This window comes from Rattus norvegicus, chromosome X (assembly GCF_036323735.1).
Source record: "Rattus norvegicus strain BN/NHsdMcwi chromosome X, GRCr8, whole genome shotgun sequence".
NCBI lineage: Eukaryota > Metazoa > Chordata > Mammalia > Rodentia > Muridae > Rattus > Rattus norvegicus.
Window position 1 is genome coordinate 43474177 of NC_086039.1, and position 144179 is coordinate 43618355.

Consider the following 144179-nt stretch of genomic DNA (forward strand, 5'->3'; position numbering starts at 1 on the left):
TTTAGACCTATGCAAAGTGTGTGTTCTTTAACCCACCCATGTTTTGGTATTCCATTATGGAAATCAAGACTACGATAGTCCAAGTCTCCACAGCCCACCCAAAGCAGCCTACTTCAAGCTTTTCATACTCTACAGACTTTCTTCACACAGCAGCCAGGGGGAACAGTAGGTCGGGATGGCAGTCACTGCTGATGAGGTAGCTTGCCCCTTTATTAAACTCTGAAGTAACTTTCAACTTCATCCAGACTAAATATTTCACTCCTTACTACAGCTCCCAATCTCCTGAGATTTGAGTCCACCTATTCTTCCAGTCCTATTTCCTGCTCTGTTCCATGCTGATCTTGCCTTCTTCCTCATTATTTGTTGCCAGTTCGGGGCAACTTTATTTTTCAGTCCTTCTTTCTGGAGTGTATTTACCCAGATTTTTGCCCAGCAACCTGTTTCTTATTTAGCTCTCAAGTCTAACTTCCCTTCCACAGAAAGACTTTACCTAACTGTCACAACTAAGGAATGCCCTTGTCCCCACCTTGCTGATCATTGGCTACACATTCAGTAATTATTTGGTGACAAGTAGATATGCTTTCAGGAAGTCAAACTGAGCCTAAAGCCAGAAAGATTGTGATTCTTCAATTGGAAATTTTATTCACCATATTGCTTGACATGCTCTTCAGCCATAAACTCTCCACCAGTTCTCATTCCTTGGTTCTCAAAACAAGAATAATGATTCAAAATCGACCAGTAATTGGATACCAGGTGCCATTTCCAGAAAGACAGAGGACTCAGAGCCAAGATCTTCCCTTGTACCTTTTCCTTTACATTTGATGCTAGCTTTTCATTTGCATTTAGCACATTGAGGTAAGAAACAAATACATATTACACTTCCTGACATTCTGTAAATAGTCACTAGATGTTGATCAAGAATTGTTGAAGCAAATTAGCATGATTAAGTGTCACAGGTTCAGACTAGACTATAAGTCATGTCATCTCCTGCAAGATAGTAATGTCTATTGCAATAAAAAGTTGCTAACACTGGGGGCTTTGGGAGATGCCTCAGTCAGTAAATTGTCTGCTGTGCAAGCATAAGGAGCTAAGAATAGGATCAAAAACACATGCAAAAATCTTGATGTGGTGACATTTACCTGTAGCCTCAGCATTGGGAGTGTAGAGGGAGGAAATAGAGACAAGCAGGTCCCTGGAATTCATTGGACAGCTAGCCAACATATATCAATGAACTTCAGTTAGAAGGAAAGACAACCTATGTCAATCTCAGATCCTACACATACACAATGCAAGCAATGAAACTTAGACCTAGAAAATGTGACGTAAGTCTAGCTGCTTATGTCATATTCTCTATGAAATGGCAGATATTTCCTGGGACCAAGGACAGAGCTGACCCCATATTTGATGTTTAGTGTTTTGCTCATCTTCCTTGATTGCACCATAGCATGGCTCTATTTACCCCTCTATCATAAAGATTTATGGGTAGAATTCAAGGACTGTATAACTTGAATGGGACATTTTTAGGTTTCTATTTGTTCAGTCTCTATCGACAATTTGGTGTTTGCTTTGATTCAGCATGGGTGTCAGGCTATATAGCAATGTCTGTGACTTTGTAACCAACAAAATCCCGTTATTTCCCTATCATACTTCAGCTATTAGAGATCACAAAATGAAATCCTGTTAAAAGTCATCACTCCTTCCAAGTTATAACATTTATTAGACTCATCGCTAGATCTTGTTCCATAGTACGTTAATAAAGAAGTATTCGTATTACTCTACCCCAAGCATAGCTTTTACAAATATATGTTGATAGTTGTATTTCAATATAATGTATTTCATATCTTCTCCTATGTATTTTATTTTGTACATTTAAAACGTTTTCTGGGAAAGAATTTACAGACTTTAATGGTCTGGCAAAACTGTCCATGGCAGGAGATCATACATTAAAATAGAAAAACTTACTGGAAAATCAGAGAAGTTTCTAGCCTACGTAACTTTACAAACAGATGATACTTGACGATCTTCCATTTGTTATCTATAGCTATCTTCCATTTGATATCCCATCTGCCATTTGTTATCATAGCTACCAGTGTTTGTCATCTTTTAGGAGTCAACGCTACCATCTCTCTAATAAGCACTCATACACACCTTTAATACTTTCTCATATGCAAAATAAATACTGGTATAAAACTGCTCCCTAGGACAAAATAATTCTTTACGTTATAGTATCCACTTGTCAGCTTTTTGTGCCCCTCTCTTCAGTCTCACCAGCAGCTGAGGCAAAGAATACATGCCCTAGCAGAAGAAACTAGAAATTGTCCTTGATCTTGGCTCTTCTTCCACTCCACATCCTCACCATATATTTCACCATTTCACTTGCTAATCTCCTGTTCCTAGGAGAATCTCAAACTTAGTCATATTGGCTTCTCCTTGTGTTAGAGGTAAAGAAGAAGGTCTCATTGATATGGTATAGACAAGATCTTTTTTTCTACTTTAGCACTGAGGTTTTTGGAAAACAAGTTTCACCAGGGCACTAAAGGGAAAGGCAGAAAATATGTAGAAATGCAGAAGTCCAGCATCGTTTGCCTTCAAAGATATATTTTTAATATTTTAATTAAAATATAATTACATCATCCTCCCCTTCCCTGTCCTCCTTTCAATTCCTTCCATGGCTCCTCCTGTTGCTCCCTCCTCAAGCTCCTTGCCAAAAAATACAGTTTTTATCCTAGAACTACTCCTGTCTGGTTTTGCACTGGCTGGTCTGGGACTGATCACCTGATACTATTGTTGCATTTCTCCTCTTTGTCTGGCAAGGGCATGAGACTGGTAACTCTTAACCCTACCCAGAGAAAGCTAATGGTTACCGCAGAGGTGGGATCTGGTAGGCGTTTAAGGTTCTATCAATGTCAGCTTGCTGAGTTTCTTCCAGGTGTGAGCAAAATGAGGAGAGGCCAATGGCAGAATCCCAGAGAAGGCATTGATTTCGAGAGGCAGGAAAAGGATATAGAGTGGGCAGTAGTGGACAGAAAAGAAATGGTGGAAAGGAATTATTCCAACAGTCAGAAAATGAGTATTTGTGTATCTCCCAGCTGTGTGGCCTTCTCTTTGCTTCCCCCTTGAGGCTATATTTGGTACTGCATCTATCCCTAAAACTTGACCACAACTAATCCCAACATTTCCAACAGATAGACAACCTAGCTCCTTCCTGGTCCTCCCTACTCTTACTTCTACCCTCCTCCGAGCTCTTCTTGCATTCACCCCTCAAAAAATAATGAAAGGAGAGTTGGGGAGATAGCTATGTCAGTAAAATGCTAGCAGTGCAAGTACCAGGATGTGAATTCTGATCCCCAGTACCAATATAAAAAAGTAATATGTGGTAATGTGTTCTAGTAATCCTTGCAAGAACAGATGTCTGGAGCTCCATGGCCAGCCTCTCTAGCTGAATTGATAAACTATTAGGTCAATAAGAGACCCTGTATCAAAAAGCAAGTTAGAGCACACAGTTGAAGACACTTGATATCAACCTCTGGCCTTCATTCTCTTCTGATTAACAGTATCTAGTTCTGCTAATACTGGATCATAGGTTTGTTTCCTCACTCTTACTCATTACAAAAAGCTTGCATGATGCAAATCATCTGATCTGCACAGCTTTGAACATAAACTTTCCAAATTACAATCTCCTTCTTTTAACCAACACTAAGTGGCTCTTCCCTCCATCCATGAATTTCACTTCTGCTGTACTTCTGTGTTAGTGTTGAACACTTATGGCATTGACAGTCATTGCCATTAGTAGTCTTCTATCACCAGGATGACTCTCTGACTCTCAGTCTTGGCTTGATACATTTAATATCAGTTGTTAAAATGCCAGTGAAGACCTCATCATATTTTAATCATGTGCTGGCAATTGCTGTTCTTTTTGATGAACCTTCTTGGGATAGCAAAGATGGTTTATGTGTCACTTATTCAGGTATCGAACTGGGTCAAACACATATTAGTTGCTTGAATATCTGTTGATTGAACAAACTCCAAACTAACTCTCTCTCTCTCTCTCTCTCTCTCTCTCTCTCTCTCTCTCTCTCTCTCAAGTTCAAGAAAATGATTTGCATATATATATGATATATATATATATATAATGTATATACCAAATCATAAGATGGAATACCCATGTATAAATACATACAATATTAAACCAAGTGACGTTAAATAACAGCTTACCCTGACAAAATTTTCTCATCAAACTGCCAGGTAGAAATTCAGACCTCTGATTGTTCCTGAATCATGCAGATATACTTTTAATTATTTTTCAACTAACATTCTCTAGAAAGAGATTATTCGCAATTAAAAGTGGGTCAGAAGAGATGACTCAGCAGTTAAAAAACTGTCTGCTCTAATAGAGTCTGGACCTGGGTTCTTTTCCAGCACCCACATGGCAGTTCACAATGATTCTTATCTTCAGTACCAGAGTATCTAATTCCCTCTTCTAGCTTCCACAGATACTGCATAGACATGGTGCACAGACGTACATACAGATAAAATATCCATACACACAGAATTAAAATTAATCAACTTAAGAAATAAACTAAGAAAAGAAGTTAGGCTGGCAAGATGGCTCAGCATGTAAGATTATTTTCCCTGCAAGATAGGTGACCTGAATTTACTTCCTGAACCCTAATAAAAGCAAAAATAGATAACCAACTTCATAAAGTTGTCCTTTGACTTCCATTCATGTGCCAAGGTTAGTGCATGTGCATGCACATGTGAGCGCACATGCACACACACATACACACACACACACACACACACGCGCGCGCGCGCGCGCGCGCGCGTGTGCGTGGTGGGGGAATATTTTTGAAAGAAGCCACTTCTAAAGAAACTATCAGTTAAATCACAGAAAAAATGGCAAGACCTCTTAGGCCAGGTACATTCAGACAAACAGATCTTAGAGCATTGTGCACAAAAAGCTTATGGCCAGCAAGACATTACTAGCACTGATGCTCAAGACAGGTGTAAGGGGACTAAAGAGATCGCTCAGTGATTAGGAGCACTGGCTACTCCTGCAGAGGACTTAACTCCAGTTCTCAGCATCCATAAGGTAGCTAACAACTCTTTGTATCTCCATGTGTGGAAAATCTGTTTCCCTCTTCTGGCCCTTATGGGAACTGCATGAATGAATATACATACATACATACATACATACATACATACATACATACATACATGCAGTCAAAATATCCATATACATCAAGTAAAAATATTTTTAAAAGAGATGGAATAAGTTTGTAAAGAACAGTTCATTATTTACAACAAGAGGATGGTTTTAACCCAAGTATTGAAAATATCATTAAAATGAGGACATCAATTTTCTTTCATTCAGGTAAAATATGGTAGCCACATAAAACTGTCAATTCCAAGCAGGAAGTCATATACTGTTAAAGCTATGGCACAGATGACTGTAGCTATACAGAAAATAAGCCAGACAACTAAAGCATGTACTTCAAGCAAATCAGAAAGGATGATCTGTAGAGAATATCTTGTGTATTATATGGATGCATCACCTGTCAATTAAAAAAATTATTGCCTATGGCTTAAGCAGAAAATAGGAGATTGGACTTCTAGAGGAAAAGAGATTTCTGGGATAGAGCCAGGCTCAGGAAGATCTGCCTGGGAAGCTGTAAGGAGACAGTACATGTACAGTACCTGAGTAGAGGTAGACAGTCATGTGGCAAAATGTAGATTGAAATAGATGGGTTATCTTAAGTTATGATTCCCAGTCAAAGAAGAGTCTAGCTATATGGCCAACATATTTGTAAATAAATTTTAATCTGTATCTTATTTCTGGATGCACAGGGTTGGGAGGAGGAACTAGATATGACATATCATCTACAATGATCCTGAAAGGGCTTCTGTAAAGTTCTAGAAGTGATTGGCATACTGCATGTAGAAAAGCATTGTGGTGTTGGTGGTGGTGATGGTGGTGGTGGTGGCGGCAGCGGCAGCAGAAGTGATGGTAGTAGTAGAAGAAGAGGGGGCCAAGGAGGAGAGGGAAGAGGAAGAGGACAGGAGGTAGAGGAGGAGGACAAGAAAAAAGAAGAGAGAGAGAACAAGCAAGTGGATATTCTACCACAAAAGTCCAAGTTGGACTAGGAATCATATGAAACATCTAAAGAAGGACATTACAATCTTTAAGCCTAGAACAGACCCAAGCATCTTGTGTGTGTGTGTGTGTGTGTGTGTGTGTGTGTGTGTGTGTGTGTGTGTGTGTTCATCCAGGAATGGGGGATGCAGGTGCACACTTGTAACTCAAGCACTCTGGAGGCTGCAAATATGACAACAGTGACTGAAAGATGCCTACTTGGGCTTCATATTAAGACCCCATACCTGAGAGAGATTTTGCAACAACTCGAGTTCCTCTTTGACTCTTCAAGTTCCTAATTGTAAAGCAATTTTTAATATCTGTCCTCCAAAATGTTAATGCAAAAGAAGCATGAATCAAAAAGTATTAACTTTAAAAAAATAGGATTATATGTTTCTAGCATCCAGTTGGCAGCAAATTTATGAAAACTGGATTACTCTTTCCCTTTGATGTACCTCCACCCACAAACACCCAGTCCAAAATGCTTTTGTCACAGCTTCCAGACTGTTTGACTTCTATCTAGGTCATAGAGGTCTCTTAATAGATTTCATAGGTTGAATTGTATCCCCATAACATTCGTATGTTAAAGACTTAATGTATATTTCAGAATTTGGAAATAGGCTCATCTTTGACACAACTAGCTAAGGTCATAGAGTTGTTCTGCAGGCCCTAAAAACAGTATGACTGTTGTCTTTAAATGGAAAATTTGAACATTGATATACACACATATGTGCACATTTGGAAACAAAACATAATGTAAACATCAAAGCTGAGTTCAGCATGACATACCTATAAGTCAAAGAAAGTCAAAGATTGTAGTTCAAAGCCCAGAAAGAGATACCCTTTGAGAGCCCTTACAGGAAGCTACTGACCCTTCCCATGGTCCCCCTCACATTTCAGACCTATCAAGCTGGGGATTTTTAAGCTGCCTGGTTTTGAGCCTTTTTATATAAGCCCTAGATTTTAGCACACTAGATGAATAAGCAAAACCTCTGATCCATATATTTTCAAGTGCATTCTCTTCCCTGGATAGTTTTAACACCACAAATGAATTACCACTGTCTTTCAGTTTTCAGCGTTTCTTATATAGGTTGCCTTTTGCCATTGGATACTTCTTATGTATTTACTTCCTTCCCACAGTTAGAAAAATCTGTGTTTACTAATTTCTAAGATGGTATTGATGCAAAGCCATCTGTTCAATGAAAAATATTCCCGCATATATGAGATAATCAGCAAACATGGTTCCAATTAATGACTTCTTAAATTACTGTTTACATGTTGACTTGGATGATGACCACATAATGTCAAAATAACTGATTTGGATGTGAATGTTTCTAACAACTCTCTGTTTTGTTGATGTGATAATAATTAGTGTGGTTTATTATTGTTCTATTTGCTGACTGACTAGATTGACCACTGAAATTTGGTGTCATAAAGCAAGGCTTAGATTCCTTTACGATTATCAGGAGAGCAAGCCAGAGAAATAAAAAGGTCTTTCTTTTCTTTAAGCTCTCATGGCTTATTAATAATAAAATATTATAATGCCGGAAATGTTCCATTTAGGAAGTATCACTTAATAATATTAGTTAATAGTCCTTCCTGTGGGATTTTGGCACCACCTTATTTTATCTTTATTGTTCTATTGGGAAGGTCATTACTGTGGCTTAGGTGATGCTGTTTTAAAGAGATCAAAGTGTTACTATTTTAGGTGAATCACACTAAAAATAAGCCTATGGGACTGAAAAGAAGTAGGGGAGAACAAGCAAAAAATAGGGGAAGGGGAATGAAGATATGTGTATAATCTTACTTTCCACTTTTTCCCATTTCCTAATTTTGTTTACAGATATCACTCACTAATGGTGGTGACTAAATGGAGAGACTTAGGGTAGAAATAGATGAAAGAAAATGAAGAGGATAGTTTGAACTGGAGAAAAAGGAGGATGTAAATTTGGTCTGTTTATTAGCTGTCTTTATAATGAAATATGTGAAGTGATTAAGTTACAAGAGAAAAAGCTTATCTGGGCTCACCACTTAGGAGGTTGCATTACAACTTTTCTTAAATCTACTGCTTTGGAGCCTCTAGTATGTGTGCTAGATAGTAACAACATGGAATTTAGAGAAGACCATCCTGCCCACCTCATGAAAAGATAGCAAAAGCTAGTAATAGAGGATAGGGTGCCTTAGGTCAGACCTCTTACAGGTACACCATCTTCTAGAGATCCATGTTGAGGACCAAATATTTTTCTTTGTAATTTTAATTATATTTTGTGTTCATGGGTGTTTTGACTGCTTGTGTGCCTGGCTTCCCAAGGAAGCCAGAAAAGGCTGTGGTGATTTAAATAAGAATGTCCCCCATAGGTTCACATATTTAAACATTTTAGTCATCAAGAAATTGCACTCTTTCAGAAGTATTAGGTGATATGGCCTTGTTTGAGGAACTGTGTTACCAGCAGTGGGTTTCAACCTTTCCAAAACCCATACTAGGCTCAGTTTTCTCTTTTCCTGCCACCAGCCAATTAGGATATAGCTCTCAGCTCCTGCTCCAGCACCAGCATCTCTGCCATGTTGATAATGGACTAAGCCTCTAAAACTGTAAGCCAGCTCCCAATTAAATGCTTTCTTTCATGAGAGTTGCCTTAGTCATGGTGCCTCTTCATAGCAATAGACCAGTGACTAATAAAGAGTATCTGATCCTTCTGGAACTAAAGTTAGAGATGGTTGTGAGTCAGGGTGTAGGTGCTGGGGATCAAACTCAGGTCCTATGGAAAACCAGCCAGTGCTCCTAACTGCTAAGCCATCTCTCCAGTCCCAGGACCAAATCTTTAATGCATAGATTTTTAAGGGCATTCATCATCCAAAATACAGCACTGGGCAGGCTTCAAACTGAGTACAAATCAAACACTGCTGTTACTAAAGCACTGGATTTGGGGATCCCATCAAACTTTGTAAGTAATGGTTTCAGCCTTCTCACAGATTTCTCTGATTCTTTCATTTTCTTCTGGCCATTTTTTCCTTTTTGGTGTAAAATGAGAGATTATCATCACGGTCTCTACATTCCATCACTGATGCCCTGTGGCCTAAAAGAATCTTTCCAAATTGGAGGTTTTGTAGAAGGTTTGTGCTGCCACAGTCTGATATGGACACAGCAATTGAAATTCAGGATTCCTAGACAATGGTCTTCATATATCTATATAGGTAATAGATTAGTAAAAAAATTAATGCCATCATCTCATTTATATTGTGAGATTTTCAGGTAATATTTTAAGATACTAAAAAACACCTTTTCATCACTAAAGAGAATTTTTTTAAAAAGGACAAATCAAGAATCAGACTGTTAGCTAGGCATGGTGCTCATGCCCGAAATCTCAGTACTTGGAAGGCTGAGAGATGCAGATTTCTCTTATGATTTCCAGCTCAGCCTGAACTACATAGAAATACTTCATCTTGGGGAAAAACTAAAGGAGCCAACAACAGCCAGGCCTGGTACCATGTTCCTGTAATCCCAGTACCTAGGAAGTTAAGGGAAGATGATCATACATTCTGTGACATCCTAGATTGTATCATTAGTTACAGAATGTCCTAGGCTACAAAACCAGTATGAAAAAAAGTAACAGTGGGACTTTCTAACAGGAATAAAAGTACTTCATTAATATGCCTTAATTTTACAAGTCCCCATACAGGTGTCAATGAAACTGCTCACACTGTAAATTGTTGCTTTTATTTTCATCAACTTCATTGATGGGTAAATTGAAGAGTGTGTGTGTGTGTGTGTGTGTGTGTGTGTGTGTGTGTGTGTGTGTGTGTGTGTTTGTGTGTCCCAACAGAAATAAGAGCTGCCACTGAGGTATGTAGCTTTGTGGGTTTTGAATAGAGTATATAGTCTTTATTCATTTTAGGACTAGATCCTTTTAAGTCAACGAATGAATATTACCAGGTACAAAGGAAGATGAAATTAATCAAAAAGATGTTTTCCAGAAAATCTTGCCCACTAAAATCATACGCAAATCCCCATTCTCCCACTTTTTTTGCTTTGTCTTCTTCATCTGTTTACATTATGTATTTAAATGAAGTTGACTCACCCAGGCAACTAGACATAAAATCTAATGAAATTCTTTTCAGAGAAAAGACATGTATTAATCCATACAAATCTCCTCATTATTGATTTGACCTGAATAATGGTAGCAGCACCTCTGTGTGTGATCCATCAAGCCACTAGCCCTTATGACTAGCTCTCATACCCATATCATTTCATTGAAATCCCATGTGTCATATAGGTTGACACAAGTCTTGCATCCTCATCTTGACAAGAAACTCTAGAGAAACATTGTAAGAATAAACTATTACCTCTGAGGTTGGGTATCGTGTGACATACATGTCTGAAATAGTAATGTGTCTTCGAAAAGTGCAACGTATTTCTTTGCTTTCATTTTGCAATCATGGAAGTCCTACCATCTAAGTCCATGTTCCTAAAAAACATATGTATTTAACCTTTCTCCCCATCCTACTACCTTGATATAATTAAGATCTCTTCTTGTCATAATTAATTTGGTTTATTTTTTATCATAATTATTCTCATGAGTATACAATGGAATCTCACGGTTTTTTTAAATTTGCATTTCCATGATGGCTACATATATTGAACATTTTTTAGTGTTTTTCAGACATTTTTATTTCTTCGTTTGAAAAACACTGTTTAACTATGTGCACCATTTTTTATCTTTATTAACTTGAGTATTTCTCATTTACATTTTGATTGTTATTCCCCTTCCCGGTTTCCGGGCCAACATCCCCCTACACCCTACCCCTCCCCTTGTATATAGGTGTTCCCCTCCCCATCCTCCCTCCATTACCGCCCTCCTCCCAACAATCACGTTCACTGGGGGTTCAGTCTTGGCAGGACCAAGGGCTTCCCCTTCCACTGGTGATCTTACTAGGATATTTATTGCTACCTATGAGGTTGGAGCCCAGGGTCAGTCCATGTATAGTCTTTGGGTAGTGGCTTAGTCCCTGGAATTAATTTGTTTTATAAACTAGTTTACTTAGGTATAACTTACATTTTATTAACTTCACTAGTGTTGACTAACCACTAACATTTGAAACTCTATTTTGATGTCATCTCCTATTTTTAGTTGTGTATTCCCAAAACAGGTCACAAAACAGAGATGAGGATGCAGGTGTGTTTTTCTCCTTTTTTCTTTTTCTTTTTTTCTTTGAGATATAGTGTAGTTCCCAGAAAAAAGAATGATAAAGAAAACAGAAAAGCCAATAAAGGGATGGTGTGATAAACATTAGTGTCTGAATGATGTGGGAAACTAGAGAGAGATTCACTCAACTGAGAATTCTTTGAAGACATACATGAAATGCATCTTTAGGTTTTTGCACAGAGAGGTGATGAATCCTGAGTGTTTATCTGACTTTTCCCATCTTTCACTGAGAATTAGCCCTAGGGATGATAGGTGTCTGGCATTTTCTGCCTGTGAGAGAGGCAGGAATCCATTAACGTATATGGGTTACCTCAAGTGAACTTCCAATGGTAGTCAAAGAAAATAATATAGGAAACTAGAAAGCATCTGTGTACACCCTCTTTAAAGTTTTCTCAATGCCCATCTCTTGTTTTCCAGGTAGGATTAAAAGAATGCTTTCATGAGCACCAAAGCACACCGAAGTCAAAGCTTTCTATGCCCAAAATTTTTCTTGTTTCATTTGGCTTCACTTCAGTAGTGAATGGACAACTGAAGGGCAAAATCCTTGCATCTCTTTCATTTTTCATATGTAACATACTAACTTGTACGTATAAGACCTACAAATAGCATTATCAATTTAATATCACAAGTCTAAAATATTGTCATGAGACTACTAGAAGAACCAAATATAAGGGTAGAGCAGTACTCAGTCTAATATATTTACTGCAGATTGGTACACTATAGGGTGTGAATATAATGGCATTCACCTGAGGATAAACCTTTCAATTTATAGAAGGTCAAAATTTTCCACATCTAGAATAATCCCCTTCACAATGTTCAGAGGGTGCCTGAAGATAGAAGCAAAGTAGAATCAGAGTGCCGAGAGTCTTGTTCTTTGTCAGAAATAGGAAACTTTCATCTATTTTTTTTCTTCCCTAACTTCACCACTCCTTGTGGCTGCTTCCTAATTTAACTTTTCTACACTTATATTTGTAATATGCAAATAAGATTTTACCATTAATTAATTCACTGTTACAAGGCTACTCACTATAAGGACGTGAACAGCCACTGGTAACAGGATGCATGGTAACTTTTTCATTTTTTTTTAAGTTAAAGCAAGAAATAACATAACACTATTCTGTAACAGAAGGGATGAAGTGCTTTGTTCTTAGGTTATGCTCTAGAGTACAATTTTTGAAAGGATTAAATATATAAACATCAAAGAAAGACTGCCCTGAAGCTAAGAGTTGTATTAGAAAACCCCATGCTCTTTTATGCCCCTTATGTTGAAACCTAAAACAATGGATTTGGTGATTGGAATGATCTCTGTTTACTTTGTGCAATAAAGCAAAGGAAAAGAATTAAAGAAACAATATAGTGAATCTCCAAGAAAAAGGAAGCACTTCGATATGCATAAGGTCAAAGTTGATTTGGTTGCTTTTCTGTTATGCATTTTAGAACTTCTTAACAGTTTTCCATTTTGCCATTTTACTGGATTTTTCTTGGTAAAAGACAGACAAGAACTACAGAAGTTTGGCCATCTGCAACAGTTTAAGATCCACAACAATATTTTTGTTGGCCCACAAATCTCCTCTATGAAATAGCAACATCATAAATGAATCCAAATACTGAAAAATTAATGGAAAGGTCACAATGCGGCCACTCTACAATGGCTAAACTGATTACTAAATACAGAAATAACATTAAATTCTTTATGATATTTATAGCACATTATGTTATCTAACTAAGATATTTTTGACACATTACGATAGCCAATTAAAGCATTTTAGAAAAGAAGTCAAAAATTACCCTTATAAACACAAAACTACTGAACAGAGAAAGATATATGAACTTTAATATCTATATAGTCCTCGGTTCTGTTAAATTATTGCATAACCCTGGACAAAATAGTTAATCTTTTTAACCCTCAATTTCCTCCTTAAAATGCATTTTAAAATTATTAATAATCCATAGAATGTTTTTGAAAATTATATGGGCTAAGAAGATGCTTGAAAGCATGTAGGCTAAACTTAGTTCATAAAATATCCCTTTGGCCCATTTCTATTGCTCTCATAAATTTTCAGCACAATTATTCACAAAACACAAACGGAGATTAGTTGGTTCAAAAGTTCCTCTTTAAATATTTTCTTTCTAAGCCAAATGCATCCCCAAAGGATAAAGTATAAGGCATAATTTGAAATCAGGTATAAGATTTGTGGTGTATTAATTTAAATTCATTTTCAATTTAATTGACCTAGTTTACAAAAGATTACCAACTCCTGAATTCCAGTAGTTTACAAGATACCTTCAAAGCTAAAACCTGGAAATGATGAAAGCTGACAGAGGTAGAGGGTAGTCAGATCTGTCCCTGTTCCTGAAAGTGAGATGTTCCTCACTTAGGTTTAATGAAAGGAAACAAGGTTGACTTAATAAAAAGCCTGAATTCAATTTTGTCTGCTACTAAGAAAGTGATGTGGGTGGGGAATGAGATGCAATGTTGGGTGAAATTTGATACCCAGAGGAAGGCTTCACCTCCTCTAAAGGGAAGGTGGAATCAGGGGAGAACTTATATGAGGTGGTACTGAGAAGAGAGAAAGGGCAGATGTTAGGTTGTAAAGGGAATAAATAAATAAATTTAATTTAAAAATCGATGTTATTCAGGTACCCCCAAAATAAGAAATGGTCTTCCTTTGACCAGGCTCAAAAGTCTAGAATTATTGTAAAAATGAGAACAGAGCAGACCTCAAATAGCTCAATCTTATGACCAAAAGGCTATCAAAAGCAGATGTGCACTAAAATTCAATTTTCTGCCCACTCACATGAGTTCAAGAAGAGTTTTGAAATGCATGTAAACTTTTCTGCTTTTAATGTACTCATTACTTCAAACTTTTCTTTGTAAAATATGTCATTGTCTCACTCACCGTAGTTTAATGGAAAGATTCTCAATGATTACTTGCACCATTTATTTGCATATTAAAGTATGCTCACCCGATTTAAGAGGGTTTGTTAGAATGAGCACCCTATTCATGTTGTAGCCCAAGCTTCTCATGCAGATTAACACATGTTTTAAACATGTAAAGTTAGAATTGTTAAATTCTCCCTTTTAAAACTCATCTATTACTGAATCAAGTGAAGAAACTTCAGAGATCTTTTGTCTAAATGTATCAATATGCACAAATAACATGGCCAATTCATATAGTTTACTTTAATATACCATCAACGTGTATTTACTTAAGACTTCTCTGTTACAAGTCCTGCCACTGAGGATATGAATGTAGAATTTTAAATTTCAAGGTAAGGTCCTAGGCTATAAGGAAATTAAAACTATGTTAAGAGAATAGAAATATTATGTTAAAATATTATGTCACATTAGGTATGCAAGAAACACAAAATAATGAAGAAGATGCTAACTCTGTGTTAAGGGTACTCTAATGCCAGAAACAACCCAAATATTATATATGCCTCTGTGTGTGCAATTGTTCTGGGCTATATCTTGGTCCCATCTATGCCTGTTTTGAGTCCATACACACTAGTGTCATGGAACTTATCCTCTGTCATTATTTTATAGTAATTTATATTTTAATTATTTATATTCATTTAACCTAATTAGACTACAAATTTGCCAAGAGAAAAGTTCTGTCTGTTCTCCTAATTGCCAACCATAGCACTGCCTTTCTTACAGACATAATTTACATAAAATTATTCAAGAGTTAAACTATTTGATCTTGGTGTGGTGCTCTGAGAAGGCTTATTAGAGATATGAGCCTTGATATTAGGAGAACCTTGAAGAAATGAAGGAGTTTGAAATGTGGGGATCATGTAAAGCTACTCATTCTATTAGGAGATAAAAGCTAAAAGGTTTTAGCCTAGTCATCTGAAACCACTAATCACATTTTAAGCACAGATACACAAATGATGTGTATCAAAATATTCTTATCAATAAACTGATACTGGAAGGAGCTCCCTCTTAACTCAGAGTCCTGTGTTTATCAAGGAAAATTATATTGTATAAATTTTTTTCTTATGTCATAATGGATCACTCTAAAGGACTCATGATGACACTGAGATCCTGCTAAGCAGGCAGAACATCTTTAAAAACCTAGATGTTTAATCAGCAAACATTTGCACAAAGATCATATACATATAAGAATGTGTCACTTCTGCTATACCCTTACATCAATGCTCCACTCAGTCATCATTAAAAAACTTCCTTTTACAGTACACCCATAACTGGAAAGTGGGCAAAGCGAGAGACTTTGAAGTTCTCAGCCCTAAATGGGATGTCTCCATCAAATTCCTTCTCTGAGGGGTCAGAGATGTATGTGAAATGGGAGGCAGTAAGATTATAGGAAACAGAGGTGATGTCAAGGAAACAGTATCTTCCAGACACAACAGGCCTGATGTGATATCAATTCACAGAAATTGCGGCAGCATGTACATGAGCTGTATAGGTTCAAGCCCAACAAAGACCCAACACTGAGATGGAGGTAGGCATAAGCTACCTTTCCTAAATAAGTAGTTAACTCAAATTGACAACCTCTTGCAAAGGAAATAAGTTTTCTCCAAAGTTGTCTCACTGGGTTTATTAACCACACTTAAGGGCAGACCCCATGCCCAGCAAGACCAAATGAAGTCTATGATGTTTTTGGAGATTCTTTGTCTCTTACTGGTTCTTTTGGTCATTTTTTTTCTTATTTGTCGTCTGCTTATGTATTATGGTCTCTCATTTTGGATTTTTATGGGTTTTACATTTGTGCGCAACTTTGTGTGTGTTTATTGTGCTTTTTCTTTGTTTTTGTTTCATTGTTTTTGCTGCTGTTTGCCTGTTGTTTTCCAAAGAGAGAGGGAAGGGAAGAGAAAGACAGGTGTGGGGAATAGAAGTAGATCTAGGAGAAGATGGGGGAAGGGAAATCATCAGGAGATATTCATGAAAAATTATTCCCAACTAAAATATATATTTTGTTATATATTTAATATATTATATATTTAATAAACAGTAAAAACAAAAATGGAAATCCTGAAGTTCTGTCTCACTAATGGTAGATGTGATCTAAGAATCCCTGAGGAAATATGAATCATGGATACTACCAAACCTTTTTTTTTCCTATGCATAGATAACCATGGTAGAGTTTAAATTACAAGTTAGGATCAATAAAAAATGTGAAAATAATGAATGATGAATTAAAACAATAAGAACAATATTCTATAATAAAATGTACATAAATATGGCTAAAAAATTATATGTGTTTTCATCTTAAATAGACAGAGTTTCCATGCTCTCCTTTCATTTACAAGTTTAAATTGTCCTTAGAAGTTATGCTCTTTAGTTTTCTGTCAACTTGTGTAAAGAGAAGAAGAGAACATCAATTGAGAAAATGTCCCCCAAATAGATTGGCCTATTGGCAAGCATGTGTCTACAGTTCATTTTCTTGACTGATGCCTAATGTGGGAGGACCTAGCTTACTGTGGGTGGTGCCACCTTTGGGCTTATTGTTCTGGGTGCTATAAAAAGCAAGCTGTATAAGCCATGAGGAGGAAGCCAACAAGCAGCACACATCCATGGCTTCTATGTCTGGCCCTGCCTCCAGGTCTCTGACCTGTTGAGTTGCCCCCCTAATTTCATTTGATGATTTTGATATTTCGTATATACTTGGCTCAGGGAGTGGCACTGTTGGGAGGTATGGCCTTGTTGGAGTAGGTGTGGCCTTGTGGGTTTGGGCTTTAATACCCTTGTCCTAGCTGCTTGGGAGCCAGTCTTCTGCTAACAACCTTCGGATGAAGATGTAGAACTCTCAGCTTTTCCTGCACCATGCCTGCCTGGATGCTGCCATGATAATGGACTGAACCTCTGTACCTGTAAGCCAGCCAAATTAAAGGAAAGGAAAGGAAAGGAAAGGAAAGGAAAGGAAAGGAAAGGAAAGGAAAGGAAAGGAAAGGAAAGGAAAGGACAGACAAGCAGAAAGACAGATATTTCTTAGAAACATTCTACTTAAAATGTAGTGGTGGATATTTGATCTTAAAAATAAATAGAAAAGCTCTTCCTGGGATGGTGCTTAGAGATTCTCAGGATGGTCCAGCATTTAACATACCATAGGCTTTCCTACAATACAGCCTCTGACAAAACTAGGCTATCTCGAACCCCTGACAAAAGAATTGTCTACCTTTATACCAAGAAGGTTGGGAAAGCACCTAAATCTGCATGTGCCATGTGCCCAGGCAGACTGTGAGGGGTTCACGCTGTGAAACTAAAAGTCCTTATGAGATTGTCTAAGACAAAGAAGCAGGCCAGCAGGGCCTTTGGTGGCTCCATGTGTGCCAAGTGTGTTCTTGACAGGATCAAATGAGCTTTCCTTATTGAGGAGCAGAAAATCAAATCATTGTGAAAGTGTTGAAGGCACAAGCACAGAGTCAGAAAGCAAAATAAATATGCAGATTTTTTAAGTAATAAAAATCAAGACTTGGAAAAAATAAAGGAACAGTCATAGATTATAAATTATGTGCATGATCTTCAGATCTTCAGTTCAGTGTTATTTATAATAGAATTGTTTTAAACTTATCTGATAAAGTTTAGTCACATGAAGGGATTCTATAGCATTATTCAGATCTTCTTTAGCAATATTAATTGACATGAGAAAATGTTCATGCTTTTAGTGAAAAAAAATAGTGACTCATACTTGCTAGCCTCAATTTTGAAAGGAACACATAAACAATATGCATATATTTCAATGCCAAACACTACCAAAACTACACTACAACAAGCTGCATTTTATTATGGAGATCTAAGGGGACATTTCAATAAGAAATTTTTGCATAGAAAATAAATGTGTATTCTATGGTTTGACAGTTTGGGTCAGTCAGCACACAGTAATAGCTTTTTGAGTGGGTGTTTTAATTAGCCTTTATTTGGAGGGGGTTTAGGATAATAGTTTAACTGATTTGTTTTTAAAAGACCACAATAGTCCATTTGATTACCTAGAATAATGTCCTTTTTGGTCACTTATTGTGAGCTGAACAAGATTTGTGTTTTGTCTATGTTCAGACATGATTATGGAGCTGTCCTCATTTGGTCTTAATCCATTACAGTTACACAATGCTCTTATTTGACATTAGTGTTTTGGGAAATGGTTTATGTTCACAAAGAGAACACAAAAGTTTAAATGATAGTACCAGGCCAGGCCATCTCCTGGCAATGTCAAGGCCAGATCACAGCACTAGGACAGTTCTTGGAATCAGAGACTGATTTTCTTTTCATGCACATATGTACATACATAGCCACATAGCCAGACACACACACACACACACACACACACACACACACACACACACACACACACACAGAGAGAGAGAGAGAGAGAGAGAGAGAGAGAGAGAGAGAATAATTATAATTGTCATTTTGTGGGTGTTTGTGAGATTTTAAGTACTATTTTAAATGTTTTCTATCCTTCTAAACTAGTAAAATCATTGCAGCAACTCCATGGAGTATATTCTATTATTCCCATTTCCCAGAAAAGAGAACTTAAATAAAAAGATTAGTTTAGTCACACAATAAATGGTCAGTAGTAAGGAGTGGAGCAGGGTTCAGATCCATAGCTAAAAATGCTACAGACATACTTCACTGTTGTGTTTATGTGTGCAAGTAATTTCTAACAGAGGTTACATTTCAAAGGCAGTTGGGAAAAAGATGTCTTCCTTCTTTTCTTATTTTCTAAATTGTACAATATTAATATGCGTTAATACTTAATCAGATAGAGAAACCACCTATGAATAGACTGATGGAAGCTCTGTTCCCAGTGTTACTGTCCAAAATGCAAATCAAAATCTTTAGAATGGCAATGCTTCCCTAGAAGTCTAAATGTAGATAAATAATGGGCAACACATGAGCGCGCACGCGCGCGCGTGCGCACACACACACACACACACACACACACACACACACGCGCGCGCGCGCGCGCGCGGAGAGGCACACTTTTCTCCTCTCCTTCTCTCCCTTCCCTCTTTCCCTCATGCATCTCTTTTAGCTTGATTTAGTCAATACTGACTGTATTGTATATAATAAAAGATTGCTGAAGATTTAGTATCAGAAGGTTTTGTCTCTGCATCAAAGCAGGTAAGGTAGAAATTCCCCTTGAGATAGACAAGGATAAGAGTTGGAAGAATGAGAAGGCGATGCTTTGGTCTCAAAGAAACTGATCTACCCACCCAGGACAGCTGGGCAATGTAGTGTCTCCTGCTCTAATATTCAGCCTAGGCACCGGAAAGAGAGCATACATTCTTTACTCTGCATAAAGGCTGACATTAAAAAAAATAACAAAGACCAATGACATGAGAGCTAAGCAAGGTTGTGAGGGAACTATTTAGAAAGAAAAAGATTTCAAAATGAGAAGAGCTTCTCCCAAATGTTAAAGGTTCCCAAGTAGAACTGTGTGTTGATTTCTGTTCTCTTACTTTTGTCCCAGTGCTGTATGGCAGCTGGGTATATGAAACAGATGTTAGGTCTCTTGACAGGTGCCCACCCACCAACTGGGATTAGCTTAGTGGAGATGAGCTGGGTTCCTAATATTCCTGCTGCCACCCCCACCTAGTGCACCCTTCTCTCATTTTCGAAGGACTAAGAGCTACTCAAGACAGCCATCTGACCTTTTAGCAGCTCAGCAGTGTGAGGGGGTTGGGGGGCTTCCCAACACCCATGCCCTTGCAGCAACTTGTGCTACCTCAGCGCTTGCAGGGGCACAAGTCAGTGAGGCTTTTCCCTCCGCGATCATCGTGAATCAGCAAAGCGCTGCAGAGCAGCAGCATTTCAGCGAGCTGAAATTAAGATGCTGGGGGAAGGGCACAAATAGAATGTGGCAGGGGAATTTCTAGCCAGCTCCATAAATCCTTCCTAAGAAGGGCAATATAGAGTGAAAGGGGATGTAGGCTGGAAGCTTTTGGGGCTTGGGTGTTCCGAGGAGCCTTGGGAAAGAGAACTGAGTGGCAAAAAGCGGGGATGAGCAGAAAGAAAATCAGCAAGAGACAGGTGGAAGGACCTAGGAAGCAATCTCGGGATAAACTGGACAAGTGTGTCCCAAAGGTGGACAGATCAGCAGTTGTAGGAATTGCTGAAGGAACGTAGATGTGACATAGGAAAAGGAGCAAGGGAGAAAAGGGATTTCAAGGTCCACGACTTTTTATCTCCAATGCGCAAGTTCTCAAGTTCAGTTTGAGAAGTAGAGGGTGTTGGGGAGTCTAGAAGGACGGGAATTTTAGGAAAATGCCTCTTTCAGTCGCCTTTTCCCACTCCTGCTGAGCTCTCAAGGTTCTGTCTCTGGCTCTCAGGCTCTCTCTGGCTTTGGCTCAGTCTGAATCTCTCCTCCTCCTCCTCCTCCTCCTCCTCCTCCTCCTCCTCCTCCTCCTCCTCCTCCTCCTCCTCCTCCTCCTCCTCCTCCTCCACCTTCTCCTCCTCCTCCTCCTCTTCCTCCACCTCTTCCTCCTCCTCCTCCTACTTCTCCTCCTCCCCTTCCCCCTCCACTATTCCCTCTTCTTTCTGCTTTGATTATTATGCATGTCCATGCTCAGTTGTGTGGGCCACTCGAGGGACAGCTCCTCCTGTCACAGCCACTTCCCATTTGACCCTTGGTACTTAGAGGTCAAGCAGACCGGCCAGAGGTGTGGAGTGGACTAACTAAGCTGTTGGGGCTGGGAACCTGAGGACCCTTCTTTGTGCTCTGGTTCCCACCCAAGCCTGGAAAGACAGGGAGCGTCAGTGACCCAGACTCCGTGGATCCCACTCTGTCTGAATTCCAATGGACGGACCCGGGGGCTCAGAGCGCGCAAAGAAACGCGCTAAATTGTACCTGTGCGTGGCCGTTCCCGCCGCCGCCGCAGGTCTGTCCCAGGCCGAAGCCAGCGTCCGCCTTCTCGGGAAATCTCCCGAGGGGAAGTGCGAGGGGAACCACAGTGGCTGCCTGCTAGCTATGGCTGGCGCACACACGCACAAGCCCAACTTTGTCAAGCCTTCAGAGCCCCTCTGGCTCCCCCGCGCCCCCTGCGGCTCAACATACTCAGAGACCAGTACATCTCTTGTTCTGATATAAGGGTCCCCCTACCCGCACACTGTCGCGCGTGGAGGAGAACCAGGTGGAGTGAGAGAAGGGGGTTAAGTACTGAATCCCGAGCCAGCCTTTCCCAGTTTACACCCGCAGGGGTGCCCGCACCAGCTCGGCCGCACCAGACCCCCCAGACCTGCCAATGACGACAGAGAGAGGAGGAGGAGAAGGAGGATGGAAAAAAGGCAGGGTGGAGAAAGAGAAGCCTGGAGACAGACAGTTCCATGGACTGACCGAGTGTCATTATCAGCACTTTTATTATTGAGGAACAGGGTGGCTAGAGTGATAGAGGGATTGCACAACTGCCCAGTTCAATCCACTCTGGAGCGACCCTAAAATTGGGACTCAAGAGAAAGATTGTCCTAGGACACTTGGGGTAGACGGGCTCCAGATGCACACAGGTCCCCTGGGGTGCCCCTTGAGCTGCAGTGTTGGGGAGATCTTAAATGGCTCTTACTTGGGAGGAGGCGTGATTTCCACGCTCGAGCGTCTCGGTTCCCCACCCCCTCTCGGCAACAGCCAGTGCGCGCCACCACCTGAGCCTGGCAAGAGCTGGGGCGCACGCAGTCCTCAGCCTGCTTCTTTCCGCGTCTGAAGAGACTTGGCCCAAAGCGGGTCTCCGGACGCCCCCACCCAACCCCTTAACGGGAGAACTCCTATACTTTATTTTGTTTGAAAATCCGGGCCATCTCTTTATTTATCTCTGAGTCTCCCCAGAGGAGGCCAGGGGTAGGGTAAGGTGGAGAGCCCGCTTGGCCCGCCAAGCTGAGGGAGGGGGAGTACGCTGAGAGGAGGGGACTGGGTGTAGCCTGGAATTATCCGTCCTCGTGTTCCAGGCTGGCGCGCAGAGTCTCCTGGCACTAGCGCCACCACCACCACCGCTCCCCGCGCCATCCCGTCGTTGGCTTCGGGGATCCGGTGAGTGGGGTCATGACGCGCCGCGGGGGCCGCTCCCAGCCCCGCCTGCGCTGAGCGGGAACGCGGCAGTGTCGCGTGTCGCCCCCTGGGCCCGGAGGCGGCGGGGGGTGGGGAGGTCGTCCCGGGTAGGGCGGGGTGGGGGCGGCGCGGAGGCCGCCAAGCTGGGGGGCTCTCCGGGCAGGCGCGGCAGCGGGCAGGAGGGCGTGTCTCCAGCCGGAGGGGTCCCTCCCGAGGCGCGGCGCGGGACTCCCCGATGGTGGTGCCGCGGCTCCAGGAGAGCTCAGGGTCTTGCCTCCGCCGCCGCCGCCGTCGCCGCCGCTGCGGGCGCCACCACCACCACCGCCGCCGCCGCCGCCGCCGTCGCCCGAGCCCGCGCCGAGCGTGCGCCTCGCCCTCCTCCCGCGCCCGCTCTGCTCTAGGATGCTGCGGCAGGTTCTGCACAGGGGCTTGAGGACGTGTTTCTCCCGGCTTGGCCACTTCATTGCCAGTCACCCGGTCTTCTTCGCTTCGGCGCCGGTGCTCATCTCCATCCTGCTCGGCGCCAGCTTCAGCCGCTACCAGGTGGAAGAGAGCGTGGAGCACCTGCTGGCGCCCCAGCACAGCCTAGCCAAGATCGAGCGCAACCTAGTCAACAGCCTATTCCCGGTCAACCGCTCCAAGCACCGGCTCTACTCGGACCTGCAGACCCCTGGGCGCTACGGCCGGGTCATTGTCACCTCCTACCAGAAAGCCAACATGCTAGACCAGCATCACACGGACCTGATCTTAAAGGTGAGACCAGGGCGGGTTCTGGCAGCCCCTGGAGGCTCGGCTGCTTTGGCTGGGCTGGTTCCGCGCGGGGTCCCGGCTAAGAAAGCCACCTCTGCTGTCCCAGGCAGTGGCTCTGGCGGGGCTCCTCTGTACTGCGCGCCCCCTGGGCAGCAGCCTGGAGTCTCAGAGGCTCCGAGGCAGGAAATGTTCGGGTCCGGGTCCTGGCTCAGCCCTGCCCTCCCCGCCTCTGCTGTACCCCCGCAGCTGCTGCAACAGTTGGGGCGGCGGCGGCGGCCACCGTGCTTTAGTGCGCTTGTTTTGGTCGCAGTGGGCTTGGGGGCAGGGAGGCTTTGGGTTAACTGGGCCAAGAAGAAGCGGAACAAGAGAATACATTTAAGAAAGTCCCGCTACTTAAGAATAAAATAGTGTTCCGGAGGAGGGAGGTGAGGTTCAAAGAAACCATTCTCTGTCCTCGTTTTTCTTCTCTCTTCCTCTAGTCGCTGCACCCGAACTGTTTTTGGATAGGTTGCTGTGGGTAGTAGGTAAGGGACAGAGGAGTGTGAGTTGGCATGGTGAAGAAATTAACACCCACCCACACCCAACCAAAGTGCGGTTCCTGGTGAGGACCAGGGCAGCCACCAGCCTACTCTTCCCGGAGCAAGGTGGCCATGTCTGTATTTGAGAGTAGGAAATGGTGCTTGTAAGTCACAGTTATTTCATCTTTCACAATACTTTTAATCCACGTAAACGCAACTTCTTTGGGGGAAAGACAGAACAGGTTGATAGACTTTCATTTGGTTTATTTGAACGCGTGGGTGAGGGGCAGATACAAAGCCCGGAGATTGGGAGCCAGGATGTGACCCCGAGAAGATCACAGGAACACAGAACAGAAACCGCTTGCGCCATCAGCTTGAGGTGGGAATTTGCTGTGAAAAGTGAGGTTAACGGTGATAACTTTCAAGAAGTTCCTAAGAAAAGCCAAGGAGTGAGGACTAGAAATGGAAAAGTAAAGATCATAGGAGATTGAAAAAAAATAAATTAAAAGCGAGAGTGTTCTGTCTGAATCTAGATGGAGACTATGGGGTTTGTTTACTTCAGCTTCTGCCTGGGAGGGGGGAGGCGGGGCAGGACACAGTCCCAGCTGAGATGCTGAAGAAATGGAAAGTGCTGATTTCCTGTGGGGTCTCTGGGTCTAGTGGAAGGTTAGATTCCTCCTTTTCCCAAAGGGAGTATACTAGTGAATCTAGGGAACTCTGTCTCTTCCTCTCCAGGTAACCCCGTGTCCCTAGACAGAAGCTCATTTTCCTCTATTGTTTCCCTCTCTGTTTGTTGACATGCTATCCACCAGCAATTAGTAAAGAGGGAATCTGGCTGGGCACTGACTGGAATTAAAACATTCTCACATTGAGTGACTTGTGGTATTTTTTAACGGCACACAAATCACTAGACATATTCACTTATTGTAGAGCCTTATCAACATTAGTCTCAAGATGCCGCAACCCCCCACCACCACCACAGATTGTTTTTCAACATCAAGGTCGGTATTCCCCACAATATTTTAGAGCATCTATTGAGAAACAGATAAATATTGTTAGGGATGCTTTATCAAGAATGTGGGTAGTTGAACTGTCACAGGCTTTTGGAAATGCTTCATGCTTTGTAGATGATCTACTAAGTTGTTTCTCCTTGGATTTTTTTTCCCTCTGAGATGTTTCCATTGGCTTTTTTTCTCCCTCTCTAACAAACCATCATGCCACTGTGACAGGCAGTCACTAGTTACATTCACTGTCAAGGTTAATGAGACATCAACAGGCAAATCAGATATTTTTGCAATTATGTTCTTTCTGCTTGGTTTTAATCAGTTCAAGACCAAAAAAAAAAAAAAAAAGCATATTAGAAAAGGACTGGGACTGGAGAGAAAGAAGCTGGCTTTGCCTACATGTCAAAGGACAGTCGAAGTCAGTGGACTGTTTCAAATAAAAATGGGATGATTTTTCATGGTTTAGGTATATGGGTAAAAACAAAGCAAAGTCAAATAGTGGTCAGAAACTCATTTCCAGATGACAGCTCTCTAGTCAATCAGTGTGTATAGTTTATAGCAACAAATACTTATGAAACATAGGGAATGCTTTTGGTCTTTAGATTGGATATCCATTTTATTATTTATACACTCAACTCACCCCCTAGTTTTGTTAGATAAGGAGCAGGGGGATAGAAAAAAAATGGTTCTTCTGTAGTCATGGCAATGCAAAGTGTGGGAGTGAGCATTCCCCCCCCCCTTTTTTTTCCATTTAGAGACATGGTGACTTGTCTTTCGCAAAAAATATTGGGAATAAACGTGTTATGGTCACTGCCACTACTAGTGTGATTCCAATACTTTGTTATTAGCATCAAGGACAACACCACAGATATTTAACATTGCACACTCTACCTAACAGCCCCTGGGTATTTTATAGCATCTCATTTGAAGCTAAATGAGTGGGCAGAGCTTAAGCAGGGCTTTGAGTTTTCTGGGTGCTGCCAAACTGGAGGATGCAACTTGTAGGATAGCATAAGCACTTTAAGTGTAATGCTTTTCTTCATATAATACTATTCAATGAAGGATACTGTTCTTCATATATTAGGACAGCTACTTCCTGACAAAAAAATACAGACTAAAGGTAATTATGACAAAAAGATTGACTTTTTAAAATGTAGTTAAAAGAATAACAGGGAAATGCCTGCTTGAAAATCATTGATCCTGGTTCAAAGGTGCTTTCTCAAATTTGTGAAAGTGATGTGGTTCTTTCACTCGGACCCTGTAGTAAATAATTTGACCTCATACTGTGTGGGAGGTGACATTCTCCAGCAATAAGTTTCCTCTGAAGGCTGCAAAGAAAGGTTGTGATTTTTAGGCAGAAGTAGATGCACTTTAATGATGCTAAGAAGACCTCAACAGTTTTGAACCCCTTTAAGTAAATACTGATCTCCAAGTTTTTATTTCACTACAAAATTAAACTTAGTTTCATATATTGTCAATATAAAAACAATGATGTTCATCATGGCAACTTTCAAAGAAGGGCCTATATTGATAAATATTTTCATGATTATATAAGAAGACAATTAAGAAATTCCCACTGTTAATTATTCCAGGCTATGGCCAAGAAAATACTGGATTTATCATGCAACCATCCATGTGGAGAGAACAATTGGCATTGGAGAGACCTCAGGGTATTCTGATCATCTTTGGGCTACTTACAAGTTAAAAGCATATCCTATGTCTATATTTATTGAAAAAGAGTACTGTTACCCCATCTAACAGGTGGACATGATACTCTTTAGACGTTAACTGACATATTCCATGAAAAAGTACAGAGGTAGAACTAGAACACAGATTTGGATTCATATCCTAGTGTGATTTTTCACAATATTGCTTTACCTTCAACTGTCTTTCATATTATAAATTACTTGAATGATTTTAAATGAGCCTTTTAAAATATTGAAATGAGGTATATTTGATCAAAGTCTTATTTATATGCCCTCTTATACTGTTGGTTTAATTGGATAATAAGGTTATTTTCTTGGCCAATTTTCTCTCATATCAATGAACATATACATATATTACATAATTTATATATTTATATTTATACACATATATTTATTAACTTAACCATGTATATATGTGCATATATAGATATATGTACATATGGATATAGTCCAAATACCCAAAGCAAAACATTATTTTTAATTATGAATATATAAAAAACTGAAGGCAAAACTCTAAACTGAAATTTACTGGTTAACTGAACATGGCTGTTTTCCTGGTGAAGTTCCTGTTCTCTGGCAGAGTCCAGGTATAGTCTAGCCTAGGTCACCTACAGTGCTTGGCAGATATTTGATAGTCAATAAATACTTGAATAGATATTTTTTTCACCTTCTAAAGTATTCATGCAATAGGTAAAGAAAAATCCATAGAAGCTACGTTGAAAGGTATCTTCTAAATTATGTTTCATTTTTTATAACTTTACTGGCAGTTCTCAAGCAAACAGCATGCTTCCTTCCTTGATAACCTCTGGAGTCAAATCAAAATGTGTTTTGGCTTTCAAATTGATTATGACAAGTTCCTTTGTATTATGTAGTATGTCTGCATCTTCAAAGAAACTCCCACAGAATATTTAGTTCCATACCAGAGAAAGGACATAGTCTCACTAAAGATTTTTTTTTTCATTTACTAGGGAGATTCACTTGGTTCAAATATTGAATTTCTATTTTATTTAAGTTGTTCATGTCTAACTACTTTTGATAGAAATAAATTGTGAAAAAGATTAATAGAATTTAATTTAGAATTATTTGATTCAGACATTCCAAGAAGACAGCTAAACAACTAGCTGAACATCTGCTAGCTTAGGGTAATAGAGACCCTGATCACTAGATGAAAATTCTAGCTTATGGAAATTGCCATAAGAAATTATAATCTATTTTTTAGCCAAATAGTTTTTATATTTAAAAATGTTTTAAACAAAACAAACAAAAAAACATATGCCACAAAATGTGTGCAAGCCAGGAACTGTGTGGAGCACATTATGCCTAAAATATTTTTATTTTCCTGTTACTATACACATAAAGTTCCTACACTGTATTCTAAAAGTCTAGTACTGAGGTCATTTCAGGATGCCAATGCTATTAAAATAAAGTTTACCCATAAAGCAATAAATCTGAATTGAGAATGACTGTGCCTGTACCCAGAGAATAGCAAAATCTAGTGATATCATCACCATTTTTGTTGTTGTTATTGTTGCTGCTGCTGCTGCTGTCACTGTTGTTCTTTTTCTTCTTATTCTTCTCATAATCATGGTGAAGAAATTGTGCTAATGATAATTTAGTGAGTAAAGAACAGAGACACTGTTGAGAATTCTACCATATATCATGTAATAGGCCTCTAAACAAGGCATTATTTGGCTCCAGATGACAATCATGTCAACTTAGAGAAACTCTCTCTTTTGTGTTTATTGGGATTGTATTTGTTGGGATTTTTTTTTCAGCTCTACTAATTAATGGGGAAAATGTGAAAGAAAAGTTCACACCCAAACGTCTGATTGAACTTCAGGGGCAAATGTTCTAAACCGTGAGATGGTGCTAGCTTTGGCAATTGAGCGCACACCAGATTTCTCAGTCTAATCTTCCTAAGACGTGGTTATCCTGCCCTCTCCATAACTTTATCCATTACAGTGTAAAGGTATCTGCTGAAGAGGAACCTGAGAAACTGAATGTAGTCTAACTTCTTGAATGACAAAGCTGCTAACCCTATACTAGCCTTTGAGACTCGGCAGACATTAAAGTGCCCATTATCGGTGTGCCTGAAGCTTCAATCTATAGCACTTGCCCACTTAGAACAGGATTTTTCTGACTGTGTATAAGACCCCACTGTGAGTGTTAATCTGTCAAGAAGAAGCAGGCAGCGCTTTGCTGCCTATTCCAGCTGTTCTGCAAAAAACTACAAAAGCAGAGCTTCAGCTAAAGAACATAGAATCAAAGACCTTGAGTTTGGAAAGCACTGTAAAGGTCATCTCAATAGACTCTGATGCAGGGATCTGCTCTTAAACATCTCTGGGTATCTTGTTTGGTGACAGGTGCTATGACACCCTGAGCAGTGCAGTTGCTTTTGTGATTTATCCAGATGGCACATACTCTAAGAAAAGATTGATCCCAAGCCCGAAAGAGTAGCATTTTTGCATTTACCAAGTCAGTAAATGGCCTTCTACGTGTTAAATTGTACTAGGGAAAATTAAGAGACTGAAGACACTTGACTCTCATATCATGGAGGTAAACTCAAATAATTTCAGTAAAATCTCTTTCTGTGTTAACTGATTTTTTAGTATACAGCATTTGAATAGTTAGTATCTCAAGTACCCACCCAACTTTTCTCATTTAAATTTGAGGAACATTAGAAGACATGGAACTGCATGCCTTTTATTCTAATACTTTTGAGGTGCGGACTGGAGGTTAAGGAAGTCACGTTCATTCTTAGCCTCACAGTGAGTTAGTCTGAGGCCAGTTCATTGTACATGATATTCTGTTTCAAGAAAACAAGAGAACAATCATTTACTCTCTTCATGCTGGTAAGAATTTTGAACAAACTTCAGTTATTATATGAACCTAAATTGATATTTTGATATAAATCCGTAAGAGAAACCTAGTTTTTGATGAATTCTAGGTCTTAGTACATTCCATAAGGAAAGGTAAATATATTTTTTAATAAACCCCAAACTGAAGCTCTAAGGATTCACCAGAGAGAACTATTAAGCATTTAACTGGTAAGCCTTTAGAATAATAAGGGAGTCAAAAGAAGCAATATTCTCCTCTTGAGGTTGCAGCATCCCTTAGAACAGAAGCTAGGAAAGTCTGAGCTGATAACTTTGACTTGGTGGGATGTGCCATCTGGTACCTGATTTAGGGGCTATATATGAGCCCCAACTGATACCTGAGATAGGCTTAAAGCAGACCTTTAGTGTCACCTGCTTGGTAGTGTATCACAGCAAACAGGCCTGTCTGTAGCACAGTCTGTGTCTCTGCCACATACGGAGAAGGCCACAGAATCATGAGGTATCCTGCCAGACTGATTTAATGACCAGCAGGGGAGGTGAGTAATCTCTAACCTTTAAAATGTGGGGAAAAATGGAAAACAACACCAGTTGTTATTTCATATTGGATGCACTAAATAATATATCATAATATATTGTACCTTTGAGTTCACAATTCATATTTTGAACAAAAGGGGACAATGAGGGACTAGAGAAACTAATTTGTGTATACGTGTTCTCCAAGAAATCTTCCAGAGAAGGTTGTTTCTGGTATTTTAGAAGATCTAATTGTTCATCTGGACATGGTGACCTAAACCTTTAACCCCAACACTTGGAGGCAGAAGCAAGTGCATCTCTGAGATTTCAAGGCCAGTCAGGTCTATATAAAGAGAACCTGTCTCAAAACAAAACAAAATAAAATTCTAATTGTTTGGTCTTCCATTTTAGGTTGAAACCATGGACTCTAAGAACAGTCCAGATGAGGATTATTTTAATTTAAAGTTATTTGGGAAATGAAAATAACACAGATGATTTTACTAAGTACCTTTGACTTGTAGAGGCACATGTAATTTGAGAGACTATGGGTGGGGTCCTAAGAGCATCTTTCCTGAGGTTTTAGACTTAACCAGGGTTATGCATTTCTAGGCTTAGGGTCCAGTTTCTAGATGATACTCATCCTTTCATTCAACTAGATGATAATGACCTCATCCTCGAGAAGCTTAAAATTGTGATACAGCATATCTGTTTATTCTTCTGTTTTTCAAGAACCACCAGATTCTGAATAGATTATTCCAAACAGGTCTTAGACAAAACAAGATAATGTGTTAGTTGATGAAACTCCACATCTAAATGGCTCATGTCTAGCCACTCATTATGAACTCAAAATCTGAGGTCCCCATGTCATATCCATAATCTTAACATATTTACTATTGTTCTCACTAGAAAGGTCCCTTTTCCTTTAAGATCCAATTCTCATGACTTCTCATTGTAGGCTTTCTCAGATCGTGGCTCTTTCTTGTCCTTAAATCCAAATGACTTAGACCAGCATCCACATTTCATCAATGCTAAGTAAAGAGCATTAGCTAATTTTCTATATTTTCCTGATACTTTCTCTAGAATAGGAACAATGCTGGATGCTGTTAAATACCTCCTAGATCCTAGCAAAAATATACAATGTGAAGCAGACACTTAATAATTAAATTATTGGCAGTTGTTGATTTAGAGGTTGGAAAATGTACTCTTCTTCCCTTTTGATTAAGTCAGGTCAAATAATTTTTTTCACATGATTTCTTTAGGCGTCTCTTTGTTTTTCATCTTTGACATAATTCCTTGATAAGCATCCATAAGGGAAATCCTTAGAAAACCAAACAATTAACCAACTCCTTCCCACCATCCCCACCCCAGTTTGTGTACAGTTTGGGAATATATAAACTTTCACGGTGAAGAGTTCATTTCTATGGAGAAGATAGAATGCTCTGCAATTCTCAGCAAGTATCCTGGAAGTAACTCTTGCCTCTACACATGTCCTCTTTTTGCTTGGAGTAAGCCTCAAAATATTGACCACACCCATACTTAAATGCAAAGATGAACTACTTTTTTTTTCAAAATCTGGGACAAGTTATAACATCATTTTATAGAGATCTATATTCCTATGTTATTTTTTCCTACACCTTATAAGAGAGAAATCATAACTAAAAATGCTAATCACAGAAATGAATGTGAAAGAAATGATACCAGTACAAAATCATATTTCTGTGGATTTAATAAAATCTGTAGAACTTTCAATTTTTCAGCTTTGAAAGTTAATACATTTTGCCTGTCCCATGATGTTTTCTTGCCATCACTACTGCAAAACTTTGTGAAATCTTTCTGAATGTCTCAGGAAAAAAGGTCCTTTACTAGTCTACAATTATCAATTTAAGTGCTCAAACACACTGACATTTAATACCTTAATTTTGCAAGGTTTTAGCTGTTGGCTTTGGTTTTGTTATTGTGATTTTATTGTATAAAACTAAGTAATCCACTGAGTAGTGTTTACTTGATCACACTTAGACTTTTTAACTGGCCTATACACATCATATAAAACTATCGCTTAACTATAGGTCTAAACTATTGATTCTGAGTCAGTGACTTCCAGAGTAGGACCTACTAATCTGTAGGTTATTTTCTTTCTCCTGGGGGATTCTTTAGACATTCTCTGGGCTCTCATTTTAGCCCAGGTTACTTTAAACCCTATGCAGTGATTCTACCTTAGGCTCACAACTACTGCTATTAGAAGTCTGAGCCACTGTATCCAGCTTGGTCTGCATCTCCATCAAGTTCTCAGGAAATGCTGGTACTGTTGGTCAGCAGATGACATTTTGAGAAAAAAGGCTTAGATTCCATTGTAAATAGAATGATTTTGAGTCAAGAAGGCCAACTTCGAGCTCCCATTCTTCCAAGGAGCCACTGAACTCTCTCTGGATTGCACTGGGTGCAGTGACATCATCAGTTTTTGCCCATTTGAAGTAAAGCTATAATGAGATACATATGTGAAAGCATTGTGACCCGTGTTTCTGTCTGTAGGTTGTGTGATTTTATTACTATTTGCTTTGAAAATAAGCGGTATTTAGGCATATGTGCCAGTTCATTGACACATGATTATTGTCTGTTGACTAAATACACGTTGCATAGTTTATCTTGGATACAACAGGCAGCAATCGGTGCTCCACCTACATCCTCAATACTCAGACTGGCAGTGTGTTGGTTTTTGATGACTTCACCTAGGTCACTACAGATGGTTGGATTCATCCTATTTCTGAGGAGGCCGCAACTTTTGCACAAAGCTTTTAAGCAGACAGAGAGGTAGATGGGGTTAAGTGCTTGGAATTCCAGTTCATTAAGATATTTTCTCTGGGCCTGGAACTCCTCCTCTACGTGTTTGGAAGGAGATTTGCATACAAAAGAAACATTCAGTTCCTAACCAGGGAGGTGCCACGGAAGTAACTCTAGGGGCAGTGGATCTGTTTACGAGCTGCTCTTTCCAGTTCTGAGTAGCCTGCCAGGAAAAGGGATCCCTTAGTACTTTTTAGTAAACTCTTCTCTCTTACTTAATTTACATGACTATAGTGTTTCCCTGGGAAATCTTGTCCACAAAAGTAGGTCTGCAAACACTTTAAAAGAATGTTGTCAGAATCGCCCTAGATCAAGAAAGTCAGGCAAATGATAATTGAAAATTCTTTTGAAACTGAAATGTTGGAAATTTTTGCTGACTGGATTTTTCTATCATTTAGGTCAGTCCTTTTAATATTTTGTTTTTAAACATTTTTTAAAAAAGCAATAATTAGGTTCAAACAAATTCACCAGGGAAGATTCCTCTGTTTACCTTTTTTTCTGTCTATTGTCCTCAAACAAAACCATCTTCACAGTGTAAAGGTTAATGGTACTCTTCACATTTCAATGTGCATCTAAAGTCCTTGGGAATCTGTACTTTTGTAAACTCCACTAGATACTGGTCCTGATGTGTTGAGTACACTTAGTTGAGAATAGTGGATATGTGGCTCAGAGGCACCTTGCTGCTGTGTCTTCTTTTGTGTGTGTGTGTGTGTGTGTGTGTGTGTGTGTGTGTGTGTGTGTGTGAGAGAGAGAGAGAGAGAGAGAGAGAGAGAGAGAGAGGGAGCAAATGTTCAGTGGTGAATTCTGAATGAAATTTTAATTATTGTACAAAGTACTGCCTAAATCTAAACATTTGATATTTTCAGCATAAAGTAATACATTTTCCCAGGTCCATGTGGTGTAGTTGACTCAAGATTCTGAACTACATAAAGAAAAGACCAAGATAGCAAGAAATTACACACACACACACACACACACACACACACACACAGAGAGAGAGAGAGAGAGAGAGAGAGAGAAATATTACTACCTGCATCAGATTTACAATTAATAAAAGCTTGCTAGACCTTTCTTTGACTTTATAGAAAGTTCAATCAAAGCAAATCAGGTCACAAATAATAATACCTGCATGCTATATTTCTGAGATCGGACCCCAGCTCTGTAGCTGTGTTAAAGCTATAATACTCATGTTAAAGAATATTAATGCAGATAAATACAAAGGAAATTATGTCACTTGCAGCAAAGTGGATAGAAGTGGAAATAATCATGTTAAATAAAATAAAACAAACTTGAAAAGATAACATTCCATATTTTCACTCATATACTGACTCTAGACTTTATATATAAATGACTTGAACCTAGACTGGTGACTATCATTTGATGGAAAGAAAGGAGATAGTGAGAAGATGGGAGTAACATGAGGGTTATGCAGAATATGACTAAAATTCATTTGTATATCATATATATATATATGAAAATGTCATAATAAAACTACTCATTTTATGCAAACCAAAAGAAGACATTTGCAAATTTAAATGAATGATAAGAAAGAACTTACTCAGTCAGAACCATTGAAATAGGTAGGATTAGATATATTCTATGAGAGGGGAGAGAGATCATGATCCATTATTAATTCAAGGAAGTGTGGTAATTTACAGTCAAGAAGCAGTATGGGAAAAATTTAAAAAAAATAAAAGAAAGAAGTGGTGTGGGAATTGGTTGGAACATTATTAAGAAACATTAGGGATGAAGAGGGAGATTTTGGCTTCATCAACTTGACATGATTCTACATGGAGGCAGACCAGAGTGATTAGATATTACCTGGGGAATTCAGAAAATAAAAATTTTGGTCATGTGCCTAGTGTAATACATAGGAGTTTAGTGCTTAAAACATAGAGTTTAGTAAGCTCCAAATTGGGTCTAATGAAATAGGAAATGCTTCAGAACCCAACAGTTCTGTGTTGTAAGACTGTGACCTGTTTAAGGGTTCATGGTCAATCTTTCTAGGAGTTTCCATTTTGTTTCCTATAAAATTGGATAGAGACAAACATTTATTCTTGGCCATAGCAAAAACCTCCTATCCATGGTGAATATTGAGAATGCACATATCTGAAACTTTATCCTAGGTTCTTAGAGCCCCCTCAAAGTCTTCTGCTAGCCTGCTTAACAGAGTGGCGAAAATCAACATGAGTCAAGGATTCATACAGTAGAGTATACCACTGAACAGATACTTGTTATGGCCACAGGCACAAGTACACTCAAAAACTGAGATGTCCTTAGAAGAATATAAATTGTTTCCCCTTCTCATGTTTTACCAGTATAACAGGGCCCCAGGATAATAGCAATATATTGTAATTAAAATATCAACAAGATACAAATGGAATTGGGACATGTATGTAAGGGAGATAGTAGTCAACAACAAGACAGAAACAATCAGGGAATTTGAAATGTTGGGGACCCAAACAACAGTGAACAGTAAAAACAAATCCCAGCAACTAGTTTAATATAGTCTCACTATATAGGCCTTTATATCAAATCATAGTAATTGACAATGTCCAGCAGTGCAAAAATTTTTTTACTCTCAGGAAAGAAAGGAAACATCAAAACTGAACTGATAATGACATATGTTAGATTTATCAGACAAAAAGTTTAAAATAACTACAATTAATATTTAAGGACTTTAATGGGAAAGGTAGGCAAACTCAAGAACATATAGGTAATATTATCAGAAAATCAAAAGTACGTGAGTGAATCAAAAAAAATGCTAGTTTGGAACTCTCTGGGTCAATTAAAAGGAAATGCTAGAAGTAATATATATATTAATTATATATTATAATTATATAATTATATAATTATATAATATATATTAATGAGAGCAGAATCGCAGACATGAAATCCTCAATAGATATAACAGCAAAGAATCAATTAGCTATAATGTAGCTCAGTAGAAATATCACAAACAGAAACATAAAGAGTTAAATATCCCATGCAGAATATCTATTGCAGAACAGTAGCAAAATGAAGCAGTAACCATAATGAAGTAGCCATGACCAAAAACCCCTCCAAAATTTAAGTCATACAGCAAACCACTGATCCATATAGCTCAGAGAATACCAAAAGGAATAAGTTTTCATCAAAATGCACTTACGCAAAACATATTCAAATTACAGAAAACAAAAGAGAAAGAAGAACCTTGTAAGATACTTGGGTAGAGGTGGCTTATTTACAAAGAAACAAAAATAATGTCAGTAGTTATCAGAAAAAAAAAACAAGCAAGGGGAAAATAGAATAAAACATTTAAGTACTCAAGGGAAAAATAAAAGCCTGACTGTTTAAAATTCCTTATCTGCCTACTTAAAATTATATGTCTATCAAAATCATGCTTCAAGGTGAAAGAAATATAGAAACTTTCTCAGAGAAAACATGAGATATTTCATTTTCTGAAGATCTGACCTACAAGAAGTTAAAGGTTACTCATATTGAAAGAAAATAATGTAGTTCAGAAACTCAGATTTACGTATAGAAAAATATTAAGGAGTAAGTGAGATTAATCAAAATATTTCAGTCTTTGCTATTATGAATTGTTTAAAAACTCTTCATTTAAAGCAATAACAAGGTTTGAGTGATTATAACAGAGAAGTGCAATGAATGGCAACTGTGCCACAAGACAGTTAGAGGAAAGAGGAACACTCTATTTTAACTGCAAGACATGTAAGTATAGTATTTAAAGGTGAGCATAAGTCAGGTGTAAATGTGTATTGTAATTTTTAGAGCAACCACTAATTTTTAAAAGGAAGTATAGTTTACAAACCAAGAGAAAAGATAATATGCTCAGTTAACACCAAATAAGGTAGAAAAGAGGGAAGTGAAATGTAATAGAAAAATTGAAATTACAGTAGATATTAATACAACTGTATCAATAATAAGCACAAACATATATGTATAATATAAATAAATAATATATATAATTTATATAAATATAAATAAATCAAGCAGAAGAGAGTAATTATCAGTGAATTACAAAAAAAAAAAAGAACCAGTTCTTTGTTGTCTACATACAGTATACCTGCCTTAAACATAAAGGTTCATAGAGGGTAAAAAGAAAGAGATGGAAAAACATTTTTCATGCTTGTACTAAACTAAAGGCAGCTCAAGTAGATATATGAATTTCAAACAAAATTAACTTCAGAACTAGAAAAATTTTCAAGAATAAAGAGATATATAACATAATGATCATGGAATCAGTTCTTCAAGAAAGATACAAGAAGGATACAAAAATCCTGCACACCTAACAGCAGGGCAGAAAAATATATAAAGCAAAAACTGGTAGATTTGGGAGTAAAGTAGAAAATTTCACTGTTATACTTAAAAACCACAACTTTGTTCTCTCAGTGATAGATAAAATAAGCAAATAGAAAATATGGATATAAATGACCTGAGCAAAAGTAAGGGACAGCATGCCTACAGCTGTGGGAAGAAAAATCATCAGACTTTTATAGAGACAGCCTTTATATAGGGATGCAGGTTATACTGGATAATCAAGATAATTGGAAATAAGGTGAGATCCATTCTCCACCCAGAGAACCATTGTAAATCTATAAACCAAGAGGCTTAGACTAAGAGAGTTATAGAAGGAAAGAATAAGCTTAAACCAGCATTTTCTAAAGTGTCGTCTAGGAAAATTTTCTTTGCTATTGTAATAAAATCAAGTTCTATCTCAGTCACTTTGGAAAATAACAAGAGGAATCCCCATAATGAATACACAGGGCCATATCAAAGACTCTAGAAAGTTCTTCTGTTAAATAAATCAAAACAACAGTTTTAAAAAATGATTTTATAATGTACTAAATTTGTTTTAATAATCACAAAATAAAATTTTAAATTTTTCATCTATTTCTACACCTTATAAGTTCTGATTTATAACAATAGATATATTAAAGTTGTCATGATTTAATAAAAAATTCGACCATAACAGCAACAAAGCCATTTAAATCTGCCTGGTTGAACATTCCTAAAAATTGTTTAATGTGGACAGTCTCTATTGTTGTTTTGGTTTGGTTTGGGTTTTTGGTTTTTTTTTTTGTTTTGTTTTATTTTCTTATTTTTGTGACCCCCATTGACATCACTGGGAACTGACAAACTTCAAGACAGACACTAAATATACTAGGCCCATAATATTCATATAGAATCTTTGAGGCTTGCAGACCACTGAACCTTGGAATACATCAAGAGAAAAGGGTTGACTTGGGTTTACAAATATCCTGCTTGGGTGAATAGAAAGTGGGAAATAGGGTTGTATTACTAACAGCAACGGAAGAGTTGCCACAATTGTTTGGTAGGAAATATCCAGCTGTTGGGTAAGTTCCAGTTAAAATAACCCCATAACCTGTCTCTACAAATCTTCAGAAGATTGATACTAATTTAGGTCTGGATTTGGCAGACAAGTGAAGTGAACTGGAGGTTGGTCAGCCTGAAGTGAGAAGTCAAAATAAGGAAATCAAATTTATTATCATGAAGGATTTAGTGGATCATAATAAGATCAGAAGTTATAGAAACATTGATTTTAAATAAAATCAAATTTGTAAATAAAAAAATTAGAAAATTTACTTAGTGGGAAACAAGCAAACAAAAACCCTAGGTAGATAGGTAAGAGGACAGAAAAGTATTGACTCAAAATTCATTATAGAAGTAAGGGATGGCTTCAGTGATGTCACAGACAGTCTGCTGGTTATATTTGTTGGCCAAGGTCATAGGAGGATATATACAATGAATAAATCAAACTGAGACATTGGCACAACTTATTGAAACTCCATATAAATCTCTATATGCTAAACCATTTCAGATGATTGAAGTCCTCCGTTCACTTGGAATTAATAATATTCAACTATGGATACCTGCCAAGCTTAAGAATAAGAGAAGACGAACATTAGCTATGAATTGTGTCCTTAAAAGTCATTGTTGAGGTTTGGATCAGTACATGTGTAGAGTCTACCTTGGAGTGGCTCTATAAGGGAATGGTAAGGGCAGAAGGGAAGGTAGCATGCATTAACAGTAAATAGGATCCCACTTTCTTTGTAGTGCAGACTGGCTTCAAACTCATAGTCCTCCTGCCTCAACTTCCTCAAGGCTAGTATTACAAACTTGTGCTACCAGATCCAACATGGGTTACTTTTCCAACTGTTACTTTAGGACAAGAAATATAAAGGGCTATTTATAAATGGCAGAAGTAGGAAAGAAGATTGGGTAACTGAGGACTGTTTCTCTACATGGGAAAAACATTAGCCCATTTCAAAGATCACAAGAAGGAATTTATAGAGTTTGAGAATTTACCAGAATAGAGACTAAATTACACTAAAAAAGGAAAAAAAAAAGAAGCAATGGTGTAAACTAGTGAACAAAATTGCCCTTATAGAGAGAGAAGGTCATGGCTTTAATTTTCACAAATGAAAATTATGGGTGCAAATATAGATATCATTATGTATTTGATAGCAGCAAATTGAAGGTAATTTGATGGTTTGCATTTTATTTTGTTTTTGTTTTTGTCTTTTTAAGATAAAAAGGAACAGGAGCTGAAGTGAACCTTGTCAAATGTTAAAGATAAAACATTCTAGTATTTGCGGTCTTGGCAACCTAATTACAAAGGACTGAGAAGAGACTAAATAGTAGAGCAGAAGCAATCTCTTTCATAGAGTTTATGCATGAAAACAATAGTACAGTGTCTCTTTGTTTAGTTTCAAGATGGGCTTTTACATGTAGAGAAGAAATTGAAGTGGGAGCTGGGCAACTTAAGAAACTTCACACAAGATATGTTTAGTTGTCAAGAAAATACAATATACACAATAGAGAAGGATTTCTTCAAGATTTATTTTGTAGTTGAATTGCTTACCAGAAGAGACTGCAATGACACAGAATGATGTAAATAATAGGTTGAATGGTGACCTTCCAATTCTTTCACATGTCTAACTAGCTGCTAAGTGTGGATGTATGTTAGAATCATAAGAGTAATTCAAATATATTGTGCAAGACCCACACCCACTTATTTTCATCTCAGTGACCTAAAGGTATGGTGGCCTACTCCAAATGTGATTCACAGACTGGCAGCATATCCATCCAGTGGGACCTTATTAGTAATGACAACATTTGGGCCCAGCTTCCACTATTAAATCAGAGTGGGCATTTTAACAAGCTCAGTACACATTGATTTGTGCATACACTAAAGTCTGAAAAGTGCCGGACTGAACCATAGTCACATGACTACTATTTTGATGCATACTATGACGTTATAATGTGCAATCAGTGTTGAGACCATCCCCGAAAAAGAGGAAAGGTCACTTTAAAGTTTCCTTAAACTCGTGATTAAAGTTCATATCATTCCATATGTGTGTGTGTGTGTGTGTGTGTGTGTGTGTATGTGTATCAAAAATAAATAGTACATGTAAAAACTGTTAGCATTAAAATAAGGCTGAATAACTTATTTTTTGAAGTTAATACCATCATACCAAAGTGACCTTGATGGTTTTGGTATTATACCTTAGTTATACAAAATATTATCCTTACAGGAAGCTGGATGGGGAATATGTGAGAACGCTGAACTCTTGTTTGTGAATCCTTGTCAGTTGTTCGAAAGTAAAAATAAAAGCATTTTAAGTGATGAGAGATCATGTCTAGCATGAGAAAAACTGTTGTTCATCATTATCTAAGAACCGAACAGTCACTATCATTCATTGAGAGGGAGCCATTGGAGGACTCCAAGCTCTCAGCACTTCCAAGAACCTACCCAATAAGGTACAAACAAGAAAAGTTAGGAAGACTGCCCTTGCATTTTTCTATCAAATAAGTAAAACTTTTTTTGTAGTGATTATTCAGTGTCCTCCAGCTTTCTCTTCAGTTTTTATTTTGAGATATGGTCTCATTATGTTGTCCCAGGTTGGCCTTGAAACTGCTTTGTAGCCCAGGTTGTCCTTGAATTTCTGATCCTCCTGCATAAGTTTTCCTACTAGTTTTTATTGCAGTTCTGCACAACCAGTCCCAGAAAAAAAAAATTAAACTTTGAACTAGTCTGAGAAGGTGGCTCAGTGGGTAGCAAACAGGACTTGCTGTATAAGCATGAATACCTGAGGTTAAGTCCCCAGCACCCTTGTAAAATGTTTACTATGGCCACATACACACACCTAAAACTGTAGTACTGTAAGGGGAAGGGACAGGAGGATCACTGGGTCTTCTGTATGCCATTCTAGTTCCAGGTTCAGTAAGAAACCCTCTCTCAAAGGAATAAGGCAGAGAAATGATAGAGCAGGACCCCTGACATTCTCCTTTAGCCTCACATGCATACATATACACATATGTACAAAAATTCCAACACCATGCAACAAATACACACAAAAAAATCAAAATTTAAAATGAATAGTCAAAATCCTTGCAACTTCTTCTCATCACTTTTTGAAACTCTATGTAGACAAAGACAGAGATGAAGCATAGTGGATGGCTAGTGGATTCTTTTGCAGGGTGATCTGTCAAAGCTACCAGATGATACCGTGAGCTTCCCACATTGAGCTACTTGCTTCCCATTGGAAGCATTACTTATTTACTTATTTCTAAAGTAATAATTGAAACATGTGAAAAAGTTTACATTTCAGAATGGTCTGCCCTTTAGCATGTCAGGTTTCCTAGCTTGTTATTTAAAAAGAAATCTGCAAAGTCTGCTACTACTTGCAGTAACAAGACAGAAGCACTCTGTAATATGTACTAAACACATTTCAGAGCTTCACTATTGTTTTAAGTGGTTAACTTGACATGGAAAACAATTTTTAGGGATATTTTGCTATATTCTCAGTTCTTTTATTACACAATGTCTCAGCACTAACCAGAGTAACACCTAAGCTCATGCACTTCTTAAATGAGTTGAAAGCTTGTTTGAGGTCTATAGGCTGCTTTATATAGATTCCGAGAAAATTATTTCTACAATAAAAGGAAAAAATGACAATGTTTAAACTCCTTTATTCTTTGTTCCAGTGTGCTATTACTTCTACAAATGCGTATATTAATATCTTCTTGTATATACTCTTGAGCACTGTGCTAGAAAAGTATTAGTACCCCTGTTTATTTATTTTTAAACTGCCATAGTATCTTGTACAGACATACAAGAACATATACTTAATTTTATTCATGTTTTAGTTCTTGTTTGCTTGGTTTTGTTTTTGTTTTCTTTTGTTTTTTGCCTTGGTCTATGAGAATGAGGCAGAACTTTTTATTTAGTAACCTTTCAGTATTTGAGTAGATTTTAATAGAGGCTGCTTAATGGATGCTGATGATGCCAAGGAGACCATATAAGACTGTCTATTTACCTGGAATACTAGTCTTAAATATCATATGCTTTCTCTTGTACACAGTGTGGTGAGAGCATGAATAAAATAGACTGAAACTCAGCGCTTTCTTGGACAGATAAGAGAGTGCCATTAAAATACGGCAACTGAATTAATAGACATTCCTACATGCAAGGTATTCAAGAAGGTCCTAATCTTAATTTTCAATGCAACCTTCCTGGAGGAGATGGTATCTAAGCAGAGGCTATTCCTTCTCACAAATCCAGACAAGAAAGACAAGGAGAAGACTACAGCTTTTCTATTTACAGAGCCATCCTTCTAGAATATTCCCAGATTCTTCATAATGCTGACTCATGGAAGTATCTTCCCCTAAGCGGAAGATGCGGAACTCTTTTAAAAAATTCTATATGGACACTTTCTGAACCATATCAAAGATGTTCCTGTAGAATCTCATGTTTCAAACTCTGCCACAAAAGAACATTTCTTTTCCTCACAAATATATAACCCTCCCACCATGAGAAAGCAGTAGTAGGTAGCTCTATGACAATAACATCACTAGACAGCCAAAAATATGAGATTTCTGGGAATTCGATTAGGCCATCATCTGCCTCATGCATAGCACTCCTGGGCAGAGGTGCCAGTGCCCATTTTCTGATTGAGATCAAGGAAGGTTTCTCTACACAAAAGAATAACTGGCCACCCCTAATGGATACTTCTGATGGGAACCAACAACACTGTATTATAGTAATCCTGTTTTGACAGTAAGGAAGCTGAGGGCTGAGGATGATCATTTGCTCAAGGTCATCAGGAAGTTATTTAGTTGGCTATGAACAGAAGTCTGTGTGAATCCTATGTAGGGTCATTGTTTCCAGAAGGTCATGCTGCCTCTGGAGCTTTCCTTTCTTTCAGTGTATCTGATAATACGCACCACTCTTTAACTTCTTCTCCTACAAATGAGTAAAAGAAAAAACTGAACAGCCCAACTACTAAAAGAGCAAAAGTGTTGAATAGAATAGGAACTTTGTACTATAAAATAGCTGCATAGAGGGTGAGCATGTGGAGAGGTGTCAAGTCAGCTTTCGACACCATGGTTATGCAAGTTAAAACCAAAAATAAAATATGAGTGGACATCCACTAGAATGGTAAAAGTTAAAATGATAAATATTGCACAGGATATTAAGTAACTCTAACATATTGCTGGTGCTGGCATGAAAGGGTCTAAACGTTTTAGAAAACTTAATTTAAATATTTGTTCACTCTCTGATTTTAATATTTTACCTGAAATTTATATACCCAGTACTATGCAGACATTGGTCCCTGAATTCTCGTTGGAAATATCTTTTTCTACTTTCCATGCTATGAAAACTTGAAACTGGTGATTGTAGAGATGTTTACAAAACTATGGCAGAGCTATTTTTATTAGGGAATTACCAATACATCACCATATTCCTGAAAGTAATACTTATGTAAGTTCTTCAGAGGCTAAGAGCATGGAATTTTATTTAGAAAAACACCAAAAAAAAAAAAAGAAATTACCTAAAAGCTACACCAAAATAAAGTGGTACAATAAAATGCAGTATGTTCATTCAATGGACTACTAACATGTTAATATAAACAAAAACTACCTAAAAGCATAAGATAAATGGAATGTGAAGGATATTTAATGAGTTACAGACACACTACACAGGCATGTAAATACTACACAATTTTATTTATGGAAAGCTCAAGACAAACAAAACTAATCAATACTAATAGATTTCAGAACAATTTTTCTCTAGAACTGGTAGTAGTATTAACTGGAAAGGTACATAAAATGTCATTTTGGTGCTACAGATACTTTATATCTTGATCTGAAAGATACTTTTATGGGTATCTGTGTAGATAATACATAAGCTGTACTTTCAAGACATGTATACCTTACCATATACAAGCTATACCTCAGTAATAAAGAGTATAAGCATGTACATGCCCTCACTCAGTGACTCTGTCAATTGGGTGGAAGAGTACAAAGCATCCAACAATGGTGAATACCAACAAGAAGAAAGGTAGCTCAAATTTTGGCAGACAAATCCACTCAGTTTTACTGAACTCCAACACACTGCCACCATAGAGACTTTCAACACCTGTACTGGCAGCACAAATGATGCATGGAGAATTTGTCTTCACCAGCATATACTCCCCAGACTCATCACTGCCTGGGAAAGAATCCAGTGAACACATAGCTGTCTCTCCCACACACCTACTGCCATAACAGCAGAAATACAGAAATGTAAAGATAGGGACTCTTATCCAACTTAGGCAACCCGCCAGCACTTGCTGTCAACGGAGAACACTGAAGCCTGAGACCTACTGAGATGTTCCAGAAGGAGTCCAAGAAACTTCTAAGTATATTGCTAAGCTTGGGGGGGAGGGGATTGTTGCTTTTCATTTCTGTTTTTAATAAGTAAAAGATAAAGATATAGCTGCAATTATCATCAGCAAGAGAAAGATGTGTGATCATATCATTCTATAGTTTTCACTTCCTGGTAGGATGCAGACCTAAGTCCTTCTTGAGAAGTTACAATACAGCCTTGCCATCTACACTAGAACTACCATATTCTTAACTTTGATCTTTCAAGAAATATAGTAGAGCTATTCCCCTAAAGAGGAATAAGACATGTAATTAGTAGCAATGTGATACACACACACACACACACACACACACACACACACATATATATATATACACATATATATATATACATATATATATTTCTCAAGACTACCTGAAGAAATATGAATTGCATACTTACTATGTGTATCATCATGGGGAAATGTGGAAAGATTGGGCATGAAGAGACTCTCATGATTATTCTCAGTGATGAGTATCTTTACTACATAACCATATTTGAATATCCAAGACATGGGGGCGGTGGTTTTGAAATCGTTTAGTGTATTCAGGACACTGAAAAGCACATTCCAAAGGCATTATGCATTAGTGAACATTGTTTGAGTTTATATTTCCCTACAAACCAATCCTAAAACAAGAAATCAGATAGACACTTTATTTGAAGGATAACTAGATGTGGAACAAAGAAGTAAGCCAGAAAAGAGGCAAAGCCTAAAAGGGTGGGTAATTCAGCAGGTGAGTGAAGTGCTGCAGGCATCTGGATCATATCACTAGGAAAGCTCTGGGAAGCAAATTTAAAGCCTACCACAGCATGATCCTACCCATGGAAAGGGAGCTAGATTTTACATCAACTCCCATCTGCCATTGGTTGAAGACTGCTCCCAAAGAATGTTAATTTCCCAGCACTTCTGGCTTGCCAAGCAGATGGCAATGTTGGCTCTTTTACAAAGAAGAGTGTATGTGCTGGCATCTGAAGTTGGGCAGGTGTGCTCTCAAGTGATAAGGACTAGAAGATTTAAACATGGTGCCAAATACATCTGATACCAAATAAATATAACAATTTGCCAGGGATTTCTGTGCTTGTGTGATCTATGTCTTTCTGCCTTTTGGGAGTGTGCATACAGAAAACTTAAGGACCACACCAAATAAATATGCACAGTTGTAAATCTCTGATTGGTGGCCCTATTAAGACATAAACTGAAGAAATGGAGCCAAAATAGTTCATCAATACGTTGGGCCTGAAAGGTATTTTCCATTTTTATTACCTAGATTAGTTCCTGGCATAAGCTATCTAGGTTGTAAAATCACATGGACATTCCTCCACCATCTTCAAGCCAGTATGATCATTTGGGTTCCAACCTTTCAGTAGTGCAGTAGATCCTGCACTAGAGTTTCACACTTTGTCTCAAGGTTCCAGCTTTTCACAATCCAAATACCATGTTTTGGGCATAGTAATCTGCCAGGAAACTTTTCTGATCAGCTAGTCCCTATTTAGGACCTTTCCTTGACATCCAGTTGTCTTCGGTAAAAGTTTATCTTTCAACTTCAACAGATAAGATCCCATGGTCATTTCTTGGCTTTTTAATTTTCCACTATGGTTTAACCAATAGTTTGATTTTCTTTAATTCTCTGCTACTCTTTAATACAAAATAGGAAGAACAAAGTAAAAAAACAAGAAACCATTTTTATGCAAACTTTATGATCACAATTCCCACCTGCTATGCTCCTCTCAAAAGTTCTAAATCTCTGGCCAAGCCTCTGATGAACTCTATCACATACTGTACTGTAATTTTCATTTTACTTCCTCCAAGAATTCTTACCTTAATACCTCAGACGTCTGTTTTCTTAGAAATCCACACATATCTTGTGAGTATGTCATGCATCTTTTTTTTTCCTGAATGTTCTGGGAAGGTAGAACTGTACACTATGCTCACATTATCGAAGTTAAGATTTACTCAAAGTTGCTAAGACTTTTTTTTACTTCATAAATGGAAATATCTGTCCTATTTCTTGTCCAATTCTGTATTGTATGGCAACACAGGCAACACACTACCATACGCTTGTTTGTACACATGCACACTTATATGTCCTTCGCCCTTCCCTACATACCAATGCAGTAGATCTATTCTTTGTATTCCACTTTACCGTTTTAGATTCTCCTGCCATAGCAACATGGCACTTCACTTTGTGGTTTACCCAGGTCAACAAATTCAAGAATAAAGTTACGCTATAATGTCCTTTATCTCCCCAGGGTTTATCTAGAGCCCAACATAGTATAGTCACATAATACCTGTTGAATAAATGACTCTTAGAAATAACTGACAAAGTACGAGATACATTATCTGCATGACCTCTACTTCTCAAGAAAGCAAAAGGATTCTTCCTGACCACCTGTCTAGTATCAGTAAACCCATCACAGAAGGCACATCTGTGAGCCTGAAAATCAGCAAACATTGTCAGCATCAAAGAATAATTTAAAGTGATGTCTATGGCTATTAAAGCAACTTTTCTTTCCTGGCTAGGTAAACAACCTCAAAAGGCCTTCCATCAGTGAGATAGCTCAATGATAGTCACTTGTCAATTACAGCAGTGCTGGTATGCTCAAGGAAAGGAGCTTAGTATTCTATGGATGCCTACCACCTCTGAAGTAGCAAGGAAAACAGACCTGTTGAATCTCCCACATCACAGCATTCTGCAGAAAGGGAGTACCAATAGAAAAAAGGATGAATATGGTTAGAGATGGAAGGATTTTTTTCTCCTAATTGCCTTCCTTAAGGCCTTTGTTGCATGTAGCATAGTATCACATGCATTATTTTAGGTTTCTGACAATGCTGTGGCTATAAACAATTAAAGTGGTGAAGCAAACAAATGAACATCTAAGGAGACCAACCTTTGTCTCCAGAATGTAAACAATAGGATCAATTTTAATTTTATCTGTTTATTGAAGATATAAATGATATGGCACAGTAAGAGCCTATGGGCACAAATGAGGTGTTATACACCGTCACCAAAGGAAATTTCAATCGGCAAAAAAGAACAAACTCTGAAGGTTGAATAAGTGCATCTTTGCTGGGCTTTTGTAAGTACAGCACTATTCTAAGTGCCGAGAATATACAGGACTAAATAAACCAAAATCCCTGCCTCAGAGAGCACATATATCCTAGTGGTATATCCTTTGATTTTGATAATTGAGTTCCCAAATACCTATGTCTTCCATCTCATGTTTTCCAGAAAATCTAAAGCTGCTATCTTTTGTTACCAATAAAAATTTTCTTCTTTGTTTATCTGCCCTCTTACCCCCGACCAGATGTTGGTAACAGTGTTAATCACATAGATGTGAGGATTAGAGTAGCTTTATTTATGTACTTACCCGAAGTTAGAGTTCAAATGGTCTGCACTGAACATAAAAAGGATAGGATTTTTACATTCCATGAGTAGTGGGCTTCCAATGGGGGAGGGGGATATGGCAGGCAAATAAGTAGGGGTCAAAAAAGCAAAACAAATATAAAACAAATTGGTCATAATATCCTTCCCAAACAAAGGCATGGTTGCAAGGTGCTTATAACAAGGTGATCATAACTTTTTGAAACAAAGGCATGGCTGCTGTTTCCAGGAACAGGCAATGTAGAACCATTTGCAATTAATGTTATATGTGAGGAGAGCTTAATCTTAAATAAGAGTAAACCTACTTTGTCTTTACTATTAGATGACATTCATGCCTAAGATGGAGGCAAGCTGGTTTATCAGTAAAAAACAAGCATGATGCAAAGGATGCTTCTTAGAATATGGGAAGTATGCACTTTTCCCACACGTTTTCTTCTGTCTGGTTGGTTGAACATGCTTGTCACTGGTAATGGAGTTATGTCTTCTCTCTATTGGGATATTTAGGGTTTACAGGCTTTGGGATTCAAAGCAGGACAAAACGGGACTGGATTTCATGGGCTGTTTTGTCATATTTGACCCTTTGACTTTGCTATGCCTGTGCCCTCTATTCTCTGCTGAACTATAATTCAGTCCAATGCAGAAGCAAAATTAATCAATATCCAAATGTCCAAAGCTGAGACAGAGATAGTTTACTTGACCAAAGACACTCCCATTAGGGGTCAATCTTCTGAGCCTAAGATTTAAATCTGGGCTGGTCTACTTACTAAATTCGTGACCTGGAGCAAGTTGCTTACATTCCTTGAAACATAGTTTCCTTGCCTGCAAATGGAGATTATAGTCTCTACTTCTTCAGTATGGTAATTAAATGAGGTAATACATGTAACAACATTCTTTATACTCTCACAATAGGAAATTGGTATCCTTTGCATTGCCTCCTTTACATCAACTACTTTCTCATGACTGATCTATATTTCTTTAGTTTATGTGCCCAGTTATCTCAGTAAAGAGCTATTATAAAGTATATGGGTCATTTTAGGCTGTAAGCCTGTGCTGCAATTAGCAAGTACCAATTTCATTTTTCTTTAACGGTTTATGCATATGAGTAATTTGCACACATAGACATCTGTGCACTATGTACATACTCAGTGCCCACAGAGGCCAAAAGAGGATATCAGATTCCCTGGGACCAGTATTACAAGCTTCCATAAGGGTGCTGTGACTGGAACCTCTAAAAGAGTAGCCAGTGCTCTGAATTGCTAAGCCACCTCACCAGCCCGAAGTGCCAGCTTTCAAACATATGCTGTCCAATTATTCTCTTTTTATATTGATACATGTCAATAATTCCACTTGCCCCAAAATCTGCTGACAGAAATTTCATCTCATTGAACATTCTTTTCAAGAGCAACTGAAGGTTTTTCCCTTTCATTTAAAGGGAAAAACGGTAGCAGCAAGGTAAAATACAAGATACAGATGGACTATTCTGCTTGTTCATTTTGCTTTTGCTCTCAGACATTTTCTGAATCACTCTCATGTTTCAGCAACTGTTGAAAATGACATTTAATTTTTAATTTATTCTCTAAAATACTAATGAAACAGGTTTATCACCATCATCATCCTCCATTTTACAGATGAAGAACCGAGGCATATATGCACCAATGCCAATACTGAAATTTGAAGCCAGGTAGCATGTTTCCACCAAGACACTACGCTACCAATATCAACACACCTCAGAAGAGCTAAGTCCTTTGCAGGCTGAGTCACAGAAATAATATTAGCCTTGGCCATTTGCTGCCAGGTCAAAATATAAAAGCAACAGCTAAGATAATCTTTTAAGTTTTAAGAATATTAGCTTTATGTGAGGACCTTGAGAGAAGGATTATTTCTAGAAGAAAATGTATTATCTCGTATAATTATCTGTTATGCTTTGCATCAGATATTCATCCTAACCCTCAAGGTCCATGACCCTGGAGAGGGGTTTGCATGTCATCTGGTAGTAGAGCATTCTGTTGTCAGAGTTGGTTAAGTCATCAGCCATATTTTCCTTGTTTGCATCCTTAATGCCCATTCAAGGATAAATGGAACATGACAAAGAACTTATCTGATATAGGCACTTTTTTTCACAAACTTTAATTTTAGTTTGTTACTCGCAATTTTAAATAGTTTATGGTTGTGGGTTATATAGTGGTTTGATCTTTTTCCATAAGCCAAAACTACCAAAAGTATGAATGTTGCTGCAATGCAGAGGCTCATGCTCAGAATGTATTCATCTTTGCTTTTTTGGGGGGGGAGAAAAGGAACAATTACATGAATGTGTGTGTAAAATCATTCCTAATATAGCTGCCTTTTCCCTAAATCCTGACTTAGTACCACTATACTGTCTCCTACAAACAAATTATCATAAACTTGATAGATAGAGAGGAAAAGACAGGAGAGAGGAATAACAAGTATTCATTGCTGCTTAAGCCCAGCTTCACGTTTTAATCCTTTCCCTAGTGCCATCCAGGATCATCTTCCAAATGTCTTACAGGCATAGTGCTTTGACCTCCAAACAAGCTTCACTGGGAACCCAAAGACAATAATGTTAGGTATCTAATTTAATTCAGCTCCATTATTTGAAACAGAGATAATCCTTCCCTTAAAGGGTCATTGTAATAATATATAAAAGGTGCTTGGCCTAGAATATAGTACTAATATCCTTGTTAGAAATTGTATTTTCTGTGCTGGAGAGATGGTTAAGAGCAGAGACAGTTTCTCCTATGGACTCAGGTTCTATTCTTTGAGCCAGTCTAGATTACTCAGTGTGCTACAGATCAATGAGAGACATGTTCTTTTGTTTGTTTATTTGTTTGTGGGAGTTTTGTTTTGTTTTAGGACATAGTATTTCTATATACCTCTGGGTATATTGGAACTTACTGTGTAGAGGAGACTGGCCTCATACTAATTAACAGAGATCTGCCTGACTGCCTCCTGAGTGAATGCTAGAATTAAAGCTATACCACAGGACATCGAGCAATAGATTTTGTTTGAAAAGAAAAGATGACCTTTAATCCTAGTACTTAAGAGGAAGAGTCAGGCAGATCTTTGAGTTCCAGGCCAGTCAAAGGTATACAGTGAGACCCTATCTCAAAAAATAGGCAGAAGACTGCTGAGGAATAACACCTGAGCTTAACCTCTGGCTTCCACACAAGCCATTATATATGCGTGTGCATGCCCCCCCCACACACACACATACACACAACACATGCACACACACATGCACGCACACAAGTTTATTCATATATTTTTTCAAATCTATGCAGTACATGTTCCAGGCACCATTCTGAGAAAAGACAGTGTAGTAGTAAACCAAACATACAGGTACTCTAGCATGCCAGAATTTGTATTCCCTTGGGGATAGCAGAATATTGAAAGAAAGAGACAATGGCATAATGTAATTGGTGCCAGAATGAAGTTAAAATAAGGTGTTGATGGTGATTTTTTTTAACTGAATGTGTTATCAGGGCTTATGATTAAAGGGAAGTGAAGGAAATAAAATAAGCCCACACACCTAGTAAGTCCCAGAAGTTCATCCCAGTGAGACCCAAGAATAAGCAGTAGGAGAACAGCAAAATACAAATCTAGGAAAGTCAGCAAGGGTAAAGCTCCATGTAGTTCTTCCCAGTCAGAACTTGGGGTTTTGTTCTGAAAATGACAGAAAACCCTACAGAAGTTGGCATATTTTAGGTTCAATTTTCTTCATTTTAAATAGCCAGAAAAATCAGGAACAGGGTCCAATTTTCTTCATTTTAAATAGCCAGAAAAAGCAGGAACAGAAGACATCTGACTGCTAATGCACTGTTCTTCTTACTCGGATCAACATTCTCTAGACCTAAATGTCCTTGGCTTCTTGATTTTATTTCTCTTGCATGATTGGCTGTGATCTTCTTTCTAAATCTAAAAACAATCATCACCAGTACTGTACATTTGACTTCTTTGCCATTTGACCAACCAGGTTCAGCAATCTCCTATTTCTATGAGTATTGCTCCTGTTTAAGCTATTAAACAAGATTCATTACCTACGAACTTGCTCAGCAAGCGTATAAGCTTGGCCGTGAAAGTGAAGTGAGGTCATCAGGGAGGGAATAGCTCTGATTAGAAAGTTTAACTTCACATATTTCTAGGAATTTTCAGATATCAGGATTCTTTTTTAATTAACTAAGTGAAAATTTCCCCCAGATTATGGAAATAATTACGTTATGTTATCTTTCTTATCCAGATCAATGTGAAATCAGGCAAAAGCTGCAACAGTATACTGCAATTGTTTTTCCCCTTCAACAAGACAATTTTTGTTTGCTTTGTTTCTCAAATCGCAGCTTCAGTAACTTCACATTGAAAGCAGATCTGTTTTTCCAGCCAAGTCATGGAAGACAAACAGCTTATTTGGGAAATTACAAAACGGGGTTGTTCGGGTTTTCAGTACAACACCCAAGGTCTGGTAATTTACCCATGTGAAGTAAGGATCAAAACAGGAATGATGCACTCTTCCAGACCTATATAGCCATGGCAGTAGATAGAGGCAATAAACAGTTTGATATGCATGATTCCAGGCATGCATGTGCAAAAGGAAATGTGTGACTAGATAGTTACTTGTTTGCCTTCATCCACAGCTTAAATTTGGTGTCCTCTGAAAAATGTAATGCTTCAAAGGCAGATGATTATTTCTGTTCACTTATTAAGGGATGACTAACTTGCTTTTGGCTGCTCTACAAATGAATCACGGTAACAGTCCCCAACTTTGGACTTCTGGTGTTCTGATGTAATGTGTGGCTATTAAAAGAAGAGGAAAGAGAGTGGGTGAGAGTGAGATCATGCAACGACAGAACGTAACACAAAGTAAGTTAGTGTAATTTATGAACTGCTGAGACCTTATCTATCCACTTAAAGGTGTTTTTATGGGACCTAGATAAGGATATCTTACCAGTTATTATCTGTTCACCTACAGAAGCATAATATTGAACCTAATTAGGACCTAAATTTTGAGGGTTTCAGTACAGAGGACATGGGGTGGGGAGTTGGTAATGATTATTGTTTAATAGCTGTAACAGGAACAATACTTGTAGAAATATGAGATCTGAAATTTAGAGGGATTCAGTGCAGAAGTCATATAGGGGGTAAAAAGCAACCTATCCCTTGAAAGTATTTCTAAGCAAATGTGATTTAGTGTAATGTGGAAGGCAATATTTGAGGGCAAGGAAAAAAACCCAAATATCTCTCTTCATCTTTTTTAAGAGTGTGTAGCTTACTCTTCTATAGCAGCAAAAAATGGAGTGGGGACAAGGAAAAGAAGGAAGCTAAGAAAGGGATGCTGTGCAAAGTCCCAATGAAGAGGTAACTTGAACCACATCCTGCCAGAGACCAGAGAATACACATATCCTCCAGGTCTTTCCTCATAGTTGAGATGCTGTGTTTGAAGGTGTTCCCAAAGCACATAAAGGCTCTGTGTGGTCAGTGTCAACATCCTGTCCTCTTCCCTAACCCCGTTTACACCGTCACCCCCCCAAATAAACTAAAGAGATAAAATATATTGCATCAGATATTGTATTGCACAGGTATTTTTCCTATGTTAACCAGCAGTTAGGAGCAGACAGTACGTTCCTTCCACATCCCTTCTCTACCCTCCTCTACAAGGTGTCCCTGCTGTCTTCTGAGGAAAATGCAAGTGTGCCAAGGAAAAGCGGAAAGGAAATTAGACACTGGCCTGTGGTGACCGGCAGTCCATCCTGGCCTTGTCCCAGGCTCTGGCAGAAGGGGATTAGAAAGGCCACTGCTTCCTTGGAATGAAAAATCACTCAGAGAAGAGAACCTTTAAGCATATCCATTTTCTTTCCCTGTTTTCTTTCTGCATTGCATCTAGTTTCAGATCTGTCATTACCTTAAAAGGAACAACAAAGTGTTGGAAATAGTGCCTCAAGAAGCTCTAATAAATCTAAAATTGTCATGTATAATGATAACCTTCTCTCACCTAATATCTGATTGTACAGTTTACAGATACCATTTACCTTAGAATAATATAACATTATAAATACAATGGTGGGTTCTACACCAGATCCTCTGCGTATGTTATGACTATTGGCTTCATGTTTTGTGAGACTCCTAACAGTGGGAACAGGTCTATCTCTGACTCTTTTGCTTGCTCTTGGGACTCTTTCCTCTTATTGGGTTGATTTGTCCTTGTCCAGGCAAGAAGGCTTTTGCCTTGTCTTATTGGATATTGTTTTGTTGTGTTCCGTTATTGTCTCCAGGAGGCAGGCACAGAGGGAGTGGGTCTGAGGAGAGGATACAAGGGTGGGAGCTTGAAGCAGTGGAAAGAGGAAAACTGTGGTCAGGATGTATTGTATGAGAGAAGAATTTATGTTCAATAACAATAATAATGACAACAAAAATAGAATCCTCTAGGTCAACACCCTTTTTATTACTGAAACTGTGCTATCTGAAGTCTTGTATTTAAAGAAGTAGAATGACATTCCTAGGCTCTCCAGCATACCTATGGTAAGCAGTGAAGCCACGCTGAAAGCCCATACGTCTTCTAACTAGATAAGCAGAAATTGTAAGTAAGCCTGCAAACCTTTATCTGGCCACTTCAGACACTATAGGAAGACTAGAAAAGGTATGAACTCTGAACCCACCTCTTTATTATTTGTTCATAATTTCATGTGATATTGACGTCTAAATATGAAGTTCAACTTCCTGTTAAGATTTATAGAGGCTTGGGCTTTACTAGTACAAAGCACATGGTATGTTTATTGTTAAAATCTTCTCATTGCTTTGTGCGCTGTATTCCATGTGATTTTGCATATGCACTAAATTCATGACAATTATATTACTAATAACACAGTATATTTGATGAGTACTTTTTATGAGTACTTACTGAGTATGTGTTGGCTTAATGGCATCTATACTTAGGTATATGATGGTCATACAAACACAGATTTTCCACTAACCTATGTGACAGATCCAGACTATATTAAGGGTCAAGGCTACTAATTTGTCTTGATTTTTCTCTCCCTTTCCTTCTTTGAAAGCATCTAAACTAATTTATTACCACACTCATGTGGATTTCTCAGGGAGACAGGACTCTGGAGTTGACTGCACTTGCCCCATGTAGTCAGCAAATAGGTGTTGGGCTGAAGAGAAGCCCCAGGACACTGCTCCAGGGGTGGAGAAGCACAGTCCGAGTCTTGGGACAGCTGGAGATGGCTTGGGGATCCCCAGGCCTGTGACAAGGCCAGAGCTGGCTGGTTCTCAGTCTCTTGGACATCCAGGAGCCTCTGGAAGCTGCAGAAGAGCTGAGAACGGACTGGGGCCTGTGGGCTGGATCAAGCCCAGGGCCTATGGTGAAAAAGAGGAGCTCTAGCTGGTCCCTCAGGGAGAGTCTTTGGTTTGACTGCTATAGGCTTGATGGTTGGTTTGGCTGCAGTCATGGCTGGGAGTGGAGAGAGGCCTTCTACTGGAGATTAGGTGGTGGCTTTGTAGGTGAAATCCTTCTCTATGGCTTCCCACGGCGGATCCCTATGAAAAGACATGGTTTTAAGACATTTATTGCCATGACAGAAAATGGATGTGTAGAACCATACCCCACTTCTCATGGTAGGCCTAAGATTAAATACATTTTCAGGGAGGAGTGTCCGGGAAGGGAAGCTTACTAATAGCTAAGCCCTCCAGGCCTTTACTACCTTGATAAAATGGAGATCTGTCTTGGGCCTAAGTGACCACAAGTCACATCCTCTAACTGTGGAGGGGATTGGGGTGTTGACTTTATGAGATTGATAGCCACAAATCTATTGGAGGCTGCAGCTAGTGACAGGGGCCTGGTGCCCAGGAACAGGTGAAGCGCCTACCATCCCTTCAGGCTTCTAGCCTTAGCTCAACCAGGAACCAGGCTACCTGTCATGATCCCACAGCTGTTTGTAAAGAAGAGCTGAGTCATGGCTTCAATTCTTTAGCTTTTTCTTTGACTTTTTCTCTTTCACAAAACCCTGCAAATATACATTCTACCACAACTTAGAAGGTCAGGGTTCTACTTCTCACATTGAGGCTCCTTCAGGAAAGTAAATCAAAACGTCCTAAGGCTACATATATATGTATATATCTCAGTATTATTTACAAGATATCTGATCATGACTCTGTGAGTGTCCAAGAGTGATATGTGTTTATAATTGGTATGTACTTATTAGAAACAATGATAAGACTTGAGTTGTTTTAAAAGTCACAAAGAGGAGTTTTAACTTTCAGTTTCCATTCTGTCTTCTCATCTTTTATTCCAAATTACAATTCTCCATACCAGGTGGGTGGCCTGGCACCCTACTACTGTTATCACCTCTGTATCACCCTACTACTAAGAAACAAGAGTGACACATGTGCTATCCACCACCTCATCAGAAATTCAAGGCAACTATGTCTTACAGCATCTCTACTGCTAAATTAAGAAATCTTACATTTCAAACTTCAGTAAGGTTCCTTCCCATTTTCTAAGACTTTCAGCAATTGTCTGATAGAACAATGGTTAATATGTTGTCTGACTCCTTCCATGTGTAGTCCAAAATGTCTTAGCAATAGAACTGCAAAGTTGGCAGATTGCTAAATGGTTTATACCTCCTTAATAAGCAAGGCTGGTCATTGTAAAGAATGGATGGAAAAACATCCCCTGCTGTAAATGGGTTCAATCATGTGGCTTAATACCACCTTTTTTTGCAATCTTTTACTCCTGACATTTTTACTAATCATTCTGAGAGAGGCTTTTTACACTGCATATGGGAACAATGCATGAAATATTACATATATAAATGCTTTCAATATCACTCCCCTAGTCTATTCTGACTCTTTCCCCTAAAGTCTTTACCTCTTATCAAAATTCTCTCATCGTTACATTCTTTATTTTTTCTTCTTCCAAAATCACCTTTTAAATTTGGAAACTTTTGGTGTCTAGGAATGATACTAATCAAGACTTGCTAGCTTGTGCTTAGACAAGAGTGGAAAGAGAGATACTAGCAAGCTTAAAACCACTGAAACACGTAGCCTCGTAAGAGCACCAGTGGAAGGGGAAGCCCTTGGTCCTGCCAAGACTGAACCTCCAGTGAACGGGATTGTTGGGGGAGGAGGGCGGTAATGGGGGGAGGATGGGGAGGGGAACACCCATAGAGAAGGGAAGGGGGAGGGGCTAGGGGGATGTTGGCCTGGAAACTGGGAAATAACAATCGAAATGTAAATAAGAAATACCCAAGTTAATAAAGATGGAAAAAAAAAAGACTGAAAGACATTTTCTTCTGGCAACTAATTTCAAAATGCTAAGACAAAAATTTACCATATGGTTTAAATTATAAAAAAGCCTCCTAGGTATATCTGAAAGACTGTATGTGTATGTGAAAATAATGAAAATATTTTAGCTAGACATAATACAGCAACATATTTTCTGAACCTAAAGGCTGGTGTTCATGAAAAGATGTAGGGGAAGAGGACACTGGAAGTTAGGATGAACAGCTCCATCTCTGGGCTAAGTAAAGTACTTTAACAGCTGGTGCTTCTCAGACATTTTCAGAAAAGCCTACTATCCCACTCACTTAGACACACGCATGCACAGCAAAACGTCTTAACCAATAACCCAATTAGAACAGATTGAGAGAAGATATAGCAGGATCATACCAACACTCGTGGGAGAGTTCATTCTTTGTTAGGCACAGCTGTAGATACACTTGTTTATTTAACACCCCAACACATGTCTCCTACTGGCCTCATTTTGCAGACCAGCCACATTTATAGAGGTAAGACAAAGCTACCATGATAATAACTGGCTGTGGATTTGAAACAGTTAACTAGAGGCCTATATAGCTATAGTTAAAACAATAAGATGATACCCTTCTAAGATACCGATTAGCCCTATTTTCAAGCCTTTAATGAGCTTTGGTATTCTCATTATAAATGGAATTGTTGGGAGGAGGTAAAGTGTGATCCCCTGGTACATGGTAGTAGTTCTTTTAAACCTCTTACCCCCCTTTACAAACATACTACCTATTTTTTCACTTCAGATACTGGAGTCTATAAACACTTACATGTGAGTTTTAGCAGCAGGGTAATAAAAGCAGCAAACCAGAAATCACTTGGCAGGAACCCTCATTGGAGTTCTGGCACCTAGAGGAATATATGATAAAAGCCTAAATGTACAGGCCCTGTTCAGATTGCTAGGCATAACACAATTCCTCCTTTTATGATGCATGTGATCTTGGACAAATGTTTTAAGTTCTCAGTGTCTCAGCTGCCACACCTGGATAAAGGTAGTGTTCATATGGACTTTGGGATCTGTTGTAAGTTCTAGATCAGCTAATCTATGCCAATGCATAGAACTCTACTTAGTATGGAGAAGTAGGTATTATCTTCTCATGTGCACTTTGATGGCAAGTGTAAATTTTGCTGACCCAATTACAATCTGACGATAGCCAAGGTGTGTAGAATAATTCTTGTAGTACTGGGGTTAGAGACGAGCATTTTGCACAAAGTAGGAAAGTACTCTACCACTGAGAACTCTCTGGTCCTTAAAGTGTATAGGAGTTCCACTGTTATCCCTTAGTACAATTTCAATTTCTATCAGCTAGAGTCTTAACCATTTAGTGAACTTCCCATCTATGCAAAGAACAGCAGAGAAGACAAAGGTTAGTGTTCACTATTGCAGGGATGAAACATCATGACTAAAGCAACTTGGTGTAACGAAGGTTTATTTAATTTATACTTCAATTTCACTGTTCATCAAGAGAAAAGGATAGTAACTCAAGTAGGCCTGGAATCTTGAGCTGGAGCTGTTGCAGACTTTGGAGAGATACTGCTTACTAGCTTGCTCCTTATGGCCTGCTCAGCCTGCTTTCTTATAGAACCCTGGGCCACCAACCCAGGGATGGTACCACCTACATTGTGCTGTGAGCCCCAACATCAGTCACTAATTAAGAAAATGCCCTACAGACTTGCCTACAGTACCATCTTATGGAGTCAGTCTCCCAGTTGAGGACTCTTCCCTCACTAGTAACCCTTATTTATGTCAAGTTGACATAAAACTATCCAGCACAGCTATCAGGGTAAACTCCTTGGCTTTTACAGTAGAGAGTAATTAGATAAGATTATTAAGCTGTTAGCACCATTGAACCCCCCGCCAAGAAGGTCTATATAGGTTGCACTACAGAGAGTCTGATTTCTCGGGTCTGAAATGGGGCCTAAGTGTTTGCATTTCTCACAAGCTGTTGCTTTAATGCTGCTTAGCCTAGGTGCCACACACTGTGAAAATAACTGATCCAATGTATGTCTTACATCCCTCCTACTCATTTGTGGACTATGGGCAAAACATTTTATTTAAACTCTCTGCCTTAAAAATGGAATCAGTGACTTTCCCTTTCCCCAAAAAGAATTTTTTTTCATTTCAAGCAAAAATATTACTTATTAATATCTACTTGTCCAGTTTTTTAAAAAAATTAACTGTTGTTTTTCTTCCCCATAGTTGCACACTGCTGTAACCAAGATCCAGGTTCCAAGGCCTGGCTTTAACTATACATTTGCCCACATATGTGTCCTGAATAATGATAAGACTTGCATTGTGGATGACATAGTACACGTCCTGGAAGAGCTAAAGAATGCTCGGGCCACCAATCGGACCAATTTTGCTATCACATATCCGATCACTCACTTAAAGGATGGAAGGGCTGTCTATAATGGGCACCAACTTGGAGGTGTCACTGTGCACAGCAAGGATCGGGTGAAATCTGCGGAGGCCATTCAGCTCACCTACTATCTGCAATCAATCAACAGTCTCAATGACATGGTAGCTGAGAGGTGGGAGTCCAGCTTCTGCGACACTGTCAAATTATTCCAGAAATCCAACAGCAAAGTCAAAATATACCCGTACACATCCTCATCACTGAGGGAAGATTTCCAGAAGACCAGCCGTGTGTCAGAACGTTACCTGGTCACCAGTCTGATCCTTGTAGTCACCATGGCCATTCTGTGCTGCTCTATGCAGGACTGTGTCCGCAGCAAACCCTGGTTAGGCCTACTTGGGTTGGTGACCATAAGCCTAGCCACTCTCACTGCAGCTGGAATCATCAATCTTACTGGTGGAAAATACAATTCCACCTTCCTGGGAGTCCCTTTCGTCATGCTAGGTAAGTACTGCCTTCCATTTTCCTTGGTTTGATTATTTGTTTGGTTTTTGTTGATGATAGCAACTATTTTTCTCAAAAAGCCATTTGAAATTTTGTTTCACTATAGTGAGAAAGTGTGGAACCAGTTCTATCCAATACTGGTTTTACCAAGGATCAACCTAACCTGGTACATAAGTCAGAAAGCCAAAGCCTTTGGCTCCAGTTGTATTTCCACATTTAGTAGCTCTGTAGTGATATTGGCAGACATTAATTTAGTCTGTCTCCCACTGTCTTAGGATATATTCCCTCAAAAGTAGACCTAAGTAGGGGATCTATATCCAAGTAGTTTATTTAGGAGAACTCTAGTAGTACCTGTATGGGATTGTAGAGGAGAAACAGGAAAGCAGACAGCTCAGAGTATGTTAGGGTATTGCTAGTTGGTTCTCCACTTCCCCTGGAGACTTTTAGAAGACTGGGTAGATCACTCAGAAGGGTCCTGTGTGAAGGGTGAAGAAACTGTGATATTTACACTCAAGACCTGTGTAAATTCACTGAGAGCTGCTCCCCTGTGTAGCTAACTCCTCAGCACTTTCCTTCTGCAGTTGGAAAAACCTGGGGAGTTTTGGAATTGCAAATGAAGGGCAAGTGGGTTAGGCTACCTTACTTGGTTTCACTATTAATGACTAAAGTAGATGTGAGCTCCACACAAAAGGGTGTGATAAGTAAACAAAAACTTGGAGAGTCTCCCATGAAATATCAGTAGGAAAGTATTTTATGTTAATCTCAGTGGCCATGGGGTTCTTCCCAAGTTTTTAACTAGGGAAGAACAGCAGTGATTCCTCAGGAGAGATGATGCTTAAAAAAAAGTCACAATATTCATAGCATTAGCTGCTCTCCCTGCCTACTATTGAAGATAACATGTCTAGGCCACTAGGTGGTAAATGTTCTGTGAGCCAACCATTCAATGAAGTTAGGTAGTTTTCCATCCACCCTACTTTCTGCCACAACTTCTCATCAATTTCTCTAGGGAAATTAAAAGGTCACTTGGAACCAGATACCAATGTTACAAGACAGTTGTGAGGTGGTTGTTGTTGCTGTTGACTGGGACATCGTCATGGTTTATTTTGTTAGTATGCTGTGTGCCATGTTTTAGATTATCAGTTAAAGAAAGCCAGAATTTTCTTAGGATATCTCAGCTGAATTACACAGTTAAATGCTAAGCAGGGATGGTGGAGCTACATTCTGCCTTCAATGCTTTGTGACTTGTGGGACTTGAGACCCAGTCAATAAACATATGCCAGTAGCTTTTATGCAAAGCAGGGCACTAAGCAGTCTAAGAATCTGCTGGATCAATTTAGTTGTCAGTGTTGGAAACAATAGAGAAGGAAGCTGCTGTACTAACCTTTTGCATCCAGTCTGATGAGAAGGCAACACGATATCTCCCTTTAAGCTGACTCCAAGATACTGTAGGTCAATTGTGGAATCCAAGGCAGTTCCTCAAAGAGTGGGGACAGCTGAGTATTAGTAACTTCCTCGGAGAGTTGAGTCAAAGTTTAAATTAAGATGTGTTGCTCATGATTAGTCATATGCTTGACTGCTTGGATTCTTTTTTTTTAACTTCTCATTTTAAAAATAGTGTCTCTGTTGTTGTTTTTGCAAGAAGAAGATAAACAAGAATAATAAATTGTTTGGGAACTGAATTGAGATAGAAAGATTCTTAAGGTGAGGATAAAAGAGATGTGAGAGCTTGGAAAAAACAACTGAAAGTATGGCTTTCCGGTACTGCAGCTTAATACCAATGATCACAAAGAGATCACACACAATACTCAAAGCTTCTTAAAATTAATGATAAATAAGGAACATAAAATTAGAGATTTAAAGCTGCTTAGAATTAATCTTCAGGGAACAATATGCAAACCTGATTTTACTAAGTACAATGAACTGAAAATATTCAAAACGTCTTGAAACAGATTGTACCTCATAAAATTAATTAAAATCTTTAATTGTTTCATCAAACCTACCTTGTATTTTTAAAGGTAGTTTAAATGTAGTTTAAATGTGCATTCTAAGTAAATATAATATATATATATGTAAAAACACCAAAAAGTAATATGTCAGACAGTATTGGAACAGGATGGATGTGACTGATGTTACGGTAGGACAGTGCCATTCAAGAGGACTGTGTTTAAAAAGTGAGTCCAGAAACTATTATGTAGCTCCACAACTCACCAGAGACTAAATGTCACTGAAATTTACCTCAGTATTTAATTCAGAAAACAAAACAATAACCACACAAGTAAACAAGCAGGTACTTGCACACCAGGCAGGTACTCTCAGACTTCTTTGGGATTTGTAAGGCATATTATATGCATTGGTTTGGTTGAGGCTTTTCCTGCTTACAGTCAGCATGTGATCTTTCTATATACATCATCAGCCTCTACGGTTCTCACATTACTTAATCACAACATGACCAGAAGCTAAATATTTTAGTGGCTAAGGTTCATTTGCAATAAAGACTTTGCATGATGTAATTGGTGTTTAACATGCTCATAAAACTAACAATGCTTGGATTTAGGATGCTTGTCCTTCTGGATTTCTCAGAAAATACTTAGAGTAGGACTGTAAAAAGAAATATAAGCAAGAGTAGATTCATGAATGTATTCAAAATCAACGTTTAGTTCTGTTACGAGTAAATATTTCAAAAGACCAATAGGAAATGCAGTGCTGAGGCTTTATGCTACATATCAATTAGGTGTCTGATAATTTGTTGTCCATAATATAAAATGCTCATTTAAGCTTAACCTAATCAGGTTACTTTATTTTATTTTTTTATATATTTTTACTTATTTTTACACTCCAAATTTTATTCCCTTCCTGGTCCATAACACCCCCCCTGACAGTTCCACATCCTAGACCGCCTCCCTGCCCCCACCCCCACCCCAACCCAGGTCTCCACAAAAATGTCTTCACCATACCCACCCCACTAGACCTCTAAACTTCCTGGGGCCTCCAGTCTCTTGAGGGTTAGGTGCATCTTCTCTGATTGAACCCAGACCTGGAAGTTCTCTGCTGTTTATGTGTTGGGGGGTCTCATCTCAGCTGGTGTATGCTGCCGGGTTGGTGATCCAGTGTCTGAGAAATCTCAGGGTTCAAGGTTAATTGAGATTGCTGGTCCTTCTATAAGGTTGCCCTCCTCCTTAGCTTCCTACAGCTTTTCCTTAATTCAATCAGAGGGGTCAGCAGCTTCTGTTCATTGGTTGGGTGCACATATTGCATCTGACTCTTTCAGCTGCTTGTTGGGTTTTCTGGAGGGCAGTAATAATAGGTCCCTTTTTGTGAATGCCCCATAGCCTCAGTAATGGTGTCAGGTCTTGGGGCCTCCTCTTGAGCTGGGCCTGTTGGTGGACCTTCTTTTCCGCAGGCTCTTCTCCATTTCCATTCCTACAGTTCTTTCAGTCCAGAACAATTCTGGATCAGAGCTTTGATTGAAGGATAGCAACCCCATCCCTCACTTGATGCCCTGTCTTTCTGTTGGAGGTGGGCTCTACAAGCTCCCTCTCCCCACTGTTGGGTATTTCATCTACCACCCCACTCCTTTGAGTCCTGAGACTATCTCACTTCTCAGGTCTCTGGAACATTCTAGAGGGTCCTCTCAACCTCCTTCCTCCTGAGGTCACCTGTTTCCATTCTTTCTGCTGACCCTCAGGGCTTCAGTCCTTTTCCCCTAGCCAATACCAGATCATGCTCCCCTCCCCACACATCCATCCCCTTTCCCTTCCCTATCCCTCCCTACCCCCTTGTGGTTGCTTTCTTCTCCTTCCCTAGTATGACTGAGGTGTGCTCAGTTTGTTGACCTTTTTGAGTTCTGTGGACTGTATCTTGGGTATTCTGCCCCCCCCTTTTTTTGTCTATATCCACTTATTAGTGAGAACGTACCATGTATGTCTTTAAGGGTCTGAGTTGCCTCCCTCAGGATGATATTTTCTAGTTCCATCCATTGGCCTGCAAAACTCAGGATGTCCTTGTTCTTAGTAGTTGAGTAGTATTCCATTGTGTAAATGAATCACATTTTTTGTATCCATTCTTCTGTTGTGGGACATCTGGGTTGTTTCCAGCTTCTGGCTATCATAAATAAGGCCACTATGAACACAGTGGAAAATGTGCTTCATGATTTAGTTTGCCATGTAAAACTATATCAAATTGAGTTATATATATATATATATATATATATATATATATATATATAGTTTTATAAAATGTATAAATGTATAAATGTATATATATATAGTTTTATAAAATGTATAAATCTCTTTGGTTATCAATAATAATCATATTCATAATGTGACAAGTATTTTAAACCTCAAATTCAACATTCTTAGTGTGACCCTAGTCACTTAAGTCCAGATACAGCAAGATGCCAAAATGAGAATTGATTACAATGAAAAAATTTTAGGACTGCACGTGGTAAGCACTATTAACTTGATGGAATTCCACAGGAGGAAAGTATTTGAATAAACCCTGAGAAGTCATCATAATGGAATTTGATTTTGTGTTTCTAGCTAAGATTATACATGATATCTCTGGCAAAAAGAATATATCGTACACAGATGAATCAGCTTGGCAATGATGTAAGCATAAATACCTCATGATTTAGAATGTTTTTCATCAGTGCTTGCATATTAGACACTTTCAATTCTGCCAAAACCTCTATCCAGATGAGTCAGAGTAGTTTATCTAGAGCTGAAATCCTCAAAGGTCTACAGTATTATAAATGTTTATTGTCATTTTTAGTTGCCAGAATTTAGAGAAGAATTTACTTGCCTATATTAATGTCAGGTAGTGACGTATTGATGATTATAAGCATCTTTTTTATTTATTATAGCATGTCATCTAAAGAATGAGGGCTTGTATCATTTTTGTCTAGTTGAGTATGATTTAAGAAATTAGCATCTGTTTTTTATGTGGAAAGTCTCCTTACAGCTGTTTTATTTATTTATATAGCTCTGCTTATCACACATAAGTCAAAAAAGCAATAGAACATTGCAAAACATAGAAAGAGCAGAAGGAATGTTTTATTCCTTGTGTATGTGGGAAGCTTGATTCCCATATATATTTCATACACATAAAAGGGACACGAAGTCATTGTGAAAGATAGTTTGGATATCAGGTTCTGTGTGGTGTTTTAACTTACAAGAATCACTTTGCCTTTGTTGATATTCCACAGCACTGGGGATAAAATGAGATGAAAAATACTCTTCAATTTTGAAGAGATCAAATGTCAAGTTCAGGGTGCCCTCTTCTGAACAATCTAACCAGTGGAGCACGCAACTGTTATATGACTCATCTAATCAGACCTTGTAGTTTCACAGTCCTTGTGAAAGAAATCTTGTGGTTTACTAACCGTTTACTACATTATTAATGAACATCAAATTGTAGCTAGCTTTTTAGGATCTTTTCTGTGACCAATGCAGTAGCACTAACATTTCTCTGTATCATTTGTAAATAAATTCCTCATCAGCCTCCTGTTTATCTATATATGTATGAATGTTTAATTTGTGTGCATAATATATTATAGACAGCATTAGCTATAACAGATATCATATATAGTATAAAATTATTTCATTTTATATATATTAGAACTAACATTAATTCATATTATTTAAAAGTGCATATTTTAATGTGAAATGAAGATCTAGCTCTTTATATTAAAATATTTTACATATAATTATATAGAATATGCCTGAATATGATATCCTGTTAATATATATACATATATATATATATATATTCATGTGAAAAGATATCACACAATGGCCATACAATATATTTTGAACCCTATGTATATATACTAGTTTTATGAAATGAATTTATATATACTATCTAAACATTCTTTTTTTCTTTTTTTTTCGGAGCTGGGGACCGAACTCAGGGCCTTGCGCTTGCTAGGCAAATGCTCTACCACTGAGCTAAATTCCCAACCCCTTAAACATTCTAATATACTTACATGTAAAACTTAGATATCTTTCAATAAAACTTTATTAGCAAAGTAAATCATTGGATTTTTAAATGCAATTGTCTAGCAAAGAAAAACCATTTCTCAGTTTCAAACCCTATGTTATTAGAATATGTATGTGTATTTAGCGTATGTAAAGTCTATAGTAGAATGTGTATGTGTATTTAGTATATGTAAAGTCTATAGTAGAAAGACTAAGATGTGCATATCCTTCCCAGATATAAGCATCTGTCTTTACTTAAGTAGAGTATATTTTTATTCTTAACTGTAAGACACAAGAGTCTGGGATAAGCCAAACAATTCATATTTCAAAATAAATGTTTATAACTGACAAAGATTAAATGTAACCCCATTAATGAACTTCTTCCTAATAATAGATGTTACTCAATCCAGAAATATCTCTTCTTGTCATCTCTTTCCTTGTGCAACAAACATCATGAATTTATGCAGATGTTATTGAGGAAAAGCATTTTATAAACAGAGGCTACATCATGAAACTCATATCAGAGTAAATTATGTTATAAGTAGAGTTTGTAATCTAATCTATAGAGTTTCTTAGATGAATATACTTGTTTGTTTCCACATATAAAACTTGTTATAAGTGTGCTATAGGTGACTTAAATTTCTCTTCATATTACACATTTTCATAGTAAAACAAAGATGATCCACCAATAAGCCATCTTACTATAACTTTCCTCAACAATTTCTCACAAAACCCAAGCTGAGGAAATCCTGCTAATAGGGAAGGCATTAAAACCTGAAGAAAACCTGAGGAGCAGCCAAAGGCAGAAGTCAGTTTCCATGCTGTGTCTGTGAACTTTAGGGAAGATAAGGAAATCTGCAACCAAGGAAAACCTAAGCACAAAATTCCAGAAGTACAGACTAGGTTAATTCTTAAAATTAGCCATTGACACGGACAAGCAAACAAAAACAAATCTCCTAGAAGTTCTCATAAAAAAAAACATTAAATAAATTTAAAACATGAGTCACTTTATGAGCAGATTTCTAGAAGCATATCTACTGGTTAGAGTTAACTCTCAACTATTTGCTAGTGAATTCCTGCCTTGGTAGATTATAAACAACCTGAAAGCTTTGGCTATACCCCAGAAAAGAGCTTGGGTGAAAGTGAGATTTAATCTGTTGAGTATGCCTGAAAGTCATCCTAAGTGACTGTAGGATTAGGCAGCTGAGTTTCTTCTACCATTAGTGTTATTTATCATCTCTACTGCTTTTTCTCTTCATTAGTTCTAAACAGTAGAAGTTCACTACGTATACATATCCCAAAAATAATGTTTGGAAAAGATGAAAAATTATTAGTTCAAATCCTTTAGTATTTTACTTTACTAGAGAACAGATAGTCCCATAGTCCATTGCTAATACAATTAATAAAAGCAGATTCCCTTTCAGATTCACACACCTGGCACAAATTGTATGTGTGAGTGCTCAAGAGTGTTACTTTCCTTAGCCCAGGGCTTAACTAAAATCCTATGCCACCTCAAAGTAATTGCTTATGAATAATTACAGTTTGGAAGTGTGTGTGTGTGTGTGTGTGTGTGTGTGTGTGTGTAACAGTAGACATGCAATGTAACAGAAATGTACCTTGAATATGCTTTGAAAAGAAAATGCTTCAAAAGCTTTGTTTTTTCAAAATTTGATAGAATAAGTTGCACCATTTAATAGTTCCCTTTGGTGAGTCTTTTGATTTCTGCTAGGACTATATGAAATGGATCCTTTCATATAGGATCCTTGACATCCTTTCAGTGAAAGATACAGTAAAAGTCTGAGATTATAACCTGTCACTTTAGTTATAAGCCATGACTCCCATTACCTCTATAAACCCCTGGTCACCAAAGTCATGATGCACTATGAACCTCATGTTTAGATAGCATTCTAGTGGTTATCCAAGTGAATTTTTCTACCAGAGTCTTCACTATAGAGCTCCTACTTCAGAGACCTTTAAGACCACATGTATTTGACACATACACACACACACACACACACACACACACACACACACACACACACACCTCTCCCAGGTGACTTTGAGGCATACTCACAAATTAAATCTCACTTCTACCAAAGCTCTTTTCTGGGATATAGCCAAAGCCTTCAGGGTTGTTTATAGTCTACCTAGGCAGCTATAGCAAGCGTGTTGAAGTCTGAAAATGACTTGTGCCAGTCAGTTCTCTCTGCCACATGAGTTTTGAAATTGGGTTATCAGGCACCTTTTCCAACTAGCTATCTTGCCAGCTCCAAATAATGATTTAAATTAAACACAAAGCAAACAACAATACATTTAAAGTACCGCTTTTTTAATGAAGAAAATAATATTCAAACCTCAGAAAAATGTCTTCAGTCTACAGGCAGTACATTAGATTACACCCTATGGGGTTGGGGATTTAGCTCAGTGGTAGAGCGCTTGCCTAGCAAGTGGAAGGCCCTGGGTTCGGTCCCCAGCTCCGAAAAAAAGAAAAAAAAAAAAACTACTGCATAGATTACACCCTATAAGATTTGGCCTCCAAATCCTGCCTGCTGTATTCCAATTGTAAATTGAGAGCTAAAGAAGTGACACACACCCACCTATCCCTGTGCATGAGGTGGTTCTAAGAGTCCCCTGTGTGACTCTAACTTGCCCAGTTTCTAGAGTAGCAGGAGAAGATAAGTCAGGGCTGGCTGGCGAGGGAACGAAAAGATGTTACTGTGTCCTGAAATGTTCCTAATTACTCTTCAGGCAGCCCCATTTTCTGTCCCAGTTTCCCCCCAATAAGGAAAGCTGCTTTGGTACACCATTCTCCCAAAGCAGTTTTCAATTAAAACTATACCTTTATAGGCCAAAACTAAAGGAAATTTGACAGTAATTCTGGACAGAGGAGGAATTTGATGGAGGCAGGGACATTTATGGGTTCTTAGAGTGTTTTTACTCTTGAGTCCAAGCCAGGAAACAGGGTTTCCACAATTTATCTTTCCTTTAAGATAATAGGAGGCCAACCTCTTAAGCATAAACATGCAACTGTAACCTGAAACTAGTGCCAGGCAGGCACTCCAGGCTGCTAACAAATCCCTAAGAGGCATCTGAAACTCTCTTGGCATTCATTTCCCCCTTGACTGACTGAGGTGTAGAAGGGAGGGAAGAGGAGGGCAGGGGAAGGAAGATAAGGGGTTGTTTCCAAGAGCCCCCGAAAATAAAATTCAAAGTTTCTTTGGAAGTACCCTTTGAACCAAAAACATGCAAAAAGACTCAGGACTCAATGAAAATGATCAAGCTATATACAATTGGCATTTAAATGATAGCAACAGAAATAGAGACAAGCTAACAATATTTATTTTATCTTTCCTTGAGTGTAATTATTTTTATCCTGGAAACTTATTACCCTTTTGTTCTATTAAATCAAGTGTTTTTCTCATTCAGCTCCTAAGATTATCAACAGTACATTAAGAAATGGAGTCCTATTATATTGTCCAGAAAGTATCAGTGTCAGATAATACCACTATAAATTATCACATTAATTTTATTTTTAATTTATATTTAATTTTATCTAAAATTCTACCAGAGGATTAACTAATTCTGCTATATGATCTTTATTTTCTTACCATATTTAAATACTCAGTATCAGTGCCTCGGTTTGAAGTATTTTTTTTTTCTAACAAGTAAATACTCTGAAAGCTATTTGGACTTTTTAGCGACTTCTTCAAGTGTATTTACCTTCCAAAGTTTTATTGTTACTCATGTTCCCAGATTAAATGGTCAGTATTATTTGCCAAGGGCACTGCTGTTTTAGAGGTATTAGTTTTCTTCCTCATTGACAAAAATTGGTTTTTCTTTTAATCAAAGGTTATTCTATCCATTCAGAGAAAACTGGAAACAAATTTAATAACTAGTTTTTCCTTTTGAAACTGGGCATTCTTAAGTACCTAAAACATAATTGTAGAATACCAGTCAACAAATACACTTTTTACTTCATAGCTGGGGAATTTAGGTGCTCCAATTTAATAGAGGCCATGGTACCAGTAATCAAATCTACAGTCTTGGCCTGACCTCTAAAAGTAGCTGTAAAATGATGTTTAATAAATTAAGATGAATGATGAATCCGTCTGAGGAAACAGGCCTGTGTTATTATTACTTTGTAAATGGATACTCAGGTTTGAGCTCAGTACTTTACAAATAAGGATACAAATACCAGCCAGGGTGTAAGGTCAGACATATGCTCAGTTATTTTGCATAGAAGATAATTGTCACTCACTCCACTCACATTATATGTGGCTGAATATATTAAATTACTTTTTTTCAAAACAAGACTATCATACCGGAGTACAGAATTATCCTTAATAATAGAACTGAATTTGCAAAGGTGTAGAAGCAGACAGATCTTCTTTTTTTTTCATTTTTATTAACTTGAGTATTTCTTATTTACATTTCAGTTGTTATTCCCCTTCCTGGTTTCCAGGCCAACATCCCCCTAACCCCTCCCACTCCCCTTCTCTATGGTTGTTCCCCTCCCCATCCTCCCCCCATTACCACCCTCCCCCCAACAATCACTTTCACTGGGGGTTCAGTCTTGGCAGGATCAAGGGCTTCCCCTTCCACTGGTGCTCTTACTAGGCTATTCATTGCTACCTATGAAGTTGGAGTCCAGGGTCAGTCCATGTATAGTCTTCGGGTAGTGGCTTAGTCCCTGGAAGCTCTGGTTGGTTGGCATTGTTGTTCATATGGGGTCTCAAGCCCCTTCAAGCTCTTTCAGTCCTTTCTAAGAGTCCTTCAGCGAGGGTCCCGTTCTCAGTTCAGCGGTTTGCTGCTGGCATTCGCCTCTATATTTGCTGTATTCTGGCTGTGTCTCTCAGGAGAGATCTACATCCGGTTCCTGTCAGCCTGCACTTCTTTGCTTCATCCATCTTATCTAGTTTGGTGGCTGTATATGTATGGGCCACATGTGGGCCAGGCTCTGAATGGGTGTTCCTTCAGCCTCTGTTCTAAACTTTGCCTCTCTCTTCCCTCCCAAGGGTATTCTTGTTCCCCTTTTAAAGAAGGAGTGAACCATTCACATTGTGGTCATCCTTCTTGAGTTTCATGTGTTCTGTGCATCTAGGGTAATTCAAGCATTTGGGCTAATAGCCACTTATCAATGAGTGCATACCATGTGTGTTTTTCTGTGATTGGGTTACCTCACTCAGGATGATATTTTCCAGTTCCATCCATTTGCCTATGAATTTCATAAAGTCATTGTTTTTGATAGCTGGGTAATATTCTATTGTGTAGATGTACCACATTTTCTTTATCCATTCCTCTGTTGAAGGGCATCTGGGTTCTTTCCAGCCTCTGGCTATTATAAATGAGGCTGCAATGAACATAGTGGAGCATTTCAGACAGATTTTCTAATCACAGTGCCACGACGGGGGTTATCAGAAACAATGATAGGTCATTTTGATGGGGTTTTCAATGACAGAATAGCTTTGACATTCAGGAATGTGCTGCAAGGAAGTGCCTTATTCTAACCATGAGTGGTACAGAAGGCATGCTCAAATTTCCAAGAAGTGGAATGCAGTTACAGCTTGGGTAGCCACCGTATCTGTGTCACCCCAATTTTGCTGGAATCCTAAACAGAGAGCCAAGAGCCCTAAGCAGTTAAAAAAATGTTCCTAACTTGGTCTTCTCTCAGAAAGGCCACTGACAAATAGAATCAAGGAGTTGGCAGAGTCACTGTATACTTGACATGTTATCTTTGAACAACTAGGACTGGTGAAATAAATTCCTCAAGACAAGTACAAGTCATAAACCTTGAATATCTGATTGTCATTTTTAATAATAGCAATGCAGGTTCACATCAATCTTCTTTGTTGTTCTATATTTTACTTCTTGTTTTATTCTACACTCAAAGTTGTTCCTAGTTATTTTGATTTCCTGTTTCTCAGATTTATTGCTTCAGGCCCTTATGCTTAGTGAAGAAAAGAGAGGCTTTGATTTAATTTTCTATTAATACTCAAACTAAAGTGTCTCTTTACCACTGAAACCCACACTACATGACCAATTTTGTTGTCGTTGTTGTATATAGGATTTATTTATTTACTTTATACCCTATTAGCAACCCCCTTCCTCCTCTCCTCCCAGTCCCACCTCACATATCCTTCTCCTCACCCTCTCCCCTTCTCTATAAGCTCCCCATGGGTACCAACATACCCTGGTACACATCAAGTCACTACAGAACAAAGAGCATCCTCCCACTGAAACCAGACAAGACAAGCCCAGGGAAGGATGCTGACACTTGATTTTTGACAATGAAGCCAAAATCATACAATGGAAAAAAGAAAGCATCTTCAATAAATGTTATAGGTCTACGTGACCAATTTTAACAGAAGGTGTCCACATTGATTGAGAATACTCTGCTCTCCTCTATGCTGACCCCTTCCATCATACCTGTGAAATATAAAACAAAATGATCAGTATCTGCAATATTCTCTGGAGCCAAAGTGTATTAACATTCCTAAGCTATTGATGTTTATAACTCCTAAAGAGTATAGGTCCAGATCTACGCAGATTTCTGCTCACAAAAGTTCACTTAGCTTTCTCAGGCTAGTAGGGACTGTGAAGACTTATGCTCCTCTATCTATCCTAGAAGATACTATCGATGGGCATTTATGATTCTCCAAAACACAGGTCTACTTTCCAACAGGAAAAATCCCTGGCATTTCTAAACTTGCTACCACTAAAGCTGGTTATGTTTACCAAGATCCATTAAGTCTCCATGATCAAATCAATACCCCTCTTTATAAAGATTAGTTCCTTAAAACTTTTGCTCTCATCTTTTTTTCTGCCTTTTCAGGTCATGGATTATACGGGACTTTTGAAATGTTATCCTCGTGGAGAAAAACTAGAGAGGACCAACATGTTAAAGAGCGAACTGCAGAAGTCTATGCAGACTCCATGCTCTCCTTCTCTCTCACCACTGCCATGTACTTGGTCACCTTTGGCATAGGGGCCAGCCCTTTCACGAACATTGAGGCAGCCAGGATTTTCTGCTGCAATTCCTGTATTGCAATCCTCTTCAACTACCTCTATGTACTCTCATTTTACGGTTCCAGCCTTGTGTTCACTGGCTACATAGAAAACAATTACCAGCATAGTATATTCTGTAGAAAAGTTCCAAAGCCTGAGGTATTACAGGAGAAGCCAGCATGGTATAGGTTTCTTCTGACAGCTAGATTCAGTGAGGACACAGCTGAAGGTGAGGAAGCAAACACTTATGAGAGTCATTTATTGGTATGTTTCCTCAAACGTTATTACTGTGACTGGATAACCAACACCTATGTCAAGCCTTTTGTAGTCCTCTTTTACCTTATTTATATTTCCTTTGCCTTAATGGGCTATCTGCAGGTCAGTGAAGGGTCAGACCTTAGTAACATCGTAGCAACTGCAACACAAACCATTGAGTACACTACTGCCCACCAAAAGTACTTTAACAACTACAGTCCTGTTATTGGGTTTTACATATATGAGTCCATAGAATATTGGAACTCTAGTGTCCAAGAAGATGTTCTAGAGTACACTAAGGGTTTTGTGCGGATATCCTGGTTTGAAAGCTATTTAAATTATCTTCGGAAACTCAATGTGTCCACTGACTTGCCTAAGAAAAATTTCACAGACATGTTGAGAAATTCCTTCCTGAAAGCTCCTCAATTTTCACATTTTCAAGAGGACATCATCTTCTCTAAAAAATACAATGATGAGGTTGACGTAGTGGCCTCTAGAATGTTTTTGGTGGCCAAGACTATGGAAACAAACAGAGAAGAACTTTATGATCTCTTGGAGACCCTGAGGAGGCTTTCAGTCACCTCCAAGGTGAAGTTCATTGTCTTTAATCCGTCTTTTGTGTACATGGATCGATATGCCTCCTCTCTGGGAGCCCCCCTGCACAACTCCTGCATCAGTGCTTTGTTCCTGCTCTTCTTCTCGGCATTCCTGGTAGCAGATTCGCTGATTAATGTCTGGATCACTCTAACGGTTGTGTCTGTGGAGTTTGGAGTGATAGGCTTCATGACATTATGGAAGGTCGAACTGGATTGTATTTCTGTGCTATGCTTAATTTATGGAATTAACTACACAATTGATAACTGTGCTCCACTGTTATCCACATTTGTCCTAGGCAAGGATTTTACAAGAACTAAATGGGTAAAAAATGCCCTGGAAGTGCATGGGGTAGCTATTTTACAGAGTTACCTCTGTTATATTGTTGGTCTATTTCCTCTCGCAGCTGTGCCTTCAAATCTGACCTGTACACTGTTCAGGTGCTTGTTTTTAATAGCATTTGTCACCTTCTTTCACTGCTTTGCCATTTTACCTGTGATACTGACTTTCCTGCCACCCTCTAAGAAAAAAAGGAAAGAGAAGAAAAATCCTGAAAACCGGGAGGAAATTGAGTGTGTAGAAATGTTGGATATTGACAGTACTCGAGTGGTTGACCAAATTACCACAGTGTGATAGTATCTGCTTCATATATTTTCACCCTAGGTCTTACCAAGAACTAAAAGCTTATGTTGCTGAAACAAATAAAGTCAAAGTTGCTCTGTTTAAAAAAAAAGATAAGAAACAGACATAAGAAATAGTAAAAGGTGAGGATAATAGGTGTGGCATCTTTAAAATTATTAAAGCAAAAGGGTTTCTGTGATAATTTACTTACACACATACACACAAATGCACACATGACTTGTAGTATTTTAAGTAAGATCAAACAAAGGAATGCTTATTAATAAGCAGCATCCTATTTTGCCTACACTGCACAAGTTACTGTTATTGTAATGAAACACAACTGATTGCAAGGTCAGCTGTGATTACAAAAATAGGTTTAAGCATTGTTCAAACAAGGTTTCCTAAACTTCCGCAGAGAAGTATCTCTAATTAGGTTCTGTCATCTGAGGTCTTCATTGTTTGATTTAGCACCTCAGCACTCAAGGAGATTTTGTGGAAATTCTTATAAGCAAGAGGAAGCCAGAACCTTTGAAGTAGATATGGTAGACTGAATACCATCCACAAATTGAAATTGTCACCCAAATTCTCTTAGCTGAGCCAAGTTTTTTTTTTCTTGAATGAACTTGTCATATTCCTCCAATGATGCACCTTTTAACACCTGTATGGTTTAGTTAATGCACCCAGAAATCCACGACAGCTCCAGCATTACAGAATTGGGGCAATTTTATTTCAGAATATCTTGTCACCTGTCATGAAAAGGGTCTACTTTATTAGTTACAGTTTTTGGCAGAAACCTCTGAGGGTGCAAAGCCACAGAGTCAAGCCTAAATATCTGGCATGTTGGAAGAAAAGCAGGTATCTATTTGAACCTAAAGAATATTTTTGCATTAACAAAAAAAGAAAAGCCAGCTGGTATAGATGTTTGTGGTTTGGCCCTATATGCACTTTTGCATGGATGCCCAGAAACAACATATGTCCACAAACAACATGTGCCCACATATATGATGAAAAGAAAATAAAAACAAAAATGGTTATTGGCCAACAAGTGCCAGAATGTTTGGCTACGTGGTGAGTTCTTCTTGACTTAGTGGAGAAAAGGAAGACCTTTGATAAGACTAAGATTTGGCAATGAACAACTTTATAAAAGTGCTTGGAGAAAAAGGGCTCAAAGGAAAATTGATGGCATTTCCTGAACAAGAGTAATTACCAGTACAAACCAATCCATAACAGCAGCCAAACTTCCCTGCTAAACTGGCTGTACCTCCCCTCCCCTAAAATGCCTTTTTGCTATATCTCTACTTCATTATAAGGCCCTCTGTACATTAACATGCACAGATATTTATGCAGTTGAACAGTTGTACCTACAAGGGCAATGATGCATCAATCTAAACAAGGACAGTTTGATCTGGAGGGGATATGTATGCTGCCCTCAGACCCCTGTATTTCTTTAAATCCATAAAAGTGAAGCCAAACCCTGAGTTACATTTGAGACAAACAACTATAATGGCTTTCCATTTTAAAGATGTAGCTTCTTTAGTCACCTATAGTGGTAAGCATTTCCAAAATGTACATTACCTTTCAGGACTTTAGCAGACATATTGTACTACTTCCTCATTCTCTACAAAGGGAGAAACAAGCCTTGAAGAATGAAATAACTGACACGGTTTACACTTCTAGAGGAGTTCCATCATTTCAACATGGCAAAGACACAGCAGGACGATCGCATATTTTCCTGTAGGTAGCTACTACCACTTAAAATTCATACATAAGCTGGGAACAAAAGGCTTCATTGGCCGTGGAACAAATATGTTTTTAATGTCTGAAATGAAAACACTTTGGACTTAGGCTGGCTACTATCCTTTTAAACAGCAAAAATGCCCAAATGATTGTGATGTAATCACAGCAAGTGATAATCTGTGCTTTTGCTCTCATGTGCTTTTGTCCAAAAAGTTCTAACAAATATGCTACTTGCTCAGTTTCCCCTGCAGACACACTAAGCAGTCATCCTGTGTTGTTCACTGAACAAGAAGAGGAGGAGTTTTGAATCTAAAGACAAGTATATTCTTCACAAAAGGGCAAGTTTGCATACTAGATGTTCAATCAGTTCTCTCTCTCTCTCTTATGGGCCTGCAACCAGGCTATTATTTATAAAAGACAGGTGAAGAAGGGATTGGTTTTATTCTTAAATTATATGCTGCTAAACCATTTTTCTAACAGTCTGTTCTAAATCTGCCATTGATTTAGTGTCAGCCACGTGAACCACCTCGGCTTAGTGAATTCACAAAACTGATGCAACACATGCACCAATTAAATGGATTTTGTTGAGAATTTAATCATCAATTTGATCAACCGGAATGACTTACTGTGGAACTTTGTTTTATGACAAATAGTAGTTTTCCAACTTGATTGTCTCTGTGTATCTTAAGATGTTGTATTTTTAAATGGAGGGTATTTTCAAACTTGTCACCTTCTCCAAACTTGTCACCTTCTTTTTTCAGCACTTGAAATTAAGGTTTATGAAATTCTGACTGTGAAATGAATTTTTCTATTGGAAGACTGCATGCCAAAAGTTATTTATTGTTGAGCAATTATTATGTATTTGTTCATATTTATTTATTGATTATTGATTGTGATCTGACAGCATCAGTCTAACTTCACCATGGAGATGACACTGTAGAAATATCTCAAAAAATTTTAAGTCTTCATAAAATTTTGCTTTTTAAATTGCTGAAAGGGAATGAATGATCTCAGCAAAATTAATTATTTTCTTTTAATTAATTCCAACCAAGACATTAATGTCCACTTTACCAAAGAAACTTATTTGGTTGGTTTCAAGTTAGTGTTTGGTGTCCATTTACCAAAGAAAATGTTCCATCATCAAAATGATTTTTCCTGGTCAATTAAAATACTGTGATGCTTGGGCCTTCCGAAGGAAAGTAAGAAAAGCCAAGGTAAGAGGAATAATATTCTCTCATAAGAGGAATGATATTCTGTCCTTTGGTGGAATTCAACAGACGATGTAAATTCACAAGGGAATTGGTGTTTACAAGAAAGAAAATGATAATTGAAATTGGATGTTGTTATTCTGACATGCAGTAATGTTCCAACAAGTACCATGAGGGATACACAGGCTAAAAGTACATTTCGTTCCAGAGAAAATGGAAAACAAACCTTCATGAAAATATCTGTCCATTGTTCCTGCTAATAACTATGGTGGGTGTGTGTGTGTGTGTGTGTGTGTGTGTGTGTGTGTGTGTGTGTGGTGTTTGTTTTGGGTCAGGTTCATTTTGCTTGTTTGTTTAATGGATTGGCTGGGTTTAATTTTTATTGGGGAAGGGGTTGTCTTCAATTTGCTTTTATTTAGTTCGTGATTTTTGTTCATGTGGCTTCTGCTTCTGTTCCCACTCTCACCTCTATATTTTCAGTTAGAAGTGAAATAATTAGAGGTCTCCTCCATGGATGCAGCTACTAATGCCATCTATTGCTCTAAAAAGACCCTTGAGAAACTGTTTATTTTGAATAACCACTGCCCAATTGTCTGTGGCATTCTAAGACTATGACACTACCTTCCTCCAACCCCAGCAACAGACCTTGGCTGTGTCCCTCATGAGAAAAGGTCAAATGGAGAGCCATCTTCGGGGTGTTGTACGCTATGAGGCAAAGCCTCTTGAACACAAATGGTACCCTCTTCATAATGGCTTTATTCCTTTGGATCCTATTAAAGTTTCCCTGCAGCTTGTACCAGTGTTTGACCTCTGTGAATCTCTGTTTCTTCATCTGTACATTGGGGATTAAAAAAATCAGTAAATATCTTTAAATTCAGCCAATTTTGAGTGCCTAATATTACCTATACATTGTTCTAAAGACTGGGAACACACAAGAAAAAAATGAGATACAGCATTATTTTGTCTTGGAGACTTAAGTTTGAGTGATGTTGAGGGTTGGCTGTGGGGAGTTAGATGGTGTTTGGGAAGCATTTGGGTCAAAAAAAAGAGAGAATTCAAGAAGTTATTATCTTTAATTTGCCGACTTTCCCCAATAGCAGTAGGGCTCAGGATACAAACTTAAAAACTATATCTAGTCCTCAGACTATATCTATGTAAAATGCAATGGGTCACCACAGAAGGCTGTTGATTCTTGATTTTATGAGCTCACATTAAAAGTAATATGGATCACCATGTGGTGGGAATGAGTGTAAAGAAGGTGCAAACCTGGATGTTAGGGTTGGACTACAAACCTTAAAATGGGATATAGATATCTGATGAGTATCTGGAGAGCATCACTTCTTACTGGTTATTTCTGGTTTGTCTGGTGACATTTGAACATTCCTTTGGGGAGATTTGTTTTTAAGTTTGTGCTAAATAAAAAGCACCAGGTGTTAGAAAATCAAGTTCCTCTTCTTTTACAAGCATGTGGAAGGTAAAGGAAAATATTATATTGGTACTACAATGGCAAAAAAAAAAAAACCTGTGAATGATAGAGTCAACACATGGCCGAGGCCCTCCCTGTGGAGACTACAACTGTTTATTTTTGTTCCATGCCAGTCTAGGAGAAAACAAAAAGGGAACCATATGAACTAGAATCAGCTCACCTGAACAGGCAGCATCAATATGTTCTCCCCAGCCTGCCTCTCATGTGCCCTGTCCCGTTGCCCAGGTGATCTATTTGAAATTTTCTTTGATATCTTATGAGTATGCCATGCAAGAAAAAGGAAATGAGAGGCCAGAAAGCTGTAGCCTCCACATAGAGTTTTGAGTTAGAATAAAATTAGTACCACAAGGCTTCCAAGAAGCCTACTTAATAGAGAACAGGGGTTTCTTTTCAGACTACAAAGAAAGCCTGTATACATGAAAAAAAAAAAAAAAACCCTGAGACTTAGCGAAGGTATTCACAGATTTGGAATAGTTGGAAGCTGACACAGGACTATAATTGAAATATAGTTTCTAGCGTCAATTTATTTTTCATTCTGCCACTTTACTGCCAAATACCAGGTATCTAACTTATGGGTTCTCAACACAGGGACCATGAATGAACTGGGGAAGAGAAGAACTCTCGACTTCCCTAATATTAAATTACAAGCAGAAAAACATGTGTATGTTCAGAATATACATTTTACTTAGGAAAGGATTCATAATTGTCATCAGATTCTAAAAGAGTTCTCTATGACCTACTGCACTGTCCTAAAGTAATAAAGACCTCAGTGGGAGAGTTATTCTGCTGTCCTTATTTTGGCTACTGGCCAGTCAAGGACTTCTCATTTTTCTCAAAGGAGTTCATGATGCTTCCAAATATTGGTGTCTTAATGTCAAGCCTAGTACCTACTTCTATTCATTTATTCTTCATTCACTTTTTCATTTATTTTTTATCCTGTAAACATTTCCACTGTTAATTTATGTAAAAACATAGCTCATGATGAAGGACCAAGAGAGAATTTCTCTACATTGTGCCCTTGTTGCCAAAAGGAACACCAAGGTACTAGAATACTTTCACTGCTATGCCAAAGTCTATATAAGCGGGTCTCAACCTTGCTAATGCTGTGACCCTTTAATAAAGTTCCTCATGTCCTGGTGATCCCTAACCATAAAATTATTTTTGTTGCTATTCACAACAGCAGTTTTGCTACCATTATGAATTGTAATGTACAAATCTGTGTTTTCTGATAGACCTAGGCAACCCCTTCCTTGTAGAAGTGTGGTTAGATAGCCACAAGAATTGCAACCCACAAGTTGAGAACTACTTGTCTATGTAGCCTCAAAATTATAAAAAACATAATCCATTGATATACACAGACTAGGAAACTGATAAAGCCTACAGAAAGAAATGTACCCTGTCAAATAACTAGAAAAAGAACACCATATTTCCAGGTTATTTGGTTACATACTCCTTGGCAACAACATATTACATCTCTGGAATATCTTGCTTCCAAGTGATCCTTATCTCAAACTGTGTACACCAAGCTCTTTTGTACATACTTGTGGTGGCTGACCTGACAACAATAATGGGAAAAAGAATCTTGATCATCTTGATAACAATGATGATGGAAAATAAATTATTACCATGGACAGATGAGGACATTCAGAGAGAGTGTTCTTGCATACATAAGCAAATAAGTCTAATTCTTTTGACTACTAAGCAGAAGCTAGGCATTGTATAGTTTGACTGAGGAAGCACCTGATGGTTGTACTTACTTTAGCATAAATGTTAAGCACATGGAAACCTTCTGTGTTTACCTAAGGTAAGGTTGAGAGAATCAGAGGTTCACCTTCTTTGAACATAAATCACCAAAAACCCATCTCTGTCACTTATAACATTCTTTGCCAAGCCATTGTAAGGTAAGTCTTCTGAGGTGAAGGAATACTAGTTCCACTTTGTAGCATCTAATATGAAGCCCAAGGGCTATATAGTTGTTGGGATCTAGAAACAACTTTGTCTAAGAGTGCTATCACAAACTGAATTGGCTGACTATTCCAAGTCTATTTCAGGCTCACTCCTAAGAAAAACTCATAACATTTTCTTTGACAAAACAATATCCTAGTATTGTTTTCTGCTGACATGTATTTGCCTCACTTTTTCAAATACTCTTTTAATTAATGTAATTTTATTAAATTATTTTTGCCTGCTGTACCAGAGTCACCAAATCAATTGCCATGATGCTTCCATGATGCCTCCAAAAACTATGGATGACTAGGCAAAACTGGCAATAACTCTTTGGCTCTGCTCCACATACACACAGTTAGGCATTATACACACACACACACACACACACACACACACACACACACACACATATATATATATATATGCATATATATATGAGCCTATATTACACAGAAGTACATGTACGTGTATAAAACACCTAAACAAGTCTTTAAGTATACATGATATATGTGTGCACATTTAATGTATGTATGTACATACATTTGCATGCTACTTTTTGCAGTATTCTTAGCAAATGTAAGGATGTTAAAATACCTTCCTTGGCAGGTGGCCCTTTATGTTTTATGAAGGCAGGCCAAGAGCTTCCACCATACATAGAAAATGCTACAGAACAATATTTTCACCTTCTATATGCTCCCCATGTATTAACATATCTGAGATCAGTCAAACAATGTGCTTTAAGGAGAAGAAATATGAACATGTAATTTACAAATTGCTAATGAATAGTTCCATGGTTGAAATGTGCATTTGATGAAAAATTCTAAGTCATGAATAATAGCAAAACCACGAAATGAAAGAAAATTCTCCCAAAGTCTAGAGTTGTGAAATTTTATCTAGAATCACTGATTCTATTGAAAGGAAAAGTCCATTGAATGGAAAGGGGTGCAGGAAATAAAATAAGGACATAAGGCATGATCACTCTATCTTGCTAAATTATCATCTTGGAAAAGAGTGATTATTGTTTATTCATCCACAACATCAATTTGGTAAAACGTCAGTGACTGTCATATGCAACAAGAAAAGAAGACATAATCCATAGAAACCTTTTTATCTAAAAACCAAAACCAAAACCAAAACCAAAACAAACAAAGAAAACACTTAGATGTCTATAACACAACCTTTACACCCAATGCTCAGGGAATATCATGGAAAAGAGGGTGGAGAGATTGTTTGAGCCTGAGGACCTGAAGAACTGCTGCAAGATCATGTCTTCTGGACATGACTAAAATGCTGTACCCATGAACTTTCAGTATGGTTCCCTGCATAAAACTACATAATCCATACCAACCAATATCCCAAACATGAATGGAAGAACATTTCTCAAGGTGCTTCCCGTAGATAAAGAGCTAAAGGCAGTGAATGAGTGAATGGCAGCTGAGGAAGGATGATACAGTTTCATTTTGGGTCACTCACTCCTAAGTGGCCAACCTTAAACACATGCACAAATAGGAAGCAATAATTGAGCACAGTAGGGTGTGTGTGTGTGTGTGTGTGTGTGTGTGTGTGTGTGTGTGTGTGTTTTAAGAAATAATTCACAAAGATCTAAGAGAAGTTGAGATGGGAAAGAGATGTGAAGAAATCATGCAAATACAGAGAATTTATGTATAAAATTCTCAAAACTATAGAAATAAATCTAAAGACTAAATAAAAACCATTAATTCAATGAAGTTATGTATTTCTAGAAAATTCTAGCTAACTTACAAATGCAGTTGGGGAACTCCCTCCCAAAACACATACACAGACAACATTTTGAAATACACCTGTACTATGCAGTTTAGGCGAATCCAAAATTCACATCAATCTTCCCACTTCAAATTTTTCAGTTATAGACTTACAATGAGGGAGGGTGTGTATCACTATTTTTATTTCCTTGATTGTGGGAGGAGCCAGGAGTTTGCAATAGGGTTCTTTGTGTAGCCACAGCTGTCCTGGAGCAAGCTCTGAAGACCAGGCTGGCCTCAAACTCACAGAGAACCTCCTGCATCTACTAAAACTTTACATGGGGAAAAAAGCAAATACTGGGAAGGTGAAGTCAACTAGATCTAGTTGATTCTAGTCTACTAGATGTGAAAATTATAGAAATTCCCTACAGGATAGCTAGAAATATGCAAACTTGTCAGATACCTCAAAGGATAAAGGTTTTCACTGTAAGACTGAAGAACTAAATTTGATCCTCAGGACTTACATAGTGTAAGGAGATGACCAACTCCATAAAGTTGTCCTCTGACCTTCACACATGTATCATGGCATGTGTGTTCCTCCAATATAAAATAAATAAATGAACAACAAACCTTAAATTTAAAAATTTAAGGATATTAAATCCTCAATCTATAGTTTTAAATTTTTGTTTTTTGAAAATAGATTTTTCTCATAAATTATATTCTCATTATGGTTTTGTCTCTCCTTTATCCTGCAAATTTCCACTTACATCCAGATCCGTATCCTTTCTATCTCTTCTTAGAAAATAGACAGGCACGTCCTAAGGAATCAAAAAATGAATACAATAAAATAAACAAAGTAAATTAATCTGTACCTTTTTAATGAACTTAGAGGACCCTACACTTTATTATTTATTGACCTATAATTCCTCTTCAACAACTTACTCAGAACACAGTAAGATTCTTTTCTTATGGCTACTGATATTATAATTTACCCACGCTTCTCGATCCATTTCCCAGTTTAAAATATATGAGCTGAATTACTTAATGATAGGTCAAATAAGAAAAAAAAGTCAGCTCAGTTTTAGTTCATATTTCATCAAATTACCTTAAATGTACCAGTGCTTGGAAGCTGTAGAAAATTATTTTTACACTGTACATTTATTTTTTACCATTAAAAGAAATATTGGTTGATAAATATTAACAACAAAATATCAACAAAGGTTAAATGTTTATCATTATTATTGATTTTGTTTTTGTCTAGCAAAATTTCATTATACTTTTATCATTTAAAACAATTTTAAATTGTCATATATTTTGATCATATTCTTCTATCCTCCAAGTTTTTCTTGGTCCTCTCCCCTTTCCTAAACACCCAACTTATTTTTTTTCTCAAAAATCAAATAAAAACCAAATACAATTTGAACAGATGAATAGCAAAACAGAAAAATTCATACCAAATATTTTGTTATTTTTTTAAAGATTTCCACCATAGACAGAAAATTATCTAAATATAAAAATGTGTTTCTTCTTTTACTCCTCCTAAAATTTCATATTTATTTTATAAATTTTGTGACTAAAACATACTTTTTAACTTGTATCCATTGAATAACATACTATATTTCTCACAGTACCATTTATACATTTCAGAAAACTTTTTGTTTTTTCTTGAAACACCAGTTATGCTGAAACCAGTTGGGTTTCTTTACACTAGGCAAATAGATGATTCTATTAACAATAAATTATTCTTTAATTAGAAAAATGTATCCAAACACTGGAAAACATAATTAGTTATCAGTTCTGAGAAGGATAAGCAAAAAAAAATGCTGGAACTAACAGTACAGTTGCCCCTCCAGCTTGACAAAATGTGAGTCACATCACTTTCATCTATGACAGACAACACTTGGTTAGGTAAGATTTAATGGAAAACTTTCCCAAGAGAATTTCTCAAAGGAAATGGAAACTATTTCTAGAAAGGAACTTTAATAAACCCCTTACTAAGGAACTAGTTATTGAAAATTAATAGCTAATGGGGAGAAGAATGTTTCTTTGTTGAGAAAGTAATCATTGACGAGATTAAAAGTGTTCCAGGGGATGCCTGAAATTCATTCATATATGGGTAGAACTAATTGAATTTAGTGACTTAATAAAAGAAATTACAAGATGTTAGGAGATAGGTATTTGTCTTAGTTGGGGTTTTACTGCTGTGAAGAGGCAGCATGACCAAGGCAAGTCTTATAAAGGACAACATTTAATTGCAACTGGCTTACAGGTTCAGAAGTTCAGTCTATGTTATCAAGGCAGGAACATGGCAGCATGTAGGTAGGCATGATGCAGGAGAAGCTGAGTGTTCTACATCTTCATCTGAAAGCTGCTAGCAGAATACTAGCTTCCAGGCAACCAGGGTAAGAGTCTTAGAGCCCATATTCATAGTGACACACCTACTCTAACAGGAACACACCTTCTAATCAAGCTACTGCCTGAAACAAGAACATACAAACCACCATTACATTCCACTTCCTGGCCCCTATAGACTTGTTCAAACATATAAGTCTATGGGGGCCATACCTAAACATGGCATAATGCAAAATACATGTATTCCAACTTTAAAAGTCTCCATAGTCTATAGCTGTCTCAACAATGTTAGAAGTTCAAAGTCTCTTCTGAGATTTATCAAGTCACTTAACTGTAATTCCCAAAGAAAGACAGAAAACCAGCTGGGCAAACTCCAAACTCTGCATCTCCAAGGCTTTCAGATCTCCAACTCCTTTTTTATCTTTGTTGACTGCAACAAACTTTTTCCTGGGCTGGTTCCACTCCCTATTAGCATCTTTCCTCAGCAGATATCCTATAGCTCTAGCATCTGGAATATCTTGGGGTCTCCAAGGCAACTTCAATGTTACAACTTTTAGTTCTAATGTCTGTGATCCACACTTGATCTTCTGGGCTCCTCCAAAGGACTGGCATCACTTCTTCAGCTCCTCCCTCTGTAGCACCCTGAGCTCATGTTGATCCACTCCATTCCTGCTGTTATTCTTGATGATCATCCCATGGTACTGGCATCACCAAAACATTGGGTCTTCCATTGGAACTAGGCCTCTCATAGACACCCTTCACGGTGCCGATCCTAAAATTCTTTGCATGACCCCTTCAGTCCAGGGCTGTCAACTACACCTGTGGCTGCACCTTCACCAATGGCCTTCCATGACCTCTCACAGGGGTGCTTTTTATGACCCCTTCATGCCTTCAAAACCAGTAACACCTGGGTGTTTCTTACACATTATCAAGTACAGCAGCAACATAAGGTACAACCTTGGCTATTTCTGGAACACAGCTTCTTTGTGCTCTCAGAAGATTTCACTTCAGTGATTCTAGTCACCACTAATTCCTTAGCTCCAGCTAACCAGCATCAACTGTCCCAGTAAGCTCTTCTCCTCTTTATTATAAAGTCAGAGATACATGGGCCAAACTGCCGAGTTCTGCTCCTTGCAGGAGCTGGAACATGATCCCCTCATCACTAGATTACTCTTTTCCAACTCCTTCACTGCCTAAGCTTGGCTGTCCTGGATCTTGCTCTGTAGTTTGATCTTGAACTCAGATATCTGCATGCCTGACTCCTGGGATTAAAAGTGTGTCCTACCATTCATAGATTTAAGCTTTTCTTCACCTAGAATTTGCTCTGTCTCAGGCTGGCCTTGAACTCAGATATCTGCTCGGCTTTATCTCCTGGGATTAATGGTATGTACCACCATTACGGGACCTAAACTTAGTCAGGTAGGGTCTTGCCCCAAAGATCCATTCCCTTAATTCAATTTAATATCCTTGAATACAGAATTCAGCTCCATTTCACTTCCTGGTGCACCTTTAATTCTCTGACCATATCTTTTATATTTTTCCTTTCTATGCTTGCAATGCTTGTTCAAAATGCTCTTTATAAGTCTTAACCAGAGAACAAAGTCTCTGTCTGGCCTTTTAAAAACTGCTTTTGTCAATGCAGTTAATATAATTCTCTTTAACTTAGACTCAAGTAGACTCTTCAGACAAGGGTAAAGAGCAGCCACATTCTTAACCAGAATCTCACAGAAACAGTCTCTAGGCCACATACTGAAATTCCCCACTGAAACCTCTTGGGCCACGTCTGCATAATTCAAGCCACTCCCAGGAACAAAGTCTTCCATATTCCTACTAAGATTGCCCATTATGCTCCATTTAAAGCATTCCACTGCTTTCCAAATCCAAAGTACCAAAATCCACGATGCATGGTCAGGCCTATCATAGCAGTACCCCACTCTTGGTACCAACTTCTGTCTTAGTTAGAACTTTACTGCTTTAACAGACACTTTGACCAAGGCAAGTCTTAAAAAGGACAGCATACATTTGGGGCTGGCTGACAGGTTCAGAGGTTCAGTCCAATATCATCAAGATGGGAGCATGGCAGCATTCAAGCAGGCATGGTACAAGAGGAGTTGAGAGTTCTACATCTTTATCAGAAGGCTGCAAACAGAAGACTGACTTCCAAGTAGGGTCAGGGTCTTATAGCCCATACCCACAGTGACACAATTACTCCAACGGGACCACACCTCCTAATAGTGACACTGCCTGGATCAAATGTATAAAAACTATCACAGTATTTGTGCAATAGGGAGGAGATGGAAAGGAAAGTAGGGATAGATATGATTGTATTTCATTGTGTGCATGTATTCAATCTCAAGAACAAGGAAAATTCAAGATAAATAGATGGATAATACATGAAAAAGCCCTATCATTTTTACCTAGGTATAGTGGCACTCACCTATAATCTCAGCATTAGGTAGATTGAGGATGACTGTGAGTTCAAGGCTAGCCTGGGTTATATAGATAAATTCTGATTTGAAAAACAGAACAAAATAAAATAAATTCTCATTTTGGTAAAACATGTGTGTGTGTGTGTGTGTGTGTGTGTGTGTGTGTGTGTGTGTGTTCCATTTCATGGTGGCTAATGTCTTTTCTATATCAACAAGCCTAGATATTTCTGCTGTTCATACAGGTCAACAACTCCTAGACAGGTCTGAGGAAACCATGCACTTAAACCAGTGAGGCTAAAAAAAAGAAAGGGCAATTTGTTTAGTATTTTTCTTTTTAAAGTAGTTCAAAAAAATCAGTGCACATGGGCTGGTCTGAGGCCCTCCTGACACTTATAGCAAAGGACTGCCTGGTCTGCCTTCAGTAGAAGTGCCTAACTCTCAAGAGACTTGAGGCCCCAGGGAATGGGGAGGTTTGTAGGGAGACATCCCTTTGGGGACAGCAGGGAGAAGAAATTGGGTGAGGAAATGTAGGAAGGCAGACTGGGAAGGGGCAATGACTGGACTGCAAAAAGTAAAAGTAATTTAAAAAAAATCAGTGTAATAAAGAAGGGCCCGCTTTTCAGAAACAATTTCTCATATGTTTTTCTACATGAATTTCTTGATACCCAAATATATGTATTTATATTATTCCATACCTATGTACACAGAAACAAAATCAGCACAGAAAATCATCCCACTGATGACTGGCAATCTTACAATTCCCCTCTACCTGACTAGCTTTCAGCAAATAGTGATATTTTATGCTTGCATATAGCATTTATAGACTGTAGAAAACTTCAAGCCATTTAGTACACAAACCCCAGGAAAGGTACATGTAAAATACAGTGACTCCTTCACATATTTTCATAATAAAATTATATCTTCCAATGAACCCTTACATTTCAATTTAGGTATCAAATACCAAACATAGGGTATATTGGGATAGTTCAGTGGATAAAGCACTTGCTAAAAAAGGATGTGGCTGTTAGCTTGGTGATCATAACAGTGGGAATGAATGGATCTCTGACTATTGCCTGCTCTTGGGACTCTTTTATTGAGTTGACTTGTTTAGCCTCAACATGAGGGCATTTTCCTTGTCTTATTATATCCTGCTTTATCCTATTTGGCTGTTGTCACTGAGAACCTGCTCTCTTCTGAACAGAAACAAATGGAAAGTAGATCTGAGGGAAATAGGAAGTGGTGAAGAGTTAGAGAATTGGAGGTAGTGAAAACTTTGGTCAGAATGTATTGCATGAGAGAAGAATCCATTTTCTTTTTTTAATTGGATATTTTTTATTTATATTTTAAATGTTACTCCCTTTCTAGGTTTCCCATCCATAATCTCCCTATCCAATACCCCCATCCTCTTCTTCTATAAGGGTGTTTGCCCTCCCCAACCACTCCATTTCCTGCTCTTCACCCTGTTACTCCCCTACACTGGGGGGTCCAGCCTTGGCAGGAACAAAGGCTTCTCCTCCCATTGGTGCCAAACATGGCCATCCTCTGCTACATATACAGCTGGAGCCATGGGTCTGTCCATGTGTACTCTTTGGATAGTGGTTTAGTCCCTAGGAGCTCTGGTTGGTTGGTATTGTTGTTCTTATGGGGTTGCAAGTCCCTTCACCTCCTTCAATTCTTTCTCTAACTCCTCCAGTGGGGACCCTATTCTCAGTCCAATGGTTTGCTGATAGCATTTGCCTCTGTATTTGGCACGCTCTGGCTGAGCCTCTCAGGAGACAGCCATATAAGGCTCCTGTCAGCATGGACTTCTTGGCTTCATCAATGTTGTCTAGGATTGGTGGCTGTATATATATCGGCTGGATCCTCGGATGGGGCAGGCTCTGAATGGCCATTCCTTTATTCTCTGCTCCAAACTTTGTCTCCATATCTCCTCCTATGAATATGTTTGTCCCTCTTTTAAGAAGGACTGAAGTGGAAGTCCAAACACGGCCCAGACCAGAAGGGAACCGGTCAACAGTTCTCTGCACCCAAATCCTGTGGGAGGGAGAGCTAAGCCTTCAGAGGGTCAGACACGCCTGTGAAGCCAGAAGACACTACACTCTGCCCACATTTCTGACTCCAGAGGAAAACACCTAAAACCATCTGGGACCCCAGTGCACGGGGACCCTGGAAAACAGGCCCTCCTGTTTACCGCACTCACAGACAGCTCAAAAGCAGCCCACCATGAGCAACGTGAGCCGACGGACCACAGGTAAGACCAACTTTTATGCTCCAAGTGACCTGCCTGGTGGACTCAGGACACAGGCCCACAGAAACAGCTGAAGACCAGTAGACAGGAAAGACTACACGCACGAAAGCAGAACACTCTGTTCCCATAACTGACTGAAAGAAAACAGGAAAACAGGTCTACAGCACTCCTGACACACAGTCCTATAGGACAGTCTAGACACTGTCAGAAATAGCAGAAGAAGGTAACACCAGAGATAATCTGATGGCGAGAGTCAAGCACAGGAACCCAAGCAACAGAAACCAAGATTACATGGCATCATCGGAGCCCAATTCTCCCACCAAAGCAAACACTGAATATCCAAACACACCAGAAAAGCAAGATCTAGATTTAAAATCACATTTGATCATGATGCTGGAGGACTTCAAGAAAGACATGAAGAACTCCCTGAGAGAAACACAGAAAAACATAAACAAGTACAAGCCTATAGAGAGGAATCACAAAAATCCCTGAAAGAATTCCAGGAAAACACAATCAAACAGGTGAAGGAATTAAAAATGGAAACAGAAGCAAAAAAGAAAGAACACATGGAAACAATCCTGGATATAGAAAACCAAAGGAAGAGACAAGGAGCCATAGATACAAGCATCACCAACAGAACACAAGAGATAGAAGACAGAATCTCAGGAGCAAAAGATTCCATAGAAATCGTCGACACAACTGTCAAAGATAATGTAAAACGGAAAAAGCTACTGGCCCAAAACATACAGGAAATCCAGGACTCAATGAGAAGATCAAACCTAAGGATAATAGGTATAGAAGAGAGTGAAGACCCCGATCTCAAAGGACGAGTAAATATCTTCAACAAAATGATAGAAGAAAACTTCCCTAATCTAAAGAAAGAGATGCCATAAACCTACAAGAAGCCTACAGAACTCCAAATAGATTGGACCAGAAAAGTAACTCTTCCCGTCACATAATAGTCAAAAAACCAAATGCACAAAATAAAGAAAGAATATTAAAAGCAGTAAGGGAAAAAGGTCAAGTAACGTATACAGGCAGACTTATCAGAATCACACTAGACTTCTCACCAGAGGCTATGAAAGCCAGAAGATCCTGGACAGATGTCATGCAGACCCTAAGAGAACACAAATGCCAGCCCAGGTTACTGTATCCTGCAAAACTCTCAATTAAAATAGGTGGAGAAACCAAGATATTCCATGAAAAAACAAATTTACACAATATCTTTCTACATATCCAGTGCTAAAAAGGATAATAGATGGTAAAGCCCAACATAAGGAAGCAAGTTACACCCTAGAAAAAGAAAGAAACTAATCATCTTGGCACCAAAACAAAGAGAAGAAAAGCACACAAACATAATCTCACATTCAAATACGAATATAACAGGAAGCAATAATCACTATTCCTTAATATCTCTCAATATCAATGGCCTCAACTCCCCAATAAAAAGACATCGATTAACAAACTGATTATGCAATGAGGACCCTGCATTCTGCTGCCTTCAGGAAAGACACCTCAGAGGCAAAAACACACACTACCTCAGAGTGAAAAGCTGGATAACAACTTCCCAAGCAAATGGTCTGAAGAAGCAAGCTGGAGTAGCCATTCTAATATCAAATAAAGTCAAATTTCAACTAAAAGCCATCAAAAAAGATAAGGAAGGACACTTCATATTCATCAAAGAAAAAATCCACCAAGGTGGACTCTCAATCCATAAGATCTATGCTCCAAATACAAGGGCACCTACATACAAAAAAGAAACCTTACTAAAAAGCTCAAAGCACACATTGTACCTCACACAATAATAGTAAGAGATTTCGACCCCCCACTCTCATCAATGGACAGGTCAAGGAAACAGAAATTAAACAGAGAAATAGACAGAATAAGAGAAATCATGAACCAAATGGACTCAAAAGATATTTAAACAACATTCTATCCTAAAACAAAAGGATATACCTTCTTCTCACCACCTCATGGTACTTTCTCCAAAATTGACCATATAATTGGTCATAAAACAGGACTCAAGAGATACAGAAAGATAGAAATAATCCCATGCGTCATATCAGACCACCACGGGCTAAAGCTGGTCTTCAATAACAATAAGGGAAGAATGCCAACATATACATGGAAGTTAAACAATGCTCTACTCAATGAAAACCTGGTCAAGGAAGAAATAAAAAAAGAAATTAAAGACTTCTTAGAAATTAATGAAAATGAAGGTATAACATACCCAAACTTATGGGACACAATGAAAACTCTGCTAAGAGGAAAACTCATAGTGCTGAGTGCCTGCAGAAAGAAACAGGAGAGAGCATATGTCAGCAGCTTGACAGCACACCTAAAAGCTCTAGAACAAAAAGAAGCAAATACACCCAGGAGGAGTAGAAGACAGGAAATAATCAAACTGAGAGCTGAAATCAACCAAGTAGAAACAAAAAGGACCATAGAAAGAATCAACAGAACCAAAAGTTGGTTCTTTGAGAAAATCAACAAGATAGATAAACCCTTAGCCAGACTAACGAGAGGACACAAAGAGTGTGTCCAAATTAAAAAAATCAGAAATGAAGAGGGAGACATAACTACAGATTCAGAGGAAATTCAAAAAATCATCAGATCCTACTACAAAAGCCTATATTCTCCAAAACTTGAAAATCTGAAAAAAATGGACAATTTCCTAGAGAGATACCAGGTTCCAAAGTTAAATCAGGAACAGATAAACCATTTAAACAACCCCATAACCCCTAAAGAAATACAAGCAGTCATTAAAGGTCTCCCAACCAAAACCAGCCCAGGTCCAGAAGGGTTCAGTGCAGAATTCTATCAGACCTTCATAGAAGACCTCATACCAAGACTATCCAAACTATTCCACAAAATTGAGACAGATGGAGCACTACCGAATTCCTTCTATGAAGCCACAATTACTCTTATACCTAAACCACACTAAGACCCAACAAAGAAAGAGAACTTCAGACCAATTTCCCCTATGAATATCAATGCAAAAATACTCAATACAATTCTGGCAAACCGAATCCAAGAGCACATCAAAACAGTCATCCACCATGGTCAAGTAGGCTTCATCCAAGCCATGAAGGAGTGATTTAATATACGGAAAACCATCAACGCAATCCATTATATAAACAAACTGAAAGAACAAAACCACATGACCATTTCATTAGATGCTGAGAAAGCATTTGACAAAATTCAACACCACTTCATGATAAAAGTCCTGGAAAGAATAGGAATTCAAGGCCCATACCTAAACATATACAGCCATAAAGCCATATACAGCAAACCAGTAGCTAACATTAAACTAAATGGAGAGAAACTTGAAGCAATCCTACTAAAATCAGGGACTAGAAAAGGCTGCCCACTCACTCCTACTTATTCAATATAATTCTTAATGTTCTAGCCAGAACAATCAAACAAATGGAGATCAAGGGAATACAGATTGGAAAAGAAGAAGTCAAAATATCACTATTTGCAGGTGATATGATAGTACATTTAAGTGATCACAAAAGTTCCACCAGAGAACAATTAAACCTGATAAACACCTTCCGCAAAGTGACTGGGTATAAAATTAACTCAAATAAATCAGTAGCCTACCTCTACGCAAAAGAGAAACAGGCCTAGAAAGAAATTAGGGAAACGGCACCCTTCATAATAGTCCCAAATAATATAAAAAACCTCGATGTGACTGTAACCAAGCAAGTAAAAGATCTGTATGATAAGAACTTCAAGCGTCTGAAGAAAGAAATTGAAGAAGACCTCACAAGATGGAAAGATCTCCCATGCTCATGGATTGGCAGGATTAACATAGTAAAAATGGCCATTTTACCAAAAGCGACCTACAGATTCAATGCAATCCCCACCAAAATACCAATCCAATTCTTCAGAGAGTTAGACAGAACAATTTTCAAATTCATCTGCAATAACAAAAACCCCAGGATAGCTAAAACTATACTCAACAATAAAAGGACTTCTGTGGGAATCACTATCCCTGAACTCAAGCCGTATTACAGAGCAATAGTGATAAAAACTGCACGGTATTGGTACACAGAGAGACAGATAGACCAGTGGAATAGAATTGAAGACTCAGAAATAAACCCACACACCTATGGTCACTTGATTTTTCACAAAGGAGCCAAAACCATCCAATGGAAAAAAATAGCATTTTCAGCAAATGGTGCTGAACTGGAGGTCAACATGGAGAAAAATGCAGATCGATCCTTGCTTATCACTCTGAACAAACTTAAGTCCAAGTGGATCAAGGATCTCCACATCAAGCCAGATACACTCAAACTGATAGAAGAAAAAGTGAGGAAGCATCTCGAACACATGAGCACTGGAGAAAATTTCCTGAACAAAACACCAATGCTTATGCTCTACAATCAAGAATCGACAAATGCGATCTCATAAAACTGCAAACCTTCTGTAAGGCAAAGGACACTTTTGTTAGGACAAAATGACAATGAACAGATTGGGAAAAGATCTTTACCAATCCTACAACAGATAGAGGCCTTATATCCAAAATATACAAAGAACTCAAGAAGTTAGACCACAGGGAGACAAATAACCCTATTAAAAAATGGGGTTCAGAGCTAAACAAAGAATTCACAGCTGAGGAATGCCGAATGGCTGAGAAACACCTAAAGAAATGTTCAACTTCTTTAGTCATAAGGGAAATTCAAATCAAAACCACTCTGAGAGTTCACCTCATACCAGTGAGTATGGCTAAGATCAAAAACTCAGGTGACACCAAATGCTGGCGAGGATGTGGAGAAAGAGGAACACTCCACCATTGTTGGGATTGCAGACTGGTACAACCATTCTGGAAATCAGTCTGGAGTTTTCTCAGAAAATTGGACATTGAACTACCTGAGGACCCAGCTATAACTCTCTTGGGCATATACCCAAAATATGACCCAACATATAACAAAGACACGTGCTCCACTATGTTCATAGCAGCCTTATTTATAATAGCCAGAAGGTGGAAAGAACCCAGATGCTCTTCAACAGAGGAATGGATACAGAAAATGTGGTACATCTACAAAATGGAATATTACTCAGCTACCAAAAACAATGACTTTATGAAATTCATAGGCAAATGGATGGAACTGGAAAATATCATCCTGAGTGAGGTAACCCAATCACAGAAAAACACACATGGTATGCACTCATTGATAAGTGGCTATTAGCCCAAATGCTTGAATTACCCTAGATGCACAGAACACATGAAACTCAAGAAGGGTGACCAAAATGTGAATGCTTCACTCCGGAACAAGAATACCCTTGGCAGGGAATAGGGAGGCAAAGTTTAGAACAGAGGCAGAAGGAACACCCATTTACAGTCTGCCCCACATGTGGCCCATACATCTACAGCCACCCAATTAGATAAGATGGATGAAGCAAAGAAGTGCAGGCTGACAGGTACCGGATGTAAATCTCTCCTGAGAGACACAGCCAGAATACAGCAAATACATAAGTGAATGCCAGCAGCAAACCACTGAACTGAGAATCGGACCCCCATTGAAGGAATCAGAGAAAGGACTGGAAGAGCTTGAAGGGGCTTGAGACCCCATATGAACAACAATGCCAACCAACCAGAGCTCCTAGGGACTAAGCCACTACCGAAAGACTATACATGCACTAACTCTGGGCTCCAACTTCATAGGTACCAATGAATAGCCTAGTAAGAGCTCCAGTGGAAGGGGAAGCCCTTGGTCCTGCCAATACTGATCCCCCAGTGAACGTGATTGTTGGGGGGAGGGTGGTAATTCGGGGAGGATGGGGAGGGGAAACCCATATGGAAGAAGAGGGGGAGGGGTTAGGGGGATGTTGGCCTGGAAACCGGGAAAGGGAATAACAATAGAAATGTAAATAAGAAATACTCAAGTTAATAAAGATTAAAAAAAAAGGACTAAAGCATCCTCATTTTCATGGTCCATCTTCTTGAACTTCATGTGGTCTGTGGTCTATTGGGTAACTCCAGCTTTTAGTCTAAAATCCACTTATCAGTGCGTGCATACCATGTGTGGCTATTGTGATTGGGTTACCTCACTCAGGATGATATTTTCTAGTTCCATCCATTTGCTTATGAATTTCATGAAGTCATTGCATTGGCTAGATGAGTAGTACTCTATTGTGTATATGTACCATTTTTTCTGTAGCCATTCCTCTGTTGAAGGGCATCTGGGTTATTTCCAGCTTCTGGCTATTATAAATAAGGCTGCTATGAACATAATGGAGCATGTGTCTTTGTTATACGTTGGAGCATCATTTGGGTATATGCCCATGAGTGGTGTAGCTAGGTCCTCAAACAAAAACAAAAAGAAGTTGAGTTCAGATCACCAGAACCCATGCAACACTGTACAAAGTGCCATGCCTTTGTACTACCTCGACTAGATGGAAGGCAGTAACCAACAAACAAATAAACAAACAAACAAAATCCCTAGAGGCTCACTTGTCAGCTTGTCTGGTATATCCTAGTCTGGTATAACAAAAGACTGTCTCAAACAAGGTAGAAGAGATGAAAAGTAAGAACCAATACCTTTGGTCGTTTTTTATCTTCCACATGCATACACAACCAAAACACACTTTTTCTGTCTCCAATAAACACAAATGCATTCCTGCACACATCTGTGCGTATGCATGTACATACATACACACACATGTAATTTTTAAATTCCAACTATAAATATTTTAAACTTTTGCTTTTACCTTTCTTCATATCTATTTTATTGACATAACAAAGTAATATACGCTTGTGAGATTCAATGTGATGCTTCAATATCTGTATTCATTGTGGAATGATGAAATCAAACAAAATTTTATATCCAAATCTCACTGACTTATTTTTTTTATTTCTTCTGCTTTCACATTTTTATGCACTTGTCAAATCTCATAATTCACACCAAAGACTGAAATGGCAGCAGGCCAGGAAAATGAGTTGGAATCTTTCCTTTTAGTTCTTTCTTGTGTCTGGATATTTAAATACTCTTTAACAGATATTAGTATACATTTTTGCAACTGCTGCTGCTGCTGCAGTGGTGGTGGTGGTGGTGGTGGTGGTGGTGGTGGTGGTGGTGGGGTCTGTGTGTGTGTGTGTGTGTGTGTGTGTGTGTGTGTGTGTGTGTGTGTTTTCCAGATGAGGCACCAAAATTGTGTATGATTCAACATCCTACATATTGCAGTTTGGGTTTTTTGTTTGTTTAACGGCCAATAACTTTTTACAAAAATAAATCATGCCTTTTTTAGCTTAATGGCCACAATATCATACCCCTATCTTTATAGGAGGACAAATAACTCTATTCTCAACTTTATTTTGCCAGTAAAATTTGAGCAGCAAGCATCTAAAAACACAGACCCTTTATACAGTCAACAGAATTCTAAGAAGTTTCATCTCTCTTTTCTATAGACTTTTCCATTGGCATTTAGATATCTGTATGGGGCATTTTGAGTATATTTGTTTATAGATTAAAATCTATAAAAAGTAGAAAAACTCTACAAAAGTAGTAACAGAGCAATGTATGCATGGGGTAATGAAACAATTGTGTTGGGTGAGTTTTCTGTTTGAATTCTTTTCATGGGGCTACCTGAATGGATGGGTGATTATCACTGTCACAAAGAAAGTTTGCATCAAATATCAATGTTCCAGCTACCCAAGCTATATAATATTGATCAAGTAATATAAAGGATTAGGATGCATTCAGATTTTGTCCCAATAGTACTGTGCTAAAACTTAGCAGCTGGGAACTGCTATACTCCTGTCTGTTAAAGTCCTTATTTAGCCTATTTCCATGGAAACTGAAATCAGATTTCCCTCTCTCCCTTTTCTGTTCTCCCTCTCCAGTCTCCCCTTCCCTCTCTCCCAACCCTCCCTCCCTCCCTCTCCCCCAACCCTGAGGAAAACTGCCTAAAACCTGAGGTTGAACTTACATGTGTAAATGTTCACAAGATAATTTCTGCACGAGCATTCACTCACCCGTAATAATGCTCCAGCAAATGGATCTTTTTAAAGAAGCCAAACTTGTAATACAAATTTTTAAAAATCCAAATTAGAAAACTATAGCACACCAGGCCTCTACTACCAAATCCTTTGGGGCATTACATAGTTGCATACTCAATTAACTGAGCTAACATGGAAATAATTTATGGTGGGAAGACATTCACAAAAACTAAATTTAACTTCTTGGATTTTTGCCCATTTTGTTTTACTCTGAAGAATTGACATTTCCCTAAATAGTCTGGAAAATACTTAAGGGAAAAAAGAGAAAGTGAATGAATTCACTTTAAAATTTCAACATATACTTGGCTGGATTTCCATCCCAAATGGAAAAATACTGCACATGTTACAAATTTAGGAGGGAGGCTGATAATCAGATTGCTATCTAAAAAGATGATACATTAAAAACATAATAATTGCAGAAAAGGAATGAATACTACACTTTGTATTCATGAGTTCATCAGGCAAACTGGATGCCTTCTGCATATGAAAATTCTTGGTAATGGCTAATACTTCATTTCTCATTTTTGACCCCCATTTTCCATGAGTAAAGATGAATCTTCAGCCTCAGAATGAACAGTAGAGTATTGAATAAGGTTCTTTTAAATCACATCTCTTTATGGAATTGTGCATGTTATAACTCATGAAATATTTTTCTCTGGCTGGAATTCAGACCACAATGAAGGGCTGAAAAAAGTGGGCATTGATCAACAAGACAATAGGGCCTGATCTTAAGTACAAAACAGTTTTTAAAACTCATTGTAGGATGTTTTTGTTTGGCCTTTACACATAAATGATAGTTTCATAAAGGGATAACCATGCTAATCATACATATTCAATCAGAAAATTGAGAAAGGATACAGCCTTGAGTCATTGATTTTACTTGGAAAAATTAAAAAGTCACTTCTTAGGATCAAAAAATAATAATAATAATAATAGCAATTTGTGAAGGGTAAGAAAACTAAAATTTCTCAAGTTAATGCTTGAGTCAAGATACCAACTGTACCCATTTGGCAGCAAGTTTTATCTCCCCATCAGGAGTTCAATTAAGATAGCTTTCCATAGTGGATAGGAATATCCTCATTTCTGTAACAAGATTCACATATTTTAAATTTTTAAAAAATATTGAATCACAGAATTCAGATAACCTAATCCAAAAGAACTGCAAAATAGTTATTTCTAAAGGAAAAGCAGGAATACAGATGTTGAATCAATAAAATGGCTGATTTTCATGAACTATGGATCATCAAATAAAAAATACCAAGTGGTTGTATTTGTTTGTATTCATATGAATTAACAAATACAAGGTTTTTAGCAAAGATGTCCACTTAATTTTTCACTCAATCTCATGTTACGATCAAATTATAGAAAATCTCAAGAACTCTCAAAATGTGGAATGGTACAAAGTATGATTAATAAATATTCACAATCAATGTTCTATGATTTAAATAGTAAAACTTAAAAAGATCTGACTGCACTAATTGATTACTTTCAATTTATAGTCTAATGATTGAAAATCTGTAGATGTAATACTATGAGGTTTGAAGTCCAACACAGTTTTAATCTAGAAAATCACCATTATACACTACAAATTCATATCTTTATTTTTAATCATTTTAGGGTCTAAAATTACCCTTTGCTTTATCAAAAGAAATAGTAAACAAATTATAAGTGAAAATGTTTAGATCATATTATATGGTTGATTTTTTGGCTGGTTGCTACCAATTCCCAATGTTTTCACTTTTTCTGAGGGTAGGGATGCCCACAGACTGCAGTAAAAATGACTCATATGATCTTGATTAAAAATATTTGTGTTTGTAAATTTTCCAGGGTCAAACCAAGTAATGGTTGATCCATTTTCCAAGTGACTTACATCCCCCAAATTGTAAAAGTATGTGTTTACAACTATAAAATGAAATGTTGAGGTACATTATGTAAATAACATAATTAAGAATATTGTCATTTTTTATTTGAGAGATGGTTTTTGTATTGGATATTTTTTATTTACATTTCAAATGTTATTCCCTTTTCCAGTTTCCCAGACATGAGCCCCCTATCCCAACCCTCTCCCCTTCATCTATAAGGGTGTTCCCCTCCCCATCCACCACCAACCCCCATTATCCTACACTGGGGGGTCCAATCTTGGCAGGACCAAGAGTTTCTCCTCCCATTGGTGCCCAACAAGGCCATCCTCTGCTACATATGCAAGTGGAGCCATGGGTCAATCCATATATAGCCTTTGGGTAGTGGTTTAGTCCCTGGGAGTCCAGGTTGGTTGGCATTGTTATTCTTATGGGGCTGCAAGTCCCTTCAGCTCCTGGAATCCTTTCTCTAATTTCTCTAATGGAGACCCCATTCTCAGTTCAATGGTTTGCTGCTAGCATTCACCTCTGTATTTGATATGCTCTGGCTGTGTCTCTCAGGAGACATCTGTATCCGGCTCTTCACATCAATCTTATCAAGTTTTGGTGGAGATATATATGGGCTGTGCTGTATACCTATGTGGGGAAGGCCGAGAATGGCTGTTCCTTTAGTCTCTGCTCCAAACTTTGCCTCCATATCCCTCTTATGAAAATTTTTGCTCCCCCTTTTAAGAAGGAGTGAAGCATCCACACTTTGGTCATCCTTCTTGTTGAGCTTCATGTGGTCTGTGGATTGTATTTTGGGTAATTTGACCTTTTGACCTAATATCCACTCATCAGTGAGTGCATACCATGAGTGTTTTTCTGAGATTGATATTATCACTCAGGATAATATTTTCTAGTTTCATCCATTTGCCTATGAATTTCATGAAGTCATTGTTTTTGATAGCTGAGTAGTGTATATGTACCACATTTTCTGTATGCCTTTCTTTGTTGAAGGGCATCTAGAAGATATCAAGCTTCTGGCTACTATAAATTAGGCTGCTATCAACATAATGGAGCATGTGTCTTTGTTGTATGTTGGAGTAGCTCTTGGGTATATGCCAAGGAGAGGTATAGCAGGGTCCTCAGGTAGTGCAATGTCCAATTTTCTGAGAAAACTCCAGACTGATTTGCAGAGTGGTTGTAACAGTTTGCAATCCCACCATAAATGGAGGAGTGTTCCACTTTCTCCACATATTCAGGAGCATCTGTTGTCACCTGAGTTTTTGAACTTAGTCATTTTACTGGTGTGAGGTGGAATCTCAGAGTTGTTTGATTTGCATTTCCCTGATGAGTAAGGATGTTGAACATTTCTTTGGATACTTCTCTGTCATTCAATATTCCTCAGTGGATAATTCTTTGTTTATCTCTGTACCCCATTATTAATAGCCTTTTTTGGCTCTCGGGAGTCTAACTTCTTCAGCTCTTTGTATATTTCGGATATTAGCCCTCTAACAGATGTGGGATTGGTAAAGATATTTTCCCAATCTGCTGGATGCCATTTTGTCCTAATGACAGTGTTCCTTGCCTTACAGAAGCTTTGCAGTATTATGAGATCCCATTCATCAATTCTTGATCTTAGAGCATAAGCCATTGGTGTTTTGTTCAGAAAATTTTCCACAGTGCACATATGATCAAGACTTTTCCCCACTTTTTCTTCTATTACTTTGAGTGTACCTGGTTTGACGTAGAGGTCCTTGATACACTTGGACTTAAACTTTATACAAGGCAATAAGAATAGATCGATTTGCATTCTTCTACATGCTGACCTCCAGTTGAACCAGCACCATTTGTTGAAAATGATATCTTTTATCCATTGGAAGGTTTAGCTCCTTTGTCAAAGATCAAATGACCATAGGTGTTTGGGTCCATTTCTGGGTATTTAATTCTATTCATTTGATCTACCTGCCTGTCTCTGTAGTAATACCATACAGTTTTTATCACTATTGCACTGTAATACAGCATGAGGTCAGAGATGGTGATTCCACCAGAAGTTCTGTTACTGTTGAAGATAGTTTTGGCTATCCTGGGTTTTTTGTTATTCCAAATGAATTTGCAAATTGCTCTTTCTAACCCTAGGAAGAATTGAGTTGGAATTTTGATGGGGATTACATTGAATCTGGAGAATGCTTTTGGCAAAATGGCCATTTTTACTATATTAATCCTGCCCATCCATGAGCATGAAAGGTCTTTATATCTTCTGAGATTTTCTTCAATTTCTTTCTTCAGAGACTTGAAGTTCTTGTCATACACATTTTTTATTTGCTTGGTTAGTATCACACCAAGATATTTTATGTTATTGGGACTATTGTAAATGGTGTCATTTCCATAGTTTCTTTGTCAGCCTGCTTATCCTTTGAGTAGAGGAAGGCTACTGATTTGTTTGAGCTAATTTTATTCCCCGACACTTTGCTGAAGTTGTTTATCAGGTTTAGTAGCTCTCTGGTGGAACTTTTGGGGTCACTTAATTATATTGTCATATCATTTGCATATAGTGATATTTTGACTTCTTCCTTTCCAATTTGTATCCCCTTGACCTCCTTTTGTTGTCTGATTGCTCTGGATAGGACTTTGAGTACTACATTGAATAAGTAGGGAGAGAGTCGGCAGCCTCGTCTAGTCCCTGATTTTAGTGGGATTACTTCAAGTTTCACTCCATTTAGTTTAATGTTGGCTACTGGTTTGTTGCATAATGCTTCAACTATGTTTTGTTTAGGCCTTGAATTCCTGATCTTTCCAGGACTTTTATCATGAAGAGGTGTTGAATTTTGTCAAATGCTTTCTCAGCATCTAATGAAATGATCATGTGGTTTTTATCTTTGAGTTTGTTTATATAGTGGATTAGGTTGTTGGATATCCATATATTAAACCAACCCTGCATTCATGGGATGAATCCTACTTGATCATTATCAATGACCATTCTGATCTGTTCTTGGATTCAGTTTGCAAGAATTTTATTGAGTATTTTTGCATCAATATTTATAAGGTAAATTGGTCTGAAGTTCTCTTTCTTTGTTGGTTCTTTGTGTGGTTTAGGTATAAGCATAATAGTGGCTTCATAGAAGAAATTGGGTACTGCTCCTTCTGTTTCTATTTTATAGAATCATTTGGACAGTATTGGTATTATGTCCTCTATGAAGGCCTGATAGAATACTGCACTAAACACATCTCGTCCTATACTCTTTTTGGTTAGGAGAATTTTAATGACTGCTTCTATTTCTTTAGCAGTTATGGAGTTGTTTTTATGATTTGTCTGATCCTAATTTAACTTCAGTACCTGGTGTCTGTCTAGAAAATTGTCCAATACCTCCAGATTTTCAAGTTTTGTTGAATATATGCTTTTGTAGTAGGATCTGATGATTTTTTGAATTTCTTCAGATTCTGTTGTTATGTCTCCCTTTTCATTTCTGATTTTCTTAATTTGGAGACACTCTCTGTGACCTCTGGTTAATCTAAGGGTTTATCTATCTTGTTGATTTTCTCAAAGAACCAGCTCCTGGTTTTGTTGATTTTTTGTATAGTCCTTTTTGTTTCTACTTGGTTGATTTCAGCCCTGAGTTTGATTATTTCCTGCCTTCTACTCCTCTTGGGTTTATTTATTTCTTTTTGTTCTAGAACTTTTAGGTGTGCTGTCAAGCTGCTGATATATGCTCTTTCCTGTTTCTTTTTGCAGGCACTCAGAGCTATGAGTTTTCCTCTTAGCACAGCTTTCATTGTGTCCCATAAGTTTAGGAATGTTGTATCTTCATTTTCATTAAATTGCTGTCCTGTATTTATTTAAGGGAGTTATTTAAGTCCTTCTTAAAAATCCTCCGTCATCATAACATGTGATTTTTTAAATCCAATCTTGCTTTCCCAATGTGCTTGGAAATACAGTATTTGCTTTTGTGGGAGAACTGGACTCTGATGATGCCAAATATTCTTGGTTTCTGTTGTCTCTGGTGTTAGCTTGTCTTTCGTTTTCCGGCAGTGGCTTGGCCCTCCTGTAGGCCTGTGTCTCAGCACTCCTGTAGACCTGTTTTCTTTCAACCAGATTTGGGAACAGACAGCTGCTCCTGGGTTTGTGTGACCTGAACCCTCCAGGTGGGTCGTTTGTAGCAGAAGAGTTGGCCTTACCTCTGCTCTCAAGTGTGTAGGCACTCCTGGTGACTGACTTTCAGCTCTCAGTACAGGTAGAAACCTGATGTTTCCTGCCTCTGACTGCTCCTAGGTCCCTGTGCTCAGAGAGCACAGATGGAACTAGGCAATTTCCTCTTGGGTCAGGAATGTGAGCAGAAAGTAGTTGTCTCCTCTGTGTACTCAGGACTGTCTGCACTTCTGAGGGTCCTGCGCTCTCCCCCATAGGATTTGGGTGCAGGGAGCTGTGGAACCTGTTCAGTTCATTTCCAGGCACAGGCAGAAACCAGCAGGTTACGGTTGCTGACTGCTCCTTTATTCCTGTATCCAAAGGCACTATGCAGTTTCCTTTTGGCCAGGAATGTGAGCAGAAGCAGGCTGAAGTGGAGGTCTCTCCTGAGGTCTCAGGATTTCTGAAAGTTCAGTTCTCTCTCCTGAGAGATATAAATATAAAAAATTCATCTCAAATCAAGGACACATGAGTCACTTATACCTTACCATGTCATAACAAACAAAAACCACAAGAAGAACTACTGCAAAATATTTGGCCACCATACAGCATTAAAAATAAAGCAGACACTGAGCTGAATGCTGAGTTAAACAATTTCACATGTGTGATCTTATAGTCAAGAATCTCCCTACCTGGGTCTGATAACTCAAGTGGTTTACAAAGTTTAGCTCCTAAACACTTTACAATCTGTTATTGACATATTAATGAGAGAAGGAATGTCTCAGGTTGAGTTCCAAAATCAGAATCATAGGCAAGATGTGTCAGTAGTTTACTTAAAAGAGGATTTCCAGAAGTACCTAATTAACAGATGAAATGTGATCCAACAAAGGAAGTGAGAACAATATAATGCTATGTTCTTGGCTAGGTCCTTCTTTTATATAAAAGCCCACTGGCAACTTTTTATAAATAGTTGTAAACATCCTTCAGAGTTGTTTTGCCTGAGGACAAAACGAAGTAAGGTTATTTAACTTCAGCTGCTCTCATACATTATATGAAAACATTCCTTATTACCTCATTATTATTCAATCATTAAGTCACCTACATTTTCAGCTTGCTCCACCTGGAGAAGAGTTGTCAGGAGAATGCAGGTGATTGCACAGAAGTCATACTAAAATGACATAGCAGAAGGGCATTGAGCAAACACCAATGGTGTCACTGAGAATTAGAAATATTCTTGGAGAACCATACTGATACTGAATAAATCCTTGGTTATCTCTCTGGATCCAAAAGTATGGATGTTGAGGCCAGAAAAGTCATAGATCAGTAATAAGAGTTGATAAGTTCATCCTAGTTAAGCTTTCCATTAGCATCAGACCACCAAAAGAAAAAGAAATCATCAAAGATACCAAATAGCTAAGACTATAGGCATGATCAACACAGAGAAAGATTTTGATCCATCTGGCAGTCAGTAATGTATGGAATTTTGAGATAAGAACAAGACTAAGAAACTTGATGACTGAAGAAAAAATCAGAATAATGTGTGAGGATCAAGAACCCTAATTGCAAGTTTATCTTTACATGTACAAAAATGTCATGCCTTGTGGTATGGTGATAAATTATATCAAATTTCTCTCTGGGAAGTGGGGTGGGGAGGGGTGGGAGGTATGATAAACTGTTTCATGTCACTCAGACTTCAATGACTGATTTTGAAATTCCTAAAAATTCAACAGTTAGCTTTCACATATGTGAGTTGGCCATCTGTCCACTCAATGTCTAGCTATTGTTTTAAGTTTAAAAAGCTAATGACAAACCACTAAAATATATTTAAACCATGAGCTTTTAGGTTATGCCTACAAATAACTCACATTATGGATTGATGGGGGACATGCTGCTGTGGATCTCAGGATGCAATTCAGTGAAGTCTGGTCCCTTTATAGCTTCCGATCTCACTTCAGTCTTCACAGCCTTTCATGTGTCTTGAATATGGAATTACAATTCTAACAGAAGTTCCTCTGGGTCAGATTTTAGCAGTTATTAACCTCACTTCCATGTTGTCATCTATAATGTGTGCATTCCAATGACTTATCCACTAGTATTTGTTCAAGGTATTTATAAAGGAAAACAAACTATATTCAAATCCTAAATAAAAAAAAAGCCAATAGCTGTCATGAATTTAGCAGCTAACATATTTGTTGCAGTATAGCCCCATAGTAAACCTTAAAATATTATACATAATGCACATTATGTCTGTCCTGAACCATGAATAAAATGCAGGTGCAATTAAGCAAACACCTTTGTTCAATTTACACATCTAAATTCCTCCTCATCAGGGGAAAGCCTGTATTTCTTCCAATGAACCATAAGAGTGGTCCCTGTTGACCAAAGATACAAAAAGCCAATCTGTGACACCAACAAGCATGCCAAAGTAAATAGAGAACACCCTATGGGGCCTCAAAGAACCACAGACAACCGAGGAAAATGGGAACAGGAGATACAGTCTTCACCATGGAGGACTACACCAACCTGTTGTCAAGTTCCAGTCAACCTTCAAAATCATACACACTGGTAGCAATTGTGAGTGAGTGTGTGTGTGTGTGTGTGTGTGTGTGTGTGTGTGTGTGTGTGTGTGTAATTTGTTTTTTTAGGCCATGAATTTGGAGGGGAGTGAGGATAGTTATATAGGAGGGTTTAGAAGGAAGAAATGGGTAGGGGAGAAATGATGTAATCAAACTATAATCTCAAAAAGAAACCTTTGAAGATTAAAAAAAAAAAAAGTCATTCTGTTTCCATAAGCGTGAGCTCAAACCATGAGTTGGCATTTGACCTTCACATTTTAAAAGTATTATTGCTTCCCAGTAAGAGGAATTTAAATCACCTAAAACTTTAATCCTTGAGTACCACATTTGTATAATCTGCCTGATAGCCACACACAAGTTCTACTCTGAATTTATGACAATGAATTATGTCCTGATCTTTTGGGAGTTTCTTCTGTATGCAGAAACAAAAATCCAAGTTTGAAGTAAACATTCCATTTGCCCCAACCTTTTTTAAGTCTTCCATAAAGTTAAAGATCGTAAGGTATTGGGACAGTTAGATGGCTCAGCAAATTAACAGGTTTGCTGCCAAGTCTCGCAACCTGAGCTCCTTTCCTGGGATGTACACAGTAAAAGGAGAGAACCACCTCCTGCAAGTTGTACTCTGCTCTCCACTTGTGTGTTGTACTGTGTGTGTGTGTGTGTGTGTGTGTGTGTGTGTGTGTGTACAAACAATAAATATAATAAATATCTTAATTTTAAAGTTAATAAAGCAAATTTTATGAACTCGTCAGATTTCATTTCATACCTATTTTACTGCCCTCTTTGCTGCTAAGGCGGCAAATTTAAAATTACCTTTTCTGTACCTATATTTTATGACAAAATTTTTCTTAATTATGTTGACTCAAGAATTCAAGTGAAAAAATATAAGGTTCTAATTATTTGTTCGTGTATAAAATTTCTAGTATTCAAAATCATTTCAAGGAAGGCTTTTCAACAGAACCTATCTAGTGGCTTGCAATCTACTCCCCTTCTAGGACTTCTTTCCATAATTACCACCTTTGTCTCTGATAAAGGATATGATTTCAAACTGCTTTGTACAACTTCGTGCTCTCATCTGAAGACTAGTAGCAGAATATAACATCATGGCTAACAAGAACTTTTCCATTCAAATTCAAGGTTTCTTTAACAGCTATTCAAATGGAAGCATTACTTTGCCATTTCCTGACACGTTTTCCTATGAAGAAAAGTGTAGCCTATGCAGTATTTGGATTTATATTATGGCCTACCTTCTATCCTCAGTATTGAAACAGTACGTTTACTAACCGAAGAAATAATCAGTCAGGTAAATCTAACTAGCCGTAGTACAATCTAGAATTACCACCTGATGTATGTTTTCAGTTACACAGTTTTTTCTGAGTAGCAAGAATGTCAACTTGAATGTAGCCCGGGATCTTAAGCCCTAAGTATATCTTTTATTACATTTGTTTATTTATTTATTATTTGTTTGTTTATCTGTTTATCATCCTTACTGACATTTTCCTCCCTCCTCTTCTCCCATCTTCCCCTCATCCACTCTACTCCTGCAAATATCTTCAGAGAAGAGGCAGCCTCCCAGTGATATCAACCAGACCTGGCAAATCAAGTTGCAGTTGGACTAGGCCCATCCTCCCCTATTAAGGTTAGAGGAGGCTTCCCAATAGGAGGAAAGGGTACCAAATGCAGGCAACAGAGTCACAGTTACTGTTCCTGCTGTTAAAGGTCCCACATGTAGACCGAGATGAAAAATGGTAACATATATGCAAAGGGCCTACGTCAGTCCTATGCAGGTTCTCTGGTTGGCTGTTCAGTCTTTGTGAATGCCTATGGTTCTGGGTTAGTTGATTCTTTATGTTTTCTTGTTGTGTCCTTGACCTCTCTGGCTTCTATAATCTTTCCTTCCCCTCTTTTGTAAGATTCCCCTAGCACTGCTTAGTGTTTGGCTAATTCTGCATCTCTTTCCCTCATTAGCTCGGTGAAGCCTCTCTGATGACAGTTATGGAAGGTTCCTGTCTGCAAGTATAGCAGAATATCATTATTGATGTCAGGAATGGTTTCCCTCTTGTGACATGGTTCTCAAACTGGACCAGTCATTAGTGGGCCACTCCTTCAATGTTTGCTCAACCTTTTCCCCTGTATATTTTGTAGGAAGGACAATTTGTAGGTTAAAAGTATTGAGTCTGGGTTAGTTTCTCAATCCTTCCATTGGAGATCATGCCTGGTTATAGGAGCCCATTGAGGCTCCATATACCTGTTTCTAGGAGTCTTAGCTTGCTATAGCCACTCTTCCAGATTACTGGGAATTTCCATTGCCCTCATTTCCTAGCTCATCTCAGAGATGCCCCCATTCAAGTGGTCTTTCCAAGTACTCTTTCCCGCCATCCTTCCCCTACCTGACCCCTCCAGTTTCCATCTTAACCTCTGTCCCCGTCCAATCCCCTCCCCGCATTCACCCACAATATCTATTCTATTTTGCCCTTCTCAGTCATATTCATACATCCCCTCAAAGGGTATATTTCTAAGCACCATTATTCATTCAATTCTAATCTCTGCTACATGGACAGTTTTTATGTGGTAACCTACTACTTAGTCGTCACTGTGGGATTCAGGCACTGCTAAGAGAGGGGTGGGGAAAGGAAGCAAAAAGTGAAATTCCTAATATGTCTCCCAACCAAAAACTAACCAGATCCAACCCTGCCTTGCTTCTAAAATCAGAACAGATCAGTTACATTCAAGATAGAATGATCAGAAACTAGAATGTTTAATCTGTATTTAATTAAACTTACTTTCTTTAACATAGTAATGTTTTTGTCTTAGAAGAAATTGGCAGCTGGGAGTGGTCATTTATAGCTACCCCAGGATCTGTAAATGCTGAAATATATCTCTTTCTAAAAATATCAGATATATTTTTCTGTTGAAACTTCACTGATTTCTGTTGTCTTCCCAGAAAATTTTTCTTGGTTTCTAATCAATTTCCAATTAAGTTACACTTCAGGTTCAAATACTCTGTCCATGAATCTTTGAACTAATAATTGTCAAATAGATTTCTTTATGTACAAAAGGAGAAAAACAATTTCAAAATAACTCTTGGTTAAATGGTATCTCACCATATATCACCACTTAATATACAATATTATTTCTTTAGTTAGAAGAAAATAAAAAGCAGTGATTTGTTTATTTTATTACAGACTAGATTTTATATACTGCATTGGCTCATGTGAAAATTCCATTTCTAATAAAATAGTGCTCTATAAAGAACAAAGGTTTGTATAAGTTATTTTATGCAACATGTATATTTCTGTTTTCTGTTATCAATCCACTGCATCCTGTAGTGCCCACCTCATCCGGCAAGGAAGATGCAACACGGTCGGATTCTTCTCAACAGCCTTTATTGCAGGACCACCTCTGCTGATACGGGGACTTCGAGCAGCAAAAGTGCTCGCCTTATATACACAGCAGGCTGAGGCTATGCTAATTGTCCCAGAGCACGAATCACCTCATTATCGTGGTACTGCCCCTCATTAGCATATTACCAACCAACTGATGCCAGGTGCAAAACTCGTGCATGCACAGTACCGTTGTTCACCACAGGAGGGCGCCCTACATCTCCCCCTTTTTTGTTTAATAAAATGACTGGTCTAGATCTGGGTGTCATGTCAATCTTGTCATTGCTCCTGTCTTAGGTCGTTCTCATCCAAACTCGGCCTTACCCATCATAGGGTTACCCTATCACCACCGGGCCCCATGTCTTAGGTTGGTCCAAGCTCGAGGAAAGTTGCCCGTCTCTGGATACAATGACTCCACATGACAGTGACAAAAATGATCTAGGGTGAACTCTTAATCTTTCAAAGAGGCCAGCCATATGTTGGGAGAAGCACCCTTTTTAATGGCGGTCATAGCCTGGTAAACAACCACTTTGTGTCTGGCATGTTCTCTTTTTAAACGGCCAATAAGCCAGAGACCTACTCCGCATCCCAGGAACACAATAGCTCCCCAGGAAAACATGCCTGCCCACTTCTTAAAAAGGGAGAAAGCGTTGGTAATCCATGAGGTAAAATCTTCAACTGTGATGGGGTCCAACCTAGTCCTGTTGAGGACAGCAATCTGCATCAGCATTGTCTTGATAGTTGCTCTGCTTTCATGGACCAGTTCCCTTTCAGATAATTCGAGATTTCTTTGCTCTGTTGAAAATGCTGAGAAAAGTTAGTTTGCAAAGGAGTAATGCATAAACTTCTAAGGGAGGAAATGCAAGACAACTGTGTCATATGATACAGTGCATCAATTTGTTCTTGAACTAAATCTATCCTTTGATTAGCTAATAGAAAGCCAGATGCCAAATGGGTACATTGCTCAAGACAGGATAGGCCAGATGTAGTTCTGTGCGGACTGCCTTCCACACTTCAGGGCAGAATGTACTACCCGAAATTCTACTTCCTCCATCTACAACATTGCAGGGAGGAGGAGCTGAGGGGAACCACCCAGGAGGTTCCTCCGCCATTTTAGGCTTTTTTCCTTTTCTTCTTCTGTCTATTCCTTAGAGACTGTTTCCGCATTTGATCTATCAACTCTTGTAACTCTTCTTCTGAATCTGTTTCATCTGTTTCCTCCTCTGTATCTGTCTTTTCTGAATCTGTCTCCTTTGCGCTTCCCTGCTTTTCCAACCTCTCCTCTTGAAGCATTTCTAGGGCAGCTTGCCCCTTTCTATAGCTCCCTGACAACGTTTTTGATCCTCAAGGCAACTATGCACTAAGCGCCATACTGGACGGACCCCAGGTCTTAGAGTCCCCTGTTCCCAGGCAAAGTCAAGGTCTTTCCCTAAATTTTCCCAACTTGCCACAGTAAGATTACCAGATGCTGCAAACCAGGGTGCAATGGCATCGGATTCGCTCAAAATTCTCTCTACGGTGCTCCTTTTTATTTTTAGTTTCTTCCGCTCAAACAACTCTTGAAGAGCCAGAAAAATTGGATGAGACTGTGAGGTCCCCATGACAAAAACTTTCTACGCTGCTACGGCTAAATTCACTGCGCTTCTTGCTACTTTCGGTTCGCTGCTACCGCAAACTTACATTCGGTTTGCTGTTACTGCGAACTTTGCTTTCCATTCCCTGCTATCACGAACTTTACTTTTGGTTCGCTGCTCCTGAATAAATTTTTCAGGCGGTCTACCTCTATCAAATCTGATCAGTATGACTCTGTGAGGTTTCCAGAGCCTAATCACACATTTTACAAGCACAAAAACAAAATCTTTCTCCCAAAATACTGTGTTCCTTAGTCTGAAACCGGAAAAGCTTGTATCTTGTACTCTCTCCCAGAGTAATAATATAACCATAAAACTCAAAGTCACACCCATCATAATATCCGCTTTTTCCTAGAGCAAATCAACCCTTTGATACAGCAGCAAAATTCCCACTTTCCACTGACTATTAATATTACCCTGAACATCTAAAGCTTCTGTAACACCTGTGGATAAATTACTTACAGCTGCTGCAGTCTGTACTACAGAGGTAAGGGATATGGCCGCAGCAATGGCTGCGGCGGAAGAAACTGCTATTAACAGTAACAATGGCTGCAGTAATGCAAAAAACTCTCCAGATTTCCAGGTGTAAGCTTTAAGCTTTCCCTCTGTGGCTTTTCTATCCCACACAAATTAAAAAAGAAACAAAATTACAAGCCCTACCCACAAAGGATCCATTGGGAACAACATTGCCGTAGTTCACAAACCTTTCGGCCTCTATACCAAGGCTTTCATCTTCACAAACCTTTCGGCCTCTATACCAAGGATTTCATCTTCACAAACCTTTCGGCCTCTTTACCAATGCTTTCATCTTCTCTGCTTACCTCCAGAGAAACTTATCATCCCTTATCCGGGACCTTACCGACGTCACTGTCCTGAAACTGAAAAGTTCTGAATCCACGAGAATGTCCTCGGTTTTCCGTATAGGCCACCAGTTGTAGTGCCTACCTCGTCCAGCAAGGAAGACGCAACACGGTAAGATTCTTCTCAACAGCCTTTATTGCAGGACCACCTCTGCTGATACGGGGACTTCGAGCGACAAAAGTGCTCGCCTTATATACACAGCAGGCTGAGACTATGCTAATTGTCCTTCAGGGATTGGCAGAGCACGAATCACCTCATTAGCATGGTACCGCCCCCTCATTAGCATATTACCAGCCAACTGATGCCAGGTGCAAAACTCGTGCATGCGCAGTACTGTTGTTCACCACAGGAGGGCGCCCTACAGCACCCATTTACCTATAAAATACTCTGAATGCAGAAATATCCTATAATTTTCTTAAGTGTTTTGCTATGGAAGCTAAGAACTTACAGGACATGTGAAAGAAAGTATGTGATACTGGGTAAGATTTTGATATTTACTCTGCCCAGACTGGCTTCTACTTCACAATCAAGATAGTATATTCCTTCTGATGATAAAAAATATGAGAAACAATTCTTGATATTGAGGAAATTTTGAAATCTTATATAAAAGGATGTCTTCAAAATATGGCCACTATTTGAAAATATCTTGGCTTTTAGTTGATTGTTCCTGTTTGACAACATTTCCAGCAAATTGATATGGAACTACTGAGAAATAGCAATTTAAGAAATAAAAATAAATAAAACATAAAATTTTCATTCAAATCTTCTGATAATGCTTTCTTTATTTGTTACATCCCACATATGATTTAGCTTGTGAACAATTATAAATTTATCAAAATTTTGAGGCACACAGATTTTATGAAAGCCCTAAAATTTAAATCTCACCTGATGGTTTCACAAAAATAATTTATCTTCACTGCAGTATTCACTGAGATGCCTACTGCAAAATTAGTTCTGAATCCATAGCCTACATTCCATTGTGGGAGCCATGAAATATGATAGGACCCACTGTAGTGCCAAGGGTAGTGTAGGGATTTATTCCCCAAGAGAAATAAATCTCTGCCATCACTTACCAGCAAATATGTGTGCTATCAGCTTCTTATTTTTGTTTGTTCTTGAAGAGTTTGGTTCTCTCTCTCTCTCTCTCTCTCTCTCTCACACACACACACACACACACACACACACACACACACACACACCAGGTCTGGCATGGATGCATAAGGGGAAGTGTGACACAGTTGCTGCCCCTTAAACATAGTCAGGCCATTTATCCCCATGATCCCCAATGTGTTGCTGGTTGCTGTTGCCCTGAAGCTGATCTGTTGTCTTTACTACTTTACTTTCAATCTTTCTTTCTGGGGAATATACTTCCCCTATTACTTAGAGCTAATCCAACCATAATAAATGAAACTGATGTTGTTCTCAGGAATGAGAAATGGAGGTGGTCATGATGCTCTGAAGGATGAGGAACAGGCCTTCTGCTTGGCCTTTAGGAATATGGGAAAGGATCTAGATAGAGAACATAAGCACAGAGGCCGTAAAAGCCTACATAGTACTTTGTAGAAATAGTTCATTGCCAGCCTTGGCCTTGCATTTGGAATCATGAGGAGATGTACCCTCTGCTGCATTAACCCGGGTGAACTTGGAGACATCAAAGATAGAGAGTTAATGTGGTCTCAAGAAGAAAAGTTATAAATAGAAAAAAATAAGAATTTATATATGATTTAGTAATAAAAAGTATTAGAAGGAGAGTACACGAGGCTATGGAATTGCTAGGATGAGAAAATGAAGATTAAGGAATTAAAAGATGATGTAGAAGCATATAAAAAGTTAATACTTTGTTTTGGTTATTTGAAGAATTGGAGATGGTAACAACTGAAATGATTTTAGAGAGAGCTAACTGCTTTACTTACATAAATTCATAGTTATTGAAGACTGCTGTCTGCTGTGCCAGGCAACCACAAGAGGTGTACCCAGATACCTCTGAAGAACAGGCTGTGTAAACTTATAAGGAAATGTGCTTTGGCTTTGTGTTTAGTTTCTGCTCTAAGGAAGCAGGGGTTAGGATTATTGATCTGAGATTCATAGAATTTATGTAAATTTAAGAATTTGTGAACATTATTAACAATGATCAAAGCCTTGATGATGCAATTTTAGTCACTCGGCTCAGTCTCTCTGGCCAGAAAGTAGAAGAAGAAAGAATGATGAGAATCTCCAGGGAGCAGAGAGAGTACCTGAACTGAAAGCATGCATCTATTACTGACTTCAAGTCATCTTTGCATGAGCTTATGTGCACACTCACATAACACAAACACACACATTCCAAAACAATAAATATATAATAAAAATTACAGTGAAAAATACATTCAGCTTGGAAATGAACTTAAGAGGAAAAGCGAGTGCCACATTGAACAGGGAACTGCATCAAAAATTAGTCTTGCTTTATTTTTCCTGGCATTCATCTGTTCTATAGCAATGTTTCCACTATGCCCCACCTCAAAGTCATCACTCAGATAATTATCTGAAAAATCTACAATGGCTCAGGATGGAACAAGAACTTCTTCATGACACTAAAAACTCAACTTGGAAAGAAATAGCAACACTGCACCTGTTTTCTCAGGAAAATATCGTTGGTTTCATACAACTGTATATGATAGCTATTTCATACCTATGCAATTTTAAACAAAAATACAGAAAGTTAGCAAACAAGGGGATCTGCAGACATATAGAAAAAGACTCTAAAAACACCATTACTGTTATCCAAAAGATGCCCTCTTGCCTGAAAACACTTCCACTCAACTTGAAATTCTATCACTTTTGAACAATCTCCACAGCTAGTTTGGATGTATGATAGAAAATGGTCGGGAGTTAACCAGCCTTTCAAATCATACTCAATTTATTCTATTCTTAAGATCAATTACATTGCATGTAACAAAAAAATGGCTCAAAATAGTTTAACCAACATGCTTAAGCAATATTCAAAGCCCAGTGTTAGGGTGTTCAGGTTTTTAAAGTAGATTAAACGCAATTGAGCAGCCAGATAATGTTTCCACATTCTTTTTCCTAACTGATAACCTTATCTTCAGTTGTTTGTCCTTTCTAGAACCAAGGTAGTTTGAGTGATTCCTAGAGCCACATATTCTTCAAAGGACAGAAGAATTCAACATAGTGCTAAAGGCACTATTAGTAACCTTTAGAAGTTACTAATGTTATATCACAAATATATTCCTAAACCAATATTTATGGTCAAGAAATGTGATTAATGTGGTGTGGCTTAGACAATTCAGGCTGAAGTAACAATTCTCATGATTAGAGACAGAAGGAGATGAAATGTTACCAAATTCTTCAAGGTTCATTTAAAAAAAAAACTTACAGTGACATAGTTATGACTGCTGGGCTGGAGAAAGAAGACTGCATAGAAGCAATCTTTTTCTGTAATAGGAAGTCACCATCTAGACTGTATCCTTCCTCAGTGCATCTCTCTCATATTTTAATGAAGAATGAAGTGAATATTTTGAACAAGAAAAATAAAGATGTGACACAAAATATCATGCCATTTAGAGATATTTCTTTCCATTTTAACAAAATGAGTTGTTTTTGAAAACTGGATAAATTTAACCATAGTGTGACATGAGATAGGCAATGTCACTTAACTAGAACTGCATCCATGTCTAGCATACAGATAATACTACATAGTGATGATTAGAGGAATACAAGAAGACAAGAAGAGATCTGTCATGAAGAATGGCCATCAAAGTACTCAAGGATTTGCATAAGCCCAATTGTTCTATTCCATAGACCATGTTAGAGGAGTTTGTCCTTAATAAATAACTCTCCCAAACCAGAATAGGAAGTAACTAATAAGATCAGTAATAGTCTATAATACTTTCCTAAAACACATATAAGGAATTTAAATGGACTTAGTATATAATGGGAGAGAAAGTGCCCCAAATAGACATCAAATATTACAAAGGAGATCCACAAATACCAGAAATGTGTTACATTTTAAGGCGCTGGACAAAGGTGCCCTATAGTTAGCTCCAAACACTACAGGCTGTTGCTTGTGCTAGTAGTTATTCTCCACAATCTGATAGTAAGCCCTACTTCTGAGGACATCACTTACTTATGTCACAGAACACAAAGAAATTGAGCTGCTATGTAACTAGAAACTTTCTTGTACTTACTAGCATTTACACTGTCTGAAGATACTATATATTCTACCAGATGAGAAAAGGAATCATTACTCTCACCCAGCTATGAACTCTGTGACCTACAACATCAACTTGCCTGCAAAATATACTGATATAAATGTTATAGGAGTGACCACCACTTTTTTGACCAATTTTGTTTATTGGATTTAAGGCCCACTGTGGCTCAGTGGAGCAAAGATGGCGCAGACATCCAGTCCCACCTGTGTAAACAACTTATCACGCATGCGCAGGCTTGTCCCCTTGCCAGGGCAGCTGTAGGATAATGAGGTGATCCGGCGCCCTCCTGTGACACAGCAGTACTGCGCATGCACGGGTTTTGCACCTGGCATCAGTGTGGCCAAGGCGGTACCATGCTAATGAGGCGATTCGTGCTCCGCCAATGCTTGGAGGACAAATAGCAGGGGTGATGGTGGGGTGATGCATGCTCCACCAATCCCTGAAGGACAATTAGCATAGACTCAGCCTGTTGTGTATATAAGGCAAGCGCTTTTGCCACTCGATGTCCCCATATCAGCAATGAAGGTGGTCCTGCAATAAAGGCTGTTGAGAAGAATCCTACCGTGTTGCATCTTCCTTGCTGGCCGAGGTGGGCGTGACAGTCCACTCCATAAGATAGAGCCCACGTTACTATATAACAGTTAATGAAGCCAAGAACCAGAGACTAGATGGATTGTGGCCTCTAGGGGCAAACATATTACTACTAATGAACATAGAAATAAAATGACTTCTGACAACACATTGCTATACTCATAATACTTCATCACTCAGCCCTCATTGGAGAAGATTCCTCTTGAAGTAGATAAGAATTAACTTAAAGTCTTACTTCTGAACAATATGCAGTGAGACTCATTACAGCACTAAGCTCAAAGAGGTATGTCCTTATCAAACCGCTACTCTCAAGTCTCAAGGATTTATGTAGAAGAACTTGAATGATCATAAGAGCCAGAGGCTGTGTATGACTCCAAAGCATCAATGTCCAACAGACATAGTATATATATATATATATATATATATATATATATATATATATATATATATATATTCCAGTAAAAAATATTCAGCTGGTACTGAATATCCAAGGCACAATTTATGCCTGTATTTTTTTGCCCCAGTATTGAAAGAACTACTCAAATGGCCTGCTCTAGGACAGCAAATGTGACACCAGCAGCATCTCACTATATGGAAGCTATTATCTTACAGGAATGTAAAATTCCATCCTTCTGGGGATGTTTTCCTATATGGTTTTGTGTTTTATCACCCCAGATTTTCATTTGTATTTCAAACTTGATAAATGAGATATGCTCATGGTCCAAATAGTTATTTGTCACTAGCAAAATTTAATAGCATTTAACTAATTTATAGAAAACAGGCTTCATTAAATGCCTTAATAAGTCACCTCAACAAGAAAGAAGTGCTTGGGAGCTGAGTGCTTGTTTTTGTTTTCCTGTACTACAGCAGGTTGTTCTGACAGTGTATATTTCACCAGCAGGTTGTTCTGACAGTGTATATTTCACCAACAGAGTAGAAGTTTATCTGAGAAAGATCTGCACTATGGAAATCTGGAGTGCTATGTGTTTATTCTGTCTCTCTTAGACTTACTTGTCACTTTTGGAATATGAAGAAATATTTTATATTGAGAAATATAATTCTCTAGATTTAAATTGAGCACAGGTTTAAAGAGATGTCAACAGTAGAAGTTTATATGTATAATTAATAAGGAGATAATGAAATTCCTCTGGCCAATGTCAAAAACAAAAATAGCTCTGTACTCTGGGATAGAGAGACAGTATGTTTTAAAACATGGTTTTAGGACATTTACTTTTTAAATATATGAAAGTTTATTTTGTTTTGAGAAATTTATTTGAGAATTATAAAACATCCTTCAAGACTAATGAAAATAATCAGTCTCAAATTTGATCTCATCATTGTGGATATACCTGTAGGAATGTACCTCTAGACAATGTTCACATTCACTTAGAATGTGGAAAGAGTAACAAATTTATTTATGCAATAGCTATAGGGAGCAACTGAACATTGGCTGTGGCTTGAGTTTAGATACTTTGGCTGTTAGTTTCAGATCACAATACCGATTCACTATTTAGGCAGGAAATGCTGTTAATTATTCATTGTTTTATTAAAAGAGTCCAGGAATTTGAAAGAGAAAGCAGAGGGGTATATGGGGTTGTTTTGAGGAAGAAAAGGGATAGGGGAAAAGAAATTACATAAATATAATCTCAAAAATTGAAAAATGATATCTGGGAATACGAATGCTCACTAAAAAAAGTGAAAGCTACATAGTAATGCATGTAATGCAAAACTAAGTTTGGAGTAGAAACTTCAACCAAATATACTAATATATAAATCCATTAAGTTTTTTCACTCAAGTTCTATTGAATTAACTGATTGTCTAGGTGACAAGTTTATAAGTGTACAGTATAGTAGATTGATTAAAATAATCAAGACATAGACAGTTTTTATCAACAAGTCATGGTAAAGGGTTAATGGAAAAATACTTGTAATTTTGGCATTAATCAAGTTAGTTGTTTTATATTGAAATACATTAAATAAATGTGATTTTTCTATATGTCATTATATATATTATTGTTTTATTTTACTAATGATTTATTACTTGATATTTACTTGATATTTATTTTATGGCATGGAATTTATGTTAGACAAAAATAAAATTCAAACTATTTTCTCATTTCTAGTCTTAGGTTCTTGGCCGTACTAAACCAAAATTTTCTTTTACTTAATCATATCAGGTTGCTCATTCTTTAGTATGTAATACCCTAAAGGAAGATTTGAACATAGAAAATGCCAAATGTTAAATATTTTGAGAATTAAGAAGTACATATTATATACTCAGTACATATTGTATTCACAATAAAATTCCTATAAATCTATGTAGAGATAATTTTGAACAAGAAATATATATATGTATATATATATATAATTGTTGAGAAAATATTTATAATTTTTTATCCAGGGCTTAAACACCAATATTTTTGCAATCAGATCATAGCTCAAACCAATGATCTTCTAGTACTAAATCATCAATAATCTTCAGTGTCTAAGATCCCCTAGATACTGAATCACAGGCAGTTTATTTTCTTCCTATATTAAGACAGGTATAACTAATTTTGTGTCTATGACAATAGGTCACAGTACTCTGGGACTTTGTAGCGTAAGTATGAGACAATGCAAATTTAAATAATTTCACATGTGATACACAAATAGACATTATTTTTCAAACATGTGTAGATCCTGTTTGTTTAACTATTTATTTAGCCATGAAGTTGTAGCAACTTTCAAGTATATTTTTTATTAACAGATAAAAGGGTTGTTTATTTAAAATTTTCTAAACATTAGAAAATATCAGTTTCTACTGTAAGTAATAATATGTAATAAACTTTTAAGTGATTAAGATAACAGATTTTCAAAGTTAAATATTTTCATTTGCAAAATGTAAACATGTGATATAGTCTATACACAAATTAGATTGATTAATCATTCTTCTCTGTATAAATATATCTAAGCATTAACTTGTACACTTGGCATATATTAGATTCCAGATAGTTAAAGATGGCTTTGATACATTATCAGGTGTGGGCATTCTTTGAAGGCTGGGTTCTGATAGAACCATTAACCAGAGTACCCATGTGCTATTTTAATCATGGAAAGAGGCAGATTGGATGCCATGCATAATATCTCAGAACTGTCATAGCCTGTCCAAAGAGACATAAATTTTTAAACAAAACTAAAGTCAGTGCCAGTTTTTCATGGTATTGGTATATAAGTCACAGAATTGCTCAGATTCATGTGAAAAGGAGGTTGTAGATTCCATTTCTTAATAGTCGACTGGCAAAATTTAGAGCTATCTTCAATCTGTATACTTTTACTACTGAATAGGAATATCTGTGTTGATTGTTTTCAACAAAATATTGGATGTCTATTGACTAAACTTCCATTTTTGATTCCTATCCTCTTGCATCACCTTCTCTTGATGGTTAGTTAGGTTTAACATGAAAGCACCAATCAGAAAAGACATTTAGTCTGAGTGTAAGTGGTCACATCCATCTGCAGAGAAGCATCTAATGCAGTTCTTTCATGCTCTGCTTTTGAATGACTTTATAGTTGTCATTTTTATACTCACAGAGTAAAAGTGGCCTCATTGCAAATTCTATTTGATCAAAACTTCATGTAGAGAAACATTTTCTTCAGGACATTTCTCTACAAAGATAAACATCAACAACCACACAGTGAACATTTCATTCAGAGAAAAAGTACTAAAATTTTTGTTTTCTATTGTTTTGTTCTTAATTGAGCTAAATATCACATAAGATCAGAATTAATAATCATTTTAAACTACAGAACTTTGTGACTTTAGTATACTTCAAATATCCCTTTAAATTTTATGATTGAATTATGCACTACCATAACATCACATAATGAACTTCAGAGTTATTTCTACCCTTCAGAAGTTCTATTTAATGCTTTTGTGGACATTTATAGACAATGTTTTCCCATAGTCTATTTATTTTGTACATATGACTAGAAATATAACTTTGAATAGTATCATAATGCTGTATTATCAATGAAACTCAAAATTGTTTTCATTGTAGTAGCACAATTTTACTTTTTAACAAGATATGTATGATGGTGAGAGACCAGAACTTTTGGGTTCAGACTATATCTTAGAGAACCTGACCTAAGATTGAATTCACTAATAGGCCTGTCCCAACACCAGTTTCCAGGTTACCCCAACCCCAACAAGACCTACATCTAACACCAGTTTCCAGGCTATTCCCAAAAAAGCCTGCACTCCCAGATTACAAGTCTGCCTCTGGCACTTCACTTCTCGACCACCAATCAGGAAAAAAAACAAAAACAAAAACAAAAAAATAAAAACTGGTTTATAGTTTGGTTCCCATCACTAGGCAATTATGTTAAAGACCATAACGATCCAACATTCAAATGTGTACTAGGCCAGATACCCCCCTTTTGCCTGTATAAATACTTGCCTGAAACGGAACTCAGGGCTGTCCCTCCTGTTCTTCTATGTCAAAGATGGTGGTATGGCCTAAGCTTGACCTTAAATAAAGAGACCCTATTGCGATTACAACGGAATTCTTTGTGGACTCTTTTGAATTCACAAAAATTTCCTGGCACAACGAAGACTCCAATTTCTCTTCATGACTGTATTTTTTTTATTGACTTGAGTATTTCTTATATACATTTCGAGTGTTATTCCCTTTCCCGGTTTCCGGGCAAACATCCCCCTCCCCCCCTCCCCTTCCTTATGGGTGTTCCCCTCCCAACCCTCCCCCCATTGCCGCCCTCCCCCCAACAGTCTAGTTCACTGGGGGTTCAGTCTTAGCAGGACCCAGTGCTTCCCCTTCCACTGGTGCTCTTACTAGGATATTCATTGCTACCTATGAGGTCAGAGTCCAGGGTTAGTCCATGTATAGTCTTTAGGTAGTGGCTTAGTCCCTGGAAGCTCTGGTTGCTTGGCATTGTTGTACATATGGGGTCTCCAGCCCCTTCAAGCTCTTCCAGTTCTTTCTCTGATTCCTTCAACGGGGGTCCTATTCTCAGTTCAGTGGATTGCTGCTGGCATTCGCCTCTGTATTTGCTGTATTCTGGCTGTGTCTCTCAGGAGCGATCTACATCTGACTCCTGTCGATCTGCACTTCTTTGCTTCATCCATCTTGTCTATATGGGTGGCTGTATATGTATGGGCCACATGTGGGGCAGGCTCTGAATGGGTGTTCCTTCAGTCTCTGTTTTAATCTTTGCCTCTCCCTTCCCTGCCGAGGGTATTCTTTTTCCTCATTTAAAGAAGGAGTGAAGCATTCACATTTTGATCATCCGTCTTGAGTTTCGTTTGTTCTAGGGATCTAGGGTAATTCAAGCATTTGGGCTAATAGGCACTTATCAATGAGTGCATACCATGTGTGTTTTTCTGTGATTAGGTAACCTCACTCAGGATGATATTTTCCAGTTCCAACCATTTGCCTACGAATTTCATAAACTCGTTGTTTCTGATAGCTGAGTAATATTCCATTGTGTAGATGTACAACATTTTCTGTATCCATTCCTCTGTTGAAGGGCATCTGGGCTCTTTCCAGCTTCTGGCTAGTATAAATAAGGCTGCTATGAACATAGTGGAGCACGTGTCTTTGTTATATGTTGGGGCATCTTTTGGGTATATGCCCAAGAGAGGTATAGCTGGATCCTCAGGCAGTTCAATGTCCAATTTTCTGAGGAACCTCCAGACTGATTTCCAGAATGGTTGTACCAGTCTGCAATCCCACCAACAATGGAGGAGTGTTCCTCTTTCTCCGCATCCTCGCCAGCATATGCTGTCACCTGAGTTTTTGATCTTAGCCATTCTCCCTGGTGTGAGGTGAAATCTCAGGGTTGTTTTGATTTGCATTTCCGTTATGACTAAAGATGTTGAACATTTCTTTAGGTGTTTCTCAGCCATTCGGCATTCCTCAGCTGTGAATTGTTTGTTTAGCACTGAACCCCATTTTTAATAGGGTTATTTGTCTCCCTGCGGTCTAACTTCTTGAGTTCTTTGTATATATTGGATATAAGGCCTCTATCTGTTGTAGGATTGGTAAAGATCTTTACCAATCTGTTGGTTGCCGTTTTGTCCGAACCACAGTGTCTTTTGCCTTACAGAAGCTTTGCAGTTTTATGAGATCCCATTTGTCGATTCTTGATCTTAGAGCATAAGCATTGGTGTTTTGTTCAGAAATATTTTCCAGTGCCCATGTGTTCCAGATGCTTCCCTAGTTTTTCTTCTGTTAACTTGAGTGTGTCTGGTTTGATGTGGAGGTCCTTGATCCACTTGGACTTAAGCTTTATACAGGGTGATAAGCATGGATCGATCTGCATTCTTCTACATGTTGCCCTCCAGTTGAACCAGCACCATTTGCTGAAAATGCTATCTTTTTTTCCATTTGATGTTTTTGGCTCCTTTGTCAAAAATCACATGCCCATAAGTGTGTGGGTTCATTTCTGGGTCTTCAATTCTATTCCATTGGTCTATCTGTCTGTCTCTGTACCAATACCATGCAGTTTTTATCACTATTGCTCTGTAATACTGCTTGAGTTCAGGGATAGTGATTCCCCCTGAAGTCCTTTTATTGTTGAGGATAGTTTTAGCTATCCTGGGTTTTTTTGTTATTCCAGATGAATTTGCAAATTGTTCTGTCTAACTTTTTGAAGAATTGGATTGGTATTTTGATTGGGATTGCATTGAATCTGTAGATCGCTTTTGGTAAAATGGTCATTTTTACTATATTAATCCTGCCAATCCATGAGCATGGGAGATCTTTCAATCTTCTGAGGTCTTCTTCAATTTCTTTCTTCAGTGTCTTGAAGTTCTTATTGTACAGATCTTTTACTTGCTTGGTTAAAGTCACACCGAGGTACTTTATATTATTTGGGTCTATTATGAAGGGTGTCATTTCCCTAATTTCTTTCTCGGCTTGTTTCTCTTTTGTGTAGAGGAAGGCTACTGATTTATTTGAGTTAATTTTATACCCAGCCACTTGGCTGAAGTTGTTTATCAGCTTTAGTAGTTCTCTGGTGGAACTTTTGGGATCACTTAAATATACTATCATATCATCTGGAAATAGTGATATTTTGACTTCTTCTTTTCCGATCTGTATCCCCTTGACCTCCTTTTGTTGTCTGATTGCTCTGGCTAGAACTTCAAGAACTATATTGAATAAGTAGGGAGAGAGTGGGCAGCCTTGTCTAGTCCCTGATTTTAGTGGGATTGCTTCAAGTTTCTCTCCCTTTAGTTTAATTTTAGCAACTGGTTTGCTGTATATGGCTTTTACTATGTTCAGGTATGGGCCTTGAATTCCTATTCTTTCCAGGACTTTTATCATGAAGGGGTGTTGAATTTTGTCAAATGCTTTCTCAGCATCTAATGAAATGATCATGTGGTTTTGTTCTTTCAGTTTGTTTATATAATGGATCACGTTGATGGTTTTCCGTATATTAAACCATCCCTGCATGCCTGGGATGAAGCCTACTTGATCATGGTGGATGATTGTTTTGATGTGCTCTTGGATTCGGTTTGCCAGAATTTTATTGAGTATTTTTGCGTCGATATTCATAAGGGAAATTGGTCTGAAGTTCTCTTTCTTTGTTGGGTCTTTGTGTGGTTTAGGTATAAGAGTAATTGTGGCTTCATAGAAGGAATTCGGTAGTGCTCCATCTGTTTCAATTTTGTGGAATACTTTGGATAATATTGGTATGAGGTCTTCTGTGAAGGTCTGATAGAATTCTGCACTAAACCCGTCTGGACCTGGGCTCCTTTTGGTTGGGAGACCTTTAATGACTGCTTCTATTTCCTTAGGAGTTATGGGGTTGTTTATCTGGTTTATCTGTTCCTGATTTAACTTTGGTACCTGGTATCTGTCTAGGAAATTGTCCATTTCCTGTAGATTTTGAAGTTTTGTTGAATATAGGCTTTTATAGTAAGATCTGATGATTTTTTGAATTTCCTCTGAATCTGTAGTTATGTCTCCCTTTTCATTTCTGATTTTGTTAATTTGGACACACTCTCTGGGTCCTCTCCTTAGTCTGGCTAAGGGTTTATCTATCTTGTTGATTTTCTCAAAGAACCAACTTTTGGTTCTGTTGATTCTTTCTATGGTCCTTTTTGTTTCTACTTGGTTGATTTCAGCGCTGATTTTGATTATTTCTTGCCTTCTACTCCTCCTGGGTGTATTTGATTCTTTTTGTTCTAGAGATCTTAGGTGTGCTGTCAAGCTGCTGACATATGCTCTTTCCTGTTTCTTTCTGCAGGCACTCAGCACTATGAGTTTTTCTCTTAACACAGCTTCATTGTGTCCCATAAGTTTGGGTATGTTGTACCTTCATTTTCATTAAATTCTAAAAAGTCTTTAATTTCTTTCTTTATTTCTTCCTTGACCAGGTTATCATTGAGTAGAGCATTGTTCAATTTCCACGTATATGTGGGCATTCTTCCCTTATTGTTATTGAAGACCAGTTTTAGGCCGTGGTGGTCCGATAGCACGCATTGGATTACTTCTATCTTTCTGTACCTGTTGAGGCCCATTTTTTGACCAATTTTACGGTCAATTTTGGAGAAAGTACCATGAGGAGCTGAGAAGAAGGTACATCCTTTTGCTTTAGGATAGAATGTTCTATAAATATCTGTTAAGTCCATTTGGCTCATGACTTCTCTTAGTCTGTCTACATCTCTGTTTAATTTCTGTTTCCATGATCTGTCCATTGATGAGAGTGGGGTGTTGAAATCTCCTACTATTATTGTGTGAGGTGCAATGTGTGTTTTGAGCTTTAGTAAGGTTTCTTTTACGTATGTAGGTGCCCTTGTATTTGGGGCATAGATATTTAGGATTGAGAGTTCATCTTGGTGGATTTTTCCTTTGATGAATATGAAGTGTCCTTTCTTATCTTTTTTGATGACTTTTAGTTGAAAAATGATTTTATCTGATATTAGAATGGCTATTCCAGCTTGCTTCTTCCGACCATTTGCTTGGAAAGTTGTTTTCCAGCCTTTCACTCTGAGGTAGTGTCTGTCTTTGTCTCTGAGGTGTGTTTCCTTTAGGCAGCAGAATGCAGGGTCCTCGTTGTGTATCCAGTTTGTTAATCTATGTCTTTTTATTGGGGAGTTGAGGCCATTGATGTTGAGAGATATTAAGTAATAGTGATTATTGCTTCCTGTTATATTCATATTTGGATGTTAGGTTATGTATGTGTGCTTTTCTTCTCTTTGTTTTGTTCCCAAGACGATTACTTTCTTGCTTCTTCTAGGGTATAACTTGCCTCCTTATGTTGGGCTTTACCATTTATTATCCTTTGTAGTGCTAGATTTGTAGAAAGATATTGTGTAAATTTGGTTTTGTCATGGAATATCTTGGTTTCTCCATCTATGTTAATTGAGAGTTTTGTAGGATACAGTAACCTGGGCTGGCATTTGTGTTCTCTTAGAGGCCTTATACAGTTTCCTCTTGGGCCAGGGATGTGGGCAGGGGTGGGCAGTGTTGGTGGTCTCTTCCGCTCTGCAGTCTCAGGAGTGCCCACCTGACCAGGCGGTGCGGTCTCTCTCCCACGGGGTCTGGGAGCAGAGAGCTGCTGTGGGCCGGGATCCGCGGGTGTGGGACTCCCAGTGAACACAGGAGGTGCCCAGTCCTAGAGGAATTCTGCCTCTGTGTGTCCCGAGTTCACCAGGCAGGTCTCTTGCAGCAGAAAAATTGGTCTTTCCTGTGGTCCTGAGGCTCAAGTTCGCTCGCGGGGTGCTGCCCACGAGCTCTCTGTGGCGGCGGCAACCAGGAAGATCTGCGCTGCCGTTTCGGGGAGCTTCAGTGCACCAGGGTTCCAGATGGCGTTTGGTGTTTTCCTCTGGTGTCCGAGTGTGTGTGCAGAGTGCAGTCTCTTCTGGTTTCCCAGGCGTGTCTGCCTCTCTGAAGGTTTAGCTCTCCCTCCCATGGGATTTGGGTGCAGAGAGCGCATTTTTTTTTTACAAAGACAATAGTGATGAAATAACAGCGATCTTACAGGTATAAAATAATCTTATTTGCTTTTATTTATATTTGCTAATGATTAATGATTAGCAAGTTTTATTTTATTGCTGGCATTTAGTATAGCTTCCTCTGATAAATATCTATTTAAGAACTTTGTCCATTTATTAGTTTATTTGTCCATTACCTAATGAATTAGAATTCTCCAATATATCAAATATGTAACTTCAAATATCTTCTTCCAGCCTACAGGATATAGTTCTTAAAATTCTTCATACTGTCCCATAATGTACAAATGGTGGCCATTTGTATAAGGTCTTCTGTCATTTTCTTTAGTTACTTATTTTTGCTATCACACCTAAGAAGTCAATGCAAATTCTAAGGTCACAAGCATTTTCCCTCTTAGATTTAGGTCTTCAATATGGTTGAATACATTTTCATTTATGACGTGAAGTGAGGATCTATTTTTGCTCTTTTGCACATAAATCTTCAGTTGTTGCTAATCATGGTGGCTTATTCCTCAACTTGTCGTGTTTGAGAGTCTGAGGCAGGGGTTTTGTTATAAGTTCATGGCCAGACTGGGCTACAGAGTAAGGCTGTTGCTCAAAAATAAACAAACACACAGAAAAACAAACAACAACAAAGAAAAAACAAAGAAAACTACTTGTCTCAGAATAATCTGTTGAAAAGACTATTTTAGCCCATTGGTGTTTTCATACTCAGAAAATTAACTGAAAAATATGAGTTTATCCACTGATCTCTATTATAACACCTAAGCTTGTGCCAGGCTCATGAAGTCTTTATTACAGCAGTTTAGAAATTCTGAAGTCATGAAGTATGATACAACTTATTTTCAAAATCATTTTAGTCACTTGGAGGTATCTCTCAGTTCCATATAACTGTTAGAAAATTTGTTACCCTAGATGCCTAGAACAAATGAAACTCAAGACAGATGATCAAAATGTGAATGCTTCACTCCTTCTTTAAAAGGGGAACAAGAATACCCTTGGCAGGGAAGAGAGAGGCAAAGTTTAAAACAGAGACTGAAGGAACACCCATTCAGAGCCTGCCCCACATGTGGCCCATACATATCCAGCCACCCATATAGACAAGATGGATGAAGCAAAGAAGTGCAGACCGACAGGAGCCAGATGTAGATCGCTCCTGAGAGACACAGCCAGAATACAGCAAATACAGAGGCGAATGCCAGCAGCAAACCACTGAACTGAGAATAGGACCCCCGTTGAAGGAATCAGAGAAAGAACTAGAAGAGCTTGAAGGGGCTCGAGACCCCATATGTACAACAATGCCAAGCAACCAGAGCTTCCAGGGACTAAGCCACTACCTAAAGACTATACATGGACTGACCCTGGACTCTGACCACATAGGTAGCAATGAATATCCTAGTAAGAGCACCAGTGGAAGGGTAAGCCCTGGGTCCTGCTAAGACTGAACCCCCAGTGAACTAGACTTTTGGGGGGCGGGCGGCAATGGGGGGAAGGTTGGGAGGGGAACACCCATAAGGAAGGGGAGGGGGGAGGGGGATGTTTGCCCGGATACCGGGAAAGGGAATAACACTCGAAATGTATATAAGAAATACTCAAGTTAAAAATAAAATAAAATAAAATAAAATAAAGAAAATTTGTTATTTTAGTTTTGGAAAAAAATACATTTGGATATCCATAAAGAATTCATTAAATCTATAAAATGTTTTTATTGGTTCATCCATCTTCACATTATTAACTCTTATAATTCACAAATACAGGATAACTTTTCTTTTATTTCAGTGTTCTTTAATTTCTCTTAGTAACACTTTAGAGCTTTCAGTCTTTGATATCCTTAGTTAAGTTTATTCCCATGTAATTTTCACAACATTGTAAAAACTTTAATTTGATAATTCATTTTTTTTTAGATCTCAAAGAAACCCAGGCCAAAAAGGCTAACTGAGATATCTATTAGCATATGAAAGCAAACACTCTCCTGACCTCGCAGCACCATTGAGTACCTGAGTACCTGTTACTCCTTCCAGCACTTCACACCCAACCCCTACCCTAAACCTACCCAGAGGTTGTTTCCTTCTCCCCTATTGCCCCCTCCCACCTCTAATCCCTATTCACTTTTGGTTATATGCTTTCTTGGTTCCTGGCTGCTCTTGGATCTCTCTTGGTCTGCTTGCCCACTTCCTTTTTGCATATATATATATATATAGATAGATAGATAGATAGATAGATAGATATCTTTTCATGGTACTATTCAATCTGCTGGTCAAGTTCAGTTCAGTCTGGAACCTTTCAAGTCCCTCTAGCTGTTATCTTCCTCATATCTACAATAAACCCCTTTCTGCAACCATACCTGGCAGCAGCCGTGTCATCATTTTTTTTCATTCATCTGGTGTGCTAAAACCCCAGAATGGTACACATGAGTTCCCTTCCAAGTTCCCCTCTCTGCCTCTTTGGACCAAGATGCTGATTTGATTCTCTTAAGGTATACATGGATAAAATGTTTCTATTGGCTTCTGTCAATCACCATTTTTGACTCCAAATTCTAGAGTCCAGCTCTGTAGTAGCTTCTTTTGGTCACCTGCACTAACCATCCAACTCTCCATGATTATGAAGCAAATGTCCTCTCTGGCTCCTGGAGCCCTTGGTTTATCATTGTATATCCTCATAGACTAAGGAGTTCAGCAGGTCTCCAAAATATCTTAGGTTAGGATGGAATTTTGTAGGATGATACGGTTATAAAGAAACACTCAGGGCTGGAGAGATGGCTAAGAGGTTAAGAGAACTGTCTGCTCTTCCAGAGGTCCTGAGTTCAAATTACAGCAACCACATGATGGCTCACAACCATCTGTAATGAGATCTTCTGGCCTGCAGGTGTGCGTGCAGACAGGATGCTATATACATAATAAATAAATAAACCTTAAAAAAAAAGAAATACTCAGCTTAACAAGAACTGACTTGGAAATGTATGTCTAACTACTATGGCTAACTGACATGCCTATCAGCATTAAAATTGTCATTATTAAAGTCTCCCACTTCTTTAGAGTTCCTTCATATAATTAGTCTATTCATTACAAAAAGTGGGACATCAGTATTATATCCCTTCCTCCCAAGTATTAAGTATGCTGGGTAAATTTATGTCAGCTTTACATAAATTGTACTCATCTGAGAAGAGGAAACCTCAATTAAGAAAATGTCTACAGATCAGGCTGTGGGTCAGCTTGTAATGCATTTTACTAGTGATCAATGGGGGAGAGCACAGCCCATTGTGGGTGGTACCGTCTCTGACCTGGTAGTCCTGGGTTCTATAAGAAAACAGTATGAGTAAGCCATGAGGGGCAAGCCAGTAAGCAATACCCCTCTATGACCTCTGAGTCAGCTCCTGACTCTGGGTTCCAGTCATCTTTGACTTCTGGTCCTGACTTCTTTTCACAATGAGCAGGGATATGGAAGTGTAAGCCTACTAAACCCTTTCTGCCCCAACTTGCATTTTGGTTACAGTGTTTCATCACAACAGTAGTAACCCCAAATAAGACAGAATACTTATCGAAGATTACTGTAGAAGAAAGGTCAAAGAGTGTAAGAACCAGAGGCAGTAGATAAAATAAAAAGGTACAAGAGACAAGCTGCACATAAAAACCCACGAAAATGTGAGAATATGCACCAGCCTGTGCATGCTCAAACAAGATCAAGTCGCAGCATGAATAAGGGATGTGAACTCGTTCATACCTAACCAAAGAGCCATTGGCAACTAACAGCTTCTGGGAGGAGAGGCAGGCTTCTTTAAGAATGTTGCCCCTGATAAGTCCACCATACTCCAGTGGTAGGACACAGATGCAAGAATATAAAGGAAACATAAATTAGGCTTGGTAGGTGAGAAAAAAGAGTTATTAAAGTCCTCTACATTTTTACAGTCATTTCGTTTAATTAGTCTTTTCATCACTAAAAGTGGGACATTTGTATTGCATCTCTTCCTCCAAAGTATTATTAAGAATCTGTGCTGGCTAAATTTATGTCAACTTTATATAAATTGTAGTCATCTGAGAGGAGGCAGGTGGATAGGAGAGGGAACGTGGCTCTAGAAGGAGTTGAATGAGGGGTAGATATGATCAATGTATGAAACACTCAAAGAACTAATTTTTAAATGTGTGATATTTTTACTTTATTTATGTCAGTTTTCCCTTTATCAATGCATATAAACATTGTGTCTTTTATTTTATTGAAAATAGATATTTTTCCCATACAGTATATTTTGATTACTGTTTCCCCTCCTCCAGCTTCTTCTCCCAGGTCCTCCCCCACTATCCTCTTCCGTCCAGATCCACAACCTTTCTGAATCTCTTAAGAAAACAACCATATATCTAAGAAGTAATAATAAGATAAATAAAACTCAAATGAATCAGAATAGAAAAGAACAAAATATAGAGTCAAAGGAAAAGCATGAAAACATACAGATTCAGAGAAACGCATGTTTGCACAGAGGAATACCATAAAACCCAAAACTACTGAAAGCCATAATATATATGTAAGAGGTTTGTAATTTTTAAAGCCCTGAAACATTCTGAATCAAAGAACATTCAACAGTGTGGTTGAGTTCATTTTCTGTTAGCCATCTACTGCTGTGCATGCATCCTAACATTTGGAATGTTTGCCTTCTCAGTGAAACTCCCTTGGAGAAAACTTTACAAGTAGATAAAAATTGGAGATAGCTTCTAGATTAGGGATGGGAATATGTGTCCAATTCTCCTCCCCACTCTAAGACCCCATCTGGTACTGACATGTGCAGTCTCTGCTTGCTGCCAAGGTCTGTGAGTTTGTAATAACACCAGACCTGTTATATTTAGAAGGTCTTGATTCTTTGGCATCAAATAATTCTCCATCACCACTGTTTTTTTTGTTTGTTTGTTTTTTTTGTTTTTTGTTTTTTTTAGGATAGGAATGTTTATTGGGGGTGAAGAAGAAAAGAGAAAAGGCAGGTGACAAAAAAGAAGGAAAGAGCTTTTTTCTATCTTTTAAATTTTCTTTACCACTGGTTCTTATACTCTTCATGCCTCTTCGTCCACAGGGACCCCTGAGCCCTGAAGGGAGGGATTTGTTGGAGACAGCCCTTTCAGGGGTAAGTGTTGCAAGGTCTCTCACTCTCTGCATAATTTCTGGCTGTGTGTCTATGTATTTATTCCCATATAGTACAGGGGAGAGTTTCAATTATGATGGCTGTGCAGGGCATAGATCTAAGAATAGCAGAAAGTCATTTTATTGCTATGTTCCTTTAACAAAATATATTTGGTTTGCCCCTAGGTCCTGGGCCTATCTAGTCTCAAGTTCTTGACTACAAAAGCAGCATTGGGTATGAGTTCCCTGTCATGGCTTGGATCATTACTCTAATTAGACATTGTTTGGTTAGTTCCACAAGTTTTGTACCACCTTGCAGATCAAAGAGTTTATAACAGGATAGTGTTAACCTTTCTTCCTTGGTAGGATCTAGTGTACCTTTCTGTTCCATCAACACTAGTTCAAAGAAGGCTCAAGGAAGAAACTAGCTAGAAACTAGCTCAATTTCTCAATATTCAATGAGTTTTTCAGGCTACCTTCAGCAATAGGGTCTTGCTACTTTTGAATTTGTTTTCTGTCTTACAAGTATTTTGTTCCTTGATTCCTACAATGCTCCCTTTCTTTGTTTAATTAACTCATTAATGTACTTATTTTGATTGCTGACATTAACTTTATTCATTCATTTCATAAAAGTTTTAATGTTTTTATTAATGATTCGCCTATATTTGAATATGTAGTGAAATATAATTAATATCTTTATAATATTCAAGCCTTAATTGATATCAACTTAATCTCAATTGCTTCAAAAATGGTCTTTTAGAACTCACTTCCAGTTTCAGCCTGCACTAGGAGCTAACCTGATGCCACAGCTCTCTGTAACCAGATCCCATGGGGAGAGAACTGAACTTTCAGAACTGCAGACAGTTCTGAAAGCACAGGTGAGACCACCACTTCTGCTCACATTCCTGGCCCAAGATGAAGCCAACTGGAGCCCACTGGAAACAGGAACCAAGGAGATGTCTGGGACAGGATACTTTCATTGTCAGCCTGTACCTGGAGCTGACCCTGTGGGTACAACTATTTGTACTGAGATCCCGATGGGAGAAAGTCAATCTCCAGAAGGGCTTACAAGCCACTGTCAGAGACAAGAAGACCATCTAACACCAGAAATAAGCGGATGGTGAGAGTCAAGATCAAGAGTTAAAGAATAGAAACTAAGGCCACTTGGCATCATCAGAAACCCAGTTCCCCACCACAGCAAATACTAGATACCAGAACACACGGGAACAGTACGATTTTGATTTAAAATCACAAATCATTATGATGTTAGAGGTCTTTATGATGTTAGAGGACAAAAATAACTCCTTTAAAGAAATACAGGACAACACAGGTAAAAAGGGTAGAAGCCATTAAAGAGGAAACATGAAATTCCCTTAAACTATTACAGGAAAACAGAACGAAACAGGTGAAGAAATTGAACAAAACCATCCAGGATCTAAAGATAGAAATGGAAACAATAAAGAAATCACAAAGGGAGATAACTCTGAAGATAGAAAACTTAGGAAAGAGATCAGGAATCACAGACCCAAGCTTTACCAATAAAATAAAAGAGATAGAAAAGAGAATCTGAGAGGCAGAAGATACCATAGAAATATTGACACAACCATAAAAAATAATGTAAAACACTGAAAGCTCCTAACACACAACATACAGGAGATCCAGTACACAATGAGAAGATCAAACCTAAGGATAGTAGGTACAAAAGATAGTGAAGACTCCCAATTTAAAGAATAGGCAACCCAGTGAATGTGATTGTTGAAGGGAGGGTGGTAATGGAGGGAGGATGGGGAGCGGAACACCCATATAGAAGGGGGGGGAGTTAGGGGGATGTTGGCCCAGAAACCGGGAAGGGGAATAACAATCAAAATGTAAATAAGAAATACTCAAGTTAATAAAGATAAAATATTTAAAAAATGGGTAAATATCTTCAACAAAATTGCAGAAAAGAAAACTTCCCTAACCTAAGACAGAGATGCAGGTAAACATAGAAAAAGCAGACAGAAATCCAAATATAATGGACTAGAAAAGAAATTCCTCCCATCACATAATAGTCAAAATGCCAAAGGAACAAAATAAAGAAAGATTATGATAAGAAGCAAGGGGAAAAAGTCAAGTGACATAGAAAAGGCAGACTTATCAGAATTATACCAGACTACTCAATAGAGACTATGAAAGCCAGAAGATCCTGGACAGATGTCATACAGACTCTAAGAGAGAAAAAATGTCAGCCCAGGCTATAATATCCAGCAAAACTCTCAATGAACATAGAAAGAGAAACCAAGATATTCCATGACAAAACCAAATTTACACAATATCTTTTCACAAATCCAGCCCTACAAAGGATAAAAGATGGAAAACTCCAGTATAAGGACGGAAACTACCCTGAGAAATACATGAAAGTAATCTAATTTCAACTAACCCAAAAGAAGATAGCCACACAAACATAATTCCATCTTTAACAACAAAAGTAACAAGAAACAACAATCATTGGTCCCTAATATCTCTCAACATCAATGGACTCAATTCCCTAATAAAAAGATATATACTAACAGATGAGATACATAAATAGGTCCCAACATTTTGTTGCATACAGAAAAGACATCTCGGGGACAAAGACAGACACTACCACAGAGTAAAAGGCTGGAAAACAATTTTCCAAGTATATGGTCCTAAGAAACAAGCTGGAGTAGCAATTCTAATATTGAAAAAATGCAACTTTAAACCAAAAGTTATCAAAAAAGAAAAGGAAGGACACTTCATATTCATTAAAGGAAAAATCCAATAAGATGAACTCTCAATCTTAAATATCTATGCTCCAAATGCAAGGGCACCTACATTAATAAATGAAACCTTACTGAATCTCAAAGCACACACTGCCCCTCACATAATAATACTGGGAGAATTCAACACCTCACTCTCATCAAAGGACAGATCATGGAAAAAGAAACTAAACATAGACACAGAAAACTAACAGAAGTTTTGAACCAGATGGATTTAACAGATATCCATAGAATATATCATCCTAAAACAAAAGAGTAAACATTCTTCTCAGCAACTCATGGTGCCTTCTCCAGAATTGACCACAATTCTCACAAACTGAATTTAAGAACACATAAAAGCAATCACCCATCATGATCAAGTAGGCTTCGTCCCAATGATGCTCTGATGTATTCTATATACAAAAATCCATCAAAGTCATTCACTATACAAACAAACTGAAAAAGAATAACCACATGATCATCTCATTAGATGCTGAGAAAGCATTTGACAAATTCAATACCTCCTCATGTGTTAAGAGTCTTGAAAAGATCAGGAATACAAGACCAATATGCAAACATAGTAAAAGCAATATACAGCAAACCAGTAGCCAATATCAAACTAAATGGAGAAAAACTTGAGACAGTCCCAGTAAAATCAGGGGCAAGACATGGCTGCCCACTCTCTCCCTACCTATTCAATATAGTACTCAAAGTACTAGTCAGAGAAATCAGACAACAAAATGAGGTGAAGGGGATACAAATTGGAAAGGAAGAAGTCAAAATATCACTATTAGCTGATAATATGATAATACACTTAAGTGACCCCAAAAATTCCACCACAGAACTCGTACACCTGTTAAACTACTTCAGCAAAGTGGCTGGATATAAGACTCACTCAAACAAATCAGTAGCCTTCCTCTACTCAAAGGATAAACAGACTGAGAAAGAAAGTAGGGAAATGACACCCTTCACGATAGTCACAAATATTATAAAATACCTTGGTGTGACTCTAACCAAGTAAGGGAAATATCTTTATGACAAGATTTCCAAGTCACTGAAGAAAGAAAATGAAGATTTAAGAAGATGGGAAGATATTCCATGCTCATGGATTGGAAGGATTAATATTGTAAAAATTACCATCTTACCAAAAGCAGTCTACAGATTCGGTGCAATCCCCAAGAAAAGTCAAATTCAATTCTTCATAGAGTTAGAAAGAGCAATTTTTCAAATTCGTTTGGAATAACAAAAAATCCAGGATATCGAAAACTATCCTCAGTGAAAGAACTACTGGAGGAATCTCCACCCTGACCTCAAGCTGTATCACAGAGTGCTAGTTACAAAACTGTATGTTAGTGGTACAGAGACAGGCAGCTAGATCAATGGAATAGAATTGAAAATGCAGAAATGAACCCACACACCTGTGCTTACTTGACCTTTGACAAAGGAGCTAAAACCATCCAGTGGAAAAAAGACAGCATTTTCAACAAATGGTACTGGTTCAACTGGAGGTCAGCATGTAGAAGAATGCAAATTGATGCATTCTTATCTCCCTGTATAAAGCTCAAGTCCAAGTGGCTCAAAGACCTCCAAATAAAACCAGAAACATTCAATCTAATAGAAGAAAAAATGGGTAAGAACATCAAACAAGTAGGCACTGGGAAAACTTTCCTAAAAAGAACACCAATGGCTTATGCTCTAAGATCAAGAATAGACAAATACAACCTCATAAAATTGCAAAGCTTCTGTAAGGCAAAAGACACCATAATTAGGATGAAATGGCAACTAACAGATTGGGAAAAGATGTTTACCAATTCTACATATGTAAGAGGACTAATATCTAATATAGAAAAAACTCAAGAAAGTGGATGCCAGAGAATCAAATAACCCTATCAAATATGTAGTACAGATCTAAACAAAGAATTCTCAGCTGAGGAATATTGAATTACTGAGAAGTACCTAAAGAAATAAATGTTCAACATCCTTAGTCATCAGGGAGTTGCAGATCAAGAGAACCTTGAGATTCTACCTCGCACCAGTCAGAATGGCTAAGATCAAAAACTCTGGTGACAGCAGATGCTGACAAGGATGTTGAGAAAGAGGAATGCTCCTTCATTTTGGTGGGATTGCAAGCTGGTACAATTACTCTAGAAATCAGTGTGGAGATTCCTTAGAAAATTAGATATAGCACTACCTGAGGTTCCAGCTATACACTCATGGGCATATACCCAAAAGATGCTCTAACATATAACAAGGACATATGCTCCACTATGTTCATAGCAGCTTTATTTATAATTGCCAGAAGCTGGAAAGAAGCTGGATGTCCCTCAACAGAGGAATGGATACAGAAAATTATGGTACATTTACACAATGGAGTATGTTCAGCTATCAAAAACAGTGACTTCATAAAATTCATAGGCAAGTGGATGAAAGTAGAAAATATCCTGAGTGAGTTAACCCATTAACAAAACACACACACACACACACACACACACACACACACACACACATGGTATACATTCACTGTTAAGTAGATATTAGCCCCAAAGCTCAGATTACCCAAGATACATTCCACAGACCACATGAAGCTCAAGAAGAAGGATGACCAAACTTTGGATGGCTCACTCCATCTTAGAAGGGAGAACAAAAATATTAATGGGGGAAATACAGAGACAAAATTTGGAGCAGATACTGAAGGAAAGGCCATCCAGAGACTTGCCCTACCTGGGTATCCTGCCCATACACATACAGCCACCAAAGCCAGATAATATTGCTGATGCCAAAGGTGTATGCTGACACAGGAGCCTGATATAGCTGTCTCCTGAGAGGCTCTGTCAGAGTATAACAAATACAGAGGTGAATGTTAGCAGCAAAACATTGACCTGTGAATAGGGTCCCCCATTGGAGGAGTTAGCAAAAAGATTGAAGGAGTTAAATGGGGCTTGCAACCCCGAAGAACAAGAATACGAACCAACCAGAGCTCCCAGAGACTAAACCACCATCCAAAGACTACACATGGATAGACCTATGGCTTCAGCTGCATATATAGAGGATATGCAGCTGCATATGCAGAGGATGATCTTGTTGGGCACCAATGGGAAAAGAAGCCCTTGGTCCTGCCTAGGCTTGACATCCCCCACCGCAGTGTAAAGAAATTTCAGGTTGGGGAGGCAGGACAAGGTGGTTGGATGGGTGTGGAAACACCTTCATAGTAGCAGGGTGAGGAGGGATGGGAGATGAGGGTTATGGAGAGAGAACTGGGAAAGGGGATAACATTTGAAATTTAAATTAAAAATCCAACAAAACAAGAAAAAATCATAATATATATAAAACAATGTTGATAGCAACATTGATACAGACTTATAAAACATAGTGGGAGTATTGGGGATAGGAAAATAAAGAATGGGTGAAGGCTTGATCAAAATTCTTCACAAAGAAAAAAAAGGTAACACTCAATTGGCTGTTATGATGATTTCATCTTTATACACATGTATCCACTAAACCTATATTTATTATTTGGTATACTCATTCTTCAAACCATACAGAAGAAAAAAACAGCAGCTATAACCCCAGCCCAAAATTACTCATTTCTCAATTGACCTAAGTAACTACTTTTCTTATTTTTCTTCATATCTGTTAGGTTCTTATGTTTTTCTTTAGTCTTTTCATTTCAGCTTGAGTGAATTCAATTAATGTACATTTTAGGGCAACCTGCTAATGATAAATTCCATCCGTTGGCATGTTTGGCAGTAGGCATGTAAATAAAGTCAAGTTTCCAGTCAGTTCCAGAAAGAGAATCTCTAGCCTGATGGGTAGGAAAAGGGATGCTATGATACCTGGAGTTGAAGTCTGACATATGACAGTTTTTGCAAGAGGCAGTGATAGATTTTAAGAAACCTAAGTCCTTGGGAGCTGTAGGTGGGTTTTAATAAAATAAGATGCTTGGATGTTAGGATAAAATAGCTGTCAAAAATAGGACAGATCTTGACAAGTATCAGGCAGTGAAGGTGGGGATATTATTTGTAGTGTGAGAATGTCTTGGGGAGAGCAAAATGAGTGTAGGCCTCTAAAAGATGAAGCTCTAGATGCCTCATTGGCTCAGTTATTTTCCTTGGAAACAATAGGATCATTCATCAGGTGGGATCTCCAGTGGACAATCCTATGTCTGTAGGAAGATGGGAAGCCTTAGTGTGGCCAGAATTTGGTTTGCATTAGTTATTGATCTTCCTTTTATCATAAATAATTCAAACAACTTCTAGATAGAGCATGAGACAGGAGGTTGTGGAAAGCATGTTTGGCATCTTTGTAGATGTTCAGAGATTGTCCCTGTGCCAGTTGAAAGGCACAGGTAAGGGCTATTAGTTCACCCTGTTCATTGATGGTATGAACAGAGAGGGCCTGTGCCTCAACTACCTCTGTGTCTGACATTATAGCATAGCATGCACTTCTGATCCCTTCATGAAAAAGGAGATGCCATCTGTATACCAAGATACCAGGTAAAGATAGCCTGAGGCAATTTCTCCTCAGGATGTGAAGGATGGAGTGAGGAATGTAGCAGTGAGATAGGGAGTGGTTAGTATTTGGTCCAGGAAGATAATTGAATATATTAAGAGGCATGTATGATTTGAGTGTGAAGTCTTCTATTAGTGCTACCTGAAGAGAAAGAACCCTGGAGGGAGGTAGAGAATGTAAGCCTTTGAAACTTAGGGGCTGTGACAGATTATGAGAAGAGAAGACAGTTATGGGCAGCCAAAGGTTACGGTGTTTTTTGACTCTCGAATATGGAGTTCAGTGGCTGCTAAGGTAAGAATATGAGGTGTCCATCCCTGGATGGTTAGATCTAGTTTTTTAACAGAAATGCTACATGTGAAAAAGAGAGTCCAAGGAATCCAAGGGCAAATCCGTCCTTTTCAGTTACATAGAGGGAAAAAGGGCAAGTCAGGTCAGGGAGGTGTAAGGCTGTGGCCTTAACGAAAGACTGTTGGAGTCTTTTAAAAGGTTTTGTATCAGATTTGAGAAAAGGTTCATGGGTGGGGCCTAAGACTACTTCATATAAGGGGTAGGAAGAAGGGAAAAGGAAGGAACCCAGGAACATAAAAAACTGGTTATTCCTTGGAATGATAAAATCTCTTCCTTTGTAGAAGGAATAGTTAGAGACTGAATCAGATTCTGAGGTAACAGCTTTGTGGGTTGGGGTAATTGTCAGTTTCAAATAGGTGATCTGAGTAGTGAACAGTTGGCCTTTAGAAGGTGAGACCCTGTAGCCTAGACTAGAAGGGAAATTCAGAAGAGCAGAGGTATCAGCCTGGCCAATCATTAGAGAGAGTCTACAGAGAAGAATGCCATCTATATAATGGACACTCTTAGATTTAGGAAGAGACAGAGAAAGTCATTCAGAAGCTAGGACCTGGACAAATAGTTGTGGGCTGCCCCAAAATACCTGAGGTAGAACACTCCAGGTAAGTTGAGTAGAAAAGTGAATGTTGGTGCCCAAATCTGGTGGGGAAGAGAGCGGACCACGCGGGAGTGCAAACATCCCGAGGCCTCAGGACAAACTGCCACCTCTGCACACCTCAGCCCACATCCCTGGTCCAAGGGGAAACGGCACAGTGTCTCTGGACAGAGGGATATAGGAACAGACAGTCACCTGTACCGGCAGTTCTGGTCTGTGCCCAGGACCAAACTGATCCTGCCAAACAGCTCCCTGCATCCAAATCCCATGGGGGAGAGAGCTGGAACCTCAGAAGTGTGGATACTCCTGAGACATCAGAGGAGAAACCCTCTGCCCAAAGTCCAGACTGAAGAGGGAATCACATAGTGCCAACTGCTCCCGAGGGGTGCAAGAACCTACACGAGCAATCAGGATCAGGACCTTTGATTCCTGCCCGCGCCTAGAGCTGGAAGACAGACTCCAGGAGCGCTGCCACAGCTGAGAGCAGAGAAACTATGATCAGGAAAGGCTGAAAGGAAATGGGAAAACAGCTCTACAGGAGTGCTGACACAGAGGCCTACAGCAGAGCCAAGTCAATCCCAGAAACAGCAAGACAAGCAAACACCAGAGACAACCCAATGGCTAGAGGCAAGCGCAGGAACTTAATTAACAGAAACCAAGATTACTTGGCATTATCAGAGCCCAGTTCTCCCACGAAAGAAAATACTGGATATCCAAATACAGCAGAAAAGCAAGATTTATATTTGAAAACACATTTTTTGAAAATGATGGAGGACTTTAAGTAAGACATAAAGAACTCCCTTAGAGAAATGCAAGAAAGCAAAAGTAAACACAAAAATGACTGAAAGTTAGGAGTTATGGGGTTGTTTAAACAGTTTATCTGTTCCTGATTTGACTTTGGTACCTGGTATCTGTCTAATAAATTGTCCATTTCCTGCAGATTTTCAATTTTGTTGAATATAGGCTTTTGTAGTAGGATCTGATGATTTTCTGAATTTCCGCTGATACTTTTTTTTTGTTTTGTTTTATTAACTTGAGAATTTCTTATATACATTTCGAGTGTTATTCCCTTTCCCGGTTTCTGGGCAAACATCCCCCTCCCACCTCCCCTTCTTTATGGGCGTTCCCCTCCCCATCCTCCCCCCTTTGCCGCCCTCCCCCCAACAATCTAGTTCACTGGGGGTTCAGTCTTAGCAGGACCAAGGGCTTCCCCTTCTACTGGTGCTCTTACTAGGATATTTATTGCTACCTATGAGGTCAGAATCCAGGGTCAGTCCATGTTTAGTCTTTAGGTAGTGGCTTAGTCCCTGGAAGCTCTGGTTGCTTGGCATTGTTATACCTATGGGGTCTCGAGCCCCTTCAAGCTCTGATTCTGTAGTTATGTCTCCCTTTTCATTTCTGATTTTGTTAATTTGTACACACTCTCTGTGTCCTCTTCTTAGTCTGGCTATGGGTTTATCTATCTTGTTGATTTTCTCAAAGAACCAACTTTTGGTTCTGTTGATTCTTTCTATGGTCTTTTTTGTTTCTACTTGGTTGATTTCAGTTCTGAGTTTGATTATTTCCTGCCTTCTATTCCTCCTGGGTGTATTTGCTTCTTTTTGTTCTAGAACTTTTAGGTGTGCTGTCAAGCTGGTGACATATGCTCTCTCCTGTTTCTTTCGGCAGGCACTCAGAGCTATGAGTTTTCTTCTTAGCACAGCTTTCATTGTGTCCCATAAGTTTGGGTATGTTGTACCTTCATTTTCATTAAATTCTAAAAAGTCTTTAATTTCATTCTTTATTTCTTCCTTGACCAGGTTATCTTTGAGTAGAGCATTGTTCAATTTCCACGTATATGTGGGCATTCTTCCCTTATTGTTATTGAAGACCAGCTTTAGGCCGTGGTGGTCTGATAGCACGCATGGGATTATTTTTATCTTTCTGTACTTGTTGAGGCCTGTTTAATGACCAATTATATGGTCAATTTTAGAGAAAGTACCATGAGGTGGTGAGAAGAAGGTATATCCTTTTGTTTTAGGATAGAATGTTCTATAAATATCTGTTAAGTCCATTTGGTTCATGACTTCTCTTAGTCTCTCTATATCTCTGTTTAATTTCTGTTACCATGACATATCCAATAATGAGAATGGAGTGTTGAAATCTCCTACTACTTTTGTATGTAGTGTGCTTTGAGCTTTAGTAAGGTTTCTTTCATGTATGTAGGTGCCCTTGTATTTGGAGCATAGATATTAAGGATTGAGAGTTCATCTTGGTGGATTTTTCCTTTGATGAATATGAAGTGTCCATCCTTATCTTTTTTGATGACTTTTGGTTGAAAATCGATTTTTCGATATTAGAATGGCTACTCCAGCTTGCTTCTTCAGACCATTTGCTTGGAAATTTGTTTTCCAGCCTTTCACTCTGATGTAGTGTCTGTCTTTGTCTCTGAGGTGTGTTTCCTGTAGGTAGCAGAATGCAGGGTCCTCATTGCGTTTCCAGTTTGTTAATCTATGTGTTTTTATTGGGGAGTTGAGACCATTCATGTTGAGAGATATTAAGGAATAGTGATTATTGCTTCCTGTTATATTCACATTTAGATGTGAGGTTATGTTTGTGTGATTTCTTCTCCTTGTTTTGTTGCCAAGATGATTACTTTCTTGCTTTTTCTAGTGTGTAGCTTGCCTCCTTATGTTGGGCTTTACCATTTATTATCCTTTGTAGCACTGGACTTGTACAAAGATATTGCGTTAATTTGGTTTTGTCATGGAATATCTTGGCTTCTTCATCTATGTTCTTTGAGAGTTTTGCAGGATACAGTAACCTGGGCTGGCATTTGTGTTCTCTTATGGTCTATATGACACCTGTCCAGTATCTTCTGGCTTTCATAGTCTCTGGCGAGAAGTCTGGTGTGAGTCTGATAGGTCTGCCTTTATATGTTACTTGACCTTTTTCCCTTACTGCTTTTAATATTCTTTCTTTATTTTGTGCATTTGGTTTTTTGACTATTATGTGACGGGGGGAGTTTCTTTTCTGGTCTAATCTATTTGGAGTTCTGTAGGCTTCTTTTATGTTTATGGGCATCTCTTTCTTTAGGTTAAGGAAGTTTTTTTCTATGATTTTGTTGAATATATTTACTGGTCCTATGAGCTGGGAGTCTTCACTCTCTTCTATACCTATTACCCTTAGGTTTGATCTTCTCATTGAGTCCTGGATTTCCTGTATATTGTGAACCAGTAGCTTTTTCCGTTTTACATTATCTTTGACAGTTGTGTCTATGATTTCTATGGAATCTTCTGCTCCTGAGATTCTCTCTTCTATCTCTTGTATTCTGTTTGTGATGCTTGTATCTACGGCTCCTTATCTCTTCTTTTGGTTTTCTATATCCAGGGTTGTTTCCCTGTGTTCTTTCTTTATTGCTTCTCTTTCCATTTTTAATTCCTTCACCTGTTTGATTGTGTTTTCCTGGAATTCTTTCAGGGATTTTTGTGACTCCTCTCTATAGGCTTCTACTGGTTTATTTATGTTTTCCCGTGTTTCTCTAAGGGAGTTCTTCATGTCTTTCTTGAAGTCCTCCAGCATCATGATCAAATGTGATTTTAAATCTATATCTTGCTTTTCTGGTGTGTTTGGATATTCAGTGTTTGCTTTGGTGGGAGAATTGGGCTCCGATGATGCCATGTAGTCTTGGTTTCTGTTGCTTGGGTTCCTGTGTTTGACTCTCGCCATCAGATTATCTCTGGTGTTACTTTGTTCTGCTATTTCTGACAGTGGCTAGACTGTCCTATAGGCCTGTGTGTCAGGAGTGCTGTAGACCTGTTTTCCTGTTGTCTTTCAGCCAGTTATGAGAACAGAGTGTTCTGCTTTCGGGCATGTAGTTTTTCCTGTCTACTGGTCTTCAGCTCTTCCTGTGGGCCTGTGTCCTGAGTTCACCAGGCAGGTTGCTTGGAGCAGAAAAGTTGGTCTTACCTGTGGTCCCGTGGCTCAAGTTTACTTGTGGGGTGTTGATTTTGAGCTCTCCATGAGGGCAGCAACCAGGAGGGCCTGCACAGCCTTTTCCAGGATCCCTTGTGCTTCGGGGTCCCAGATGGTGTTAGTTGTTTTCCTCTGGAGTCAGAAATGTGGGCATACCTTGTTCTGCTATTTCTGACAGTGGCTAGAACGCACTATAGGCCTGTGTGTCAGAAGTGCTGTAGACCTGTTTTCTTGCTTTCAGGCGTGTAGTCTTTCCTGTCTACTGGTCTTCAGCTGTTCCTGTGGGTGTGTGTCCTGGGTCCACTAGGCAGGTCACTTGGAGGAGAAAAGTTGGTCTTATCTGTGGTCCAGGGATTGAAGTTGCTCCTGGGGGGGTTGTGTTTG

The 144179-nt window shown here is 38.3% G+C and overlaps 1 protein-coding gene and 1 pseudogene across 1 annotated transcript; both read left to right on the forward strand.

Annotated features, from left to right (window-relative positions):
* Nucleotides 1–17384: 17384 nt before the first annotated feature.
* LOC134484090 (large ribosomal subunit protein eL34-like) lies at nt 17385–17740 on the forward strand (annotated as a pseudogene).
* Nucleotides 17741–22730: 4990 nt separating this feature from the next.
* On the forward strand, nt 22731–74237 carry Ptchd1 (patched domain containing 1). The gene is made up of 3 exons (NM_001191734.1): nt 22731–23090; nt 59115–59775; nt 72583–74237. The coding sequence occupies exons 1-3, from the start codon at nt 22740–22742 to the stop codon at nt 74235–74237; spliced, it is 2667 nt and encodes an 888-aa protein (NP_001178663.1). The 5' UTR covers nt 22731–22739.
* Nucleotides 74238–144179: the final 69942 nt, after the last annotated feature.

Bases quoted from the DNA above. Each gene is read 5' to 3' on its own strand.
- Ptchd1 (NM_001191734.1), top strand. From the start codon at position 22,740: ATGCTGCGGCAGGTTCTGCACAGGGGCTTGAGGACGTGTTTCTCCCGG. The intron at 23,091-59,114 runs GTGAGACCAGGG...TCTTCCCCATAG, and splicing joins ACACGGACCTGATCTTAAAG to TTGCACACTGCTGTAACCAA. The intron at 59,776-72,582 runs GTAAGTACTGCC...CTGCCTTTTCAG, and splicing joins AGTCCCTTTCGTCATGCTAG to GTCATGGATTATACGGGACT.